This window comes from Henckelia pumila, unplaced genomic scaffold, assembly GCF_033568475.1.
Source record: "Henckelia pumila isolate YLH828 unplaced genomic scaffold, ASM3356847v2 CTG_461:::fragment_3, whole genome shotgun sequence".
In the NCBI taxonomy this organism is placed as follows: domain Eukaryota; kingdom Viridiplantae; phylum Streptophyta; class Magnoliopsida; order Lamiales; family Gesneriaceae; genus Henckelia; species Henckelia pumila.
Genome location: NW_027331831.1, coordinates 6,148,660 through 6,269,853, shown reverse-complemented (window position 1 = coordinate 6,269,853; position 121,194 = coordinate 6,148,660). Strand labels below are relative to the sequence as shown.

The window sequence follows — 121,194 nt, the reverse complement described above, 5'->3', positions numbered from 1 at the left end:
TATAATCTCATGTTATTATATAAAAGGTTGTCTACGACACCAATCTTATAATAATGTGATATGATATACTATACATGACTTTATACTAACTATATTAGTATAATTTCACAATATTATATAAAAGGTTGTCTACGACACCGACCTTATAATAATGTGATATGATATACATAATTATTTAATTATGATTATCATTATATGCATTGCATCATTATCACGAATTTTTATTCAACACATACTCGATTTTTTTCTTACCCCCAACGGTCACAAACGGTCACAAACGGCTAGTTTTTGGCCTATAAATATGTTCACTCAAACTCATTTTCAATCACACCAAAATTCACTCTTTCTCTCAAAATATTTTCTCCTCGGTTTTTTCGAAGATGAAGATGATGACATTTCTAAGACTATTTTTCATAACGATTATGATCATCATGCTCACGAGTCTTGTACTCACCAGCGATTTTCCACCACATACTTTTTCTCTATTTGTACACGTACTTGTACTCATCGTTTATCCATTATTTTGTATTGTCATATTAATGGAAGTTAACTTATAAAATGCATTGTTATTTTTCTAGTACCACCATGTCAAATTTGGCAAAGTTTAAATTCGTTGCTCTCGATATCACTAGAAAAGAGCAAAGAAATGTTAATGAGAAATCATCAATCCCGACTCAATGTATCTACGGCATTTCCAGAAGCAAATGTCGTAAGTAAAAAAAAAATAAAAACCAAAATCAAAGGCATAAACTAGATTTTGGTTGAGGTCGAGGATGTGGTCATGAACGTGGACGTAAAAATGATTGTGGTCGTGGTTATGACCGTGAATATGAAAATAATCGAGATAGTTACTTCAATAACTAATCTCAAAAGAACGTCACGAACCACCCAAAAAGGCAGCATGAAAATATGAGTAAAAATAAAAATCATTCAAAAAGATATGAGAGTGTTTGTTATAAATGTGGCACTCCAAGACATTGGTCATGTACCCCTGAGCACTTATGTAAGCTCTTTAAAGTATCGATAAAGGGAAAAGAAAAAGAGACCAATTTTGTTGAAAACAGTAACCATTTAAGTGATTCAACTTATTTCAATGCTGCCGATTTTTTCAAATGATTTCGAAAACATTGATTAATATATTGATGGGACTGAAATGTAACATGCTATATCCTTGATTTTCTTTATTGCATTTTTTTGAAGTATGGAAAATGCTATGAGCAAATATGGAAATAATATCATGGAAATTTGCATACCAGATAGTGGTACAACACACATTATTCTGCGAGATGAAAGATATTTCTTGGAAATAAAACCAACAAAAACAATGGTGAATACCATATCAGGTCCTATAGACTTGATTGAAGGATGTGGCAAAGCACAATTTTTGTTACCTAATGGTACAAAATTTTTGATAAATAGTGCTTTATATTCACCACGATCACAAAGAAATTTGTTGAGTTTTAATGATATATATTCTCATGGTTATGATACGGAAACAATAACCGAAGGAAATGAGAAATATATGTGTCTTACTACATATAAATCAGGAAAGAAATATGTAGTTGAGAAATTATCAATGCTCCCTACTGGATTGCATTATACACATATAAGTCCAATCGAATCAAATATGGTTATTGGAAATTCTTCAATACTAACAAATTGGCATGATCGATTGGGACATCCTGGTTCAATAATGATGCGAAGGATTATAGAAAATACAAGTGGTCATCCACTGAAAAGCCAGAAGATCTTTCAGAATAATAAGTTTCAGTGTAAAGCATGTTCTCTGGGGAAACTTATTATAAGACCATCACCAGCTAAAATCCAAAAGGAATCACCCATATTTCTTGAACGTATTCAAGGTGATATTTGTGGGCCAATTCATCCACCATGTGGACCATTTCGATAATTTATGGTATTGATCGATGCCTCTAGCAGATGGTCACATGTATGTTTATTGTCCACTCGGAATGTGGCATTTGCAAAATTGATGGCTCAAATAATAAAATTGCGGAATCAATTTCCCGAATATACGATCAATAAAATAAGACTTGATAATGCTGGAGAATTTACTTCCAAGACTTTTAACGACTATTGTATGTCGATGGGAATTACTGTTGAACATCCTGTAGCTCATGTTCATACACAAAATGGATTAGCTGAATCATTGATTAAACGTCTGCAGTTGATTGCTAGACCAATGATTATGAGAACGAAACTCCCTATTTCTATATGGGGACATGCAATTTTACATGCTGCTGCATTGATTCGCATCAGGCCAAGTACATATCATAAACACTCCCCATTGCAGCTTGTATTTGGCAAAGAACCAGATATTTCTCATTTGAGAATTTTTGGATGTATGGTGTATGTGCCTATTGCACCACCTCAAAGAACAAAAATGGGACCTCAAAGAAATAATGGTATTTATATCGGCTATGATAGTCCATCAATCATTAGATATCTTGAGGCTCAGACAGGCGATGTGTTTACAGCACGGTTTGCTGATTGTCATTTTGATGAAAATAACTTCCCAATGTTAGGGGGAGAAAAGAAACACATCGAAAAAGAAATCACATGGTATGTACCATCATTATTACATTTGGATCCTAGAACTAAACAATGTGATAAAGATGTACAGCAAATTGTGCATTTGCAAAGAATAGCAAATCAAATACCAGATGCATTTGCAGACACAAAAGGGATAACAAAATCATATATACCTGCTGTAAATGCCCCTGCTCGAGTTGAAATTCCAAAGAAACAAAATGAAGACATTCATGATGTCATAAAACGCCTGAAGCGTGGAAGGCCAATCGGTTCAAAGGATAAAAATCCTCGGAAAAGAAAATACATAGAGAAAAATGATGATCAGAAAATAGAAAATGGTGTTCCAGAAGAAACACACGATGATGAAAATATTCTGTCAGAACCACAAACTGACGAGAATCATGAAATCTCTATCAATTATATTAATACTGGAAAAATATGGAACCGAAAGAATGTACAAGATATTGATGAGATATTTTCGTACAATGTGGCATGTGACATCGTAAATGAAGATAATGAACCAAAATCTTTTGGTGAATGCAAAACTCGAAAGGATTGGTCAAAATGGAAAGATGCCATCCAGGTTGAATTAAATTCGCTAAATAAACGTAGTGTTTTTGGACCTATAGTCCTTACACCTAAAGGTGTTAAACCTGTTGGGTACAAATGGGTTTTTATTCGAAAGAGAAATGAGAAAAATGAAATAGTGAGATATAAAGCTCGACTTGTTGCACAAGGTTTTTCTCAAAGACATGGAATTGATTATGAAGAAACATATTCTCCTGTTATGGATGCAATTACGTTTCGGTATTTGATCAGTTTAGCAGTGTCTGAAAACTTGGACATGCGTCTAATGGATGTTGTTACAGCTTATTTATACGGATCACTTGATAGTGATATATACATGAAAATCCCTGAAGGATTTAAGATGCTAGAAGCACAAAGTTCAGAACCCAGAGAATTTTATTATGTGAAATTACAAAGATCATTGTATGGGTTAAAGCAATCCGGCCGAATGTGGTATAATCGGCTAAGTGAACACTTGATGAAAAAGGGATATGTAAATGATCCAATATGCCCTTGTGTTTTCATCAAGAAAACAACATCGGGATGCGTGATTATTGCTGTATATGTTGATAATTTAAACATCATTGGAACGAATAAAGAAATTCAAGAAGTGATGTTATACTTGAAGGAAGAATTTGAAATGAAAGACCTTGAAAAAACCAAGTATTGTCTTGGTTTACAAATTGAACAAAAAGAATGTGGAATTTTTGTTCACCAGTCTAATTATACAGAGAAGGTCCTTAAACGTTTCAATATGGATCAATCAAATCCTTTAAGTACCCCAATGGTTGTCAGATCATTGAATATAGAAAAGGATCCATTTCGTCCATGTGAAGATGATGAAGTTGTTCTTGGTCCTGAAGTACCATATCTAAGTGTCATTGGTGCCCTTATGTATCTTGCAAATTGCACTAGACCAGACATATCTTTTGCAGTAAATTTATTGGCAAGATTCAGTTCATGTCCAACGAAGAGGCACTGGAACGGAATTAAACATATATTCCGTTATTTACGAGGAACGACGGATTTGGGACTTTTGTATCCAAAAGATACAAATCAGAGAATAATTGGTTATGCTGATGCTGGATACTTATCTGATCCACATAAGGCACGTTCCCAAACCGGATATGTATTTACTCGTGGAGGCACTGCAATCTCTTGGCGATCACAGAAACAAACACTTGTTACAACTTCATCAAATCATGCCGAGATTATTGCACTACATGAAGCAAGCCGTGAATGTATCTGGCTTAAATCAATGACTCGGCATATCCAAACTTCTTGCGGATTATCAGTGGACAAGAATCCAATCACACTGTATGAAGATAATGCCGCATGTGTTGCCCAAATGAAAGAAGGATACATCAAAAGTGACAGAACTAAACATATTCCTCCTAAATTCTTTGCATACACTCAAGAGCTGGAGAAGAATAAAGATATTGATATCTGTTACATTCAATCAAGTGAGAACTCATCCGATCTCTTCACAAAGGCACTTCCCACGACGATATTCAGAAAACACATTTATAATATTGGGATGCGCAATCTACGAAATATGTGAAGAATCATTCATGTTGACATCAGGGGGAGTTTACGTGGCTGCACTCTTTTTTCCTTACTATAGTTTTTGTCCCAATGGGTTTTTCCTAGTAAGGTTTTTAACGAGACAGTATACAACACGTAATGGAGATAGTCATTCTATCATGATCATCATCACAAGGGGGAGTGTTGAAAATATATATAAATATATTTTATTATTTATTGTTGAATGTTGAAGGTTGAAAATTGAGTTGTAAAATATTGAAAATTAGTGTGTGATGATGTAATTAATGATGTATTAATTTTTGACTAATCTCCAATTGAGATCTATAAATAGGTCTCTCTATTTGTGTAGAAAAACACAATTGTGAAGAGAGAAAAATTTTATAAAGTGTAGAATTTGATAAATTTTGAGTTTTTAAGTTTTTACTTTTTACCGTAAATTTTTACTTTTTCACAACAGAAACAACAATTTTACAAATTTTAACCAAATGCTAATTATTAAAGGGCCGGCAATGTTAGTATACACTTTTGACTTTCCTACCTTGTCCATATACATTTTGAGTGGCTAGCTAGTTCCCAACCCAAGCATAATCAAATCTTTTGTTAATCAACATGATTATAACATTGTTTCACACGACAAAAAACTTTTTTAGATAATTTTACGGTTTAATTTTGTGGGAGGAATCTTCTATTTTATAACTTTCATCTTATCCATGAAAATATATTGCTTTTTATTTTAAAAATATTACTATTTTTATTATACATATATGTCTAAGAAAAACTCACAAAGATACCAATTCGTTGTTTTATGGCCGGTCTGCCACTAGGAGTCGGAGTATATTTGTGTTTAATCAATGTAATTATGACTATTCTTATTTTCAAAGTTCATCGGGTTGGATATTCCTCATTGTTAATTAAAAATTAATATATGTATGTATGTATGTATATATGTATTTATGTATGATTCAAGATCCACATTTTCTATCTTGAAAGAACTTTTAAATTCTCCACGGAAGTAAAGTTTATAAAACAATATTTATCTTTTATATTTGTCTCCCTGAAATTGTGGTCATATATATTATTAAATTTTAGTTTTAATATGTCATCTTTATTTTTGTTTGTTGTTCGTTTGCTTAATTTTTTTTTAATTTAATATTTTTTTATTCGACGCTGATGACATTAATATCATGTTTAGGTAGTGTTTGAGAGAGCTTCTAAGAAGCACTTCTCAGCTTTTACTTAACAAAATTAACACTACTCTAGTGTCATGTACTTTCATGTAAAAAATACTAAAATTGCAAGACAAAGTACCAAAATTAATTATCCAAAAAATGAAATAATGTTTGACAAACTCAAAAAAAAAAAAAAAAAAAAAAAAAAAAAAGAGCCAGTCCTTCTTGTCTAAAAACCCATGTAGAAACTATAATTATGCCTAAATTTTATTTTCCAATCAATAATTTGCCTTTCATCCCAAGCACCGTGGAAGAAACTTTTACATCATACATTACTTAAAGCTATCATACACACACCTTAAAAATAAAAAATTAAAAAAAGTTTCGGTTTCATCCAAAACGTTAAAATCTTTATTCTCGCCGTTCTCATTTTCTACAAATTTCTCATTCTGATTCTCATCACTTTCGTTTATCAAAAAGTCTTCATTAAAAAAAAATATCGTTTGATTTACATCAGATGCATTAGTTAAAATATAAACTAAGTTTTCAGTTGTGTCACGTGATTCATTGCAAAAGTATTTGTTAAGTGAACATCTTGAGTTTTGGGTTATATCGTATTCTTTTTAATTACTTTTTCTTTTTCACTTTTTCTTTTGTCTTTTTTGACATATGTATAGAGTAATTTTCAGCTGCACAACCATGTTTTCCCACTTGGTCCGCGACCACTAAAACCCGATAGTGGATTTTAGTGGTTTTTTTTTGTTTTTGCATCACTAAAACCCACTACCGGGTTTTAGTGGTCGAGGACCAAGTGGGAAAACATGGTTGGACAGCTGAAAATTCTTATATATATATATAAGACCTAACGTAACACATAGTTCTTGCAACTTTATAAAAATACGCAAAAAAATTATAAGACCATTAAAAAATGAATCACTGATTTTTAAGAAATAAGAAATTAAAGAAAAAATTAATAATTTTGAAAAAATAAGGGATAAACCCCAAATACGTCCTTAAAGTTTCCTAACTTTCCCAAAAATATATTAACACTTTATTCGTTTCTAATTATGTCCCTTATTTAACAAATAGTTTTCTTAATATGTCCCTCAAACTAAAAATTGTCTATAATACCCTTATTCTAACAATTATAATTAATATTTCCTCTGGGCTCAAAAAAATTGGTATCAGAGCCTAGGTAATTTTATTCAGACTTTATATTATTCATTAAATCATACTTTTCTTTGTTGAGGAAGAGATTTTCAACAAACCATGGATTCAAACGAGAGTTTGAACCAGAATAAACAAGTGAATCTATTTAAAATAGATTATTTACAACAGAACTTAAAGAGACTTATGTCTTTTATACTCTCTGAAGAGATTAAGAAATATGATTTCTAATTCTCAATTTCTAGAGATCACACCAGATTCCTCTAACCTCTCCGGAGATCTTAGAGAAATTCAAAAGACGGTACAATATTACAGTAATCAGCTGTATGAAATACCTCGGCAGATTGGAGAAATCCTTAAAAAACAAGAAGAAATTCTTGTAACTCTAAAGAATCTTCAAACTAAAATTATAAATCTAGAACATAATTCTGGTTCTAGAAAGGGAAATACATGAGGAAGGTTACCACTCTCGTTTGGTACCGAACCTCTGTTACATCAGAAAGGTAAAACCAAAATGGTTCAAAAACCTTTAACTGATGATGAATTGATGATTAATCTTATAAAGACAGTATCAGATAAAAACATTATCTGATGACTACTTTAGAAAGATTAAATCTCGAGGTCTACAAGATCTTGCTGATTCTTTTTCGAATCTTAAAGTAGTAGATCTAAAAATAAATTCTCCTAAGGGTGAACAACCCATAGTGAAACGTCTACTACTAATAAATGCGGAAAACTTTTTTTTTTTTTTAATAATACTATACATATACGCCCATACATATATGTATAAACATAAAAGAAATAATATTACTACATAAAAATAACTCAAATACTTGCTGAAAATATCATTATGCATGAAATAAAAATACTAAGTTTGATAATGCAAAATTCCCATAAATAGAAAAAATGAACTTGTTTAAAAACTCAACATAATAAAAATAAATGTTTCTTAAACATCAACTAAAATCTGCGATGGTCACGGGGTCCACTACCAGCTCGCTCATACGTCCTCGCCACCGGTAGGAGCAACATTATAATTGTGACGCCCGGGGCTGAGGAGGCAGGGAGTGATCGTCGGTGCCAAGAGGTTGCACGGACAATGAGCGGCTCCTGGTAGGCTTCTAGGTGGAGGGAGACATGAATGAACCGATCCCGTGCCGGAATGAGAGGGGATTCTGAGACTGTGTAGGTATGGGACTACATAGTTGAGGAGGGTTTAAAAGATTTCATATGTGCTACTCTGTATCAAGACGGGTCTTTTCAGCGTGCTTTTGTCCTCACTCACACGCACCCTGAGAAACTTCTCAGTGGGTCACCCATCCTATAATTTTCCCAAGTCAAGCACGCTTAACTTTGGAGTTCTTATGTGATGAGCTTCCGAAAAAAAGATGCACCTTCTTGATATGAGTAGCACATATGAAATCTTTTAAACCCTCCTCAACTATGTAGTCCCATACCTACACAGTCTCAGAATCCCCTCTCATTCCGGCACGGGATCGGTTCATTCATGTCTCCCTCCGCCTAGAAGCTTACCAGGAGCCGCTCATTGTCCGTGCAACCTCTTGGCACCGGCGATCACTCCCTGCCTCCTCAGCCCCGGGCGTCACAATAATCATCTGACTCACCTGCACCATATAAGCGTAGTGAGCCTAGGGGCTCAACATGTCTAACCCTTTATAGCAAGGTTAAAAATAATGCATCACATAATTATACTAATACATATACATGCACATGCATGCATGCTCTTAAAAATATACAATGTAACTTATTACATGCAACGACTTAATTCATAACATAGCCTCATCATACTAATCATAACATACATACATAACTAGAGCATGACTTAATCATAAATAACTGTGAAGGTTATATCCGTAAATGTGGCTCGTAAACATGAGCGACTGATCAGTCTGAGAACCATCGTACGTGGCGGTGAATAATCACCTCTATGCTGGTAGTAAACTACCTCTGTGCCAGTGGTAAAACCACTTCTATGCCGGTAGTAGAACTACCTCTGTGCTGGTGGTAAACCACCTCTGTGCCGCCACATAACTTCAATTTCCATAAAAATATTTTTCATGCTCAATTCTTAATCATAAACACATCATAAAAATTCTTCATGTATGCATGCACTTAAAATATGTCCGTAATATATATTTAATTAAATTTTTATAATAAATATACTTTTACTTAAAATAGACTTCATGCATAAAATTAATTAAATATATATTCCGGACTTAGTTTATTTTCATGGGTTGGTCCAGACTACTGATCACTCACTCTAAGCCCATTAAACTTAAATAAAATCCCAATTTAAATAAATTCTTAATTAAATGTCATTATTCATAAATGTGCCTAAATAAAAACATTTAAGCCCATTAACTTAAATAAACCCAATAAAACTCTAGACTGGCCCAAAAATCCACTGACTAGCCCAAAAATTCCCATGGGCTCCCAAGCCCATAAAAATCATTTAACTAACTTAAATAAATTATTTAAAGTCCAAATTAAATTATTTGGAGGCCCAAATAATTTTTCTAACTAATAAATTGGTCCAAAAACCACTTATACTCTTAATTACTTAAAAATTTAAAATACCCAAGCCCGGCCCACCTAACCTAGACCCGGACCCTACTAACCCGACCCACTACCTACCCGACCCAACCCGGACCACCCTAGACCAAGCACAACCCGAAATAAAACCCAGAAGTTCAAAACTTAACCCAAGCATATTTCTGCTCACAACCAACTCCGTGCAGCTGTACTAATTCCTTTCGTTTTCTCTGATCAGACAATATTTGACCATGAAACTACTTCTAGAACTTAGCCAACATCAATACGTTTCCATCAAGATAAAAATCAGCCCAAACGGTGGTTCGAGGAAGGAGAACAAAGCCTTGCAACAGGCTATTCACCCAGCTTGCGTCCAGCCCTGAGCGGCTACCGTAAATCCGATCGTTCTCCCTACTCCGGCCATATTTTTCCGTGAAACCACTTCTCAATCCTAGCCAACATATAGGGGGTTCAAACCCTTTAGACCTCACCCAAAACCATGTCCTGAGGAGGGAGAACGAAGCCTTCTCCCTCAGAACCCAAATCTGCGCGATCTGGTGAACTAGAGGAGAAGTGCTTCGTTTCAGACCATCCATGGACAAAACCAACAGGACCACTCGACCACAAGGACCCTAATACATGCCCTCGGATGTGGATCAGCCGCTTGGACCTTTACCATGCATAAAAAAACGTGATCATACTCATGAAAGATCAAGCAAAACGTGAGAAAAAAGGAAAGAAAAATACCATCTGCATATAAGTCTGAACAACAAACATATATACCACAAACTTTCTGCTGTAAAAACCAAAATAATAGCTTATATGGTGTTGAGAAAATAATTAAACATGCCTTTGATTTTATTTCGAACAATAACGCGTATACGACTCCGGGACGACGAACAACTAAACTTGAAGCTTCGAACGGTGGCTATGGAGGCTTGGCTGCTGTGCGTCGATGAAGGGGGAAGGGTGGAGACTGACTTCGGCGCTTAGGATGAGGAAAAGATGGAATGCAACGTGATTTAGGGGATTTTGGGCGTGGGTTTTGGGTAGGCTTAGGATTTTATTAACTATCTAGGAGATAATTACCAACTTAAAAGATTTCTAAACTCTTAAAAATATTAGATAACATAATAAAATATCTAAATCTCGAAATAATAATATAAGGAATTTTTAAAATTTAATAAAGGTCATTAAAATGACTTATTTTGGCTAAAAATCAACCCTTAAATAATTATATAAATAAATACTAAAATTTTCTTGACAAAATACCTTTAAATAATATTTTAAGGCTCATAAAACTCATAAAATATTTTTGGCTCAAAAGTTGGTATCTCGTCCGTCCACGGTCCCGTCTACGCGATCAACTCAATAAAATTTTCAAAAAATCTAAAAAAATACAATAACTGCGGGTTAAATGATAAAATAAATTTAAATCATGCATATAATTCACATAATAACACATATAAGTCATTTAACCCAAATAAAATTTTTAAATTATTTTCCCTAATTATGCATGCGAATTTACGTATAAAAATTTTCGGGTGTTACAATTCTCCCCCCCTTAAATTGAATTTCGTCCTCGAAATTCGACTGATCAAACTCTAATAACGGAGTCCTTCAAAATCCAATTTACTAAATCCACTATTACATATCTAGTTCCAAAGTTTCGGTATCCCAAAAGTCATGCTTCTGCTGCGCACTCTGATAAACAAAATATTTTATCCTTCCCAAATCTATTTATTTAAACGTAGTGACTTGAACGTCAAACGCAATACAGCTTACTTAGTAACACCAACCATGCGAATCCTTAAGTCTCATCAAAGATTTCTTAAAAGAATAAGTTAGGATATACCGGTGATCAAGGAGGTGTCTGGGTTTGCCTCCTCTGCTTGCATGACAAACACCCTCCCTGTGGTGTTCTTCTTCCTGGGACAATTCATGGACATGTGCCCCGGCTCCTTGCAATGGAAACACACATTCGACCCACTCAGACACTGACCCGAATGTGGTTTCTGACACTTCGGGCAAAGTGGACCTCCTCCTGACTTAGGGGCCCCGCCCCTCTGCTGCTGCTGTGGTTGCTGCGGCCGACCCTGCTGGTTAGGGTCCTTAGATGGCCCCGTGAACTGTTTCTTCGCGGGTGGCTGCGAAGATGGTTGATAAGATTCTAGCTGAAACTGTCTCTTACGCTGCTGTTCCTTCTGCATGTCTCTTCTCCCCTCCTCAGAGCGCAATGCTCTACTAACTGCAGCCTCATAAGTAGCAACATCCAACATGCGAACATCATGCTTAATGTCAGCCCGTAACCCATCAACAAACTGTCTCAATTTATTCGGTGCACTGTCAGCAATAAGGGGCACAAAGCGACACCCTCTCTCGAACTGTGTGATGTACTCCACCACAGACTTGTCCCCCTGGCGGAGACTCATGAACTCCCGGATCATGCGGCTGCGCATATCCTCAGTAAAATACTTGGCATAGAACATACGTCTGAACTCTATCCACGTCAAAGTAGGTAGGTTCACGCCCCTAACAGCGCCTTCCCATCAAGAGGCTGCATCCCCTCTCATCATATACACCGCACACTTGACCCTATCAGCATCTGTAATCCCCATGTAGTCAAAGATAGACTCCAATGATCGAATCCACCCCTCAGCAATGAGCGGATCAGTGGTGCCTGTAAACTCCTTTGGTCCCTTCTTCTGGAACCGCTCAGCCACATCCTCATCATGTGTAAGCCTAGGTCGTGCCGCTTGCTGCTCCAACAGAGCAGTAATCCCAGCCATCATGTTAGCATTGGCCTGCTCCAATGCTGAGAGAGGGTTCTGCGGAGGTGGAGGTGGAGGTCCTCCGCGTCTATTCATCTGTCTGGGAGACATTCTGCACCACCACGTTTTTCTTTACGTAAATCGCAATGCATAACTTAAGGGTTCTAAAACTTTACTAACATTAAAATCTTAAATCATTACATATGCTCCTTACAAATCATAAGAAAACAATTAAAACTTACAGACCGGTAGTAGGATTTCTGAGCTTTACGTGGCAGATAGACCCCTTCAAGGACCGTGCTCTGATACCAATTGAAACGTCTACTACTAATAAATGCGAAAAACTTTTTTTTTATTTTAAAATAATACTATACATATACGCTCATACATATATGTATAAACATAAAAGAAATAATATTACTACATAAAAATAACTCAAATACTTGCTGAAAATATCATTATGCATGAAATAAAAATACTAAGTTTGATAATGCAAAATTCTCATAAATAGAAAAAATGAACTTGTTTAAAAACTCAACATAATAAAAATAAATATTTCTTAAACATCAACTAAAATCTGCGACGGTCACGGGGTCCACTACCAGCTTGCTCATACGTCCTCGCCACCGGTAGGAGCAACATTATAATCATCTGACTCACCTGCACCATATAAGCGTAGTGAGCCTAGGGGCTCAACATGTCTAACCCTTTATAGCAAGGTTAAAAATAATGCATCACATAATTATACTAATACATATACATGTACATGCATGCATGCTCTTAAAAATATACAATGTAACTTATTACATGCAACGACTTAATTCATAACATAGCCTCATCATACTAATCATAACATACATACATAACTAGAGCATGACTTAATCATAAATAACTGTGAAGGTTATATCCGTAAATGTGGCTCGTAAACATGAGCGACTGATCAGTCTGAGAACCATCGTACGTGGCGGTGAATAATCACCTCTATGCTGATAGTAAACTACCTCTGTGCCAGTGGTAAAACCACTTCTATGCCGGTAGTAGAACTACCTCTGTGCTGGTGGTAAATCACCTCTGTGCCGCCACATAACTTCAATTTCCATAAAAATATTTTTCATGCTCAATTCTTAATCATAAACACATCATAAAAATTTTTCATGTATGCATGCACTTAAAATATGTCCGTAATATATATTTAATTAAATTTTTATAATAAATATACTTTTACTTAAAATAGACTTCATGCATAAAATTAATTAAATATATATTCCGGACTTAGTTTATTTTCATGGGTTGGTCCAGACTGCTGATCACTCACTCTAAGCGCATTAAACTTAAATAAAAGCCCAATAGAAATAAATTCTTAATTAAATGTCATTATTCATAAATGTGCCTAAATAAAAACATTTAAGCCCATTAACTTAAATAAACCCAATAAAACTCTAGACTGGCCCAAAAATTCCCATGGGCTCCCAAGCCCATAAAAATTATTGGTCTAACTTAAATAAATTATTTAAAGTCCAAATTAAATTATTTGGAGGCCCAAATAATTTTTCTAACTAATAAATTGGTCCAAAAATCACTTATACTCTTAATTACTTAAAAATTTAAAATACCCAAGCCCGGCCCACCTAACCTAGACTCGGACCCTACTGACCCGACCCACTACCTACCCAACCCGACCTGGACCACCCTAGACCAAGCACAGCCCGAAATAAAACCCAGAAGTTCAAAACTTAACCCAAGCATATTTCTGCTCACAACCAACTCCGTGCAGCTGTACTAATTCCTTTCGTTTTCTCTGATCAGACAATATTTGACCATGAAACTACTTCTAGAACTTAGCCAACATCAATACGTTTCCATCAAGATAAAAATCATCCCAAACGGTGGTTCGAGGAAGGAGAACAAAGCCTTGCAACAGGCTGTTCACCCAGCTTGCGTCCAGCCCTGAGCGGCTACCGTAAATCCGATCGTTCTCCCTACTCCGGCCATATTTTTCCGTGAAACCACTTCTCAATCCTAGCCAACATCTAGGGGGTTCAAAACCTTTAGACCTCACCCCAAACCATGTCCTGAGGAGGGAGAACGAAGCCTTCTCCCTCAGAACCCAAATCTGCGCGATCTGGTGCACTAGAGGAGAAGTGCTTCGTTTCAGACCATCCATGGACAAAACCAACAGGACCACTCGACCAAAAGGGCCCTAAGACATGCCCTCAGATGTGTATCAGCCGCCTGGACCTTTACCATGCATAAAAAAACGTGATCATACTCATGAAAGATCAAGCAAAACGTGAGAAAAAAGGAAAGAAAAATACCATCTGCATATAAGTCTGAACAACAAACATATATACCACAAACTTTCTGCTGTAAAAACCAAAATAATAGCTTATATGGTGTTGAGAAAATAATTAAACATGCCTTTGATTTTATTTCGAACAATAACGCGTATACGACTTCGGGACGACAAACAACTAAACTTGAAGCTTCGAACGGTGGCTATGGAGGCTTGGCTGCTGTGCGTCGATGAAGGGGGAAGGGTGGAGACTGACTTCGGCGCTTAAGGTGAGGAAAATATGGAATGCAACGTGATTTAGGGGATTTTGGGCGTGGGTTTTGTGTAGGCTTAGGATTTTATTAACTATCTAGGAGATAATTACCAACTTAAAAGATTTCTAAACTCTTAAAAATATTAGATAACATAATAAAATATCTAAATCTCGAAATAATAAAATAAGGAATTTTTAAAATTTAATAAAGGTCATTAAAATGACTTATTTTGGCTAAAAATCAACCCTTAAATAATTATATAAATAAATACTAAAATTTTCTTGACAAAATACCTTTAAATAATATTTTAAGGCTCATAAAACTCATAAAATATTTTTGGCTCAAAAGTTGGTATCTCGTCCGTCCACGGTCCCGTCTACGCGATCAACTCAATAAAATTTTCAAAAAATCTAAAAATACAATAACTGCGGGTTAAATGATAAAATAAATTTAAATCATGCATATAATTCACATAATAACACATATAAGTCATTTAACCCAAATAAAATTTTTAAATTATTTTCCCTAATTATGCATGCGAATTTACGTATGAAAATTTTCGGGTGTTACACATAGGGAATCCCCCGAGATATGTGGTTAAAACAGAAGAACCACATAGTGAGTTCCATGTTGAAGAAAATTCACATCCAGCAGGAACCAGATCAAGAAGGAGTAATATACCAATACATCAAACTCCTTATGGAAAAACCGTTTTAGACCCGATACATCCTTATGGGGTTATGTTAAACCTGGATGTTCTGGACTTCAAAAACAGAGAAGATCTCATAGATGATTGGACATCAGCCATGAGAATAGCAGCAGGAACTTTATATCTCAATAAAGAAGGATTTATCAAACTTCTGGAAATGAGTCTAATAGGATCTGTCAAGATAGCTTGGGAAATGACCATGCCAGAAACCAAGGAATCAATCTTAGCAGGAGAATCACTTAGCGAGATTGGAGGAAGAATGACCACCCTTTTTAAAGCACAATTCATAGGAGTAGACTATTTCAATAATTAAGATACAGAGAAAAAGAGAAGATATACTCAAGCTCTGTATAGCCTCGAGTTACATGATATATGTTTAGTTGATGAATATATTATGTTATTCACCAAATACAGATGAAATTCGGGAGTTGAAGAAAATGTAGCCATTCAGCTATTTTTCGCAAAAATGCCAAGCCCCTGGAGAGAAATGCTGATAAAAGAATACGTTCCAGGTAATCTTGATACTTTGGCAAGACGCGCCTCTTTTTTGAAAGGAAAATTGGCGGAATGGTGTCATATGGCAGCATTACAGAAGAACTACAAGAAAATAAGGGGTATTAACAAGCATACTCCTCTATGTTGTAGAGAAAATGATCTCCCTACGGTTATAGGAAATAAATCACAGGGATTTAAAAGGAAGAAATTCAGAAATAATCCCTACAATAAAAGAATGAAAAGTTCTTGGAAACCAAGAACATTTTGGTCCAAACAAAAGGCCAGATCTTATAGATCAGGTAGAAGAAGTGGACCTAAAAGAACATCCCCAGCAACAAACTCATCACAAGGCAGGGGAAGAACACCATCTAGAAGAATTTTCAGAAGAACTCATACGAGAGCAAGTAAAAGTTTCAAGGATTGTGTGAGACCTCGATTCTAAACATCTAATCTCGGAATTAAACAACAATAGGGTATTCAAGATCCAAGATTAAAAGTAATAAAAAAAAAAATTTTAAACAGTGCTCGCTCGATCGGTTGAACTTTACCGATCGAGCGGGCCATCTTAACCAAGTCTCTGCCGAGACTTACAAAAGCCCGCCGCTCGATCGGTCAAAACTTACCGATCGAGCGGAAACAAAAATCCAAACTTCCTGCCTCAAAACAGGGGTGCTCGCTCGATCGGTATAATTCCACCGATCGAGCGAAACACTCTGCACCAGAAAAATAACTGGTTTTTCTTTTTTCAAAATCAATCCTCAACTCTTCCAACATACAACAACAACATGTATAAATTCATTCAACATGCAATAACAATACCAGGTAGTTCTAAAGTCATACATTCAACCAACTATTAGAACATGCTTCAATACTCGATTACGATACCACAAAATACAAAAGAGTTTGAATTTGGTTCAGCTCCTAAAAACCAAGGGCCTCACTTCTATTCTCTCAACCACCTAGCCATGCTGCCTCTGAATCGGTCCTGCCCCACCTGTTGCCATGCACACATATAAAAACAAGACAACAGCCGGATAATTCGGTGAGAATACAATTTCCAGTAAAATAGACTATCATGCATATCACTTAAAACACATCAAGACACGACATGTATCAATTTCCAAATATCTATCGCATCAATATAAATCAAGTAATTCATCCAAGTACTGAATTAAAATGATATGCATGTCTTTAAAACTTCTGGATTATCAGACTCAGATAATCAAATGGAATTCTTCTTTCTTTCTTTCTTCGGTTTGGGATCCCGAGGTTAAAATATCCAACAATCACACCGAACTCCCCTCTCGAGGTGGACGAGGCATATTTTAATCCTCTAGACTCCAGAGCATTATAGAGAGTTTATTTGACAAGGTATAAAATCTCCAACCAGGTCACTCAACTACAATCTCTAGATCGTCTAATCAAATTGAAATGAATCAAGGCTCAATATGAATGCATATGTCATCTCATGCATTCTAATATCATTTCAATCATCAGTTCATATAAGCATTCAATCATGCTTTCATTCATCAATTCAAATAATCATTCAAACATGATTTCGTCAATATAAATGCATATATAATCTCATGCATTCAAATAAACATTCAATCAAGCAAGTATGTGATTTCTTCGGAACACTCGAATAAAGTCTAATTCGAGTTAATCGTTCCATTCAATTCTAAGTCGTCTTTTACCTTATTCTCTTCGAAGGTACTGAAATCTGAAAATCAATAATAAGGATAATAATCAATATCCAAACAAATTCATTCGAAACTCAATCAACTTCTTCAATCGATAAATAAGAAAATCGATACTATACCGACTTCAATCTTCCAACGGGCCAAAGCTGCTATCTCGCAACTCTGCTGACTTCAATTCAATCTATCAGAAGAAGTCATAAGGATCAATATCGACATCCAAAAGCTCAATCAAACTCGATACGATCAAAATATTGAACGAAGTCCAAAACTCAAACTGACGGCATAACGGCTATAAACTGATCAAACCGGAAATGCAGACAGCAAGATATCAATTCAATAAACTCATAATCATCTCAATATCATCAAAACAATTCAAATCCTTCAAATCTAAAAGCTCCAAATTTCGAATTTCACAACAAAAATCAAATCAATTCCAATCGTCGTTATTTCTTTGGACCGTCTTAGATATACTATCACAGCTATCTCATAATCATCCTCTCCGAATATAAATCAATTCTAAAGACAACCAAAAATTCAAACCTCTCAGAAATAAGATAAACTTACTTCCAAACGGAGCACTCGTCGTTGTGATCGCAAATATCAACTTCAGATCAATTTCCAACGGACGGATCGAGCTAAAATGGAAATCACAAAAGCTTGGAAAAGCTTTCTCACGCCTTCAATGGAGGGAGACGGATTGGAGGGGAAGGATGAAGTGATGAGGAGACTAGTCAAAGCCTCCAATAATATAACAAATCCATAATTTGCATTTTAGTCCCTGAAAATTCCAAAAATTGCTTTTTAGTCCCTGATCAAAATCGAATCGATCCTTGACTTCTAAAATCTCTGATTATCTCAAAAAAGTCCATTAAGATAATTTCGGGGCGTTACAATTCTCCCCCTCTAAGAATCGATTTCGTCCTCGAAATCAAACATAATTCTATCACAAGGTCGAGGCTTGAATCACAGGGCTGCAATAAGAATTTACATCTCGGAACTAAGTCCAAAATCTGCTTCAAATCTAACTCTGAATAATTCGTCTCAATCAGTTCGACATCTCAACAACAGGAGAAATTCAGAAACTCTAGTCGATTAATTCATCAACACTCCGTCCGTCTATCAAAAGTCGTCTCATCCTCGTCAGAACATCCTTACAAATCAGTCACATTTCGAATCATCTTTCGTTCTAACTCAAGAGACACAGAAAGTTCATCTCAAAAGGAAGGAGATCTTCATTTCTCCTCGTACAACTTCTAAAATGTGTCTCCAATAACTCGTCAAACTCTGTCGTTGCACGAAATTTCTACAAACGTCAAGAATTCCGTCAACTAGTGCTAAGTTGAGCACTACTACTCAAAGCAATTCTTCTAAAGTTTGACTCATCTGATCTGGCTGTCCATCGTTCTGAGGGTATCGAATCGAAAGTAGTTGAAATCGACAACAAAATTCTCTTCGAAGTCTATGCCGAAAGAACAATGCATCAAGGATCTCAGTCTAAACTGACAGACTTCGGCAATCCATGACATCTGACAACCTCTGACAAGATATCAATTCTCTCCTCTACATCATAATCATTCTGAACAGACAACTGTAACGGATCCTGTCTAACGGTCAATCAAAATCAGACAGTAGATAAAATAAAAACAAATTCTTCGGTTCTAAACATTAGTTGCTGCATTAACTCCTTCTGTTAAAAGATTCAAAACAGAAATCTCAATAAGAAGAAAACCAAGTACTGCAATATCATCAGTACTGAAACTCAGAATATAGAAGAACGGATAATCAGAAATTCCATCATCAGATAAACAGATCAAAGAAATTCATTTGTTCCGCTCAGAATTTCAAACATCGAGATTAGTCTACAACCGATCGGCGTACAATTCTGAAAAGATTGTCGAAAACTCTTTACGATCAGTACAATTCTCATATCCAGAAAACAAGAATTCATCAATAAGAACTCCTAATTTCAACTCATACTTCTGAGAGATTCGGTCAACAGAAAATTCTTCAACAATACAGGAGCATTCGTCAAATCAAACGGCCTGTCAAAAGTTCAAAACGGCCATACCTCAATTCGAAAACGATTATGAGAAAGCTCACTTCACAAACTTTCTGTAGATAAAACTTCGGATCTCAAATCAGTGTCGAACTCGTTCTGACAATCGGGACCAATCTAGAAGTTCAATCCGAACAACTTCATTCGTTCCATAACCACTGGCACATCAACCAGTTCAGGTTACAATTCAATACATCAACTGTAAAGTTTCGAGAGTTCGTTCATACTATTCTGTAACAACAGTCAATCTACAGAATAAAACAAGAATTCTTAGAATCGCGAATTCTTAACAGAGTATTCCATCACTCGATCAACGATACTCAGGTGACATCTCATCTCAGACTCAACCAAGTAGCCTTGCTACAAATCATCGGATTGTGATCCCAATTCCATTCTGAATCAGAATAGACTGTACAACAGAAATTTAGATTGCTCTCTCTCTGACTGCTGACAGTTCAAAACATCAGAATCCATACATCAAACTTCATATTCCATTATCCTCTATTCGATCTGATTCCTCAATTCATCAAACATCTTCCGATCATCTGGAAGAACTCTGAATAAACTTCAAAGTGCCAATCTCCTAATACTCTGTCTCACACCGAAACATCTGGCACCACAAAGGTTATTCGCTAAAAAGGCATCAATAAAAACCTAAAACTCAGATTATACTCAGATCAGATCTATCTTCATTGGATTCTGAAAGGTCGAATCAGATTCCAAAGCATTCTCAATCTTCTCAATCAACTCTAGTTCGAAGTCGAATGAAGGAGTCAAGATAAACGTTTCATCTGTTCCAGACTCTATCAAAAGTGCAACAATCATCTGTCAAAGAAGACAACTAAAGTAGATAAAATAAGATCAGATCATACAGCTTACAATTGTAGCTGTTACCATCAGTTCTCCGGATAACAATAAAATTCGCAGTCAGATTAATCGTCCTCTATAACTCTCTTTCCCAACTCATAATCAGTTCGAACTGCGACAATCAAAACTTCTATCTTCCAAAATCAGAATAGATTACTGAAATCTTCCAAGCAATAAGATCTCTGTGAGATTCAAATCGGAAACTAACATTGCATCTCGAACGTCTTCAACTTCTTTGATGCTCAAGATAATACAGATTTCTTCTGAACAAGAATAAGTCTCGATACTCAATAAGAAGAAGTGCAAAGCACCAAAAGATCATCAAAGATATACTGAATAGAAGAGCATAATCCGCTGAGTATTCGTCTAATCAACAATAAGAATTCCTCAAAGGATTCGCGATAGAACTCGCTAAATCCAAGAATCTTCAATTTCAGATAAGGACGTCGATCCAAATCAATTCATAACAGCTCTAGTCTTGAGATATTCAATAAAATTCCATCTTCCCAGAGAAAAGATCGAGGAAAATACCACTCGGTCTCACGAGATTCAGACGTCAAAAGAATAACATAATTGATCGACATGCAAAACTGCGAACAATTCTTAAAGAATCTGAAAGATCAGTACGGATCTTCGAAGGATAAAAGATTCATCGATAAGAATACTCAAGAACTCATCTACAAACCTCTGGAAGATTCGGTTCAAAGGACTCATAAACATTGCAGATGCAATTCCAATTCAATCTGTACGATAAAATTCAAACCGGTTGTACCTCATTCCGAACTCAATCTCTGAAACTTCTTCCCTTCAGGTTATCAGTCGATGATATCTGATCTAAAATAAATGCTGAACACATCCTCTCGACTCGGAGGCAAATCTGGAATCTCAACCAGAACAACATCAGCAAACTTAACATCTCTGTTAAAACAACCAACACGGGCTGATTGAAGACATCATCTACATACATCAAACATTCTTCCGCACCTTTCTGTAACCAACGGTAATCAACAAACAATAAGAAATAAATTCTTAATTCAGGAATTCTTACCGGAGGAAATCCACTCGTCTATCATCTCGGATCCGAATCTGGCAACAATCTAAAATCAAACTTGGTTGCTCTGTACTCGGTTAATGCACTACATCGATAATAAATCAAAAACTGATAATCGGAATATAGAACTGTTCAGTACAATCAACTCTCATCGAAACAAAATTCAAAATTTCGAACTAAATTCACCCCAACTAATTCAGATAGTCTATAGTAGAGGAAGCATCAATCTAACTTCTCCACAAGAATAAAAGTTGCATCAATATCTAACAGCAAAAGAGTCGAAAGACTAAAATCGAACAGTTACCTGCTTCATCATCGTCAAGAGCAGTTAGAGTCTGTGAATCTTCGAGCAAGTACTAAAGTCTGTCGCAGAAATTTGGATTTAAACAAACTCTACGAAACGATCAAATCTTGTTTCTCTAAAGCTTTCTTCTTCGATATCCACCAACTTTCGCAAAACCTAGCAGTTGGTAACCAACTAACTGAATCCGTCGTTCATTAGTATAGTTTAAAAGAATTAAACATCTGATCGGTCTCTTTTAATCAGCTTTCATATCCAAACTCATTCTCAGAACTCCTCAGAGTTGAAGGTTAAACAGACTGAAATCTCATCAGTAATTCTTCCATCATTTCAGTCACAGAACAATTCTGTACAATCGAATTCGCTACTAGTTGAATCCTGTTCAAAACTTGCCGAGTAGAATATCTGATTCAAGAGGATTAGAACACAATATCTCAAATACATCTATCCGGTGTCCAACAACCTCAGCTCGACATACTCATTCGATCTCTAGAGTATTCAATGCAACCAGTAACTCGAAACAGTTCGTATCTCAATTAATTAATGCTTTAAAATTTAAATCACATATCCAAGTAATTCAAATAATTCTCAATCATAAAGCATGCTCGCATTAAATTTAATAAATCAATTAAATAACTCAAACACATGCGAGAAGCCAATTCAAGCGGACTCGATCTACCCGCTCACTCTAGTTCAGTCCAAGAATCTTATCGCTCTGATATCACTTAATGTGAGACCTCGATTCTAAACATCTAATCTCGGAATTAAACAACAATAGGGCATTCAAGATCCAAGATTAAAATTAAATTTTTTTTTTAAACAGTGCTCGCTCGATCGGTAGAACTTTACCGATCGAGCGGGCCATCTTAACCAAGTCTCTGCCGAGACTTACAAAAGCCCGCCGCTCGATCTGTCAAAACTTACCGATCGAGCGGAAGCAAAAATCCAAACTTCCTGCCTCAAAACAGGGGTGCTCGCTCGATCGGTATAATTCCACCGATCGAGCGAGACACTCTGCACCAGAAAAATAACTGGTTTTTCTTTCTTCAAAATCAATCCTCAACTCTTCCAACATACAACAACAACATGTATAAATTCATTCAACATGCAATAACAATACCAGGTAGTTCTAAAGTCATACATTCAACCAACTATTAGAACATGCTTCAATACTCGATTACGATACCACAAAATACAAAAGAGTTTGAATTTGGTTCAACTCCTAAAAACCAAGGGCCTCACTTCTATTCTCTCAACCACTTAGCCATGATGCCTCTGACTCGGTTATGCCCCACCTGTTGCCATGCACACATACAAAAACAAGACAACAGCCGGATAATCCGGTGAGAATACAATTTCCAGTAAAATAGACTATCATGCATATCACTTAAAACACATGAAGACATGACATGTATCAATTTCCAAATATCTATCGCATCAATATAAATCAAGTAATTCATCCAATTACTGAATTAAAATGATATGCATGTCTTTAAAACTTCTGGATTATCAGACTCAGATAATCAAATGGAATTCTTCTTTCTTTCTTTCTTCGGTTTGGGATCCCGAGGTTAAAATATCCAACAATCACATCGAACTCCCCTCTCGAGGTGGACGAGGCATATTTTAATCCTCTAGACTCCAGAGCATTATAGAGAGTTTATTTGACAAGGTATAAAATCTCCAACCAGGTCACTCAACTACAATCTCTAGATCGTCTAATCAAATTGAAATGAATCAAGGCTCAATATGAATGCATATGTCATCTCATGCATTCTAATATCATTTCAATCATCAGTTCATATAAGCATTCAATCATGCTTTCATTCATCAATTCAAATAATCATTCAAACATGATTTTGTCAATATAAATGCATATATAATCTCATGCATTCAAATAAACATTCAATCAAGCAAGTATGTGATTTCTTCGGAACACTCGAATAAAGTCTAATTCGAGTTAATCGTTCCATTCAATTCTAAGTCGTCTTTTACCTTATTCTCTTCGAAGGTACTGAAATCTGAAAATCAATAATAAGGATAATAATCAATATCCAAACAAATTCATTCGAAACTTAATCAACTTCTTCAATCGATAAATAAGAAAATCGATACTATACCGACTTCAATCTTCCAACTGGCCAAAGCTGCTATCTCGCAACTCTGCTGACTTCAATTCAATCTATCAGAAGAAGTCATAAGGATCAATATCTACATCCAAAAGCTCAATCAAACTCGATACGATCAAAATATTGAACGAAGTCCAAAACTCAAACTGACGGCATAACGGCTATAAACTGATCAAATCGGAAATGCAGACAGCGAGATAACAATTCAATAAACTCATAATCATCTCAATATCATCAAAACAATTCAAATCCTTCAAATCTAAAAGCTCCAAATTTCGAATTTCACAACAAAAATCAAATCAATTCCAATCGTCGTTATTTCTTCGGACCGTCTTAGATATACTATCACAGCTATCTCATAATCATCCTCTCCGAATATAAATCAATTCTAAAGACAACCAAAAATTCAAACCTCTCAGAAATAAGATAAACTTACTTCCAAACGGAGCACTCGTCGCTGTGATCGCAAATATCAACTTCAGATCAATTTCCAACGGACGGATCGAGCTAAAATGGAAATCACAAAAGCTTGGGAAAGCTTTCTCACGCCTTCAATGGAGGGAGACGGATTGGAGGGGAAGGATGAAGTGATGAGGAGACTAGTCAAAGCCTCCAATAATATAACAAATCCACAATTTGCATTTCAGTCCTTGAAAATTCCAAAAATTGCATTCTAGTCCCTGATCAAAATCGATTCGGCCCTCGACTTCTAAAATCTCTGATTATCTCAAATAAAGTCCATTAAGATAATTTCGGGGCGTTACAGATTGCAACTGCTGGACATGTGGGCAAGAGGACATATTTCTACAAACTGTCCAGAAAACGAGAAAAATGGAGTTAAACTCTTTGAAGCAACACCAGATATGGATGATGCGGTATTCTTTCAAGATCTAGTCCAAGTATATCAATTTGAAGATATCCCCTCAGATGAAAGTATATACGAAGAAGAGATATTGTTTAGCCAAGATGAATCTGAAGATGAATCAGAATCAGAATCAGAATAAAGAAGAAGTGTTTCGATACGAAACACAAGAGAGTTTGGCTGGATTTTTTTAGTCAAACCACAATATCTCATAATATGGTCCAAAGGATTATGAGAGAAAATCCAACATTATAGAAGTACCAAGGATTTTCGGCAGGACAAGTAGAGAGGGTCTTAGGCAACCTAGTGCTAAGACAAATAAGACATTATTTGATTTACAAAGTATCCAGAAGGGAAATGGAAATCCCGATGGAGCTAACAAGTAATCAAATAGAGATGCAGTTAATTCCTTTTGGAGAAGTAAGAGAGGAATTGCAAAAGCTGAAAAGTGAGGTAGCAAGAACGATGTCTTGGATTCATATTGGAGCAATCCTAATAATGATCAAGGCAACTTTTAAAGAAGGAATAGATTCACCCATAGATATCGTAGTATGTGATAAAAGAATGGGGAATATCCAAGATGTTGTTCTGGGCACGATCTCAGGAAATCTATGTGCAGGAAAAATTGTAGGAATTATTTATCCAAGAATAGCCTACAATTTAGCTGACAGAGACTTTAGTCGAGCCTTGACGTTACATCAAAACTTCAAGGAAAAAAGATTAATGAAGGAAGGCAATAGACCATATTCTATTACTTATCAAATTTCATATGCTCTTTCTAATACGCATCATTCTGAATTATTTATTAGAAATGAGTTTATTGAAATTTCAGAAATCTTTGGAAAAGTTGCTCAATCAATATACCCGGAAAGAATCGAGTTTCCTTTAATTCAGGAAACAGACATTCAAATACAAGATAAACCGGTTTTATACAGAGATCTAAAAATAGAACACCGAAGGTTATCTTTCCAAGGTGACCGAATGACAAGTCGAAGGTGGGAAAAATCTCATATTCAGGAAATTCCACCAGAAGAAAATGAGTTTTCAATAATAGGAAAACTTAGATCTCCAGAAGGATGGAAAGAAGTCAAAATAGTATTCGAAATTACAAGTCATAGGAACCAATTTTCTTGTAACTCGATTTACTATTTAGAGCAGCAGGTAACAGGAACTTACCAAGGATTAATAAATATTGGAGAATTGGAAGTTCAAATCCGTGGAATTCCAGGAAAAGAAGTGGTCAGCTCATTCTTGGCCTTGAGTTTCTGGAGGTCCATAAACCATGGAAATGCCTTGAAAAAGGAATAGAGTTTATGGCAAAAGAAAACACTTGGAGGATTCAATAAGAATTCTACGAGATGGAAAACCAAGAGAATTGGATAATGAACAATCCCTTAATCAGATTCGAAAACTTTGTTTACAAACAGAGGAAGAAGCAATTGTTGAAATTAGTAAGTCATGAACATGATTTACTAGAACGCATTGAAGAAGTAGAAATGAGTAACCATACTCTACCTTCTGAGGCCTTAGGAAAACTAAAGGTAAATAGTCTTAATCGGATTACTGAGTTACAACACAGTCTGTTAAAAATGGCGGGGCCATTTAGTAATCCCTTTAAAAAATGACAACAAGTTCTTTCTCCATATACATACCAATAGGGATGTTGTATGAACAATATAAGGCTGAATATTTTGCAGCTTATATTGACTCGGAAGCAGAAATTTGTACAGCAAAAAGAGGAGTCTTCCCTGAAGAATGTGAAGAAAAATTGCCAAAAATTGCTGGACGAGATTTCTCTCGATGAATTTTAATTCTTTGCAAAGGAATAAAACAAGCAGAGATCCTTATAGGAGGAGCAGATCAAACACCTTGGTACAAGGTAAAGACACCACCAATCTATTTCCATGATACAGGAGCTGATATCCTGTTAGGAAATAACTTCTTACAAATGTTTAAGAAGTACACACAAGACAATGAGTCAAGAAGACTTATGTTCACTACAATTTGTGATCATAAAATTATCGTTCAACGACTCAAGGTTGCTTTTTATCAACAAATACCGATAATATTTCGCAGCCAGCGTGGTGATAAAGGACAACTTTTTCACCCAAAAATGAAAGATTCAAGAAGGTTTGGAGAAACCATGTTGAAAATAACAATAGACAAGAACTCCAAACAGAGGATATGGAGCTTCTCAAAGTAACTCTAAATCACAGAGATATAGAGTTAGAAAATAAAGTATCCCTTGAAGATGTCAAAAAAAGGCTCAAAGAAAGTTACAACGAGCATCCTTTGGCATGGTGGGATAGAAATCAACTCAAAGCCAGTCTTACTCTAAAGGAAGGCAAAGAGTATGAATTCGTCAGATATAAGCCTATCCCAATGAACATAACAGATCAAAGGGATATGCGAATGATTATCAAGGAACATTTGGACCTTGGTCTAATCAAAGAAGGAGTTTCACCATATAGCAGCCCAGGTTTTCTGGTCAGAAATCATGGTGAAATAAAAAGAGGAAAACCCAGGTTAGTTATTAACTACCAAGGTATTAATAAAATCCTGAAATTTGATGGGTACTTCATACCCAGTAGAGAACATCTAATTAGCTGTGTACGAAATGCTAGAGTGTTCTCAAAATTTGATTGTAAGTCTGTATTTTACCAGATTCGAATGGAAGAAGGCAGTAAAAAATTCACAGCCTTCTCTACACCACAAGGACATTATATCTGGGAAGTTATGCCTATGGGATTGGCTAATGCACCCCAAATATTTCAAAGAAAGATGGATAATCTTTTTAAAGATTATTTTAACTTCATGTTTGTTTATATTGATGATATTCTTATAGAATCAAAAAACATAGATGAACATATTAAACATTTAGAGATTTTCTCTAAAATTTGTACACAAGAAGGACTGGTTTTATCTGAAAAGAAAGCAGTCATAGCAACAAGAAAAATTGAATTCCTTGGAATTGAGATTGATGAAACTGTAATAATTCTACAACCTCATATTGTGGAAAAGGTAAAGAATTTTCCAGATAAACTCAAAGATGTAAAACAACTCCAAAGTTTTCTAGGAGTAGATAATTTTGCAGGGATGTTCATAAACAATCTGGCAATGTATAGAAAGGTGTTTAGTCCTTTGTTAAAAAAGGATACAAGGTTTATATGGACCGATGAACATACTAAATGGGTGAACCAATTAAAGGAGATATGTAAGAATCTCCCAAAAATGGTTATACCCGTGGATGAAGATGATCTGGTGTTATTTACAGACGCCAGTGACGAATGGTGGGCAGCACTTCTTACTAAGATCACTCCGGATGGAGAAATACCATGCAGATACTGTAGCGGTCTTTTTTCAGAATCTGAGGCTATCAGATGGCATATCAACGAAAAGGAATTTTATGTAGTTAAAAGGGCTTTCGAAAAATGGCCATTATTTTTACTTGCTAAAAAATTCACTTTGAAGGTTGATAACACTCAGGTAAAAGTTTTCATAAGGAATAAGATTAAATCTAAACCTGAGAAGGCTAGGTTATTAAGATGGCAAGCTTTATGTCAAAATTATATTTTTGATATTGTTATTATTAAATCTCATGAAAATATTCTTGCAGATTTCTTAACAAGAGATGGAAGGCAGTGACGTAGATTCAATCATGAAAATGCAGAGGCATCTCAGGGAACACCTTGGGTTGCTTCAAACCGAGTTCAACCAGCTTGTCATAAGTGCCGATATGGCGGGCAGGTTACAACAAGCTGATCGGATCAAAGTATCCAGTCGAATCACAGGATGTATGCAAGCTCAAACTCAACTATGAGCTGCTATTCAAGGGCCAATTATGCGTGCCATAGAAAAACCACTGATTTCTCAAAAACAAGAAATACAGCCACCGGTTGTAAAACAATATGTTGAGGATTCTAATACTCAAGAAACAAGCGCTAATCTATCATCAACTTTTGATGATCTAGATAAAGCAACAATTGATGAGGATAATTCATCAAGTCAACCCTCCGCCTATAGGGTAAAAGAGGAAGAGATCAATCTTAGGCCCCACACTGACAAGGGCAAATCCAAGATTGATACTAACCCAGCTGTAATTTCTCCATTTTAGGTTTATCAACAAAGATGAGAGAAATTAAGTACAAGAAGTGAAATCAACCCGATCACTTGCAGGGTTGATGTTGCAGGAATATATCCAAGGGTTTGGCTAAAAAACAATGTCAATCCTAAGGATGTAAAGCTATGGTATGAATTTGGGGCTCTAGCCTCAGTTTATACAACTTCACCAGGCTTCCAAGAAATATCACAACTACCAAAATGGATTAAAGAAGCAGTCCAAGAAACATGGGCAAATAATGATAATTTGTCCAGAGGATATGTGCTCGAGTTATACTTCTTTAGTGCTGCTCCAGAACCAACAGGGAAAGGATCACACGAGCCCTTTCATTTCATCAAGCTAAGGAGACCTGACATGAATAATCAAAGATTTATCAAGGATCCTATATCTGAAGAAATACCATTGGTGTCCACTTTTGGAGAAAATGAAATTTCAACCAGAAGGGCATGGGGTATTTGGGTTTGTCTCACCGAGATGGATAAGGTCAAGTTTTCGTTCAAATTTTATCAAAATTCTGTGAACGGATCATTCCTGTTAAACACAATGACAGGAAAAACTACGGCTTTTGCGGAAGAACTCTTCGAAAAGAAGAGAAACTTTTTGTGGAACAACAAGCTGTCGGGGAGTAAAGAAACTCGCCGAAAATTTTGTAACATGACTCATATTGGAAGATGGTCAGAGAATATCTGCCCAGAATGTCCAAACCAGAAGGAGCCAGAATTCGGAAAAACCTTCAAACCCCGAACGGATCGAAAAAAATTTTCCGAGACAAGCAAAGGTGGACAGGGACCACCAAAACCGCGTTTTCCCAGGGGCCCACTGCAAAAGCAAAAGATGCCCCGACAACAATAAAAAATGCATGTGAGGAGAATAAATCCAAAAGAAAAAGTCAAGCATGTGACTCCTCCACTAGTAAAAGATGTCATCGGGCATGTGACTCCCACTAGCAAAAGATGACATCAATAATGGCATAAAGAATTCAAGACAGCTGTAAGATTCCCTGAAGTTTTTCGGTGAAACGAGTGGAACTTCGGCTATAAATACAGGATTTTAAGGAAGCTGAAGACATTGATCATTTCCTTCAGTTTTCTTACAAATAAAACATTGTAATATTTCTCTTTCTATTGTATTAAGTTTTACTTTTATGTATTTCAAGAACAAGGCTACTATGAGTAGCTAAACAAGTTATCTTCTCCTCTTCAAAGGAGGTTGATTTATGTAATAATATGTTCTCTGAATAAATTTCCGAAGCTCTTCTCTATCATGTTATTTTATTTAAAAAATTAAGCTTTTACTATACGCCCTAAGGTAGAAAACGGAATAGGGTTGTGCTAGCTGCTGCTGAAGGAGTCTGTGTCAGGAACCATCGGTTGCAATCGCGTGGTTTGGTTGTGAGGAACAACCTGTAAAACCCGATGGACATAACCCGGCAACAGTGTGATCAAAGAGGTATTCTGCTTTAATTTTTTGACAAAAGAGGTAAGCCTTTAAATTTTAAATAGGAAAATAAAGGGTAGAATGAGCATTATTTAGTTTTAAGGACAAATTCAAGAAACTATTTAATGAATCAGGGATATATTTGGAACATGAAAAGTGAAAGAGATATAATACGGAAAATGAAAAAGATACAGGGATATATTTAAGAATTGTCCCAAAAAATAACCACTCAATAAAGAAACTAAGATTGTTGTTAACAAACCCAAGCAGACCTGGTTTCTTTTTATGGATCGAGTGAGATTGTAAGAAAAAATATTCTTTGGAATATTTTTTTTAAAAAAAGGGGAAATTTTTCACCAACATCAATCTTCAAATTAATTTATCATTATATTATATATCTTAAATAAAAAAAAAATCATCCAATGTGCATGGTTTATTAATAAGCGTATATGTGCATGCATGCATGGGCATGGCCTCATGGCTTCAGTTCTAGATACTTTTTTTTTTTTAAGAGTTCTAGATACTTGGACACATGTAAGTAGGCTAATTGGTCGTATAAAGCCATTTAACACTTAAAAAAAGATGCACGTATTTCTAAATATAAAACAATACAAAATTTAATCATAAATAAATTGTTTACATTTTTCTCCATTGAATATAACTTATAAATTAAAGATATTACTTGTATATCAATGTTAAAAAAAAAAAAACCATTAAGATTTAACAGCAACCCATTACAAAGATATTGGATCATCCAACCATAACATAGCGTAATATGGATAATGAAGAATCACTACAACTCCAAAGATGGGCTTCACGTGAGAAAGAGATCCAAAACCAAACAGCAGAAAATTATCACAACTGATTTTTTTATGATTTATTGTGTATTAAAATTAAACCTGTATCCTAAAAAATTAAAAATAAAATTAAACCTGTTAGTGTTAAAAAATTTTTGAGAGAGATATTTAATTATTTTCGTTAACGATCTCGCACAAGTTAATCATGAGAATTAATGATGAGTTCCCATATGAGCTAAAAAAAAACAAGATATTTACTTTATTGTGAAGTAGTGAATTATATCATATGGAAAAAAATATATATAATTCTCTTTTTAATCTTTGGATGTATACCATGAGGCCAGGTAGAACTAACTGCTAGCTAATAGATTATAAATAACAATAATTTGTCTACCATTTGCAAAATAATTGGCAATTTTATCATTTAAAATTCGATATGTTTCGTGTTTTCAACAAATTAAAACTCCAAACCTAAATAGATTTTTTTTTTTAAAGATTATAAGCCTAGATAGTTAATTAAATTGTAATCATTATTGTATCAACAAAATGAACACATGCCAAGATTTTAGAATCTTACCAAGTTTCTTTTTACTTGTCAAAACAATTATAACGATGATATTAAATTTGATGCGAGTTATTCTAATTTTTTTTATAGCTTCTAGAAATCACACATTAATGTTTTAAGATTGTAAATTATTTCATCATTTATTTTATTTGACCATTTTTTTCACGGCAATATGTTACTCTTCAATAAACACTCAACGTTCATGTTAGTAAAAAAAAAAAATCGAACTAATCTATTCTATAATAGTATCAAGTTTTCGCTTACTCTATCAACTATGACGTTTTTTTTGCATTTTTTGGTTAAAAAAATATAAACTCGATATCCTATTTAAGAAAACCGAATCCATTAATATCTCGAACCAAGTGTTGGTATATCTGTATGTGGAGAAAAAGGCTTTGTTCAGAAATTCGAAGCAAAGGCAAGAATAAATTTGGCGTGGCCACTATTTTTTTTATTAGAAAAAGAAAAAAAAAATTATAGCAATGTTATATTGTACATTGCGCACCGACAGTTGAACCTTAATATTGTAAGGAAGGAATCAGCTTGAATTGCAATTTTATTTGGTTTGCGAAAACCCATACGTCTCTCCCATTTTGGAGTTCAATTAGCGTAATCGTATGCTAAAAAAGGTAATTATTGCCTAAAAATTTGGATTAATTTCTCGGGGAAAGTTGTAGGGATGGAATCCGAGGATGAGATGGCAGTGATGATGATGGAAGATTCCAACGACGACGAGGAATTCTACGGCGGGGGAGATGATGACGATGATTCCGACTCCGATGACGTCATCATGGACTATGGTGGATTCGTGGACCACGACTCGGATGATTCCGATGATTTCTCCTCCTTTCATAACCAACTCAACCACCACCACCACCACCACCATCGGTCACAGGTTATAGTCTTGCTTTTTAGGAATTGTTAGCTGTGATTTATTTCTGTTTGTCGTTTTTTGATGAAAAGCATTGATCTTTAAGTGAGCCGCGCACAGTTTAGCTGAGGTGATTTTAAGCGTATTGATTCGCTGAGGATGTCTTCTGCACGCTGTGGATTGGGTAGTAGAGGAGGGGTTGATGTTAGATTTCTGTGATCGTTGGAATTTTCTTTTATATTGTTGGGCTAATGCTACTTTTTGAGAGGTCGTGAGATTTGTCTCGGTCAGTATGTGCATTGTAATTTGTTGCATATTTTCTAGGATATGATGATAGAGGAGAAGAAATGAGTCTTCTACCTCAGTTTGTTTTTGTCATTTCCCTTGCCTTGGGGGCAAGAGTTGCAGTCGCCACCTGAGGTTTTGGCGTTTATGATACAAATTTTCAAACTTTTTCAGGGTCAGAACTTAAGTTATGTCTAAACATTTTAAATTTTTTAAAATTATAGTTGAAACTTAAATTAGATAAATTTCTTAATGATTAGGGGCTGGTCAATTGACCCCCCTCCTGCAACCCTTTCCCTGCCATAGCTGGGGGCCAACGGTTTGGCTGCAAAATGTCTCTTGCTGGAGTCACGGGTTAAGAAAATGCTTGATTGTATGCTAAGCCCCTCAAATTTCTGATTGTGTATATTTATGGTATCCATGAGGGGCGGAAGACGGCCATGTTCTAGCTTTTGAGTGTCTTATCTGTTCATGGATAAACTTTTTTCAACTCTGTTATGAACTGAAAATCTAGGTTTTCCAACAGTTATTTGGCACTGAGCATGTGAAGGTGAAAGTTGAGTGACCCAAACTGGAGGTTCTTGAAGTTGTTTCAATGGGTGGTTACATTAACATTTTGCACCCGTGCCAATCTTCACGTCTAGAGTTCTATTTAATTTAAAACCATAAGATTGAGTTCAAAACAATCCCTTTACTCTCCAATCTAATCAAAACTTTTATCCTTATTATGCAAAGCACTGGCCCATTCTGCATGCTTACACTAATTCAATCTTCATTATGTTTTCTGAAATAAAGCATTTGAACAGTTTACTTGGTTGCTGATTGTTTACACTCCCTTATTTAGAACTATACCATTTTGAATGAAGATGAGATTCGAGAACATCAAGAGGAATGCATTGCAAAAGTTTCTACAGTTCTCTCAATCTCAAGGGGTGCTGCAGGAATCTTGCTCCGCCACTACAACTGGTAGCTAAAAATTTTGAGTCACTCTTTTCATGGGTTGCTTGGTTTAGATATATCTTTACCATGTGTTGTGATGTTCATACTTCATCATGTGTCATGAATGCTTCATATATTTTTCTCTTCATGATATGGTATGTTAAGCTCGCCTTTTTGTCAATTGAAAGTGGATTTCTTGAAGTAAAAAATTGCAATTTTGCTGATTAACTACTGGATGTCCTTTACTTTATTAAGTTGGTTATTTTATTTATTTGGTGGATAATTTCTTCACATGTGCTCTTGACTCACAGGAGTGTCAGTAAAGTGAATGATGAATGGTTTGCCGATGAAGAGAAGGTTCGCAAGGCTGTTGGTTTGTTGGAGAATGACATTCCTATTCCTAATGCTAAAGAGGTGATCCTAATAGTAGAAGTTTGTTGATTTTTACTGTACATTTACATACTCTCTCTCCCCCTTTTTTCTGCTTCAGACTATAACGACTGGAGTAAACTTGCTATGTCGAATTTGTGTTTTGTGGAAGCCTTACCACTATAATTTTGAGCAGTAGCAGGAGTAAACTTGAACGGAGAAATGGATGAGCTATAGTCACCACTGCAGTAATTTTTCCCTAATGCAGCTGTGGTTGAGAGTTAGTGATCCCGAACCTACTATTAGACCATGAGGATATGAATATATATTCATTCTGTATCAGTCATTCGCATGGTCATATGAATATATATTCATTCTGTATCAGTCATTCTGCAATACATTATAAATAGGGTCACTTCAAAGGTGTAATGTAGCAAGGATACATGATTAGGGGACACAAAATCGCCTATTGTGGAAAAATAACAAGATGTAAAATCCCCTAACATAAAAGATGTTATTCATTTATCAATATTCTCAGAATCTCCAAGAGTATAGGTTTCTGATTCTTTTGCTTTTTTTTTTTTAAATAGGAAACGAGATTATATTACTAAAGATAATAAACAGTATTAATTACAAAAAGTGGACCAGAGGCACACACAAAATGAGGTAAAAACCGGAATCATCTTAGCAAAAAATAAGACTCCAATCCCTACGCAAGTCTGAAACCAAAGATTTTTAAACTCTGCATTCTTCGAAATCCAAAACAGAACCGTGAAATTTATCTTGTCCCAGCAATCACCAACTGAGTCTTCTCCATAGTAAAAAATCCTCCTATTTCTCTCCAACCAAACCAACCATCATATACAATGGACTGTCACCATCCCAAACTTCTACCCCTCCTACCTAGATTACGACTAATATTTGATTCTTCTATTTTCATTCATGTAAAATTTAGTCTTTACTTTCTCTGCAGCTGACCTGTGGAATTTGCTTCGAAAATTACCCTCGTGATAGGATGAATGCTGCTGGTTGTGGCCATCCCTTTTGTTTCACATGTTGGCAAGGTTTGTCTCTTCTTCTTATTGTTATTATTTTTATTCTTCTATTCTTTAGAGGCAATGTGATTTTCTTCTGATTGATCTGAAGAGATATATGTATTAAATTATTGATTCGTTAACTGTTGGATTCTGTTCTATAAATCATTTTATGACATCTGTATTGTGTTCTAAGTTTCTACTCGTAATTCACTGTGCAGGTTATATTAGTACTTCCATAAATGATGGCCCCGGATGTTTGATGTTGCGCTGTCCAGATCCATCCTGTGGAGCTGCTGTCAGCCAGGATATGGTGAACAAGATTGCTTTAAACGACGATAAAGTGAAACACAATCGTTACTTTTTGAGATCGTTCGTTGAAGACAATAGGAAGGTAAAATGAGTTCATGCAACCTTGTTATCAGGAGATACTTTTTTAAATGTAGAATACCTTGCGTTTTTTCTTGTGGAGATTCTTAATATTCCTAGTACTGAGTGCTTAGGCGGTTCTGAGTCTTTTGAAAACTTAATTTGAAAAGGCTGCTGAGACTAGTTGTACATTCTTAACTAATAAGAATTGCTAAACAGTTTAAGTTAAAATGTTAAATCCGTGCACTTTCCTTATTTTTTTCCCAATAAAAATTGAAATCTAGGTTATGGGAGACTGTTGATATCCATGGACTTTACTGGATTACCTTTTCCTCATACTGATAGGAAGCCACCCTCTGTGTTATTCAATAGCATGATTGGGACTTTGTGGGAGCACTGTATCTATGTATTTTGCTCAAAATTTTCCATCTTTCTTCAATCTATTTCATCCACAGATGAAATGGTGCCCTGCACCAGGCTGTGATTTTGCTGTAGATTTTATTGTTGGTGGTGGAAGCTATGATGTTACTTGTCGCTGCTCCCACGGTTTTTGCTGGAATGTGAGTATTGGTTCACTCTTCTTAGCTTTTCCTTCTTTTTTGAATTTCTTCTATTACAATCTCTTTGTTCCAGAATAAATCAATTGTTCTAGTCCATTGCAGTGTGTTGAGGAAGCTCATCGCCCTGTTGATTGTGGAACTGTCGCCAAGTGGATATTGAAGAACAGCGCCGAGTCTGAAAATATGAACTGGTATATTTTGCAATACTAATTAATTGTAAATCATGCATGTCAAAATTAATTCCATTATATGTTGTTTCCATGAATTTGCAACATTGTTTTTTCGCAGAACGTGGCAATTTCTGATTGCTTTTAAATGGTATCATAAATTTTCGACACAAACTAGTGGTTCTGTTTGAAAGTACCTTGAAGATAAACGAATACTATCTAAAAATATTCATTAACACTTTTTTATTTTCTTGACGATATAGTTGTGACTTGCCCACAACCACCCCACCCCAACACACACACACACACACACACACACTCCCCCCCCCCCAAAAAAAAAGACTTATGTACTATAATTCAATTTGCTTCTTCATATTTCCGTTTCTAAATCACATTGGTATGATTTTATTTCAGGATATTGGCTAATTCCAAGCCTTGTCCAAAGTGCAAGCGGCCTATTGAGAAGAATCAAGGTTGCATGCATATCACGTGCACACCACCTTGTAAATTTGAGTTTTGCTGGTATGTTTGTTGCTCTGGTTATGAACGACAAACGTTCGACAGTGTTAATAAGTTCTTGATTGTAGATTAACTTTCACTCTATTACATGTTGGGTTTAAGAAATCAATAAGTTTGTAGTGATTTTTTTTTCCGCCTTGTCCTTTTTTGCCTACTCAAATGATGTGAACTCTGACAGGATATAAGCCGCTACTAATACTTTGTTTTCATCTGCTGTCTTCCATGTCTTCTGGAGTCTGTAGAAAATTCTTGACATTTCATGTCATTTGTTGTGTTTCACTTGCAGGCTCTGCCTAGGTGCATGGTCTGAACACGGTGAAAGAACTGGTGGATTTTATGCATGCAACCGTTATGAAGCTGCCAAGCAAGAAGGAGTGGTGAGTTTATAAATTTGTTACTTCCTCATGTGTTTCTAACAGCTTTTTCTTCATTTCATGTCTCTATTAAATTGATTTACCTGTTGCATGTAGTATGATGAAGCTGAAAAACGTAAAGAGATGGCTAAAAATTCTTTAGAAAGATATACACATTACTATGAAAGGTGGGCTACAAATCAATCGGTATGTTCATTTTTTCTACTTTTATGATGGGTTTGGCATACTTTCCGCTTGTTTCTGAAGTTGATTGCAGTGGACATGATATTTGTGGAATATTTAATTTACTTTTTTAACTTCACTCTCGGTCAATTCGTACCTTGTATGTTTAGAGTTGGATTGCAGCTTTCATTATTCACTTCTAAACACCTTACAAGAATTGTTCCTTTGTTTCTTTGACCGTGTCAAGCCTTTGTAGAGTGTAACACTTAAACCTGCAGCTGCAGCACATGTGAGAAATAGGAGGAAACTATTTTGTAATTTATTTCCTCTCATTTCATTGAAATATCGTGAATTGAATTCCCCACTTCTTTACAAAGGCACCTCACTAGGACATGATTAACAGATTCAGGAATTTTGTGTATTTATCAAAATGCCTCAAGGATTAATTGAGCTATCATGTGCTCACAAATCCAATCTAGTTTGTAAGATTTGGCTCGCTATTGCATCTTCAATTTGGTTTTGATAAGCGCACGTGTTCTTAGTCTCAAGATATGTAGAATCTGTGCTTGTACCATTATTTGTGATTCCATATTTTTTATACATTTTGAATGGATAAAATCTAATTTATAATTTTACTTTTCTGCAGTCAAGGCAAAGAGCACTTGAAAACCTACACCAAATGCAAACAGTACATGTAAGAAACATGCTTCTCTCTGAAGCTCGCTAATCCTCCACTTGGAAGATTTCTACTGTTCCTTGCACCTTACTGCAAATGAGACTAACACACCCAGTAATGTCACTAAAATAAGTTTCTGGTCAAACTTTCTTTTCAATTTAAGGACATTTTTCTGTAATTTAAACATTTTGTATGCATCAAAGTGTCTTACTTATATATTAGTATTCTGAGAACAAGTACTATAAATTTTTTTCAGAGCTGAAGAAGTGTATTGATGATGACTTTATTATGCAGCTAGAGAAACTGAGCGACAAGCAATGTCAACCTGAATCTCAGCTTAAGTTCATCATAGAGGCCTGGCAACAGGTAAATCTTCAGTTTCATCATTTTCTCACTCTGACCAGAGGGCATTGCTTTTATGGATGTCCATGTTAAATTGGAGAAGAGTTTGCTGTTTGCATGACCAGTCGATACACATGATAAATGTCATTTTTTGAGCCAATGATAAATGTCATTTAAAACACTGAAAGGTGTAACTTTGACTTGCTTCTCGAGCAAAAAGGCCAAAAGCGATGGTTTTGAAGAAGTGAATTTCAATGTATCGAACTCTGCCTTTTTTTTTTTTTTTGGCTTACATCTCGCCAGAAAAAATTAACTAAAAACAGACTTTAATTAATGCCCAGCAATTAGACAGGTAGATAAGGATTTTGCAACTTCTTCGTCTTCTTCTTTGAAGAAGAACTAACTGCAAATTCTTCTATTGTATCATCTAAGTAATGTATTTGTAGTTGCTATATTCTGTAGCGCTTCACTGTGAATTTTATGTTTCATCCTCCGTAGCACACAGCATGTGCTCTTTGGTCCTATGGGTTAGATTATGCTGAACAGGCATAGGGAGCAGGATTTTAGTTACAAACTATAGGCTCTGACATTAGGACATGGGACTTCTTTTGATCATCCAAGCTATTAAAGTAGGCCAGTTTTTTTAGCTTATTTGCTTGCATTGGCCTTTTACAGATTGTTGAATGTAGACGAGTTTTGAAATGGACATATGCGTATGGATTTTATCTACCTTGGGATGAGCTTGCTAAGAAGCAGTTTTTTGAGTATCTACAAGGTCTGCAATTTATCCTACTTTGTATATTTTGGTTTGTTCTTTTCATTTGTATTTTACCCCTTTATCTCTGTATTCTTTAGGTGAGGCAGAGTCTGGTTTGGAACGGCTTCATCAATGTGCAGAGAAGGAATTTCAGGGCTACCTGAATTCTGAGGGTCCATCAAAAGACTTCAATGAGTTTCGGACAAAGCTGGCAGGATTGACCAGGTGAATCCAACTAATATAATTCTTCTGCTCAACTTGTGTACTCCATATGTGTTCTTACATCAGATTACTCTATCTTGTTATTTTTAATCAAAGTTCTACCTGCCGTGGACTGGAATCTTGTCTTTGTGTTTGTGTTGACTTTATGAGTACCATCAATTCACAATGATTAGTTTCTAATAAGCTTTGCATGGATGCCAGTAGCTACTTTCTACATCTAAGCCATGAGAAGAGTTTTCAGCCATGTAAAATCTGAGTGCGCGAGTGATCCTTGTGCTTCTGCTTGGGTTAATATGAGATAATGAGGTGTCTAAAATGTCTCTTGTTGGTTCTTGTATTTGCACACGTTTTTATGCAATCCATTTTGTACATAGATTGCCTGTTTGGGCCTGCACTTGGACATTTTGAGAGAATTTCTCATTACGTGGTGAGTCCAGTTGACCTCGGGGTCCAGTTTCCTAGAATCCTTTGAAATAATGGCCCGAGATCTTGTAGAATCATATGTAATATTTGATGATATGATGTGTCCGACAGATATGCCAGATCTTGTCACCAAAGGCGCATTGTTCGACCCAATTAATTCCTCCATAATTTTACTGAAACAAGTCCAGTTTGTGCACATTCTTGCACGAAGAAAAAATTGTTCCAGGTCATTAGATGTGGAATTGATCTCTCAACTCTGCTCTAGAATTATGTTTTCCAAGTAGCCCTGGTTTATAGATGATTAACCCGTGAGAACATTCTTGAAGTACTGTCACTGCATCAACATGCTGTCTGAGTAGAGTAATTGAGTGCAGGAGAAAGTACTGTCAACTCGATTATTTAATTTCTGGAAATGTTCAAATGCCAGCTAAAAATCATCATTATTGATGCATGGTTAGGAGTTAGGACAAGCATTAGATACAGCTGGAGGTGCAAATGACACTTCGTCCTTGGAGGAAATGTCAATTTCACCCACATCACAGTGACTTCCCCAAGTCACCCTTTCACCAAGTGAAAAATGTGATGTCTAACTTTCGCTGAGAAGAATTACCAGTTCTCCCATTTTCTAGTATATTGGCTTTGAACTGATTTCAAAAAAAAGAACTCATTCACCTTCCTCGATTTTAAATATTGCAGTGTTACTAAGAATTACTTTGAGAACCTCGTCAGAGCATTAGAAAATGGGCTATCAGATGTAGACTCTCATGCTGCAAGCAGCAGGGCAGGTAGCTCCAAGAATCTGGGAAGTGGCAGTGGCAAAGGAAGAGGCGGTCGGGGAAAGGGAACTGCGTCCAAATCAAGCAGTTCTAGAAACTTAGATGACTCGGATCACTGGTCTTGTGAACACTGCACACTTGCCAACGATAAATCAGCTACCATTTGCCGTGTGTGCCAGCACCACAGGTGACATACCGGTTATTTCCTTACTATCTTTTAAAATGAAGCCCTGCCGCTTCCGTGTCATGCGCCTAGTTCTCAGGGCTAAAGCCATCAGCCGCAGAAGTCTTAGTAACGGAATATGAACTGTACATAATCGATTCGGATGTGTTAGATGCCCGAAAACATTTCTATGTTGTATATTATTTTAAAATGTTCTACTGCTAGGAGATAAAGATTGACCATAAATATTTATATGTTGTAAGGTTTGTAAGTAGGCATGTTGACACTGGACCAAATAAATTTGTGAGTTACAAACTTATAAACGACAAAATTCACCCTTCTATTCTCTCATGTGAATTTGTTTTTACTTGCATTTTGAGCTTTGGGAACAATAGCTATCAGTCTGACACATTAATAAATTGCTTGCCTATGATATGATTCTCCTCAAGAGTCTATTCAGCTTTATCAACTTTACTGATGTTATGAGTGTGTCCTATTTATTACAGTACCTTCTATGATTACAAATCCAAGTAATGTATAAATTTTGCCTCAAAACTCAAGAAAGTAGAAAAAATACCCCATTCTTTGTATTTCAAAGTCCAAAATTACAAAGCCTGGTAAGTCAGTATCAGAGTACATAATTAATCACAGGAAAGTTCACAAAATTCATAGCCACTCTGTGATTGCCGGCTATGGAGCAACCTCTGTAATGTCCTTACAATGTAATTAGTTTGCAGCAAGCCGCAAATATTTTAGAGAAAAACATGTGTAAACCAGATGAAAAAACCTCAAAGTACCTTATCCTACTAGAACTTTTCCTAACATGAATCAAGAAAGATCAAATCAAACAACTAGAAGTTAGATCTATACACGTTCGTTTCTGAAATGTTACTTAGGCCAGCTGGGACCTCTACGTCGCGTTCCATTCGGTAAAATTCGAAGATCCGAGATTCGACAGAGAAGTAGGAATGTAGTTATTGCAATTTGATCCCTGATCATAAATAGCACTTGCCTTCACTGCTTCAGCTGATTGATACAAGTTTCTTGTCTGGGGATAAACATCCGTTGATCCAAACATTCCATCTAGATTTCCATCGCCGTGCCCCACGAAACCGTTTTCCCGATTCTGATTACCATTTCCGACGATCACAGTGCCCATGATCGGCCCCATAAAGCTGTTTCCAGTGGTTCCATTCCCATCTCCATTATTCCCATACATAACGGAATTCGACCCCGAGCTATGCTCGATAGAAGAAGAATCCAAGCTCATCAGATTGTGCAACACGTGAGAAGATTGAGAGAAATTTTGTGCGTTTCCCAACTGAAGCTGATGTCGAATATTGCTGTTACCATTAAAACCATTACTAACTATATCTTGATCTTGTTCTTGTTTGCACCACATTCGGGGTTGGTTCGCGTAGCCATAAATATTGTTCAATGGCTGAGCTTGCTGGAATCCCATTGCAGGCCACCCGTAGCCATTTGCAAGATTACTCGGCCAGCAGTTTCCTTGCTCGGACCATTGGATTTCTAAGGCGGCTTCTTGGTTTTCGGCTTCCTTCAAGCGCTTAGCGGCACTGCCGATAGGTAAAGTGTTGCTTTCTAGTATGCTTTTGACATCATACCGGTTTATTTCGAAGTTAGTCACGGCATTCAGGCCTCGGAATTTGATTGCTGCTATGTCATATGCTTCTGCTGCTTCCTCTTGCGTACCTTTAGAAATCAAGAATATATCAGATAAAATATAATATCATTACTTTGAAGACAAAATTTTAACATGTTATGTACACAATATAAAGCTGAAAATATTACTTTTGGGAAAGAATTAATTTGAAGATAATGTGAATCTGCACATCTTCCAGAAAATAAACAAAATATAGCCCAATAACTTCATGCAAGAAGCTTACTGAAAGTTCCCAAGTAAAGGTCCTTATTCCCAGCAACTCTTCCTATCCTTGCTTGCCATCTTCCATGCTGATGATGTCTGTTAAAGTACACAATCTTAATTTAATTTAATTTGCGAAAAATGTAATGACAGATACATGTATATCAATATGCTGGAAACTATATATTAATTCGCGATCCATGTTGCTCATTCCCCATATAACAGGCATACATGAGATATATTAATACAAATAGGTTGATGTACCTTGTAACTCCCCGATAAATGGACGCGCCGCGAGAGAAACCGCTACTTTTCCTGGATTAAAAATATTGCAATATTGTCAAATGATCAGCTCAAATAGATATAGACAAATACAGTACCATTATGATTTTCACATTGATTCTTATTATTTCTGTTATCAAAGCTTCAGATTACCTTCTTAATGATGCTACATATTCCTGCCTAGTCATGTGCTTCATTTCCTCCACTTCTTTCTCATAGTTGCTAATCTGAATCAATGTTTTGGAGGTAGTCAGAAATTATAAGTTTTTAAAATTACAAATATTTGAATATATATTGGAACATATTAATTTAGTCCAAACACATGAAATATTTAATGGGTACTCAAAGCACTGACAGGAAAATTTGTAGTGGTAGTGGTTCCCCAGTATTTCAAAGCTGCTAAATCATAAGCTCGAGCAGCCTTTTCTTCCTTATCATAACCTCCTACATATATACACAGAAAATTATACGAAGTTCAGAAACAAAAACTTAAAGAAAAATGGAAGATTTATATGAGAGTTAATTTCATGAGTTGTATCAGTTTGAGCAACAATATCTCTTGAATGGCGGCAAATAATAGAGTTTACAGAATTAACATGCATGACTTACCCAAGTAAACTGCAGTAAGATTGAATCATCCACCAACAAGTTCATAGAAAGGAGACCAAAAAAAAAAAAAACAAGTGTTAAACAACTAATAAATAAATCTTAAATATGATTAATATTCAGAAAAATTGGAAAAAAAAAAATAATGGCAGACACTTTATTCATATACCTTGCCTTCCTTTCCGGGTTTGTCCCTCTCTTCTACAACTGTTATCCCACAAATGTGCTTCATATCTTCCAGTCCATCTATGCCTGCTCATATTCAAAAATGAGAAGAAAAGATTAAATCTTTATACCATTTAAACAAAACCCAGAAAAGAACCATCATGAAATGCAAAAAAAATCGAATAAAATAACAAGAAAATTATATGATCAACCTCGTTACACCACGGTAAATGGAGGTTCTTTGTCCAAATGTGTCTAGATTTTTCCTGGTCACAGACTGATCTATTGCACCACTGGACGTTTGACTGTCAACTGCAGGTGGTTGTTTATTATTATCTGATGCACAACTCTGTGCTGCACTATTATTATTGTTATTATTATTACCACCATTCATCACAAGAGGTAAGTTTTGAGAGCTTGACTGTGAGCATGCGCTCATGGAAAGTGACAAGGTCTGAGCACCGCCGGTAGGCGGTGGTGCCGCCTTGGTACAGGCCTTTATCTCCGCCGTGTGTGGCGGCGTCGGGTTGTTTCTGAGCCAGCTCTTTATCATGGAGAGGCCGATGGTGGTGTTATTGTTGGTGGGGTTCACACATTTCATAGAGGTGGCAATATCTGTGTCTTGGTATATGTTGTAAGAGTACTTATCAAGGGTGCTATTTGTTTGGTAACTCGTGGGATTTGTAACATTAGGGTTCTTGAGCTGTTGATGATGATGATCGGCGGCGAAAGAGTGCATCCCAACTCCAAGAAAATTCTCAAGTTTTGGGGTTTCTTGAATCTCCAAGTTATGGCAGCTTCCACATGAGATTATATTACTCATTCCCGCGGCTCCTCCCTTCATATTCCAATCTGCAGCAAGAAAAGAAAAAGATATATATATATAACAAGACTCTTCATTAAACTCGACTCCATTTTTTCTGCATGAAGTGAAGTACATAACCATCAAAACTAACTCGAGGGTCAGCACCGGAAAGCTTTACTTTCAAGTAAAAATACAAAAAATCTACTACTGACAAAATGGACATGCACCACAAAATCTGCATAGCTAAACTTATATATATCCTTCTTTTTCATAAAAGGAAAAAAGAAATTAAAAGACGAACTCATGATGAAGTTACCATGAGATCGAGGATCTGAGGCAGCGGTGTTGGTGGTGTCGAAAGCTTCTAAGATACCGAAAGGAGGTGGATTAATGACAGAATCAGAGTGGTGTGTGAGACCAAAACATTGATCATGAGAGACTACTGCAGCTTGTTGTTGAGGTGAAAGAGAGAATCCTAACCAGTTATTCATAGAAGTACCCATTTTCAATGATCCAAGTTTAATACAAATTAAATTAGCTTTGATTTGGAGATGCTGTAGGCAAGATATTTCTTTCTGCTAGCTTATATACATATTAATGATGTATATATATGCTACTGAACGATAAGAAGCAGAAGCTGATGCATGTAATGGAAATGGTAACTAAAATCTAAAGCAGATTTTGATTTTGATTAAAGAAATGTTGGAAAGTGAAGTGAAGATATACATGCAAATCTCTCGAACTATCTTTGGTGATAATTAAATGGGGGGGTGGGGTGTGGACTGCTGGTACTGATCCCAAGAAACACTGTGCTTCTAGCCAATTTAGGGTTTAATCAGGGGCATAATTGTCATTTCAAACCAAACTATTCCTACACATACAAATAATAATAACAATAAATATTATATATATTTGATTCATTAATCAATAAACGATGGAGTGTATATCTATATATTTAGAGGTATCAGGAGTCCATATATATAATTAGGTAGGTATACAATTTTAAATAATATTTCTAATTATAGGCTAATATAATTTTTATAATTTATTTTATTAAAAAAAATTGGAAATTTTATAGCGAAACATGAGATTCTGGGATTAGGGTTGAAATATTAATCATTTCTATAATTTTCCCGTGATGGGAACATATATTAATGTTGAGCCAAAATCCCAAAAAAAAAAAAAGTAAAATAACGTACCTATTCATCCATGCACCATTAATGGTGTCTTACTCTAGCCTAGTCGTATAGTGTTAATTAAAAGTATCAAATGTTTGCATTAATTATCCCATTTGAACTTCAACTGAAAGATATATACATATTATTATTATCATCAATTATAACTTTTGATAAAATGATGAGCGTTGGATCAAACAACGATAGTTCAACATGGCCACGAGCATTGGGGCCAACCTCGGCATGATAGGTGTTTAATGAAGCATGACCCATCCATGTACGTACGTACATATTTGATTGACGATGTCTAGTTGGCCGGAGACAATTTGTAATCTATTGAGCATGTGGATAGGAGAGTGAGTCGAGAGGGTTTATGGTAAATATTTATGGGAAAATATGCATAAAATATATTTTTTTTAAAAAAATTATTCCGATAGGATATAGGACGACCGTTTAATTTGATATCGTTCGGGAAGAGATGATCATTTCTTCATGTGTATATAAATTATTCATGGAATATATCACATGCACCTTTACAAAGATTGAACTACAAACAAAATAACACTCTCGATATATCATAGACTTATCTGTGTTTTCGTTCTATCGTCTGACAATGACATAGTGTACAGAAATATTGCCAACTCTCCTGGGCTCAGGCTCCCCATAACACTATACACTCCAATGCATATGGACATGTATATATATACATGCATATACATACATATATATATATATATATGTATAAAATAAATAATATAAGGGGTCTAAATGAATGTGAGGTTGAGGCAGAACCCATAACCTTTTCACATTCCATCCATGTATCCCACATGCATATATCCATTATTCTGTCACACAAATCATTAAACTGCTCCCCCCTCTTCACACGGGGGACTTTCCCTCTTTTAATTTTCCCACTGCAAATTTATTAATAATATTATATATATATATATATATACATATAAAATATATATTATAATGAATATTCCATTAGCTAGGAAGCATCAAATGCATGTTTTTTTTAATTGGGTTGTTAATTAATTATTAGATATATACCCCTTTAGTTTTTTGAATTTGTGATTTTGAATTGGATATAAAGAAAAAAGAATATTTAATTTTTTTAATCCGTATATTTAATATTTATTATAACAACAGTTAAAATATTGGTAAAATTTTGACTACTATTATATTATACAATAGGACTATAGTAATTTAATTATTAGATATTATACAATTTCAAATTATTATTTGTTAATGATAATTTAAATATTGAAACGACTTCCTTAATTTTATAGTTCGAATTTATCGATTCGTATTTGGGAACTCTATATTATAAAATGAAATTTAAAAGGGAAATACGTTAATATTTGTATGATATATAGTATAATAATAATGTAGATACTACATGTGTGCCCCCAATATGAAGACACTAACCCTTGTCTTCCGGTTCTTGGGGTTATAATAATTAATTAATTACTTGTCATAAGATTTTTTTATATATTATATATAGTCGTTTAAAAAAATGTACATAGCTATCTAGCTAGGGACAGATCGGGAGATATATCGTTATTCCTTATAATATAACAAATTAAATTTGGTAGTCCAGGCCTCCACAAGATGTTCATTTAAACATCGTGAAAATAGTTAATATAGTATGTTTTTGGAGACTCGAATAAATGTATGAGGAGATATATAGTTGATGTATATGTAATACTGCACAAGATGTTCATGTGATATCTTGCGATGTCTATGATGTACCCAACAGCCACCATGTGCGGTGTACCATACAGAGCTTCTGAATCACCGCAAAATTATTAGAAACACATATAACGTATCTTATACAATTAAATTTTATGTAATATATATATATATGACACACACACGGGTTGTATACATTAAAATTGATCCTTACAAAAATATTTCACAAAAAAGCTCTTTAAAACAGTTTCACAAGTCAATTTTATAAGACGGAACTCTTATTTCGGTCACTCATTTAAAAATTATTATTTTTGTATTATTTTTTTATTATAAATATAAACATGAATATTGTCTTATCTCACAAAGGAGAATTATCAAATAATTCGTCACATAAGTTCACATGTTTTCTATTTTAATCTAACTTGTGAAAGTTGAGCATCTATTAATTGACATATATATATTATCTTGTATTTTGTTGATAAAAATTTTTTTAACCGAGTAGAGTCGAATTTCTGCCTCCATGACGATGATCAACATTGCAATACAATGAGACAAGAAAAGGGGAAAAAAAAAGTTCCAAGAGTATCACCTAAGTTTAAAGACGAAAACATGATAACTTAGATAAGGACACTGTTTGGTTAATGAATTGGATGATGATGGATTAATAATATAAGAATTTTAAATCAATATACTTTGATTAAACAATGGTGTATGACACTAATCTTTGAAAAAATTTGAGACAAGCATTGAACAAAATAATGATTATTAATCAATAATGTATTTAAGTTTCTACTAGGTATACATTAACCACATGTTTCTACTATAGATCTCTCAAGTTAAATCATCATATTCATGATATAATAATAATAAATATAGAATGCATATAAAGTGTAAATGCGAGTGAATTATTGGCATGTCCTCGAATATTGCAAAAACAGTGAATGGGTTTAAGTTTGACCGTTGAAGAAGGGACTCAAAAGACGGTAAAACCACATGGGCACCAAATTTTTTTGAATATTTATGTAATCAAATAATATTTTTTTTATTTTTATATTAAAAGCATGCCAACCCGGCCACAGTAAAAAATAAAAATTACAACAATTCATTTATTATTTTATATTATATAGTCTCGATAATAACATCCACCATTCATAGATAATCATGATTTTTTATTTTTTTTATTTTCTTCTTTCCCCCAATATAAACATTTTTTTTTCAATGTCACGTATATGCGCACGTAATTTTGGACCCACACACACTTACTATGTTGTGAGAGTAAATAATTAATTGAGATACATTATATATAATTATGTCCTTAATCAGACAATAATAGCTAGCTAGCTAGCATGTTTGAGTGCGATAATAGATATATAGTAGAGATAATTAAAGATATTAGTAGTAACGTAACTCACTTTTTGACCCAATTTTGATTTTGAATCCTCTAGCTCTCACATGTGTCTATCCATTTTTTTCATTCAGATAACAAACAATATATATAATTATTTATTTTCAAATACACTCACACACACAAATATATTCATACATATATATATATATAACACATACAAAAACTCTTATGAGACTGTCGATTCAATTTCGTGGAACAAATCTTTCGATTCGATCCATGAAAAAATATTATTTTTTATATCAAATTAAAAGTATTATTTTTCGTTGAAAATATAGTTCGAGTTGACCCGTCCCATATAAAACCTAAGTGTGTGTGTATAATATTGATGAATGAGCAATTTAATTGGGACGGTATATACTTTCAGAATTTTAAAGTTGATTAAATAACAATATTATTTTACATCGACGCATATATATGTGAGTCATATTTCAATTGCGTGTGTGTGTGTATCCAAATCAAAATGGCACTGCAAATGTACATATATATATTTTTAATTAATCAGCACAAAATGAGAATCACAAGATCCGTTTATTCTTTCTGACCTCAGAAATAGGCACGTGTAATTAAGTAGGCAAATAATAGTAAATTATTTCTTTTGTTTTTGGCAAATTATAACATGTAATAACTTGTACTATATATATATTAATTATTATTCTTACTCCTAGAACATGAACATGCCACATATATAAGCCCCGCTGATAAAACAAAATTCCTTTATTTTCTTTTACAATATGACGCGAAAGACCTATAATTTATGTAACACGTCGCATGTTTTGAACTTTGAAGAATATTAGTATTGAGCTCAAGTTTTGAACTTTGAGAAATAGTATCGAGAACGAGAAGCTATAACTTTCGGTTCATGACCTATCAGCATCAGATCTTAAGTTTAGGATGAAGTCTCGAATTCCATATCAAACTGTAACAAACTTCTCGAATATTCTTATAAAGTTCACTCGTGCATTTCTATTAGATAAAATGAATATGTAATGTGACCAAGCTACTAAAAACGCATGTTATATTCTTGCATGCACCTCAAAATTAATATATATATATACATATATATAGACATAAAGATAAATATTAATATTAATATGGTATTAAAATAAATTTGAAGAAAGTGACAGAAAAATAGAGGGAAGGGGAGGTGGTGGGAAGTGTGAGCTAGTTGTGTTGGAGAAATCGTCGGAGAGCACCCGTGCGTGCCTCCTCGGAAACAATTGATTATAATTACTTACTTCATTTTATATATTCATACATATATAATCAACCATAAAATATTTATATATATCTATATGTATGTACTGTAAAGTTAAACTGTGCTAATAATTAGTTATTAAATACAACGTAATCTTTTCTTTTATTATTAAATTATCTCTCTCTGTGTGTTCAGATAGATATCCTCCAAGAGAGAAAGTTAAAAACGATTCATTAAGTATTAACTGAAGACAATATTATCTATAGAATTCAAAATTAGAATATATATGTACCAAACATTTGTTGAATAAAAGGCATATCGATCGCTTGAAAAATAATTTAAAAAAAAAGGTAGAATAAATACATACATTATATTTATAATAAACGTCTCTCATCTCTGTAATTTATTGTATATATTTTGCGAGTAATTGTTGAAATGAAGCTAATTAAATTTGGGTAATAATAATAATAATAATACATAAATATCTAGCTTTGGTATTGATGCAAGATCGAGAGTCCCGCTAGCTTGAAGACCGAATATGTAATAGCAATTAGCATGCATGCATGCAGCTACTTGGGATTCAAACCCTCTTACTTTGACTTTGACCACCACCCATTCCCACACCTTGTTCAATTCAACTCATCTTTAACTTCTTTTTTTTTAGTTTAATTTCTTATCAATATATTATCTATATATATTGAAACACATGATAAATAATTAATGACCATTTGGGCCCTTAACTAATTTTCTCTTTTTTTTTCATCATTTCTCCATGCATGTCCGATTAATTCTTGCAAATGCAACTTGATCATGGCGGATATATTAATGCATGCATGTCTTATCCATCTAGATCGTAATTAATAATATATGTGATCCCCGTAACACAACATATTAAAAAAATTTAACAAAATTTCAAAATTTTGTTATAGAAAAGTTGAGAAGTAATTCTTAAAAATTCTCCAAATATTATCTAAGTATTCATTGATATGATATTATTTGTTATATTCAATTTTTTAAATGTATATTTATTATACTAAAATTAGTTAAATATATAATAGAATTACTCAAGGTAAGAAGGGAGAGAAAGGGATATGTTTGTACAAGTCTCACTCGATACTTGACATTCATTATTTCATTACCACCACCAAATTTCAACGCAGGTCGACATGGGAATTTACCCTATTTTGGGCCTCATTCATTTGGGCCATTTCTTACAAATATTCCGAAGAAAAATTTACAGTATATTTATACATGCATATTCATTAAACAATAATATAAAACAAAATTTCAGAATTCTCAGACGTGAATTATTTTTATTTTTGAATATTCAAATGTGATTCAATATTTCTACTTGGAACTAAAATTACGCATTTAAAAAAAACAAAATAAAATATGATTTCTCAATTTGGAACCAAAATTTTAGGAGGCATAAAATTCAACATGCTATCAAGATTTCTCACTACAACATAAAAGCTTCGACCCGAAAAAAAACAAATAATCTTCTGTTTTTTCCATCAGCTCTAGAGGTCTTGGACGCTCAGACCTACGAATAACAGAACGATTCCAGCTATTAATCGCGGGGTTACAAAATCAGCGATCAAGTTCAAGAAAAATATGATGAAAGTATCTACTTAGAAATGCCAGAGGAGAAAACCCAAGCAGAGAATTTCTAGCATCAACTCGCGGCATGACCAACATACACGTCTAAATAATGCAAACCATGCACAAGAACATGAACTACTCTGAAAACATAAAGAAATCATAATAGTAACAATTTAAATTGGCAATAAAAATAAACACATAAACAAAGGCATACCTGGTGGGAGGGACTGCTTCAACTTTTCCGCCTTCTCAGCATCAAACACAGAGAGTGTATAAAGGTACTTGGAGCACCGAACTTTGAACTTCACAGCACCCTTGCTTTTCTTAATTTTAACAGCACGTGCGTCCTTCCTTCTTGCGGTGAGAAGGAAATCCTTGATCTCATGGATTTGCTTAGGCTGCAAATCACAAATCGGCACACAAAAGTTTACTTACAGGGACTAACTGAAGTAAGATAGGAGCCAGCATAAAAACAATTTATGCATTCATAGAAAAAGTTATATTTAGAGTTACTTAACTAGTAGCATTGTTAAGCAGGCTACATGCCAAAAACATAAAAGATAGTCGCAGAAGAGAAGGCCCAGTGAGGGACGATACACTCTCAGCCTCTTCTTTTCTCCTTTTTTACAATATTATTTTAAAACTAGTATAAATTCCATGTGTAATGAAGTGGGACTCCAAAATTGTGGCAAATACATGTATTAGAAAATTTTGGAACCATAGTTTAGCTTTTTATGTTTATCTTCGAATCCTGATGTCTACAACTAAGTTATGCTATTAATTCTCTAAAAATGACAACCTTTTAAAATCTATTTTGGAACAAATTATTTTCTGTATGTTGCACACTCATGGAGTTATTATACATAGAAATTGAGAAAAGAGATCAATTATAAGAAATGTTCTAAAAAGCGGTAGGCGAACAGTCACCCACCGCCTAACGTCTAGACGATTAGGCGGCCGCCTAGGCCCAGCGGATTTTCTTTTAGACTAAATATCTAATTTGTGTAGACGGTTTTTAGCCTAAATATCTAATTCGCCCTATACGGTTTCTAAATATCTGATTCTTCTTGTTTGTCTTAATACTTCTCCAATAATTCCTTTTTATCGAATTCAAACTCAAAATTCATCTCATATTTCTCTTGAAATTTAAAAAATATATTATATATTAATCTAGGCGGCCACCCAGACAGATTTTGAGCTGCTTAAACTGCAATTAAGAAGTCTGGACGGCTGATAAATGAAAAAGCACCAAAGACATCAACTGTCTAAAAATCGGGCGGTGATCAACCGTCTCCGCCTTTTGGAACAGTGATGATAAGAAGTACAACATTTCTAGTTCTTCCAAAGAACAAAACTAGTAACTCAATAAGTATACTCTAGAAGATAATCGCACTAAAAAATGGATCACAAAAACATTTTGCAACAACCTTCGTGAAGAAATCTTCAACTATGATAAAGCAATTTTTAGCCAACAGAATATGCATATATTGCTTATAAGCAATTTTTCATTAACAGAATCAATTGCACATAAATTGTTCAGCGTTCTATCTATCATAGTTATCACACAGCAGAAAGCTTGAATTTTGGCTCAAGGCACGGCGAGGTCCAAGCTCTGTGCCTGTCAAAATGGCAGAAAGCAAGCTTTTTGGTTTCGAAAATATATCATTTCAAACACCAAAAGCTCCACCTTTCAGAGCTAACCTGGTTTAGACGATAACATGGCTTTTAAGTCGAAATAAAAAATTCATAATTTTACAAGCAATTAAGAAATTTTGTTTCCACATCACTGAAGCCAGCAAATTCAAGCAGATATAATCCAACATCAGAAAAGCTAAGAGTTTTTCCTATCACTTCCCACTGGGAAAAAAAATAGCAAATCCTCATCAACAAAGCATATACTTCGACATTTACTGCAAGTTTTCGAACATTTCTCATGCATGGATAAAATAAAATTTCTTGATCTCAACAAAAAAAAATAGAAGGTAAATTAGCGAATTAAAGAGTGTGATTAGCAATAATACCATTGTTTCCGGCGAGGCGAGAGGTTGAGTCACTCTAAGCTTTTTGAATACCTTCCGGGGCAAACAAGAACCCTAGGAATACCGCTGCTGTACTCACTCCTAGACAAACCTCAAAACCCGAATCCTATTGGCCCAAATACAATTGGGCCTAGGCCCATGGACTTTTACTATAAGTAAATTTTCATAAATGCATCCCATCTCCATTACATAATTACATTTAACTTTTATGTTTTAAGCATGATTGAGGTAGTGTTTGAAAATGTTTAGAAAAATTTATTTTGAATTTTTTTTTATATATAAATTTTCAGACTGAGACATTATAATGGGAAGATTACATGTGTTTATCATTTATTTTTTATTATTTCAGTTTGAGTTCACTATATTTGTTTTTTTTATAATTGAATTATTTTTTAGCACGTGATACTAACATAATATTAATTTGACGGTGTCACCGACATGTGTAGTGTCAAACCTGCACTTGAAATGAAAATAGTATGAAATTACCGAGAAACAAAAGATACAAAACTAATAGTGAAATATAATAATATAACGAATCTAAATCGCAAAGACACAAATGATTATTCTATGTTATATCTGGAGTATTTTTTTCGTGGTCAAATGTAAGATCTTCGATCATCAACACATATGTACATTTTTATAAAAATATGAGATCCACAAAATCTAATTGTATTTAAATAAAGAGAGAGATATTTTCGACGTAGCCTATACTAACCCGAAAAATTTTCTTTACTTTCTACTGTTTTTTTTAAAAATAAATTCAATATTTTTGAATAAAAATACGACGGAGGTCTTAATATATGGGGGCAAGAGAGAACATGGCAATTCCAAGTCGGCATGCGTAGTTGGTAATTTCGTGTATCACGGCATGACAAATACTTGTTTATTTACTCACCGTTGTTTTTTTTTTTTTTTACTCACCGTTGTTAATTTTTAACAAAATTTTAAAAACGGTTCTAAATTTAACAGATTTAAATTTGTTTAAAAAAATCTAAAAAATAATAATAAATCATAAAAAATATTTGAAAATTTGTTAAAAAAAGTTGTGTATTTTTTTTAGTTATGTGTAATTTTTAATTGTGTTTCAAATTTTAATTAAGTGTAATTGTTTTTTGAAATTATTTTAAATTTTAATTTTTCATTGTTATGTTTTTAAATAAAAATTTATTTAATGAAATTAAAAAAAAACATATTTCAATAACTCTGCAACTTCATTTGAGTGATGAGACGGAGTTATCAATATTGACATCAGCATGAATTTTATCTCCCTAAAATCATCTCAATTATTGAACATGACATAATAATCAACTTGATATAGCCAAAAATTGATATTACCCGATTGAAGAAGATTCGGGTAATCCGTGGAGATCCGGATGGCCATATTAGTACTCGAATAATTTTAGAGAAGGAACTTCGTGGGCTGTTACCTGCATCACAAAGCAAAATGAGTGGCGTCGGGGGTTGCAAGGTGAAGAAACTCCGAAACTCAAGTCAATATTTTCCCAATAAAAGTTCTAAAGAATTAGAGCATGTGACTATAGAGAGCGTACCTTAACAATGAGATTACTTGAGTTATTTATAGATAGTCGGAGAGTTTCATGTGTTTGAGGTTCTCATGGGATTTTAAAAATTTATGTATCTTGATAAAGTGTCCAAATAAATAACTAAATAATATGAAACTCAAATAGATTGAGTCATTGGACTTGGGTCCGGGAGAAAGTCAAATTGGATCATAACACATCACAACTAAAAGTAAGATTTTAATTTCCTCAGGCAATCGATTTACTTTTTTTTTTTTTTTGAACTCCGAACATATGATCGAAACAATTTATCAAGAGCGAAATTTATCCTATTTTTCCTCTTCTAAAAATCCACAAAATTGGCTCTAACACTTGTTTAGACCGTGTTCAACTAAAATTTGGTTCGATTAGATAAACAAATCCAACCAATTCATAGTTCATCGGTTTTACAAATCAAACCAACAATTTCGGTTGTGGGCTGGTTTTGATGATTAAATTAAGTTTTCGAGTTTCATATGAATTAGTGCATGAGATATTATAATTATAATTTGAAAAAAAAAAAAAAAAACGGCAATTACCATGTACTAGAAGTTATGTGAACATCCTACTTCGTCGTTAACTATAATGATTGAAAAGAAAAACAATAGGTTAAATTACTTAATTATGGGGAAATGACATATATCATCCCTGTGAAATTTCGGATTTGCTGATAACCCCCTATGAAAGTTTTTTGAGCTAGTAGCTTCCTGTGATTCTAGATATGTAGCATGCACACCCCTTCTGGCTAAAAAATGACGAAAATACTCTTAACTTTTTTGAACTCTTTAATTTATCGCCTTTTATTGAAAATTTAAATGAAAACATCAAAACATTAACTTATATTTTCAATTAAGTTTATTTATACAATCACTTTAATTAATTTAAATATTAAATTATATTTAAAAAATAATTAAACTTATTACATAATTTAATGTAATAATACAATCTACTATTAAAAATATTTTTTTGTATAACAAATATTAATATAAAATAATTATATATAATTTTCATAGTTATTTAACTAAAATTTGATTATTTTATTCAATTAAATTTATAATTATAAAAAATTAGTTTAATTATTTATTTAAGTAGGGTATTTTCGTCATTTTTTAGCTGAGAAGGGTGTGTATGCTACAAATCTAGAGTTACGAGGGGTTATTAGCTTAAAAAAATTTCATAGGAGGTTATCAGCAAACTCGGAATTTCACAAGGGTGAAATATGCAATTTTTCCCTTAATGCATGTTACAAAAATATGCAACATATAAAAAATCTAAAATTTTATGGTCGTGATTATATTTATTTGGGCAAACGCTTGAATAAATAAATTCTCGATAGAATTACACTATCCACACAAAGCTCAATAATAATACTAATGCACCAACGCACGTTGTCACATCCTAGATTCGATGCGATCAATGACGTTGTTTTTAGATTACTCATTCGAAAACAACGAGCTAGCATAAGAAGCACATATTCAAAAATAAAATCGATCTATTCATTCATAATACTGAAAACACATTGTCGTTACAAAACTAAAGTGATAGAAAAAATTTAACGCAACGGATCAACATAAATAAATTAAAATTAGACGGCATAGTTTTGGTTCTTTTTCACCATTCTCAAAATTGGTTTTGCTCACATTCTTTCATCTCTTTTTCGTACTTGTCTGAGATGGTGTTTGGTGAGTGAGTGATATTGTTCTCACTCTCATTAAATGAGAGAAATCCTCCCAACTTTTAAATCATTTTTAACATAATCTCGAATACATTTAGAAAAAAATTCATGTATATATATATATCAAAAATAAACATGAATTATTTTATGTATTAAGCCGCTCATGAGTTTCGTGGCTAACTGATATCGTTCGCCTATATTTTAATCCTCTAAGGTGCGAGACAGGAATTAGGTATGTATACTCATACCGCCAGTTCATAAGTTTCAGTGCATCAAAGATACAAATTTCGAAATTCATGATTTGAACATAAGGTATTCATGTTGGAACAATTTTAAAACACAACACAAAGTTAAAAGAGAGAGCCCACTTAACATAATTTGCTAAAACACTATTTCGGCTGTTGTTATTGGACTGTTGTTCAACGGCTCTACTTTCTGCTCGAATAATTGCTTCTTTACACTTTGAAGTTTTAGGTGTTTTGATGAAAAAACTTGTGTAACATTATCTCATAAATACGACTATTATTTATAGGAAAGAAATCTGACTGTTAGATTCTCATTTATTGTCATTGTTTGTCATGATTTCGAGTTTAATGTCAATTACAACTTTGAAGTAGCAGTTATTCTGCTGAAATTTCATTCTAACTGGTCCAGTTTATTTCAGTCTAACTGATCCATCAGTTTAGTCCAGCTATTTTTTGGTTCTCACACACGCGTTGTGTGTGTATAAAATATTTTTTCTTTAATTTAGTTTATATTCAAATATGAGTAATAGTATAGTTTAAATTAATGAAGGGTCATAACATCTTTATAAAATAATGATTTCAGCCTAACTGATCAAATTTATTTTAACTATGTATACCTCCTCTTCACGTTCTATTGACCAAAATCGTGATTTCCCTGTACTATGTCTATCCAACAATACTATCCAACAAATAACTTTAAGGATGTTTGTCCATAAAATTAAAAAAAAAAAAAAAAAAAAAAAAAAAAGAAATATACGCGACAATTTTGCTGGTGAAATCAGAAATGTACTCAATGCCAACCAACTTCAATAATTTTCTCAGAGAAAGCTCAACTGCCCCAAATGCAATTCACGCTTTTTATTTCTTTTTATTTTTGTTTTTTTGCTTAAACTTAGCTAGAGTCGTTATTGCAGGCATGTGGGTAACTTAGGATTAGTCTCTAACTTCAATTATGAGCAGAGTCGTCTTCAGAATATTAGAGACCCTAGATAAATATTTATGAGAGAGAGTTATATAAATTTTTTTAATTAAATTTTGATACAATCACTTCATCTAAAAATCAAAATTTTAAATTTTGGTAACTAAAAATAATAACATAAACCATTGAATCGAAATATAAAAAATAAAACTAAAACTAAAAAAGAACTCGATGAATTCTCAAATTTCATTAGTCAGAGATGAATTAATGCATAATACAAATAGAATAATAATCTCCAAATTAAGGAAGCATAAATAATATATTTTTGTCACAACAAATGTGACAAAAAATATAAATTATAATTTAAATAATAACTTAAACAAGGAATAATTATAATCTAATTAATAAAAATCATTCTCATTGTCGAATAAGCAAATTACAAGATTCTAGTATATCAAGACCAAAAATTAAATCAATTAAAAAAAATCAACCGCAGTACAAAAATAGACAAAAATAAATCTCATTCAATAAATAAACGAAAGATTATTGGCCCAATTTGAATAACCTAACGCATTTAAGTGGATCAATTTAACGAAAAAAAGATATTTTTGATTAAAAAGAAAAAAAAATATTTTTTTTACTAAATAAATGATAGAAAAAATACAAAAAAATTGATCACGATTTCGAATTTAAACAAAATAAATAGATTCACGTAATATTTTAAATATATATATATAAAATAATACTTAAAAAAAATTTAAAAAAAATTGAGGCCTCCGCCAAGGGGAGGCCCTAGGCAGCCGCCTCCCCTTGGAGCCGGCACTGATTATGAATTAAGATTCAGTTTCTATGTCAAAAAATTTTATTTGAATTTTTTGGTTTCACATTTCTTTTTATGGATGAAAATTTGTATAAATTAGAGATATCAAAACGGGTTAACAGAGCGCAGTACCGTCTCCAGAAAATTGGAAGCCCTAGGCTATTTTTTAAAGAAAAGCCTTATATGGATTTTTCTATTAAATATTACATACGAGCTCAAAAATAAATGCACATAATTATTATCTATATCTAATTTAATAAACTAATATAATAACTAAATTTATTAAATTATAAAAATGATATATATAAACTAAATGGGTATAAGAGCAGATGAATAAACGAATTACAAGAATATTTTAGAATTTCGGAGACCAAAGTTCAAAAACCAAATCAATTAAAAATAAAAATATTAACCACAACTCAGAAACAGACAAAAAAAATTACAAATTCAATGAAAAAACAAAACGATAGTTGAACCAATTTGAGCAACCTAACTCACCTGATTAGAGCAACTTATCGAAAGAATAAAGTTTTTTTTAGGAAGAAAGAGTTTTTTTTATTTTACGCAAAGAAAGGAGAAGCAAAAATACAAAATAAAAAAAACTGATGCAAACTTTCAACAACATAATTAAGAGTTTTTTTCTAAAATTTTAAATAAAAAAACCAAATAAAAAATTTAAAAAATATTTAGCGGCCTCCCTAAAAGGGAGGTCCTAGGCACATGCCCAGGGTGCCTTCCCTTGGAGCCGGACCTAGCAAGGCGGGACGTCCCACAACCCGTCGCAATCCACCATTAGACGGGACGGGATGGGCTATTTCGGCGGGTTGAGGAAATACCAACCCAACTCACTTATTTTAGGTTGCAGCACGGACCAACCCGACAGGTTTAAGAAAAAAACTATCAAAGATGTTTTCATTTATAACACCTCATGCGCTTTTTCAGTAATAAATATTAATTTTTTACAACTAAGGTTGTGTTTACTTAGTGAGATGATATTACAAGTGAATAAATCATACTAGAACTATTAAAATAATTTTGAAGAACGTGGAATAATGATGGATAAACAATAACATGCTTACTTTAAGTTATTAATTTTGTTATTGAAATAATGATCGATTGATAAATTATTGTTTTACCCCCACTTATGATAAATAACCTTATGTTTGATTTTTTTATTCATGTAATTGGATTGTATTATTGTTGAATATTATAAAATATCAATGATTCAAATGTGAGTCATTTTCACTTATCAAAATTATTGGGTATAAAAATATGTATTTTTGAAAAATAGATAAAATTGATAAACTCGGTTATAAAAAAGAGAAATTGGGAGGAAAACAAAGGAATTAAAAGATTATATATCAGGATTTATGTGGATTTTTTTCACAAATATTGTTCAGGATATGTTATATCTTATATAATTAAGGATGAGAAATCCCATTAAATTAGGTTGAATGACGGGGCCTTGAGATTTGAGAAAATTTTAATTTTTTTGTAAGTAAACAATAAATGAGATTGCATTAATAAACTCATCCTATAATTATCAAACCAAATCAAATCAAACCAAGTAAACATACCCTAAATATAAAAACAGTGAGAAAACACTTAATATCAATTTTTATAAAAATATAAAGGACTCACGTAATTTAATAGTATTAAAATAAGTGAAAAACAATCTCGTTATAGCACATACTAACATGTTCGGTTGTAGGTCTTTGGTGGGTGGGTGATTTTTAATATGCCATAGTCTATACATTGATTAGCCTCAAAAAAGGGATATCACGAAAGCAAGTGGAATTATATTATTATTATATTATAATGGAAAAAATTGCAAATTTAGTCCTGCATATTTGTCACTTTGCGATTTTGGTCTTCTATGTTTTTACATTTCAGTTTTAGTCCTGCAGTTCTGATTTTTTGCAATTTCGGTCCTTTTTATTCGAAAATGCTTACGTGGCATTGTACACGTCAGCTCCACATCAGCACTGAATTGGTGCCACGTCAGCGCCACGTCGGAAAAAGAACTAAAATTGCCAAAAAAAAATAAAGATAGCGGACTAAAACTAAAATCTGAAAATATAAAGGATTGAAATCGCAAAGTGACAAACATACATGACCAAAAACGTAATTTTTCCTATTATAATGTTTTCATCCCAAATAGGAATGGCAATGGGTCGGGTATGGGTAGGATATTGTGCCTCCATCCCCATTCTCATTTATTAAATCCATCCCCATACCCATACCCATACCCATACCCATCCGATATTTAATTTAATCTCCATCTCCATACCCGTCGGATGATCGGATATCCATACCCTACCCATATACCCATTTATTGTATATACTCCATAAAAATAATTTTAATTTAAATTTTAATTATTTGATAAAACTATACTTATTTTCTAGATTTTTATATCAAAATTTTTTAGATAATAAAAAAATAAAACACCGAAGAAAATTTACAACCAAAGACTTATATAAAAAATAAAACTTCTAAAAAATAACATTAGTTTTATATTAATAATTTTCATTATTTCATCCAACTAACATAATTCAACAAAAGAAAATTAAATTAGCATTTATTTAATATAAATTAATATGTATATATATATATATATATATATATATATATATATATATAATCGGATATTGGATCGGATATGGGTAGGATACCACTACATCCTCCTCCATCCCCATTTACGAGATCCCCATACCCATTTATCCATTTATTTAATCGGGTCCAAAAAATGTCTCCATACCCTCCACCGTTCGGGTCGAACATCGGGTGAAACGCCTAGTACTACTAAATGCGGAAAAACTTTTTTTTTTTTTTTTTATCTACTATATACATATACGCCCATACATATATGTATAAATATTAAAAATAATATTTCAAATCATAACTCGCTTAATAAAATAATAAACAGTTATTTGATAAAAACTCGAGTCATGCAATAGATAAAATAATGTCTATGGTGAAAATTTATAACTTATGTCTACTAAAAACCATGAAAAATCAATAAGTAATCATAACCACTGAAAATAAAAATATCCTGAATAAATAACTCATGCATAAATAAAATTCTAGCGAGACGGTCACGGGGCCACTGCCATGCTCGCTCATACGTCCTCGCCACCGGTAGGAGCTACATCATACTCACCTGCACCATATAAGCGTAGTGAGCCTAGAGGCTCAACATGTCTAATCCTTTATAACAAGGGTTAAAATAATGCATCACGTAAATACTAATACATATACATGTATATGAGCATGCATGGAAACATTTTTCATAACATAAATGCTGAATCATAAATCTTATACATAACATAACTTTCTTCATCATACATAACATAATTGAGCATGTCATAAACATAAAAACTGAGTATGGTCATATCCATGAATGTGACTAATAACTGTGCCGACTGATCAGTTTAAAGAACCATCGTACGTGGCGGTGGAATAATCCACCTCTATGCTGGTAGTAAACTACCTCTGTGCCAGTGGTAAAACCACTTCTATGCCGGTAGTAGAACTACCTCTGTGTCAGTGGTAAAACCACTTCTATGCTGTCACATCACTTCAATTTCCATAAAAATATTTTTCATGCTCAATTCTTAATCATAAACACATCATAAAATATTTCATGTATGCATGCACTTAAAATATGTCCGTAATATATATTTAATTAATTTTAATAATAAATATACTTTTACTTAAAATAGACTTCATGCATAAAAATAATTAAATATATATTCCGGACTTAGTTTATTTTCATGGATTGGTCCCGACTGCTGGTCTCTCTACTAAACCCCTTAACTGACTTAAAGCCTGTTAACTAACTTAAAGCCCATAATTAAATAACTACTTTTAAAAAATATAATTTTTACTAAAATAAAATACTTAAATGTTATTGGGCTTAAATAAAAATATTTAGGCCCAATAACTAATTAATTCATAAAAATTCCTAGACTGGCCCAATAAAATCACTGACTAGCCCAAAAATTCCGATGGGCCCACGGGCCCATAAAATTATTGGGTTAACTTAAAATAAATTTAAAAAGCCCAAATAAAATTATTTGAAAGCCCAAATAATTTTATTTCTAATTAAATGGCCCAAAAATCCAATTAAAGCATTAAACATTTTAAAATTAAAATACTCGAGCCCGGCCCACCTAGCCCGGACCCGAACCTACCTGACCCGACCCTAGACCCTACTGACCCGACCCACTACCCTGACCCGACCCGGAACCACCCAGAACACCCAACCCGATTCCCCCTCCTCTCCTTACCTTCGGCCGTGCGAGCAGCCCCCTATTCCGGCATTCGGCCGGCCAACTCCGACCACAAATGGCCGGAGCACCACCACCCTCAACAAGCCAACTACCAGGCGGTTCTTTCACGACAAGAACCAGCCCAAACCATTGCCTAGAGACAGAGAACGAAGCCCTGCAAGTTGGCCCTTCCTCAGCTCGCACGCAGCCGGAGCAGTCCCAGCGTTTTGCTTCGTGCCGATGACTCAGACCACCAAAGGCCACGAAACCAGTCCTCAATCTTAGCCAACATCCTAAGCTTTCAAACCCAACAAACCTCACCCAAAATAATGGCCTGAGGAAGGAGAACGAAGTCTTCTTCCTCAGGACCCTAATCTGCGCGAGCTGTGCAACAGAAATGGAAGGCTTCGACTTGGACCCCTCCAGCCTCAAACCGACCACACTACTCGACCCTAGGGACCCTAGGACCCCTTGACCAAGCCCTTAGCCCTGGACCGAACCATGCTAGGCAAAAACATGAGTTATGATCATGAATTCTCATATACATGCATCAAACATCAAAAGTTTGCATAAATTCGAAATACTTATGAAATTTCTGAACAAGAACAATCATGCATGAATAATAGCTCATATGGTGGCCAAAGAAAAGTTTTAGACATGCCTTTAAATTATTGACGAACGGATGATGCGTTTACGGGACTCCGGGACGACGAACGACCAAATAAATCCTCAAATAAAAGTTGATCGGCTATGGTGGCTTGTTTTCTGCTGAAAAAGAAGATGGAGGCGTGAAGGAGGGAGATGAGTGTCGGCTAAATAATTTGTAGTGGGTGGTGGGGTTTGGGGTAGGTTTAGGTTTTTAAATTAATTTTTGTATAATAAATATTAACTAATTAATATAGATAATATATCATAGAAAATATAATTAAAACTCTAATCATAATAATAATAATCTGATAAGATAACTCCAAATCTCGAAATTATTAAATAGGCTAATTTTAAAAATTAATAAAAGTCAATAAAGAGACTAATTTTGGCTAAAAATAGCCCCTTAAATAAATATATAATTAAATACTAAAATTTTCTTGACAAAATACCTTAAAATATTATTTTAAGGCTCATAAAACTCATAAAATATTTTTGGCTAAATATTTTGGTATCTTGTCCCGTCTACGCGATCAAAACCAATTAATTTCCATAAATCACAAAAATCACTAATTTTGGGTTAAATGCTAAAATAACTTAAATTATGCATATAAATCACATAATAACACATAAATTCATTTAACCCTTATTTTAAAATTAATTTCTCCTAATTATGCATGCGAATTTACGTATTAAAATTTCCGGGTGTTACAATTCTCCCCCCCTTAAATTGAATTTCGTCCTCGAAATCCGACGGATCAAATTCTAATAACGGAGTTCTTCAAAATCCAATTCGCTAAACTCATTATCACATATCTAGTTCCCAAGTTTCGGTATCCCAAAAGTAATGCTTCTGCTGCGCACTCTGATAACAAAATATTTTTAACTTCACCAAAGTTCCCTTAAAAGAATAGGTTAGGGCATACCGGAGATTAAAGAGGTGTTTGGGTCTGCCCCAACTGCTTGCATGACAAACACCCTCCCGGTGGTGTTCTTCTTCCTTGGACAATTTATGGACATGTGCCCTGGCTCCTTGCAATGAAAACACACATTCGACCCACTCAGGCACAGACCCGAATGTGGTTTCTGACACTTCGGGCAAAGTGGTACTCCTCCTGCCTTAGGGGCCCCGCCCCTCTGTTGCTGCTGCTGCTGACCCTGCTGACTCTGCTGGTTAAGGTCCTTAGATGGCCCTATGTACTGTTTCTTCGTGGGTGGCTGCGAAGATGGTTGATAAGATTCCAGCTGGAGCTGTCTCCTACGCTGCTGTTCCTTCTGGATCTCTCTCCGACCCTCCTCGGAACGCAAGGCTCTACTCACTGCAGACTCGTATGTAAAGACGTCTGTCATACGCACATCATGCCTGATCTCAGCCTTCAGGCCCTCCACAAACTGTCGCAGCTTCTCCTGCGGACTGTCAGCAATCATGGGCACAAAGTGACAGCCCCTCTCAAACTGGCTCACATACTCCACAACAGACCTGTCCCCCTGACGGAGACTCATGAACTCACGGATCATGCGGCTGCGCACATCCTCAGTAAAGTACTTGGCGTAGAAGATACGCCTAAACTCCGTCCACGTCAGTGTGGGCAAGTGAACTCCCCGAACTGCACCCTCCCACCAAAGGGCTGCATCCCCTCTCATCATGTACGTCGCACAGTTCACCCTGTCGGTGTCTGTGATCCCCATGTAATCAAAGATGGACTCAAGAGAACGAATCCATCCCTCAGCCACCAAAGGATCGGTGGTCCCAGCAAACTCCTTAGGTCCCTTCTTCTGGAACCTCTCAGCCACGTCCTCCTCATGGGATAGTCTGGGACGTGCAGCCTGCTGCTCCAACAGAGCAGTAATCCCTGCCATCATCGTAGCACTGGCCTGCTCCAGTGCTGTCATAGGGTTCTGCGGAGGTGGCGGTGGCGGTGGAGGTCTTCCGCGTCTATTCATCTGTCTGGGAGGCATTCTGTACCACCACATATTTCTTTACGTAAATCGCAATGCATAACTAAGGGTTTCAAAAATCTTACTGAACATGAAATACTTAAAATTAATACATATGCTCCTTCTAAATCTTATTAAAACATTTAAAACTTACAGACCAGTAGCAGGATTTCTGAGCTTCATGTGGCAGATGGACACCCTCCGAGGACCGTGCTCTGATACCAATTGAAACGCCTAGTACTACTAAATGCGGAAATTTTTTTTTTTTTTATCTACTATATACATATACGCCCATACATATATGTATAAATATTAAAAATAATATTTCAAATCATAACTCGCTTATAAAATAATAAACAGTTATTTGATAAAAACTCGAGTCATGCAATAGATAAAATAATGTCTATGGTGAAAATTTATAACTTATGTCTACTAAAAACCATGAAAAATCAATAAGTAATCATAACCACTGAAAATATAAAAATATCCTGAATAAATAACTCATGCATAAATAAAATTCTAGCGAGACGGTCACGGGGCCACTGCCATGCTCGCTCATACGTCCTCGCCACCGGTAGGAGCTACATCATACTCACCTGCACCATATAAGCGTAGTGAGCCTAGAGGCTCAACATGTCTAATCCTTTATAACAAGGGTTAAAATAATGCATCACGTAAATACTAATACATATACATGTATATGAGCATGCATGAAAACATTTTTCATAACATAAATGCTGAATCATAAATCTTATACATAGCATAACTTTCTTCATCATACATAACATAATTGAGCATGTCATAAACATAAAAACTGAGTATGGTCATATCCATGAATGTGACTAATAACTGTGCCGACTGATCAGTCTAAAGAACCATCGTACGTGGCGGTGGAATAATCCACCTCTATGCTGGTAGTAAACTACCTCTGTGCCAGTGGTAAAACCACTTCTATGCCGGTAGTAGAACTACCTCTGTGTCAGTGGTAAAACCACTTCTATGCTGTCACATCACTTCAATTTCCATAAAAATATTTTTCATGCTCAATTCTTAATCATAAACACATCATAAAATATTTCATGTATGCATGCACTTAAAATATGTCCGTAATATATATTTAATTAATTTTAATAATAAATATACTTTTACTTAAAATAGACTTCATGCATAAAAATAATTAAATATATATTCCGGACTTAGTTTATTTTCATGGATTGGTCCCGACTGCTGGTCTCTCTACTAAACCCCTTAACTGACTTAAAGCCTGTTAACTAACTTAAAGCCCATAATTAAATAACTACTTTTAAAAAATATAATTTTTACTAAAATAAAATACTTAAATGTTATTGGGCTTAAATAAAAATATTTAGGCCCAATAACTAATTAATTCATAAAAATTCCTAGACTGGCCCAATAAAATCACTGACTAGCCCAAAAATTCCGATGGGCCCACGGGCCCATAAAATTATTGGGTTAACTTCAAATAAATTTAAAAAGCCCAAATAAAATTATTTGGAAGCCCAAATAATTTTATTTCTAATTAAATGGCCCAAAAATCCAATTAAAGCATTAAACATTTTAAAATTAAAATACTCGAGCCCGGCCCACCTAGCCCGGACCCGAACCTACCTGACCCGACCCTAGACCCTACTGACCCGACCCACTACCCTGACCCGACCCGGAACCACCCAGAACACCCAACCCGATTCCCCCTCCTCTCCTTACCTTCGGCCGTGCGAGCAGCCCCCTATTCCGGCATTCGGCCGGCCAACTCCGACCACAAATGGCCGGAGCACCACCACCCTCAACAAGCCAACTCCCAGGCGGTTCTTTCACGACAAGAACTAGCCCAAACCATTGCCTAGAGACAGAGAACGAAGCCCTGCAAGTTGGCCCTTCCTCAGCTCGCACGCAGCCGGAGCAGTCCAGCGTTTTGCTTCGTGCCGATGACTCAGACCACCAAAGGCCACGAAACCAGTCCTCAATCTTAGCCAACATCCTAAGCTTTCAAACCCAACAAACCTCACCCAAAATAATGGCCTGAGGAAGGAGAACGAAGTCTTCTTCCTCAGGACCCTAATCTGCGCGAGCTGTGCAACAGAAATGGAAGGCTTCGACTTGGACCCCTCCAGCCTCAAACCGACCACACTACTCGACCCTAGGGACCCTAGGACACCCCTTGACCAAGCCCTTAGCCCTGGACCGAACCATGCTAGGCAAAAACATGAGTTATGATCATGAATTCTCATATACATGCATCAAACATCAAAAGTTTGCATAAATTCGAAATACTTATGAAATTTCTGAACAAGAACAATCATGCATGAATAATAGCTCATATGGTGGCCAAAGAAAAGTTTTAGACATGCCTTTAAATTATTGACGAACGGATGATGCGTTTACGGGACTCCGGGACGACGAACGACCAAATAAATCCTCAAATAAAAGTTGATCGGCTATGGTGGCTTGTTTTCTGCTGAAAAAGAAGATGGAGGCGTGAAGGAGGGAGATGAGTGTCGGCTAAATAATTTGTAGTGGGTGGTGGGGTTTGGGGTAGGTTTAGGTTTTTAAATTAATTTTTGTATAATAAATATTAACTAATTAATATAGATAATATATCATAGAAAATATAATTAAAACTCTAATCATAATAATAATAATCTGATAAGATAACTCCAAATCTCGAAATTATTAAATAGGCTAATTTTAAAAATTAATAAAAGTCAATAAAGAGACTAATTTTGGCTAAAAATAGCCCCTTAAATAAATATATAATTAAATACTAAAATTTTCTTGACAAAATACCTTAAAATATTATTTTAAGGCTCATAAAACTCATAAAATATTTTTGGCTAAATATTTTGGTATCTCGTCCCGTCTACGCGATCAAAACCAATTAATTTCCATAAATCACAAAAATCACTAATTTTGGGTTAAATGCTAAAATAACTTAAATTATGCATATAAATCACATAATAACACATAAATTCATTTAACCCTTATTTTAAAATTAATTTCTCCTAATTATGCATGCGAATTTACGTATTAAAATTTCCGGGTGTTACATCGGGTTCCCATCGGGTTCGGAGGAAATTATCATCCCTAATCCCAAATAATAAAATTCTATTTAATTTAAATTTAAAATAAATAATGAATTACCCTTATCAATAACAGAGAAGCACCAGCCATATTTCCAAAAGTGCTATCACTGAGCTTGCTACTCTCAAATGGCGATCCCGGAAGAAGCCGTGGCGAAGCTCTCGCTTCCCCTCAAAACTCGAATCGCTCTCTTCTTCCTCGGCACCATCACCGACTACTCCTCCCGCTCCGACGGCACCGTCAACCGCCGCGTCTTCCACCTCCTCGATTACTGCAGGATCAGGGCGCCTCCCGACCCCAGCCCCCGCAAGGGCGTCAAGACCTCCGACGTCTCCGTCGACTCCTCCCGCGGCCTCTGGTTCCGTCTCTTCGTCCCTACTACTGCTACTCCTCGAGACAATCTCCCGGTCATCGTTTTCTTCCACGGCGGTGGGTTTGCGTACCTGGCCCCGGATTTCCAAGGCTACGACGCCGTATGTCGTCGTTTCGCGCGGGAGGTCTCCGCCGTCGTCGTCTCCGTGAACTACCGGCTGGCGCCGGAGCACCGTTACCCGGCGCAATACGATGACGGGTTCGATGTCCTGGAGTTCCTTGACAAGGAGAAGGATCGTATCCTGCCGCCGAATGTGGACCTCTCGAGGTGTTTCCTCGCCGGAGACAGCGCCGGCGGGAATCTGGCCCACCACGTCGCCGTGCGAGCCTGTCGCTCTGATTTCACGCGCCTCAAGGTACCGTATTTACTGACCACAACCGCTCGCTCAATCTTTTTAATATAATATAATATTATTATATTATAATATAATATAAATATATCTCAAGAAATACTAATTTATAATAAATTATTATTATTATGATTGAATGCTCGTTTTCCCTTGTTATAATTATAATTAAATTTTTTTTATAAGATAATTAAATATTACTTTTCATTGCGATCGTGGCACACATGCCAATAGCCCCCAAATAATTGAAGACAGAATTTAATTTCTGTGTTTCGAAACTAAATTGTTCAAATTGATATTCATTATTAATTATAAAAAAAGTGACACACTAGCATTAGTTTCTATTATATTTTTTTGGCCTTAGTATGTAATTTCTTTTTTAAAGATAGGGTAATGAAATATGGCATGACAAGTTCGTTTTCGTTTTCGTTTGGGTTTGGGTGTGATAAAACTCGGTCCGAATTCAACATTTTCTTGGAAGTGCAGGGTGATTGATTCAAGCCTTCAAGGTAGGAAAGAATAACGAAGTTTTGTTATATCGAAGTTTCGTACCGCAAATTATCGAATTTTTGTTACGATAACACAACGATATCGAAATCTTTCTATATGATAATAGTATCAAATTTTTATATTATTTCGAAAGATTGAAATATTGAAACGATATATAAAAATTTAAAAAATATAATAGTTTTAAGGAATAAATTTATAAAATTTTAAAAATATAAAGTGTTTTTTGGTATATAAAACAATATATATACTCAAAAAAAAAAAAACAATACACTAATATCGTACCGAAATTTTGGTATACAGTAAAATTTCGGTACAATATAAAATTATCTAATTTTTGTATACGATGTATAATATATAATTTTCGATATGATACCGCATGTATACCGCCGCTACTGTTGACAAGCTTTTTGAATTAATTGCTCATGTAAAACGAGTAACTATTTCCAGTTGCAACCACCCCACCAAGAAATATAATGACGACTAATTAGTAATTTATTCCACAATAGTTATATTTTAGTCACTAATTAAATCATTCTAAAAACTTGCTACCAACAAAGTGGTGGGAGCCGAAATAATAATTTGAAAATCTTAAATGTAACATAGTAATGGTAAAGGTCCATGATGGATAAAGAACACTTTATTTAACAAAAAACAAACACTTGATGAACCCTTTTTTCTAAACTGTTTTCAATATGGCATCACTTGGTTCTGAGTCTTTTGTTGGTAGAGTTCAACCTATCTTATGGGTATTTATCTGAATTTCATTTAATTTGGATTGATCGATTAATTTTCGAATGAATGGCTGCATTGTTGATGCCAACCAATCCTGCCTGGTTGGAAATGAAGGTCATCGGAGTGGTGGCCATACAGCCGTTTTTCGGAGGAGAGGAGCGCACCACAGCAGAGATAGAACTAGCGGAAGTCGACCTGCTCGTATCCATGAAACGAACCGATTGGTTGTGGAAAGCGTTCCTACCAGAGGGGGGAGGCATGGACCGAGACCACCGAGTGATCAACGTGAGCGGCCCAAACGCAGAAGACATCTCCGAGTTGGACTTTCCGGCGACGATGGTGGTGGTGGCGGGATTCGATTCGCTCAAAGATTGGCAGAAAAGGTACTACGAGTGGCTCAAGAGATCCGGGAAAGAAGCGTATTTGCTGGAGTACCCCAACACGGTTCATGCCTTCTACATTTTCCCCGAGCTTCCTGAATCTATGCAGCTTATATCCGAAGCCCGCCGGTTCATTCAAAAGCAATGCTCCAAGCTTATTAATGTTGAGTAAAGTGACCCTGAATATATATATTTTTGATATCCTGGTCACTTATGTTAGCACCAGATGATGCAACATTCACCTATTAGACGTATACAACGTCACATCAATTGGTGCTTACGGTAGGTATCCAAGATATCAAATTTATATATATATATATATATATATCATGCATCAATTTTGTTATGTTGTTCACCCACCGTGTTTAATAGTTGAGTGTTATCTCATGATGAACACATTAGATGAACACGGTAAATGAACAATATAACAAAACTTTATTATGCATACCGTAAATAATAATCCAAAACTAGATTATGCGGGTCATATATGGTTCTGCCCGATCGATGTAGCGCAAATTAATCGACTTGGGTCTTTGGATTTTCAGTCCAATTATATTATTTTTATAGTACCATGTCTTCTTTATTAATAATAATCATCTTCGAATAACATCTTATGACTGATACCATGTAAAAATTTATCTTTAAATAATACCTTATGGTATATAAGTTAGAAAAATCACAGATATAATGATTTTTTTTTATGTGTGTGAAATTTATTCATGTCTCAAGTCATGGTAAGGTTTGTTTTCTTGGCTTGCCCAAGTTTTAGTTTATATTCTTTTTTTCGGTTTTTTTTTTCCAAATAATGTTTCTATAGCATAATTAATAGTGTTCAGAAATTAGTGACCAAAAACAAAAAAAAGTGTTTAGAAATTTTTATTATATTGCTATTTTAGTGATTTAGGTAGTGTTTGAATCTTTTAAAAATAATTGATTATGGAGATTTTTTTCACAAATTAATAAAAAAAATCTCCATAATCACTTATTTTTTAAAGTTGCAAAAACTACCTTAATATTCTTCGTTTTCTATGCCACTCCCTTCTCTTGTCTACCCACGAAAAAAATTGGCATCTTTATTTTAGTCTTTCGAGGTATTCTTCGTTTTCTCCCACTCCCTTATCTTATCAACGACACAATACATAAATGTTGATATTAGAAAACTATCATCGTCTTTGTTGAAAATATATATAAATATATATTATTATTTATTGTTGAATGTTGAAGGTTGAAAGTTGAAAATTGAGTTGTAAAATATTGAAAATTAGTGTGTGATGATGTAATTAATGATGTATTAATTTTTGACTAATCTCCAATTGAGATCTATAAATAGGTCTCTCCATTTGTGTAGAAAAACACAATTGTGAAGAGAGAAAAATTTTATAAAGTGTAGAATTTTGAGTTTTTGAGTTTTTACTTTTTACCGTAAATTTTTACTTTTTCACAACACGTTATCAGCACGATCGCTCGAAGGTTCTCTATATTTTTCGACGCTCCAAAATACAAGAAGAAGTTAAAAATATTCAACAAGTAAGAATTTTTATTTTACTGTTTATATATTTTTATTGTGTATATATTAATATATAATATCATGTTATGAAAAAAATAAGTTTTTTTCAAAACTTGTTATAAATCCTGGGAGGATGTTAAGACGACATCTCACACTCCCGGTAAGGGATACGACAAGTATAAAAGCCTCTAAGGTTTTTAAACAATAACGTGATATATATTTATTATGTATATATATTAACTATATTAATATATAATTTCATGTTATTATATAAAAGGTTGTCTACGACACCGATCTTATAATAATGTGATATGATATACTATACCTGACTTTATACTAACTATATTGGTATAATTTCACAACATTATATAAAAGGTTGTCTACGACACCGATCTTATAATAATGTGATATGATATACTATACCTGACTTTATACTAACTATATTGGTATAATTTCACAACATTATATAAAAGGCTGTCTACGACACCGATCTTATAATAATGTGATATGATATACTATACCTGACTTTATATACTAACTATATTGGTATAATTTCACAACATTATATAAAAGGCTGTCTACGACACTGACCTTATAATAATGTGATATGATATACATAATTATTTAATTATGATTATCATTATATGCATTACATGATTATCACGAATTTTTATTCAACACATACTCAATTTTTTCTTTACCCCCAACGGTCACAAACGGTAACAAAACGGCTAGTTTTTTCCCTATAAATATGTTCACTCAAACTCATTTTCAATCACACCAAATTCATTCTTTCTCTCAAAATATTTTATCCTCGGTTTTTTCGAAGATGGAGATGATGACATTTATAAGGATATTTTTCATAACGACTATGATCATCATGCTCACGAGTCTTTTACTCACCAGCGATTTTCCAACACATATTTTTTCTCTATTTGTATACGCACTTGTAATTTACGTTCTTCCATTATTTTGTATTGTCATATTTATGGAAATTAACTAATAAAATGCATTGTTATTTTCTAGTACCACCATGTCGAACTTGGCGAAACTCGAATTCATTGCACTTGATATAACCGGAAAGAATTATATGCCATGGACCCTCGATGTAGAAATGCATCTCGAGTCATTGGGTCTTAACGAAACTATCAAAGAAAATAACATATCATCCTCACAAGATAAAACAAAAGCGATGATATTTTTACGCAGACATCTTGATGAGGGGTTGAAATGTGAATATTTGACCGAAAAAGACCCAATGATTTTGTGGAAAGGGTTAAAAGAACGTTTTGAGCATATACGGGAAGTTATACTTCCGACCGCACGAGATGAATGGAATACTTTAAGATTCCAAGATTTTAAAAAGGTGAGTGATTATAATTCTGCGATGTATCGAATTGTCTCACAGCTGAAATTTTGTGGGCATAATATTACTGAGATGGAAATGCTTGAAAAGACATTTTCCACATTCCACGCATCAAATATAACTCTACAACAGCAATATAGAGTGCGTGGATTTTCAAGATACTCAGAACTCATCGCATGTTTACTCGTGGCGGAAAAGAATAATGAATTGCTCATGAGAAATCATCAGTCCAGACCTACTGGTTCAACGGCATTTCCTGAAGCAAATGTCGTAAGTAAAAATGAAAACCAAAATCAAAGATATAGACAAGATTTTGGTCAAGGTCGTGGACGAGGACGTGGGCGTGGACGTGGGCGTAGAAATGATCGCGGTCGTGGTCGAGGCCGTGGATTTGAAAATAAAAGAGATAGTTATTTCAATAACTCATATCAAAGGAACGTCACGAACCACCCACAAAAGAGGCAGCATGATAATACGGGTGAAAATGAAAATCATCCAAAAAGAACTGAGAGTGTTTGTTATAGATGTGGCACTCCAGGACATTGGTCAAGAACTTGTCGAGCCCCTGAGCATCTGTGTAAGCTCTATAAAGATTCAATAAAGGGGAAAGAAAAAGAGACCAATTTTACTGAAAACATTGACCATACAAGTGGTTCAATGAATTTAGATGCTGCCTACTTTTTGAATGATTTCGAAGATATTGATTAAATGTACTGGTGGGAAAAGAATGTAACAATGTATTTTTATATTATAAAACATATTATATTTTGCATGTATTGTTTTATTCTGCAATTAAATTGTAACATATTATAATTTGCATGTATCTTTCTTAATTCATTTTATTGCATATTGTTTTTGAAGATCATTATGGAAAATGCTATGATCAAAGATGGAAATAATGCACTGGAAGTTTGCATACCAGATAGTGGTACAACGCACACTATCATCAGAAATGAAAAATATTTCTTGGAATTAAAACCAACAAAAACAATGGTGAATACAATATCAGGTCCTGTAGACTTGATTGAAGGATGTGGCAAAGCACAATTTTTGTTACCTAATGGTACAAAATTTTTGATAAATAGTGCTTTATATTCACCACGATCACAAAGAAATTTGTTGAGTTTTAATGATATATATTCTCATGGTTATGATACGGAAACAATAACCGAAGGAAATGAGAAATATATGTGTCTTACTACATATAAATCAGGAAAGAAATATGTAGTTGAGAAATTATCAATGCTCCCTACTGGATTGCATTATACACATATAAGTCCAATCGAATCAAATATGGTTATTGGAAATTCTTCAATACTAACAAATTGGCATGATCGATTGGGACATCCTGGTTCAATAATGATGCGAAGGATTATAGAAAATACAAGTGGTCATCCACTGAAAGACCAGAAGATCTTTCAGAATAATAAGTTTCAGTGTAAGGCATGTTCTCTGGGGAAACTTATTATAAGACCATCACCAGCTAAAATCCAAAAGGAATCACCCATATTTCTTGAACGTATTCAAGGTGATATTTGTGGGCCAATTTATCCACCATGTGGACCATTTTGATACTTTATGGTATTGATCGATGCCTCTAGCAGATGGTCACATGTATGTTTATTGTCCACTCGGAATGTGGCATTTGCAAAATTGATGGCTCAAATAATAAAATTGCGGAATCAATTTCCCGAATATACGATCAAGAAAATAAGACTTGATAATGCTGGAGAATTTACTTCCCAGACTTTTAACGACTATTGTATGTCGATGGGAATTACTGTTGAACATCCTGTAGCTCATGTTCATACACAAAATGGATTAGCTGAATCATTGATTAAACGTCTGCAGTTGATTGCTAGACCAATGATTATGAGAACGAAACTCCCTATTTCTATATGGGGACATGCAATTTTACATGCTGCTGCATTGATTCGCATCAGGCCAAGTGCATATCATAAACACTCCCCATTGCAGCTTGTATTTGGCAAAGAACCAGATATTTCTCATTTGAGAATTTTTGGATGTATGGTATATGTGCCTATTGCACCACCTCAAAGAACAAAAATGGGACCTCAAAGAAAGAATGGTATTTATATCGGCTATGATAGTCCATCAATCATTAGATATCTTGAGGCTCAGACAGGCGATGTGTTTACAGCACGGTTTGCTGATTGTCATTTTGATGAAAATAACTTCCCAATGTTAGGGGGAGAAAAGAAACACATCGAAAAAGAAATCACATGGTATGTACCATCATTATTACATTTGGATCCTAAAACTAAACAATGTGATAAAGATGTACAGCAAATTGTGCATTTACAAAGAATAGCAAATCAAATGCCAGATGCATTTGCAGACACAAAAGGGGTAACAAAATCATATATACCTGCTGTAAATGCCCCTGCTCGAGTTGAAATTCCAAAAAAACAAAATGAAGACATTCATGATGTCATAAAACGCCTGAAGCGTGGAAGGCCAATCGGTTCAAAGGATAAAAATCCTCGGAAAAGAAAATACATAGAGAAAAATGATGATCAGAAAATAGAAAATGGTGTTCCAGAAGAAACACACGATGATGAAAATATTTTGTCAGAACCACAAACTGACGAGAATCATGAAATCTCTATCAATTATATTAATACTGGAAAAATATGGAACCGAAAGAATGTACAAGATATTGATGAGATATTTTTGTACAATGTGGCATGTGACATCGTAAATGAAGATAATGAACCAAAATCTTTTGGTGAATGCAAAACTCGAAAGGATTGGTCAAAATGGAAAGATGCCATCCAGGTTGAATTAAATTCGCTAAATAAACGTAGTGTTTTTGGACCTATAGTCCTTACACCTAAAGGTGTTAAACCTGTTGGGTACAAATGGGTTTTTATTCGAAAGAGAAATGAGAAAAATGAAATAGTGAGATATAAAGCTCGACTTGTTGCACAAGGTTTTTCTCAAAGACCTGGAATTGATTATGAAGAAACATATTCTCCTGTTATGGATGCAATTACGTTTCGGTATTTGATCAGTTTAGCAGTGTCTGAAAACTTGGACATGCGTCTAATGGATGTTGATACAGCTTATTTATACGGATCACTTGATAGTGATATATACATGAAAATCCCTGAAGGATTTAAGATGCTAGAAGCACAAAGTTCAGAACCCAGAGAATTTTATTCTGTGAAATTACAAAGATCATTGTATGGGTTAAAGCAATCCGGCCGAATGTGGTATAATCGGCTAAGTGAACACTTGATGAAAAAGGGATATGTAAATGATCCAATATGCCCTTGTGTTTTCATCAAGAAAACAACATCGGGATGCGTGATTATTGCTATATATGTTGATTATTTAAACATCATTGGAACGAATAAAGAAATTCAAGAAGTGATGTTATACTTGAAGGAAGAATTTGAAATGAAAGACCTTGGAAAAACCAAGTATTGTCTTGGTTTACAAATTGAACAAAAAGAATGTGGAATTTTTGTTCACCAGTCTAATTATACAGAGAAGGTCCTTAAACGTTTCAATATGGATCTCAAATCCTTTAAGTACTCCAATGGTTGTCAGATCATTGAATATAGAAAAGGATCCATTTCGTCCATGTGAAGATGATGAAGTTGTTCTTGGTCCTGAAGTACCATATCTAAGTGCCATTGGTGCCCTTATGTATCTTGCAAATTGCACTAGACCAGACATATCTTTTGCAGTAAATTTATTGGCAAGATTCAGTTCATGTCCAACGAAGAGGCACTGGAACGGAATTAAACATATATTCCGTTATTTACGAGGAACGACGGATTTGGGACTTTTGTATCCAAAAGATACAAATCAGAGAATAATTGGTTATGCTGATGCTGGATACTTATCTGATCCACATAAGGCACGTTCCCAAACCGGATATGTATTTACTCGTGGAGGCACTGCAATCTCTTGGCGATCACAGAAACAAACACTTGTTACAACTTCATCAAATCATGCCGAGATTATTGCACTACATGAAGCAAGCCGTGAATGTGTCTGGCTTAAATCAATGACTCGGCATATCCAAACTTCTTGCGGATTATCAGTGGACAAGAATCCAATCACACTGTATGAAGATAATGCCGCATGTGTTGCCCAAATGAAAGAAGGATACATCAAAAGTGACAGAACTAAACATATTCCTCCTAAATTCTTTGCATACACTCAAGAGCTGGAGAAGAATAAAGATATTGATATCTGTTACATTCAATCAAGTGAGAACTCATCCGATCTCTTCACAAAGGCACTTCCCACGGCGATATTCAGAAAACACATTTATAATATTGGGATGCGCAATCTACGAAATATGTGAAGAATCATTCATGTTGACATCAGGTGGAGTTTACGTGGCTGCACTCTTTTTTCCTTACTATGGTTTTTGTCCCAATGGGTTTTTCCTAGTAAGGTTTTTAACGAGGCAGTATACAACACGTAATGGAGATAGTCATTCTATCATGATCATCATCACAAGGGGGAGTGTTGAAAATATATATAAATATATATTATTATTTATTGTTGAATGTTGAAGGTTGAAAGTTGAAAATTGAGTTGTAAAATATTGAAAATTAGTGTGTGATGATGTAATTAATGATGTATTAATTTTTGACTAATCTCCAATTGAGATCTATAAATAGGTCTCTCCATTTGTGTAGAAAAACACAATTGTGAAGAGAGAAAAAATTTATAAAGTGTAGAATTTTGAGTTTTTGAGTTTTTACTTTTTACCGTAAATTTTTACTTTTTCACAACAGTCTTAATATTATTAATAGAAACACATTTTTTGTATTCCAAAATAAATTACACATATAGAACCATGTTGGTACTTGGTACTATTAGAACCATATATTATCACAACATTATCTTTGGTATATTTTTTTTTAATACGTCTTCACTTGTTAAGTATAACTTATAACAATAATGTTGATTTCTTGGATTCATTCATTTATCTAGCAAAGCCCATATAGTTAATTACACTTTTAGGTGTGTAAATAAATAGAAATAGTTCCTCTCAAGGGGATGTCTTGGTTAATTAATGTAGTTTGCAGGCTATTACGTTAGTTTGATGGTTTATGTAGTGCACACTGAAAAGTAGTAATTATATTACGGGTTTTCATGTCAAAAAAATAAATAGAAATAGTTATTCATGACATTTTTTTTATAGTCTGTTATTCACTTTTAAAATATACAATACTGGTAAAAAGTTTGTAATGGTCAAGAATTTGCATTAACTAGTATCACACTTATACGATGCATGAGTTGTTATTTTCATGTAATAATTAGTGATAAGTTAATGAGTATGAATGTTTGAATAAATATTTAAACTATAAATAAATAAATTGATTATAGATCGTACAATTAGAAAATAAAAAAATAATTTATAAATTTTGAAAAAGCTTCATTAATACAATACTTATCGTTAATTTTTTTTCTAGTTGTTATAACTTATCACTATAACATATTAAAATTTAACATTTTTAGTTTCAAATTTTTCGGACCCTTGTGATTCATAACTCTGGATAGAGCTGACCATGACTAAAAATCAGGTTCTTCATACAAAGTTTTATATGAGGCATTGATTGACTCTAATTTTTATTGATGATTATAATTATTTATGATACGAAGGATAATGTCATTTTTTGAATAATTTTTTAAACAAACATTTTTTTTTATTTCGGACATTCAATAATATATTTATTTTGATTTTTTAATAATAATATCAATATACGCACATTCAATGCAATGTTTTTGGAACCGAACCGGATTGGCCGGTTCGATCGGTTTGATTGGGAACCGGTCGGTTCTCCGGTGCGGACCGACTCTTAGAACCGGAAAATCGGTCCAATCGGTCAAAACCGGTCAAGAACTGGTTGGACCGATCAAGAACCGGAAAACCGGTTCCACCAGTTAAACAGGTCGAACCGGTTTTTCGAATTGTTTTTGAAAATATAAGATTTTTTATTTTTAAAACTTTAAATTTATTATTTATATATATAAATTATTATTTAGAATTTTTACTTCATTTAAAACATTATTTTAAGAATTAAATAATTTATTATTTAAATAATTTATATTATTTAAATAATTTATAACTATGATTGATATTTTGAATATATTTACATATTTATTTAACTTTCAAACTATGTTAAATATATATATTTTTTTGTCTATTTATATAATTTTTGAAATTTTAAAATTCAAAATATATTATTTATTATATTAAATTATATAAATGATTTTCCGGTTCGACCGTCCGGACATATTGAATCTAAATTTTTTTGAAAAATATGATTTTTTTTAAAATACATATTTTATTTTTCAAATTCATTTTAACATTTTATTTTCGAAAATGATGTATAGTAATATTATTTTTGGATAATTTTTTTTCATAGTGCTTTTAACAATTTATTTATTTTGATTTTGTACACATATTCGAGATAAATTTACTATATTCGATTAATCATTTTCATTTTTTGATTAATTTTTTTTTTCTGCATTTAAAATTCCAAAATATCAAAAAACATGTAGGTATGTTGTTTTTTCTTTTGATTTGTTGCAAAAAATATCTAAGAATTGTTTTCAGTATTTTTTTTCTTTTTTCATATAATTTTATTCAAAACGTACATCGTTTTGATCATCAATTTTTTGTGTCAGATTTCAAAAATCGCGAGGGGTATAATTAATATGATAAGCTGATATTTTCTCATAATATTACATATAGATTTTATGTTGTTGAAAAGTGATCTTCATTGGATTTAAATTTTATTTTGCAATGAAATTTAAATGTATAACACGATATATAACTCCATTATTTTATATTGTGCCTAAATTTCACAGTTTTTTTTTTTAAAAATAGCTTATTTGGAAAAACCGTTGTATGCAATAATATATTCATTTTTTCCTAAGAAAAAGTGAATAACAAATATTTCAATATGAAAAACCAAAACTATTCTTATTTCTGACTATAATTTTCTTTTACACATTATTTGATAAATTTTTTCACATGTATTTCCATGTTCATGTTATATATATATATTTTTTAAATGATGAAGTCGTTGAATTCATAAAATAAGTCAAATATGTTCTTGATATAAAATTCTTTATAATATAAATGATTTAATAGTTGTCATTGTAAAGTGATAACCGAAAACCAAAATGAAAATTTAGTTGAATGTCATAAATGATGCAGAAATTTAAATATATTGTATATAGTATACTTTTTTGCTTTTACGTATAGATAGATTTTGTATGTACTAACTATGTAGTGAATATTTTTGATATGATGAAAATGATTAATGAAATTATTTTAATAGAATATTGTACATAAATTGAAGTCATCCAACATGCATCTTATAATTCGAGAGTTTTGGTTGTGGTAGAGGTGGATAAATAGAAATTGAAGAGTCAAATATTATTTAAATTTATTTTGTAATTATACGATATTTAAATTAAATAATATCAAATAAATCTATTGTTGATGCTTTTTTCAAAAAAAATAATAATAATTGGTAATGCTTTTCAAAGTAATATTTTTTTTATTAAAAACAATTAATTTTTAAAGTAATATTTTCGAATGTTGCTTTGTATGTAGTAATTTTTTTTGATGTGATGAAAATGATTAACGATGTTATTTTAAGGGGAACTTGGGATTCAGTCCCTACATTTAATAATCAATCAAGATTCAGTCCCTATGTCATGAAATTTTGTTTTGACTCATTGGTCTCACATTTCTTTTTATGTATAAAATTTGGTATAAAATGTTAAATATATGATACTAAGATATGATGTTTGAGTATTTACAGTTTTAGATGTAGTACAAAAATTAAAATTTTGAGTATAAACTTACTGAACATACATGTTTATGTACAGAATATTTATATTAAAGCACTTGTTCAATATTAATCAGTACATACATTTTTATTTTTGGAGTCACGAAAATTAACAATTTTATGTGCACTAATTTAAGAAATTTGAGTAAAAAATATTTAATTTACGTATTGATTTATATATATATGGCATCAACTGCCTCAAATTGATTCACAATCATGATTTTATATTTTCGTTTATAGAGAGATGAAACATAACACAAAAAAATCTATACAAAAAAGAACACTTGTTTTTATATCAGATTTGAAATAGTTGGTACTGAAATTTCATATATTTGTATCTGTTTTTTAATTTTTTATATACTTTTTACTTCGAAAATGATTTGTGAACCTCTAGAGAGTATATACAAACTTTTTCTGAATTAGGGAGTGCAGAAAAAAAAATTATAACAAGGACTGAATCTTAAGAAAACTTATGGAATGGAGACTGAATCCTAAATAACTCTTATTTTAATGAAATAATGTATATAAATCAAAGAGTCATGCAATAGACATTCTATATTTCGAGAGTTTTAATTGGTTAAGAAGGGCATGAAAATTAATGGAGCGAAGATGAGCTAATATTTTAAATAAAAAAAATTAATGTTGTGTTTTTAAATTATTATTAGGGCTAGGATACCGCATCAAAATACCGAATTATCGAGATATCGTATCGATTTTTTTTTGATATACAGACATTTTTTCGGTATATCGAATTTTTTTCGGTATCTGTATGGATATTTTCCATATCAAAATTTTGGAATTTCAGTATTGGTATTGGTATAAATTTTTTCGTACTGATATTTTTGGTACAGTATACCAAAAACTCACCCCTAATTATTATATACTTTTAAGTGATAATACTATTTAAAGTAATAATTTTGAACGAAAAAATTATAGTTTTCGTTTTTAGAAGGCTTGTTTGTTTATATATACATATATATTTATATATCAAACAAACAAATTTTTTTTTTGAAAAGATCAAACAAACAATTTTTAAATCAACTGTGTCTTCTTCTTTCTTTTTTTTTTTTTTTTTTTTTTTTTTTTCACTTCAATATAATTTATTAGCCGATAACATTGAAGTTCATCTCATTCGATATCACCCACACACATGATTCTTTAAGATTTTGAAACTTTCCTATTCCCCTAGTTTATTAAGTTTACATGGATAAAAACTCGTATGAAACAGTTTCAAAAGTCATTTTTTGAGACGGGTCTTTTATATGAGTTATTCATTAAAAAGTATTACATTTTATGCCAAAAATATTACTTATTATTATAAATATGGGTAAGGTTGACCCGTATCACGGATGAGATTATCTCACAAAAGTGTTACTCGTTTATGTTAGGAAAAAGGCTACCGTCATTGATACGGTTAGCTGGTTTTACGTCAATCCAAAAACTATCACTACATCAAGTCGAATTCACTTGACGTAACATAATTAGGGTTGAGATCCTGTACTAAAATATCGAATTATTGAGATGTTAGTATCGAAATTTTTTTGATATACAAATATTTTTTCGGTATATCGAATTTTTTCGGTATATGTACGATATCAGTATGGAATTTTTTCATATCAAAAATTTTGAAATTTGGATATTGTTACCTATATGAATTTTTTTCATATCGATATTTTTGATACGGTATATCGAAAACCAAACCCTAAACATAATATACTGTCGAAATATGTTTCTCGTTTCTTGGTAGACCGTCTACCACAATTTTCAATGATGATGTAATATATTGGAATTTTGAAATTCGAAGGAAATATAATTATATAATTGGTGATTAACGTGAAATGAACTTTGAAGACTTGAAAAAAGACTTTTGACGAAGTTTCGTCCACGGACAAGTGCAAAGTCAATGGGGAGACTCCATATCGGAGTCTTTTCCACATCTTCCCCATAAAAACTTTAGCCCTATTGTTTCAAGATATCACAAGAAATATTAATTAACGTTAATAATATCTAATAATAATTAATATTTGTGACTTTTTTTTCTTCTCTATTTCACATCACAATGAACATTATTTAGCACACAAAAGAAAAAGAAATAACATGGAACCATATTTTAATATATTAACTAAAGCTTCGAGTGAAAAATTACTACATCATCATTATTTTAACACATAAAAACTATTAATATTTAATTAATGCACAAGCATGTCATTTGCCAAAAGTCACTCACACACTATAAGCCTCCACTAACTTGTTTTTTCATAAATACCCTCATTCCACAAAAATCTCATGATTATAAAAAATACAAAATTTATAGTCGATTATTTATAGTTAGTTTAATATCAAGGTTTTAAATTTAAATAACTCAATTGTAATAAACAGCTCTCAACTGAAAAAAAAATTCCAAAACAACAAATAAATTATATTAAAAAATTGAAAATATAAATACTATTCAAATAATTCTCAAAAAGAAAAAGGTTGTGTAAATATTTTTTTTATAAAATTTATGTTTTAGGTAATTTTATGTACACAAAATCTCATCTGAGACGGTATAAGTGGTAAATTTTTTAGACGGATCTTTAAATTGAGTCACCTGTGATAATTTACTACTTTTAATATTAAAAATATTGTTTTTTATTGTAAACATGTAGATGATTGATGAAATGTCTAACAAGAGACATACTCTTTTATATATATATATATATATATATATATATATATATGAAAAATATGAGACAATGTGTTGCACAATGATTTTATAAAGTGAATTCTCATTGGTCCATCCAACGTGACAATGGAAGCTTATTGGAGATCTCAAAAGTCATTAAACCAATTTAAACTGGGGTTGACCGTAATTATTGTACAATACAAGGGTCAAAATGTAAAACTAATTTCTATAATTAGCTCCGCTATGCTGCTACTTGCTCATCGTACCAAAATGGCGCATAAACGGCCATTATTGGCAAATTTGGTAACGCTTGGAGCCATATTTCTACTCATCAGCTCTTCGTTTGCTGAAATCATTTTCGAGGAGCGTTTTGATGGTATGCTGAGCTTCTTCAATCTTGTTTGATGTTTTTCGACTTTCTGCTTGGGTTTGAACTGAAATCTAGTTGAAGGTTTTTTTTTTTAAAAAAAAGTATGTGTTACTTGATTAGAAACTGTCTGCAAATTTGCTTTTTAGCTTATTTTGGGTTCCATCTGTAATGAAAAAACCAGTTATTTTTGACGAACTGGGTAGTTCTTGCAAGATTCAAGAAATGTGCTTTTTGCAGTTACTTTTTTGGTTGTGTATTATTTTGATTTGTGGTGGGATTCTTGTAGTGAAGTTTGTTTGGTCCCTTTCGTTTAATCTGTTGGGCGGTGTGAGTGAGTGCTGTTGAAAATGTTAACTTGTGTTTTTGTGGGATTTTCTTGTGGAAAAGATGGGTGGCAGAGTAGGTGGGTGAAGTCGGATTGGAAGAGGAGTGAAGGAAAAGCTGGTTCTTTTAAGCACACAGCGGGGAAGTGGAACGGTGATCCGGATGATAAAGGTTTGGTTCTCCTCTACAATATTCTTGCTATGCTAGTATTACATTTCCAGGAAAATATTATGGTTCAACTTTCTAAAATTTAAATTATCTACTCTCAATGTGATTGTACCGTACGTGAAGTTGTTTTTGGTAGCTGCTAGTGTCACTTGTATAACATGTTTTTAGAGATTTGACCCTTCATATCATGCCTTGGTTCATGGTTTCTTTCATCAGCGCAACAAATAAGGCAGTGAAAAATCTGCACTACTTTGAGAATTGACCCCCACTTAAGTTTGTGTGGCTCCTCTGCAGTTTGGATTTTTTTTTGTGTGTGCTTGTGTTTGAGATCATCTACCAGCATTTCAACCTCGAAGGTGTGACCAAGAAGATTAAGATTGCTGTTTCGTTATAGAACTGTATCTATGTGAAAAATCAGTTAACAATGTACGTGATGATTTGTTTTTTCCACGCATCTGGAAGTTCGTAAATAGCTTGTTTCAAATTAGATCCCTTTGAGATTACTCTGATTCCTTTCAGGCATTCAAACGGCGATTGACTCTAGGCATACTGCCATATCGGCTAAGATACCCGAATTCAACAATAAGAATAGAACCCTGGTTGTCCAATATTCCATTAGACTTGAGCAGGACATAGAATGCGGTGGAGGTTACATAAAGCTTCTATCTGGTTATGTTAATCAAAAGAAATTTGGCGGTGATACACCTTACAGGTATATGAAGTTCTTTGTGTCTCCGGTCTCGGTTTCTGTAAAGTTGATGAAATGGCTCTGCTTGTTGCTCGACATCATATCATACATACCCAAGTGTATCAAAATTTTATCAAACGGGATTATCATACTCATCTTCATTAGCCACGTCGATGTCGTCAACACACTATTTCACTTAATGGATGATTGGTTATTTTGAAAAAAAAATCCATTATTCGGATAACTACACCGCAAAGTGAACATAATTTTTGCTGTCTTCCATTGGTTCTATATTGATGTTGGTGGTTGTTCAAATGCCATATCAAGTTGTCCATCTCCAATGTTTCACAGGATTGCTACAAATAACCACCACGCTCCTTGTCTTAACTTTGTTTGAATAATAAACCTGCCAAAGGGTACTTTCCTATGGAGGAAATTCTTCCGCGGTACCTTTCCAGGAATTCCCTTGTTGCTCTCTAATTGTTTAGAATTTTTTTTCTCTGCAGTTTGATGTTTGGACCTGATATCTGTGGCACGCAGACGAAGAAACTTCATGTCATACTATCCTATCAGGGTCAAAATTACCCCATCAAGAAGGACCTGCAATGTGAAACAGACAAATTAACCCATTTTTACACATTCATTCTTCGACCGGATGCATCATATAGCATCCTGATTGATGGTCGAGAAAGAGACTCTGGCAGCATGTATACGGACTGGGACATCCTACCGCCGAGAAAAATTAAACAAGTGACAGCAAAAAGGGTATCATCCTATAATCCTCCCTGTCTTAATCAAACCAAATAGTTTATCATCGATTCTAAGTTGCTTTTTAGCGATGTATTAATCTCTTTGTGAAATTAGGCTGAAGATTTTTTATGCACTACAGTTCAAATTAAAAGTTGTTTTTGAGTTGAGTGCAGGGTTTTTTGAAGATGAATAAAAGAATTATTATGTAGTTAGACAGTACTCTGATTTTTTGATACGTGTCTTTAGCCTGCAGATTGGGATGATAGAGAATACATTGAAAATCCAAACGATGTCAAACCTGAGGTATTGCGATTTGCAGCGTATAGCATGTTTTCAGTTGTTTATAATGTTTTATGCTCTCTGTTTAATACATATGTTAAAATCACAGGGATATGATTCCATTACTCGGGAGATACCTGATCCAAAGGCAAAGAAGGTAATATATCTGCAAAGTCCGCCTTTGGATGCTTGAATTTGAGATATACGGATTTGAAATCCACCATCAATGCCTATAATGTATGTTTGACAACAAGGAAAAATCGAGAGGTTCAAATTTATCTTTCAATCCAATATATTCGTAACCTAAGATGCGAGGCATTTTATAAAAGTTGAAAATTTCAAATTCTTTGATTCAAAGTACTTAGTTGATCCGAGTCAATTCATCCAAAAGCATCCTAGATGTCACGACTACTTTTGTTTACTTTCTTGGAAATGTTTTCTGGAGATAATTCCTAGAAACATTACCAACCAATCATACATGAGGTTCAAATCCTTTCCAAAAAAACACATTTCGCCTCGTTCTCGCAATCATTATTTTATGTTCAATTTTACATCACTTTTAAAAATTAATTTTATTATTATGTTATGTTTTCAAACTTTGCACTGATTACGTAATATTAGAAAAACGTTAATAACTCAACACATGGTAATGATACGATGTTTTTCCTTCCAAACACAAACATACATACATTCTCCCATTCAATGATGCATTTTGATGATATATTGTTTGAAATAGCATTCATATGTATCCCAAACATAGCCCAAGGCTTTGGTTTCAACAAACTTGTAGCATGCTTCCAACTTAGTTAATGAAAATGATTACTCTCGAGTTTGATTGCTATTGAATATTGTTGCAAGCTTCTAGCAAATCAGAAAGATAAGATTGCTATGTACCGTACGATTATTTGTTTTTCATGAGCAGCCAGCTGACTGGGACGAAGAAGAGGATGGAATATGGAAAGCGGCCAAAATTCCAAATCCTGCCTACAAGGGACCGTGGAAGCGCAAGGTAACATGCTTTGAATATTATTGATTTTAATCAAAACTATTGCTTTGAATGTTCATGATAGCACTCACACGCAATGATGACTCTTTCATGAGACAGAAAATCAAGAATCCTAATTATAAAGGAAAGTGGAAGATCCCTTGGATTGATAATCCTGGTATGGAGTATGGTAAACAAGTGGCTGCAATTTGAGTATCGTTCCAAAATTCTCTCTGAATATTGGTTTTCTTTTTGTCAGATTTTGAAGATGATCCTGATTTATATGTTCTAAAGCCCATCAAGTATGTCGGGATCGAAGTTTGGCAGGTGGGACTTAACAGGTCGATCCGTAAATGTTCGGCAAAATAACATCTTTCGTGTTCTTATTTTGATGGGGGTTTCGTTTTTCAAATTTGTCAGGTGAAAGCAGGATCTGTTTATGACAATGTTTTAGTTTGTGATGATCCTGAATATGCAAAGAAAGTAGTCGAGGAAGTATTTTCCAATAGGGAGGTTGGCTTCTGCTCCTATTTAACTAAGAAACTTCTTGTGGTCGCAAGCCATCTAACTTCTTTTTCTCCACTGTTTTATGTCGTTTTTCTGATAAATATAGATCGAAAAAGAAGCCTTTGAAGAAGCAGAAAAAGTGAGAAAAGCAAAAGAAGACGAGGTTTTGATCAAAACCATGGCTTACTTCTTATGTTTTGAATTGATCGATGGAGACCTTACCTGTATTTTTGTCATTTTGTGCAGGAAGCTCAAAGAGCGAGAGAGGAAGGTGAAAAAAGGAGAAGAGAAAGAGGCCATGATCGAAGGTATCGCGACAAGGAACGCTACAAAGACAGATACAGGAAGGTAAGCGTCTCTCTTGCTCAAGCTGTTCAATGTGACATACACCCCATCTCTCTTTCCTTGACCTGAGCTGTATGATAACACATTATCTTTCATAAATATTAATTCTCTTTATTGAAATTTGTTAGGTGCCGCCGGGTAATTAAGAGCTCATTTTTTCAAGAGCAATCATATGCAAAGTTTCCTTTTCTTTAACCTTCATCCAGAGCTCCTAGATTCTTTGATATTGCATCCTTTTTAAATAACACCTTATGTTTTATGCTTATTTATCTGTGTATCAGTGTATCTCTATATTCCATTCGACATGTTGGTAGCGTAGTTAGTGCCATTTTCCTCCTGGGGTTTCAGTCTTGTTCGTTCTTCATGTTCATGTGCTAAATAAGTACCTCTAGTAACTTACCATGCCATTTTGGTTCTTGCAGCATCACTATGATGACATGGACGATTACCATGTGAGTTGACTCGGCTTGTCCATTCCGTTGGACTTGTTTGATGTGTAGTTTTGCGAACTGGACTGAAGTCTTGTTTTTCATCTTTTGCAGGACGAACTTTGAGATAGGGCTGGGACCAACAATTCACTCCCATGCTGTTTTGCCATTATGTTGTATTCAAGTGCAGAAAACAATAAATTGTCTTGTATTTTTAGTCAATGCAATCTAAATATAGGTTTGTGTCTGAGTGGTATCATTATGCAGCTGCATGTTCGTGGTTAACTTTTAATTTGGTGGTGTTTTTGTTTTTGTTTTTATTTTTGGCAATTCAGATCTTATGTTCGAAATCAAATTCCAAAGTTTTGCTCCATATATATGTTTTGACAAATGAGTAAATGACGTGTCTGATTTGTGAAGATGAAGCGATGAATGAAGGAAATCCTATCAATGTTTTATTTTAAAGTTTAAACTAGCCTCGCGCGTGTTTGTCTGGTCGAATTTTTTTAATCAATACTTTTTCTATTTTAAGAATAAAAATTACAATTACAATTACAATTACAATTGAAAATGTAAATTTATGCATTTCACGATTTTTTTTTAAGTTTTTTTTATTTACATTTTTTGTTTCAAATAAAGAAAAATATTTTGGAGATTTTAAAAATTATATCAAGAAACTATTTTGTCGCTGTTATAGTATTATGTATAGAATAGGTATATAGTATAATAACCACGATGTGATTTTATCTTTTCAACGTCCATTCGACCCAAAAAATCAGTAGTAACATAACTGAGAAAGGTGCATAGGCTCCCTGATTTTGCACAACAAATTGCTATGGAATCTGAAATAACAAGTCAAATAATCAAATAGGGCAGAAGTAATCCAGGGCAGAGCCCCATATCTCGTGTAAGTATAAATTCACTTGCACTTGCAACATTTCTTGTAAAGAAAGGCATTGATACAATTTCAGATGTGTTTGGGGCTGCCAAAAATATGGTCAGTTCACTTATAACAAACATGGCGAAGCCTCTTACAGAAATCGCCCACTAGTTCTTTATATAACAGCTCTCTCGTGCCAGTCAAGAAAGTCGTTATCAAGAAGCCAGCTGCCTGAAACAACCTGCGGTGACAGAAACACAATCAGCAATCATTTGAACCGAGGATGGGCTTCTTGTAGTTTTAAGAAAAGCTTCGGATCATTGTATTGCGCCACGGTGATAAAGCAATGAGATTAACGGATGAAAGGTCGAGCTATGTGCTAAGATATCAAGTTTAAAGTAAACTTAATTAAGTAGGTACCACATTTGCAAGAATAGGTCATCTTCTTCGCACTGCAGCGGTCTGACCCCGTCCGGTAATCGCCTGCTGTGAGGCTGGTTGCCCATTAGCTTGTTCCTCGGGCATGTTCATGGCTTGAGTCATGGCATTCATGACGATGAGCCCAAGAGGGATCAAATACATCCACTGAGAAAACAATGAAATTAGCATTTACAGAGTATCTGTATCCACATTAAGCACTAACGTGAAGATAAGGGGAAAATTAAATAGCAACATAAAAAGGAGTGTGTCAGTGTGAAACTCACGTATTTTGCCCAGAAGGACCTCTCTGGTTGCTTCATTTCTTCACCTTCTCCATCTTCACCAACAGCTGCTGCTTCTGTAAATACTGGAGTCCTGCTTCAAGATATTGATTCCAATTACTCCAGGATGGCTAGGCTTATTTTAGAACTATACAATACTTGGATAAATTAGCTCATTGGCAAAAAATTTTTGAGCACTTGGCACATAATAATTCCCAACCACCACACGGCTCCGAAAATAAACTGGAAATACATAGGGATCATTCTTTTAAATAAAATACATATCACACAAAAATCTAAAAGGACAAGCCAAAGAGAAATTACCTAGGGGCCATGTCACTGCTCTTCAAGACTGTATGAGACTTAAAAGACCACTTTGAAGGCTGATAAATTAGCAAGTACAAAGCCACAATAAGTAACATAATATAGGACAAGCCCCAAGTAACCAGCAGAAACTTGTGAAGTATATAGAAGAATACATGGAAACAAATGGAACGTAACCAACATATTTAACTATCTGTCAGGACAGGCTTACCAATTTCAATGGGCGGGGATACTGGCACGACCCTGGAGAACCATAATTAACAGCCAATATATTCACACCTTCCTGTCATCCATACCAAGTCTCAAAACAATAATATCGAGAGATACTCCTTGGACAAACAAGAAAAGACAGAGTACTTAATGATCAAATAGCCAATACTTCACCCTAGATAAAATGGTTGATTTCATATATTAATGCCTCGCTCGAGTTATTTGTGAGGACTTCATACAGATCAAATTAACTAAGAGTGCGTTTGGTTACGGAAACCCACCAAAGAAAAGCATTTTTTTAGGAGTATGTTTTTTTAATTAAAAAAAGTGTTTTTCTTAAAAACTTAGGCGTTTGATTATAAAAACTGTTTTTAAAAAAACACTTATTTGTGTTTTTTTAAAACCAGAAATTTTGGCTTTTTGGCTTCTGCGCCTACTACTTCTATTTGATTTTTAAAAAAAATAACGCTTTTCAACATTTATCCAAACGTTAAAACCATTTCTGTTTTTTTAAAAAAATAAAAATAAAAGCACGTTAGAAAACTAGAGTTATTTAAGTGCTTTTTTACGCTACAAGCTTTTGTATCCAAAATCACCCTAAGTTATTTGGTGAGTTGGTCAGCATAAATTGTTTTGTTTCTCGATCAATTATCAGAGCAATGACTTCAAAATTCATGCACCAAGAAAGTAAGTGAACCAAGTACTTTATAGGAAATTTCAAAATTGCTTTATTTGTTAGCACAAGGATTGAACAGTTGTGAAAAAGGAGAACATCGTAAACATAGAGTATTATAAGCCCAAATGTATGTATTCCGATTTTTTGGGCATGACACAAATGGTAATGAACATAACATCCATCGCGAAGTTTACGACAATTCCTTCTATCAAAGTCTTTCAAGTACTACATGATGAATAATATGATTCCTACAATCCTATTGTGCCGACCAGAGGGAAGGGTGGATCAGAAGTAGAAAAATAGGGAATACGAAGTTGCTAGTTAGTCACAAGGAGGGCATGGGGAGTGATTCAGGTGATTAATGAAATGACCATCGAGGTGATAGTGAAGAAAATGGAGCCATATTTAATCCCGAAGTCTTTGTTTTTTGTCTCTTTTATAACTTTGGAACTTTCATATGACCTAGAGTCAACGGTAATAATTTCAATCTCTTCCTGATAACATTTCAGGAAAGTGGAGGAAATGGGAATATTTCAACTCTGAATTGAACAAACCAACATGCATGTCAACAAAAGTTTCAACCAATGAGATTCATGCATACATGAGATAACCTAAAATTCAGTTACAGTTGTACAGCATGTTCACCACAGAAATGGTTCAGGAAATTATTACCATGTGTATGACAAAATGCTCATCCAAAGTATCCCGAATAAGACATCTCTGCAAGCCAACCAGAACAGTAAATAGAACAATACCACGAATACTAAATACAGATAAAGGCAACGAAATAATCATTTCAAGCTTAGGATTACGCAATGACAAATCAGGTCAGCATATTTATAATATGTGGATTACTCATGCTATCATTTCAAGCTTAGGATTACACAATGACAAATCAGGTCAGCATATTTATAATGGATTATTCATGCTATTGCACGTGGAACTCTAAAATACCAGCTAAAATGTAGAGTGTTTATTGCTGCAGTATCAAAGGTAATTTCATAATGTTTATTTTCCATAAAAGGTTCATCCACAGAATCTGGATGACGTGTTGTAACATGAAAGACTAAGAACTCGATGTCATTAATAGAGCACCCAGATTCAGGTCTAAGGCATTAATATGACTTCCACTAGAACTAAGAGAAAAACTGCTACTTCATTTTCACTTTTCAAAAACAAAGTGAAATCTCTTTTAATGTATGGCATTCTCAACTAGAAATTGCCAGGAAATAAACAGACGTATAAAAAATAATGAAGATCAAAAGTCACTACAGCTGGATGTACCCTTAACCTATATCTTAGAACCTGTCCAAAAACAAAAAGAGCAGATACAACTACGGCATGCGGCAACACTTAAAATTCCAACCTCAACACGCTGGTAAAAAACTATGAGTGGAACTTGCCCGATTAAATATCAATAAAAAATTCATACCGCACGCTCCAACATGCACACGAGTAAAAATCATTCCAGTAGTAAACACAAATTCATTTGCAAACTCACCGCCTTAACAGAAGAGAAAACATAGTCTCTTTCAGGAGTGTTCAGCAAGTTAGATGGTAATCTTATCCTATAAAATTCATCTTCTTCCAAAAGTCTCTGCAATATTATTTCACAAAGTGTCATCACACCCAGTGAGAAAAAAATCTGAAATTCGAACAGTTGAAAATTCAAAGGTAACACTCAAATCTGAGTCATAGAGACCAGAATTGCAACATGGGTTTACTTTGAAATCCACTTTATGCTTCTCAGTGAAGACGTCCCTCGAGAACCGGAGCTTTGTGAGTGTCTGTCAAATATAACTTAAAGTTAATGTTCATCCCCAGAAACAATATGAAAACTCTTTACAAGTGTGTTACAAACAATTGATGTTGCTAACTGCCATCAACAGGGCATAATTTTTTATACTAGTTAAATTAAAAATATTTGGCAGCTATTCATAATCAATTTCTCATATAACTTTTGAACAAAGTCACAAAATATATAAAGGATCAAAATGGTGCTAATGAGTAGCTCACAATTAATCTAAATCATGCCAAAGGGATAACTTCTTTTGCATCCCAAAAAACATACAAATATCAGTATCATGTGAACAAGAGATAGACGCCACAAAACACTGCACCTGATTCCAGTGCTTGTCTTAGGACTAGCAGAACTGTTTCAGCATCCTTCCAATAAGTTATTTGACAATAATTTATCCCCAAATCCCAATTATTAATCAGATGCTTTTCCATCAATGAGTAAATATGTTTCCTTAATTATTGTTTTAGCTAAAAACACAATCTTTTCGACCTACATACATCAATGAACCAGTTACTGAACAAAAAACGAACTAATGCACAAGTGTATTCAGTAACAGTACCACACCACCATGAGACCACGTCCTGAGCCGAGCCGAGAAAGTTCCCGCGGGTGAGAACTCGGACTCCCCAAAGGCGTGCTCGAGGGTGAACTGGATTTTGGAGTCCGGATCCGAACTGGAATCCAGCGATCGCTGGCGGGCAGAAGGGGGCTGAGAAACGGGTCGGGTAGCGCCAACCGGGTCAGGAGATCGGCCGCCCTCGATCCCAAACTCTTCATCGTCTAAGAGGAGCTCATCGGAATGGAACCCGGAAGAATTCGTAATCCACAGGAAGAGAATTATGGATAGCACGATTGATTTCATGGCCGCTAAATCGAATCAATCGAGGGTTCGATGATGATTCACACACAGTACACTGCTTTTGAACTCCAATCTCGTCTCGTTAAGAAACATCGATCAGAGAAGAAATTTTATTTATTTATTTATTTTTATATTTCGATCAAACAAATATATTTTTAATTATCTATTTTTTTGGAAATGTTTAATTATCTAAATTGAATCCTATATATATAAAAACATAGTGACATTAATATATAATAATAATATGAAATAAATTAATAATAATAATTTGCCTAACACTAATAATCTTTAAAATTAAAAAAAATTACAAAGTTAATAAATAATAATATTATTATTATTAATGGAACTCTTGAAACTTACACGACTGCTTTTCCAAATAATTTGTTGTGCAAGTATTTCTCCCATTTTTGTTTATTTTTACATTTCTGTTAATATTTGCACGTAGTTTAGTTGCGATATGATTAGTGTATATGTCAATTTGAGTTTGATTTATATTGCAACAGGTCAATCTGATCATTATACATGAAACTTCGATCCTACAGTGAGATAATCACTGTAGATGTGTGGCCATCAGTTGGCCACACATGCAAAATTATGTGGATCCCACATCTATTATGGACCAATCAAGATCCACCAAACTGCAGAAGGGTTAATACACCTATGTAGCTTCGAATTTTCCCATTATACATGAGTCAGGTTTAATAAATACTAGCATAATCGAACACGCATTGCGTGTGTATAAAATCATGCAATATATTTAATATTGTATGTTATATATAAATAATATTTTTTAAATAATATTTAAATTTATTTTTTAACATTTATAAAATAATATAAAAATAAATTTAATTTTTTTTTATCAATTTATCTTATCTACAATGTTTAGTTGAGAAAATTATGAAAATTTGAAATATAAAAAAAACAAATAAAAATAAAATTATAATATTTATATTACATAAGGGCAATTTCGGCAATTTAAAAAATGGTGTCTAAGGGGGAGATTCTTTATATATAGGGAGAGATTATAGAGAAAAAAATAATATTATTCACTACGCAGATATATATTTCAATCAGTGCCGTACTTATGAGTTTTAGGGCCTGAGTCGAACTTAAAATTTGGGTCCCTCAAATTAATATTTCAATTATTAAAATTATCAAAGAGGATCTTTCAACACTGACCGTAGAATTTTTTTTTTTTTTTGAAAAGCAAGATGATTTTATAAATCAGCCAAATCTAAAACAAGTACATGAGAAATTACAGTAGTAGGAGGATAGAAACTTAATTCTATTAGATCAGACATAGAAGCAGTCCCCCTAGCAAGAGTGTGGGCGGCCTGATTCGCTGATCTTCTGACAAACACAAAAGAACAAGAAGAAACATCATGAGCAAGGAGTTTAAAATCTTCAATGATAAGGAACAAACTTGAATGATCTGGGACTGTGCGATGAAAAACTATATAATGTATAAATAATAATGGAAAATATATTTGTTTTGGGCTCTCCCGAACTTGGGCCTGTTTTGGAAAAGTTGCAATAATTAAAAAATTTTATGGGTCATATACAATAATAATACTATTGTATATATTTTTTGGGCCCTCTTTTGGACCTGCGCCTGAGGCTGTGGACTCACTCGCCTCATACCAGGTCCGGCCTGATTTCAATTTTGTGCATCTTTGAAAGGAAATCCAGCACTACAATATGTGATGGAAGCTGAACTATGGGTGATACATGAATTAGGTTTGGTTTTTGCATATGAAAAAAAAATTAAACGATTACGAGTTTTTTCTGATCCGTTAACTTCGATGCAAGCATTCACATGAGCTAATGAAGATCTACATGGCTCGCACATACACATCAAGCGAACGACGAATTTCGTAGCTCATAAATCATAACGTAGCTCTTGTTGCTTCTTTTTCCTCCTTTTCCATTTGTCTAGGAAGTTGGGAATTTTCCGTGTTGGATGGAAAGCTTTGGAAATTGGAACTTGACTTTATTTGAATAAAAATTTACAAGTTTTCATGTAAAAAAAAAAACAGCAAATTTGTGATAAATCCCTACTAGTAAACATAAATTCCTCCTCAGTCCCTAAGTCAGCAATTATTTGTTCTAAATCCCTGACATAAGGCTGCTATTTGTTACAACTCCCTATTTGGGTCAGTTTACAAAAATGCCCCTAAAATTTATTTAAACACCCAACACTATCCCTCACTTTATTTTTCAAATAAACAAAAAACAAGAAAACAGGGACGATCGGTAGTTTCCCTCCTTCACCCAACCGATTCTTCCCGCAGGAAAGCAGTGATCTTTTGCGACAAGTTTTTGAGATCAGAAAATGGCACCATTGACTAGACGAAGCAGACACTCAAAAGATAAGTCAGTTGAAAGAGCTTCTAGAGTTCGGAAGGAAAAGAAATCTAGCACGGTGAAGAAGTCGAAAAAATCAAAAATAGATGAACCATGTTTTAAATTTGTTAAATTGGCCGCTATATATGATTAGTTTCTCGAGTAACTGAGAAAAATTGTTTGTTTAGAGGAATAATTTGGTCCTCATTGTAAGAATCTTTAATATTTATGTGTTTCCATTATTTTTAGGGTTTCGTGGCTCAATTGTCTTAGTACCGTTCTTGTTTGCATATATTTGTCGAAACATTCGCATCATTATTTCTAAATTTTGTATTTAATTTTGACAGTTCCTCAGTTTAAATTATTTATCCCCAATTTTTAGGGTTTTGTTCTTGAAATTATTTTTGAAGAATCTTCGTAAATGAATTCTATATTGTTATGTTGTTGTGATGTTTGTGATTTATTGAATATATATTCAATAATATTATATTGTTGAAGACAATTGATAAATTTCTGTATAAAAGTATCCAATTGTTCCCAAATTTGAAGTTTTTGTTCTTTTCCATGCAATATTCCATTCTGTTATTTTTATAATGTAAAATTTTTGTAATGATTTTTAAATATTAGAAATGGCTGATGAAGAGAAAATATGTGATGATTTTGAGTCGATCAAAAGTGGCAAGGTTATATTTACTCGATGTTCTCCCGCCTATTGTAAAAAAATAATGGAGGAGTTGAAGGTGGTCATAGGGAATGAACAAATGAGCAGAATAAAAGAAACTCCATTCTGTAAATGGATAGACATGCCTGTTCTACCTGTGAGTAGTGGCAGGGTTGACTATCTGTTTAAAAGATTTGATAGTCCTTCATGCTCGTTCGTTGTTGGTGGCGATATTTCCATTCCTTTCACATCAAGAGACTTCTCAATCGTGCTTGGTTTGCATCAGAGAGGTCAACAAGTTGATCTGGACCTCAAGCTTGAATCAAGCTTTCTGTCTCGGCATTTCGGAGGGAAAATAAGCAACACTCATAGGATCGTTATAAAAAAAAGCTTGTTTTCCTTGCGAGTAGTAATGTCGAAGCTGACATTGATGACTTTGTTCGAATGTTCATTTTGTTCATATTTAATTCTGTAATATTCTCGACTGATAATTACATTACTCCTGCTTTTATCTTTCCCTATATTGATGAACTGAGCACTTTTTTTGAGTTTGGATGGGGAGATGCTGCGTTTAGGTTTTTATACCGAGAATTGGACAATCAAGCGAGTAAATTGTATTTGGATGGTTGCACGGCTGGTTTGATGGTTAGTATATAATTATCTGAGTTATTGTGCTATTAATTTGTTGAATTTGTTTACTTATATGATTTTTTGCTTAGGCTTGGTTCTATGAAAGAGTGCCGTCATTAGCCGTCCCTCGTGGTGTTCATATCTGCCCCCGCCTGTTTCGTTTCGAAAAAATCAAGATCAAGTTGGATGCTGTGAAAGCTGAAGTGGCTTTTGATGCCATATCGTCAACCAAGGTATCTTCTTTTTTACTAATCATATTTCGAATGCTGGAGGTTTGCATGATATATATTTGTTTTTGGATCAGGTTTTGTCGATTCATCTCTTTCTTGAAGAGGAAATGTTGTTGGAGAACAAGGTAATTTGAGTAGCATCCTTCATTTCACGTTTTAAAAATAAGAAATATTCTTCATTAACTTCTTTGTTGTTGTAGTTGTTGCTGTCGGTTTCAAAGGAACAAGGAGGCAGCAGAGATAATTGTGAACTAGAAAAAATTGTGAATAAACAAATTGCTGAGATTAAAATGTTGAAAAGAACTTGTGCGCAGCTGAAACGTGAGAGAGTTGGCACTAAGAGGAAGCTGTTTGATTTGAAAGAAAATCTGAATTTGGAGAAAGAATTTGCTCGAAATCGCAAAGGCAAGGACATTGTAGTTGATAATGATCTGAGTGTTGATGACGCTGCTGATGGAATTAATGAAACCGATGAGCAAGAGGAGTTGAGTGCGAGTCATGACCTATGAGGTAATTTAAATGATTTTGTTGATATGCCTGTCAACAATTGTGTTGATTTATCTGAAAATTTGAATGCAGAAGGTGAGGTTGTTCAGAAATTGGTTGAGACAAAAATTTCAGATATTGGTGAATTGAAGAAGGGTGAAGATGTATGTGCTGACGGATTGGGTAAGGGAAAGGGTGTGGCTGGTATCGAGTTTGAGATGAAAGAAAGTATAGGTGTTGATGACTTGGGGGATGGAAAAGGTGTTGTTGGTGCTGAGCTTGGGAGGGATAAAAATGAAGAAAGTGGTGACATGAGAATGAAAAAAAACAAAGCTGATGGAGAGAATTCTCTTAACGGATCATGTGACGGTAGTAGTGAAGATCTGAATGAGATTGATAAGTTGTTGGATAATATTGTAACAAAAGTGGTTAAAGAGAACAATGTTTCTGCGGGTGATATTTCAACCAACGTGGTTGAAAGTCGTATTGATGAGAATACTTTTGACAAAAGTGGTGGGGTGGACGAGACTGACGATAATTCTGAGAAGGTTGAGGAAATCATTAATTTTCAATCTTCTATTGTCGATAATGTCAGAACGAGGGGTGATCGGGTAAAGAAAAGAAAACCGTCAATGTTTGTAACTCCACCCAGTACCACGCCAAAGAGGAAGGGAAGAAAAAAGGTTTAACTTTGATAGAAACCTTCCTTTAACCTTGATTATTTGATATTGAAGTCATATATTTTAATTCGTGGAAATCTTTATTGTTTTTTACCATCTTTGTGTATTCTGATGTAGGCAAATAAAGTAATTGATGTTGAGGAGCTACCTGATAACGACTTGAGTAAGGCTTGGACTGGTGAATATCAAGGTAGAACAAATTTATGTGGACATGAAGAAGCCACTGACGAAGAGAAAAAATTGTTGAAAGAATATCTTTTGAGTGATGACATAGTGTATGACTTTCTATCTGAAAGATCGTGTATTAATTTTAATCTTTTTTTGGGATCTTTTTTTAATACAAAATAATTCGTATTTTCTTGTAGTGTTGATGTTTGGCTAGACGGAATTGTCCATTTACCAGGGTCCGTTTTCTGTGATTTCTTGTTTGGTAAGCTTGTTAGTCATAAGATTATAAATGTTCAAATGCGGATGATGGAAAAATTCAGTGTGGATAATGGAAATTAAATATTTTGCATGGACACTTTGGTGCAGGTTAGTAAAATTTTAATATTTTACGTTTGATATACTATACACTTGAGTTAATTTTTCATTTTTCTTGTTCTTTCATTTGCAGGCAGAATTGTTTGAGCACCTCAAAAAATTTGGGAAAAAAATGAAGGTTCAAAATAATGATTACGACTCTTTTTTTTCGCGACTCTCTTCTGCCTCAAAGTTATTTTTGCAGAAAATGAATGGTGATTTGTTTAAGAGATGCAAATACCTCATTTTTCCAATCAATAGCAGAGCGCATTGGTTTCTGCTAGTGTTTCACGCAAAGGAAGGTGTGTTCAAAATGTGGAATTTACTTCCCGATTCGTTCAGCCTAGGGGCATGTAGAACGTTGGTGAGTTTTCGTTGTGTCATGTTATGTGAATTGTATAAATGTGTTTTGATAATATTTATCTTTGAAGGCACGTTTTTTGGTTGGTTGGGTTCGTCATCATTCAAATTTCATCATACCCGACTCCGCTGTGTTGAGGGAACGTATGCGTCATCAAGGTGAAACACTTGACTGTGGTGTTTATGCATGCATGTGGGTAGAGTGTCTAGCCCGTGACTCAGATGAAATGTGGACATATCAAAATACTGTGAAGATGGACACCTATCGTGCAAGACTGGCTGCAAGTATTTTATGTCACGAAAGGGGAATGCTGAAAAACAACTTTGATTAACATGTATAGTCTTTGTATGCTTTTATGGTTTATGGAGATACAGTATGTAAGTATGTTTAAAAATTGTGCCCCACTTTGTCTATGGTGTAGGAGGAATACATTGATAATTCACCATTTGTGGATGTCCACTAACAACCAATGTATACTATTGTGGTATATTTTTTGAATTCCATACTTGAGAGTTGCTTGATGTGATTTATTCTAGTCTAAGACACCAATTTGTGGACTTCCACTTGGTATAATTTCACTCTTCTATAATAACACGAGACTCTGAGATCGAGCACAACTAGTAAACAATAATGGGATAATTGTCACTTAATAGAGAACAATTCGTTCTGATTGTAGGACATACATTGTGTGACATGAGGATCTCACTCTCCTATTGGAAGTGTCTTTGGATCAAAATATCAGTTATGTAGAACAATTACATATAAATTGAGAATAATCCTCCCGAAATACGGCACAATATGATTTGTCCTTGTGAACATGCTCCAATAATTACATATAAATTGATTGTGGTGTTTTTGCATGCATGTGGGTAGAGTGTCTAGCCCGTGACTCGGCTGAGATGTGGGAATATCAGAATACAGTGAAGATGGACACATATCGTGCTCGACTGGCTGCAAGTATATTATCACACTCCCCTAGTGGAAGTATCTTATGATCAAAATGTCAGTTATGTAGAATAATCCAATATGAATTTGAAACCATCACCCAAGTGTTCCACTCCAATATGGTACAATACGGTGCATGACACAAGTGGAGAGGAGTGTTCAATCCTTAGAGATTGATGGAACCATCACCCAAGTGTTCCAATTGTAGGACAAACACTTATCTAATATGATTTTTTCTCGTCTTTAAGGACAATCATTTACTCTAATTCCACTCATCTTTAAAAATAAGTCAGTGAGAGATCGAGCACAACTAGTACGCATGGATGGGATAAATATTATTTAATCGAGAACAATTCGTTCTGATTGTAGGACATACATTGTGGGCCATGAGGATTACACTTTCCTACTGAAAGTGTCTTTGGATCAAAATGTCATGTATTAGGAACAATCTTTGAATTATGAAGAATAATCTTTTCCATATGAGGAACAATAAGGCATGTCCATGTTAACATGCACCAAAATCATATAATACACTGCATGACACAAGTGGAGAGGTGTGTTCCATCCTTAGAGATTGGTAGAACCATCACCCAAGTGTTTGTCTAGTAATGTATTGTGCTCTACATTGTCTAAGATGTAGGAGAGAGACATTGATCATGACCCAATGAGAGCACCAATTGTGGATGTCCATTGCCACCCAATGTATATAATATGGCTATATTGTCCGAAATCCAAACTCATTACTTGTTTAATATGATGTTTTCTCGTCTTTAAGGACTATCATTTACTCTAATTCCACTCATCTTTAAAAACAAGTCAGTGAGAGATCGAGCACAACTAGTACGCATGGATGGGATAAATATTATTTAATCGAGAACAATTCGTTCTGATTGTAGGACATACATTGTGGGCCATGAGGATTACACTTTCCTAATGAAAGTGTCTTTGGATCAAAATGTCAGTTATGTAGAACAATTACATATAAATTGAGAATAATCCTCCCGAAATACGGCACAATATGATTTGTCCTTATGAACATGCTCCAAGATTGTACAATACGCTGCATGACACAAGTGAAGAGGATATTTTAGTCTATAAAGATTGGTGGAACCATCACCCAAGTGTTTGTCTTGTAATGGCTTGTGCCCCACTTTGTCTATGGTGTAGGAGGAATACATTGATAATTCACCATTTGTGGATGTCCACTAACAACCAATGTATACTATTGTGGTATATTTTTCAAATTCCAAACTTGAGAGTTGTTTGATGTGATTGTTTCTCGTCTAATACACCAATTTGTGGACTTCCACTTGGTATGATTCCACTCATCTATAATAACACGAGACTCTGAGATCGAGCACAACTAGTAAACAATAATGGGATAATCGTCACTTAATAGAGAATAATTCGTTCTGATTGTAGGACAACCATTATGTGACATGAAGATCTCACTCTCCTATTTGAAGTGTTTTTGGATCAAAATGTCAGTTATGTAGAACAATTACATATAAATTGAGAATAATCCTCCCGAAATACGGCACAATATGATTTGTCCTTGTGAACATGCTCCAAGATGGTATAATACGCTGCATGATACAAGTGAAGAGGATATTTCAATCTATAGAGATTGATGGAACCATCACCCAAGTGTTTGTCTTGTAATGGCTTGTGCCCCACTTTGTCTATGGTGTAGGAGGAATACATTGATAATTCACCATTTGTGGATGTCCACTAAAAATCATTGTATACTATTGTGGTATATTTTTCGAATTTCAAACTTGAGAGTTGTTTGATGTGATTGTTTCTCGTCTAATACACCAATTTGTGGACTTCCACTTGGTATAATTTCACTCATCTATAATAACACGATACTCTGAGGTCGAGCACAACTAGTAAACAATAACGAGATAATCATAACTTAATCGAGAACAATTCGTTCTGATTGTAGGACAACCATTGTGTGACATGAGGATCACACTCCCCTATTGGAAGTGTCTTTGGATCAAAATGTCTATTATGTAGAACAATTACATATAAATTGAGAATAATCCTCCCGAAATACGGCACAATATGATTTATCCTTGTGAACATGCTCCAAGATGGCACAATACGCTGCATGACACACATTATGGGCCACGAGCAACACACTACTTTAGTGGACATTGACCAATCAAATACTTTGACCACCACCTACCCCCTCATTATTAAGCTTTATCGGTACACTTCGTCTCTTCCATTAGCTTCTTGGTTTCAGTTTGGTTAGGATTTTGCTTTTCGAAATAAAATTTCAATTCTCAAGATCTAGCACAATGGAAATGAAGATTGCACCACAATGTATATGTGGTTTTGGAGAAATGATATTACGAAGAGCCGGACCACGTTCGACCCGCCCTGGGGAGTTGTATTACCTCTGTCCTCGTGAGCTGCAACATCAAAATCGCTTTTTCTGGTACGATGATTATCACGGTGAATCTCTTCAGAAATCGTCAAAGTTGAAACCAAACACAAGTAAGCAAGGTAAAGAGAGATGCGTGTATTCAATGCCTCAACATTCTGCCTCCTCCTCCGTCCATGGTTCAACGAAACAGTTGAATTACAAGCTTAACGAGCATTCGTCCTTTGGGGCGCTACACAACCAGCCTACTAGTGCATCAGTACACGACCATATTATAGGAATATGTTGTTGCTTTGATTGCACATGTTTCGTTCTTGTGCTAATATTACTTGTAGCGCTGTGTATTGTAATAATCCGACATTAAGTTCCAATTTTATGTAGCTTTATTCCATATTAAATACAAGTTGTACGAAATACATATCACTTAGCACTTGCCATTTCAAAATGTAAAGCAACGACTTATTTGATTAGTTAACTGAGAAGGCATCGTCCACTGAAAAGTAATGACAAATATCATTTCTCAAATTCAAACATTACATATTTGTTTACTACAAACAAAGAGTTGGTTTCAGAAGAACTTAAGACAACACAATACACTTAACTACACTATGACCCCAGCTCAAGTTAAAATGTGACATCAGATGGTTCCACAAAAGCCTCAAACCAAGCGCAATCCAGCAATGCTTCCACTCGAACGTGTGTGCCTTTTCGAGGGCAATTTCATGCTCGAACCAGCTTCCAGTAATCGCTTGCCCCTGTATATTTTTTGAACAGTCAAGATTAAGTTTTGAATAAATTATGTTAAAAAGTTATGCTAATAACCAATAATTGAAACATCATATTTTTAAATGATTACATCTACTCTATAGGTTCTTTGCAACTGCGTCTATTGTGTCCTCTAGCATGACAACGACCACATGTTGAGACACGTGTATTAACTTGCGATGGTATTCTCTTTGTCCTTCTGCGACCGGGCTGACTACGCACAGAAGGAGCTTGGATTTTATCGGATTCAGCAACACATGAATCACTGATGTCAAATGTTGGGATAGGATTAATATGTCTTTTGTACGCAGCGCGATACGATTCGATCTTGAAATACTTGTCACAAAAATCATACACAGACAGAGATTTTGTCTCAATGGCAGAAATGGCGTGCTTGCACGGAATCTTATTGATCTGCCAAACTCTGTATGAACAAGGCATATCCATTAAATTCACGGCAAATGACTTTTCACCATCAACAACCTCAAACTTCCAATCACACGACCGCTGAACTCTTAATGTTCGGGATTCCATATATGCGCTTACAACAGACTTTTCTTTTCTTGGACTTAATTCCCTGGTCATGAACAGAGTTTAATCACGTCGTCGGTGCATCATTTTCATTATCTGCACACGTATGTGATCAATCATAGCAACAATAGGCAGATGACGTGCTGGCCTAACCCAACTATTCCAACACTCGGCTATATTGTTATTTATAACACCCTATCTATTGCCAATAAACAATGCATTGGCCCAACTCTGTGGATCAGAATTTACAATAAACCCTCTGGCAAGTGGCATTGACTCTAATATATTGTTTATATGTTGCTCGTACTATTGAAAAGACGGAGCATACACAGCTTTCTTGAATACCGAAGACCAATGTTTTTTGTTATGTCTGAGATAACTTCTCAACACCTAAAAAAATTAATAAAAATTTAGATCCAGCTTAAAATTATCAGATAATATGAGAAATTTCAAGTAAAATTGCTCAAGGATTCGTAATTTGGAATTTACCTGCTTAACAAAATTATCCACTAAATGTCTCAAACAATAAGCATGGTGACTCCCAACAAATACTTGATTCACTGCCTTGATGATACTGGGATGTCTGTCCGAGAAAAATGTGAACTCGTCGAATGGAATGCATTGATAGTAAAGGAGCACACGACTCAAATGATAACAAAACCAATCCCAGTTCGCATCATTCTCCGCATATACTATGGCATAAGCAATTGTGAAAAGATCATCGTTCGCATCTTTCGACACAACAACTAAGATGCATCCTTTATACTTATTCTTTATATGAGTACCATCCAAAAATATCAATGACCTACAACCACTAACAAAACCGACGACACATGCATGAAAAAAATGAACAACTGTCTGAATTTTTTAGTCAAAGGTTCAATCTCACACTCTACAACACTACCAGGATTAGTATTTTTAACAACATCACAATACCATCTTAATCTATCATAGCATCCTTCATCTGTGCCATGAATATCATGCATCGCCAACTCTTTACCCTTCCACACTTTGCGGTATTCTAACTCTACCCCGAAATCTCTTTGCAAGTCCATCTGCATTGTACACGGATGATAAGAGGGCTCCCCTCTCAATTTTTCTTTCACAACATTCGCTATCCAATAGGCATCGGCTCTAGGATGCCCTCTGCTACGTAGATTATTCTCACCACAATTATGTTGCAGTTTACATTTTTTGATGGCAAATAGATTGTCTCTTTTATGTTTCGAAGCATAAATTCTCCAACCGCAGCTCTTTTCACTACAAATCACAATTACCTTCTCGCTGTCATTTTTTACATACATAAATGAACATATTGTGGCAACAGAAAAGTTTTTCAAATAATTTCTAAATTCACCAGCACCCTTGAATGTTTGTCCTACACCATGAATACAATTAATCCAGGCATCTATAGTATTGGCGCAAGGGGGCTGTTCAACCTCGTTGTCACTCTTCGACTGCGTGTCTTCCTCATAAACCCTTACAGTTTAATTTACATTTAATAAGATAAAAAAGAACAATAACCATAAAAACAAATTGATAATGACTAAAAATAAATCTTGGTTTCAAGCAACTAATTGATAATTTATACAAAGCAATCTACAATATTTTACCTTTAATTTTTTATATTAAACATGTTACTAAACATATCGAAATAGGAGAATGAAAATATACGTTTAATAATAAGTAAATGAATTTTACCTCTCATCATTCAAGTTGTTGAACTGTTCATTTTTTTTTCTCTGCCCTCAATTCAATCGTCGTAAGCTTTACACACATATGAAGATGAATCATATTAAGGACATCATCATCATCATTCAAAGACACAAACATCTTATGCAGTGGAGCTACGTATTGAAGCATAGTGGATTCCGGAGATATTTCTGCACATTTTTTGCTCAGACTAGAAAAAACATCCGCCAAGCTACAACCACTGAAAATTGATATGACAAACAGCTGCTTCTTGAATTTACAGCAACCCAAAAATGAAAGATTGCAAGGACCACTTCCAGATTCCATCCTCAAACTACAAAAGGGGCATGCTCTTCAATACAGTAAATCGAAGCAATAATATATTTTTTCATCATATATTACACACAAACAGTACAAAATAACAAATTCAGAATACTAGATTTTAATTCAAATAATTTAAATCATAATATAAATGTAATAGTACTGAACTAAAACCCCAAAATTAAGAATTAAAATATTATAATCGAGAATAATACGAAATATATGCTTATATATCACAAATGCTCATGAAATGAACTGCATTCCCAGCAACAGACGTAAAAATTTATATTGATAAGCTAGTCTGTAAAACTTCATTCTCAAACTACAAAAGGGGAATGCTCTTCAATACAATAAATCGAAGTAATAATATATTCTTTCATCATATATTACACATAAACAGTACAAAATTTCAAATTCAGAATACTAGATTTTAAGTCTACTAAATTAAATCACAGTATAAATGTAATAGTATAGAACTAAAACCCCAAAATTAAGAATTAAAACATTATAATCGAGAACAATACGAAATATAAGCTAATCTATCACAAAAACTCGTGAAATGAACTGCATTCCCAGCAACAAACGTGAAAATTGATATTAGTAAGCTAATCTGTAAAACAAACGCGATGCCCGGAAATTCAACACCACCTCTATAATCATAAAAAATCTCAAACAATTCCATCAATTCAACATTTTAAATTTGTAAGTCATACATCAAGCCGTGACAATAATTTATTCACTCCAAATTTATAAGATTTCTAATCTAAAAACTAACCTGCAAATATGTGAAAATTTCCGTTTCAGCACAAAGATGGGAAATTCCCTCAACCCACGTCAATGTAGATCTTCAACATTATCCGAGTAAACACAGATCTGCGACTTTGGTTGATGAATTAAACGTTTAAGATTGAGAGAAGAAAAGATTCGGGAGAGGAGAATCAAGAAGAAGAAACAGAGGGAAAATAACGATTACAGTGGAACAATCCTGTTTTTTTTTTTTTCATAAATCATTTTAGGGGCATTTTTGTAAACTTATCCAAATAGGGAGTTCAAACAAAGAGCAGGCTTTTGTTAGGGATTGAGAACAAATAATGTCTGAAACGGGGACTGAGGATGAATTCGAGTTTGCTATGAGGGATTTATCACAAATTCTCCCAAAAAAAAAAAGGGAAAATATTGCTAAAAAATATTATATTTATTTTCAAATTTTTTGTATTTTGAATCCAGAAGATGAAAAAGAACTGAAAAAATAATATGGGTTAAATTTTTTTTTTTTGCGAATAAAATTTGGTTGTTATTATAAACACAATTTATTTAAATAAAAATAAAGCCGAAGTTCAAAAGTTGTTTTCCTTATTATTTATAATCAGTATTTTTATTTTTTTTTGGCATAGCTATTATTGTTAATATTTTTGAAAAATTTGTATTACTTATTGGACGGTTTGAGTTTGTTTAGACTTTGGGCTAAAAGGAATACGGATTGGTTTTATGATAGGCCCAATAATTAACCCAATCATGCAAATATCATTGAAAAAATCATTATGTATTAAAATATCATCTTTCCTTTGAAACCCATAAATAAAATTAATAAAAATCAAAGATGTGCAAAATAATAAATGAAATTGTAAAATTTGCGAGCATTGATTGTAATGGCGGTAACAGCAGCCTTTACAGCGACAAGCATGGCTTCTTCTACGGTTTCTCCCTCTGCTCCCTCCTCCAATCAAGTGGCAGTTTGCGCCAAAGTACCAGTTCTCGGCTTCAGACAAGCCTTCTTTAGCCATGGAGGTTACTCTTCAGCTTCCTCTGATTCATCTTGTATTTTGATTGTTTGTTTTTGGGTGCAATTGAGGTTGTCGGGTTTGTGTTTTGGCCATCTAAGTGTAAATTGAAATTGGGAAATCGATAATTCTGTAGTTGGGTTCTATTTCTTGAGATATTTTGTATGTTTGCATTTCCCGGATGTTGTTTCATGATTCGGCACCTTATTGACATGAATGCTGTTTAGTTTTGAAAGATTACCTGTAGGATGTAGTTTGGTTATGATCGAAAATTCTAGCTGATATGGCATGGGGGATTTTAAGTTTTTTTTGGTTTGTAGAATTATTTGTCCAGTTCACATCCCCTAGTTGGATAGGATGACGCCGTGTCTTGTTAGAATGCAGTTCCCAAACTGTATTTTCTAAGCCTCATGGTATGTGTTATTTGCCGAGCTTTATTATATTTGCTGTTAGTAGTTAATCTATGGTGCCTTTTAACTTTTTGGATCACTTTCTTCATAAAATGCCGCTGTTGTTTACCAATCTATCTATCTATCCATTTTGTTAACTGGCAGCAATGTTTAGGGCTCTTTTCTGTGCATGAATTGTTTTTTTGGTTTCTAGTGTTCCATTGGGTTTTTGAATGCCACAGTGTTTTTAGTTTTTGAATTCTGAATGGTTTTCCCCACTATTTGTTTGTCTTGAGGAAAAAAAGTATTTTTTGCGGTTACGATTACTATTTTTAAGTTTGGCCACTACTTTCTAATTATAATTTATAGGTGTTTCCTTGTGTTGCATTTGATCATTTTGATGCTTACTTTGGAGCTAATTCTCTCTGTTGCAGTGGGTACTCCAAAATATTCTGGAATACGATTATGCTACTCTGTGAAACCCAGACGTGGAATTGGTGCTCTTGGTACTCAGATGAACCTCTTTGATCGGATTGCTAGAGTTGTTAAGGTTGTTCAACTTCTTCTCCTTCTTCTTCTTCTCTCTCTCTCTCTCTCTCTCTCTCTCTCTCTCTCTCTCTCTCTCTCTCTCAAGAGCGCAACTGACTCCATTGGAAAGCCTATGCAATGTTACTGATTATGGTTACCTTTTTTAAGTGCAGTCCTACGCAAATGCCATCATAAGCACGTTTGAGGACCCTGAGAAAATACTGGAACAAGCTGTACTTGAAATGAATGATGATTTGATCAAAATGCGTCAGGCTACAGCACAAGTAAGTTATAATTTGATTATGCTGGTTTGTTTTTCCTTTCATTTTCCTCGATAGTTAAGTGATTCCTTTTGGGAGTGAGTGAAACCGGACATTTCTTTTATTTATCTTTACTGATTTTTTTGGATAACTTATAATAAAGTATAACAAAGACTTTTTTTTAAAAAAAATTTGTTTAAATAACAGCTCACATTCTATTAACCAAATTGGGATATAAATCCCAAACATGACGTTCCATGAGAAACTTCACCTCGAAATATCCAGAAAATGTTGTTGGGTTGTGGATTCTAATTATTTTGTCTCTTTAAGAGATTAAATGGTGAGTTATGTGGTTGCCTAAGACAAAAACAGCTTAAGCCTCGTACGAATTTCTCATTGCAATTTTGATCATAAACTACTGAAAGTTCTAATAATTTGATTCCTGTGACAAAGTGGATTCAAAACACGTAATTTGACAAGTTATTTGTTTGTGTAATTGTATAGTGTCTGACAAATAAGTCATAACCAGAAAAGAAATCTATTAAGAAATGAACCCTGTGGATGATGTATACACCGTTAAATGCACTTTGAACAACCCTCTAAGTGTCTACTGTTAGATCCTTTGTTTTTCTGTTCTTTTTTTTTCTCTCTCTGAATCATAAAAGGGTAAGGATGAAGAAATTCTCTATCATTATCAGGACAAAGAAATGCTCTCTCATTCTTAGAATTGCCCGCTGAAACTTAGTTACAACTAATTAAGGATTATGCTAGTGAACAGTGGTGCAACTCATAAGATTGAGAATTTTTTGGGTGGACCGGGTGGTGTGGGTATTGCAGATGCAAGTGGTAGCAAGTGTGTGGTATATATTTTTTTTTGACGGGAGTGTGTGGTATATAATAGACTAAACAAAAACATTAAGGAAGTTTGGAAGGGTTTCAGAGAGAAAATATGTACTGCTTGATAGAATACTTGATATGGAAAAATGAAAACTTCAATAGACTAAACAAAGCATTTAGGAAGTTTGGAAGGGTTTCAGAGAGAAAATATCTACTGCTTCATAGAATACTTGATATGTAAAGATGAAGACTTCATAATATTTAGACATAACAATGGACAGCTTTGATAATTTCAATCCAACGATGGCGTGGATCTTTTGGAATATCTGCCAAATATGATTAGTCTAGATAATTCTACTTAACGATTCTATAAACATGACGGTTTTAGAGAATTTCATGATGAATTTCAGGTGTATGGTACACAAAAATGGAGAATATGCTAGAAATGATCGAAGCTCCCCAAGCACCTTCCTTGTTCACCGGGGACTGCTTTTATCATTTTCCTTCCTGACAAGTCATCCAATTTATTTGCTTAGTTCTAGATTATTCTCTTCTTGTTTATTTGCTGGATAAATCTTAAAGTTAACCAATAAGATTTAAATTTCGGTATGGAGACTTATCCATGCCTGTCTTTGTTGTAGGTTTTGGCTTCTCAGAAGCAGTTAGAAAACAGATATAAAGCTGCACAGCAAGCTTCTGAAGATTGGTAAATGCCAAGAAGTGTATTATTTTACTCCTCTGATCTTCTTGAAGTAGTGGCTCATAGTTTTAACATCACAGGTACCGGAGAGCACAACTTGCTCTTGGGAAGGGTGATGAGGATCTTGCTCGTGAAGCTCTCAAACGAAGAAAATCTTATGCTGTAAGGGCTATTAATCTCTTTTATAGAAGTTAGCGACTTTTCAAGATGAATTTGGTTACCTTAAAAGTTCCAGATGCACGTATCACAGTGCATTGCATCGTGTTTGCCCCTTTTTTAGATTTTTTACTTCAAATTATTTGAGTTCGTTAGAATTCAGAAGAGCTGGTTCTTTCATATTCCTTTCAGAGAATTATACAGCTGCATGATTCAGTAATCTCAAAAGAATGGTGAAAAGGTTATTTTTGTGATTTTGATATTTTTGTCTAAGTTCCATTTTTGCATGTATTGAATCGGGATTCACAGTGAACATTAATGTTTTGAGACACAATACATGTGCATGTCAAGTTGTTTGACAAGGGAATATCACTTAATATCTGTTCTCTGTTTTAGTATCTTAACTAGTTGGACAAAAGCTGGAGGATAATGAAACAGATTCTAAAAATACACGAGATATTTATACATCAATGTAAAGTTTTTGCAAGTGATAAGTTAATTAGGGTTATGTTTTTATTAAATTCTTTTTGTGACATTCAAAGGGACTAAGTTAAACTTTTATCCCCTTCTTGCCTAACATGAAGTGGCATTTTCTTTGTAGATGATAAGATTTAAATATTTTAAACGAGGTTAGTATGTATGTTTTCTCAAATTGCTCTGTATCGATTTTACAGGACAATGCAACTGCTTTGAAAACTCAGCTTGATCAGCAGAAAAGCGTAGTCGATAACCTTGTTTCAAATACACGGGTGGGTTCCATTAGCTGCTACTACATCCATGTTTTCTTTTGTAGGTTTATTTCGTAAGTAACATACACTCGTACAGAAAGATACATACATTTTGTTTGGTTGATGCCTCTAGCTCTTGCATCCATGACGGCACTCATATCTCATTGCTCTTAATTACATATATTTCATATTCATGATTCATCACTCATGATAAGTTATTTTCAAAATGCAGCTGCTAGAGAGCAAAATACAGGAAGCTAAGTCTAAGAAAGATACATTAAAAGCAAGAGCTCAGTCTGCCAAGTTCGTTCTTCCCCTTTCTAATGATATTCTTGTCTGCAACATTTTGCGATTTGATCTGACTGGCTGTAACTGCTCATTTTTTCTGTAGAACTGCAACTAAAGTGAGTGAAATGTTGGGAAACGTAAATACAAGCAGTGCTTTGTCAGCTTTTGAGAAGATGGAGGAAAAAGGTAAGCCGACCATCTGAGAAAAAGAAGGTGGTTTCTGTCACGTGTTACAAATGTTCTTGTCTAGAAGGCTTGTTTTGTAGTCTCATCTCTCTCATTGAAAAGGAAATTGGTTTAAGCTTTGTACACTAGGGCAATGATTATATCATAGCCACCTGCTTAAAAAGTTAATAAAGATGTCAGAAAGGCAATAGTTTACCATATGTCTTTGTCCATTTAAGACGGATAATCTTATTCATGGGCACGTGGTAGTGAAAGTTTGAATCTAAAGTAATTGATTATGCTGGGATACCTGAAATTAGAAAATGAAATAAAAAAGATATCATGTGTTGTTTTCGTTTTTTAAAAATAGGAAGTAGTTTTTAAAGAAACAAAAGCACTCATTGCATCTATCTTTTCTCTCATTACTGACTTGGTGATCAAACACAGACCAGTCGAACTAGAGTACCTGAAAATTTATTTTTACCCCTTCTCTGACAGTTATGGCAATGGAAGCTCAGTCGGAAGCACTTAATCAGCTTACAAGCGATGAACTTGAAGGAAAGGTAGCTCTCTTCTACTGTTGTTTGATATACAACTTACTTTTTTTCCCCTTACTCCATCTTTTTCTAGTGCTAATTTTATGATTAACATGGAAATGTATATTGTCTATATATTGTGTTTTGATCATTTGAATCATTGAACCGTCCAAATATAAATGTCACAAGGCAGTCTTTTCATGTTCAACCTCTGTGCATTTCTCAGAAAGATTGTAACAGATTGCCTGAGATCAATAGTCTGCCCACCCCCAATCTTTGTCGTTTTTGTTAGTTGTAAAACAACAAGGATATGAGCGTGCTTTCTTTTACTTATCATTTCTGTTCCAGGGTAGAATTTTTTTTCAGACGAACTTGGATTTCATCATTAAGATCATATATTTTGCAGTTTGCTATGCTTGAGACTTCTTCAGTTGATGATGACCTTGCCTCCTTGAAGAAACAATTATCTGGAAGCACAAAGGTAAAGTGCAAATCCCTTTTCCCTCCGCACCTTTGAGATATTTTTGGATACCAATTAGATGGGTTGCATTCCACTCTACATTTGCTTCTGATAACGATTTTCCTTGGAAGCCGCTATTTCTGCTTTTTTTGCCTGAAGATTTAAAAATTGGGGATTTACTTGGGGTTGTTGACGTCCCTTTTCCGAACAAAACCTGTTGACAATATGACCAGTTATAGATCCAGGAAAAACTCGAAATTATAAATTTTTTTAAAATCACGAGGGGGGAAATAACAGTATTATATGTTGTATAATAAAAAATATACAGTTATCTGCCTTTGACTAAATGCTATCTGCGAAGCAGAAGGGAGAGCTTCCCGCAGGGAGGACGCCCATCAGCACGAGCTCTGCATTCAAGTTTCAAGATCCTGAAATCGAAAAGGAGTTGAACGAGTTAAGGCAAAAGGCCAACGAGTACTAACGACAACACTTTGAGGCACCTAGAGTTATTTATCGAAAGAAAAAGGTTTCTCCAAGAACACAAGCGTGGATACAGGAACTGCTGTTGATTGAAAGGAATTTCTATATGTTACCACATTGTTTCTAGGAAGTTTTGTACAAAATCTGCTAAAGGATCGTGTCCGATAGGCGATAAAATAACTTGAGAAATTGGTTTGATATCAAATCGTTCTGGACTTTGTGAAAGATTCCACTGGATGCAACTCCCATTGACATTTCAGTTCTAAGCTCGGCTGATAAATCCTTATATTTCCTGTTTTTGGAGTATATTAAAGTAATGTTTGAAATTGTTTTTTTTTACTTGAGAAATTGGTTTGATATCAAATCGTTCTGGACTTTGTGAAGATTCCACTGGATGCAACTCCCATTGACATTTCAGTTCTAAGCTCGGCTGATAAATCCTTATAATTCCTGTTTTTGGAGTATATTAAAGTAATGTTTGAAATTGTTTTTTTTTTTTTTTTAAAATAAAAATCTTTGAGAATATTATCAAATAAATACGATCACAGCGCTACACATTTTAATGGCGAAATAAAAATTATATATCATGTCATATTCACATGATGGAAATACAAGTTGTAAATAAAGTGAATAAAATTATCTTTCAATCCGTTCCAATATTATAATAACTAGCGATAGAATCATATGCAGTTGCGTGTGCGATATAATACATAAATATTTTATGAGTTTTTATTTATAAAATAATGTATTATTTAGTAGTTAAAAATTAATTACTGGGAAGATAATATAAATTTAATACGCTAATATAATCAAGTTGATATTTGAGATATATACGTTTGAAATTAATCATAGAAGCAAAAATGATACAAATTGGTTGAAAAAAAATATGGAAGATGTTAGTGGAAAAAAGAAGTTGAGAAAAAGGTGGACAAAAAAGGATGAGTCATGACACACCAAAAAGTTGCTATTATAAAACACTCAGCCTTTATAGAATAGTATAGTATAGATATATAGTATATATAACTAAAAAATTCTGCAAGTGATTGCCTCAGTCTGAGCTAAGGTAATTTATTTCGAAATACTTAATATTAAACATCGAAAAATAACAGTTACGGGACAATGTATCTTGAAAACAAGTACACTCATGAACACTGTTCCAAGAAAGAGATTTAATCTCATAATGTATCTTGAAAACATTAACACTCATGAACAGTGTTCCAAAAAAGGGAATTAAATGAGATTAAACGTGAAACGTGATGAAAATGCTAAAAATTGGGTAAAATGAAAAAAAATTGTGAACTCTAAGTTGACCATATTAAACGTGCTTTTTTTAAATAAATAAATTAATTAGTTTAGAAATTATATCAATTAAACAATCTCAAAATAAAAACTATTTTCTTCCAAATCAAAGAAATATTCCGGTCATATATCTCCCAAAACTTTTCTCTTCAAAATTCTTGTGTTCTAAGAAATATTTAAAGTTTTTGATGAGGTTTAACTATAAACACGGGTAAAAATTATAATTTTCATATTTTTGTGCTTTTAAAAATTTGAGAATTTTGTGTTATTGTTAAATTTATTATATATATATATTATTTAGCTTATATATTGGTAAAAGATAATTAAAATTTTAAACGTTTATTCACTTTTTAACTTGTATTAAACACGTTAAACTTATAAAACTTGAAATTTAATCTCAACGTATCACATTTTTTAAAACTTTGCTCGTGAATATAGCTATTCAAGTGCATAAGTATCGTGTTTCAAAAAAAAGAAAAGAAAAGAAAGAGTGCATAACTATCGATTAAATCACTTAATAAATATTATTGTCTTTTAAAAAATTATCAATACTAGTACTCCGTGCAAATTTTGTTTTTTTTTAATAGGGAACCGAGTTTCGATTTTCGAATAAAATCCACGAGGTCGTAAAATAAAAAAATTATAAATATTTTAAATTTAATATATTTATATTCAATGAAAAATAAATGAACTAGAAAAAAAAAAGAAAAGAGAAGAATGAAATGATATAAATAGTTCTCTACACGCATCGATTACCCCTGTTTCATCGTCCCAATGCTTATGCCACCATACTCCAAAACCCAAAACCACTGAATCCCGAAATTCACATATGATTGGAATTTTGTTTTTCTGTGGATTTTGATCTTCATCGATGGATCATTCGTCTGAAACTGATCTAGCCTTGCTTCTTCAATCCCACGATGAAGAAGAAGCAGAAGACTCTGCTGCAACTGAAGCTGATCAACATTTGCTGACCGTCGATGAAATCCTCCTCAATCACTCCTCTCCGTCTCCACCATCTTCACCCCGAGATGGCGTTTACTTCCCTCGCCGGCGGGAACAATCACAACACAGGGACGCAAATGTGTATGCTTTTAATTATTCTCCTTCTGGTTCTATTGGAGATACCTATAGAACCAAGTACGTGGGTGGGGTTTTGCCACATTTATTTGGTGGCGGGCTGGTGAAATCTAATTCCAAACCTGGGGCTGCTCTGGAGGCTGCCGCAGCTGCCTCTCGCTCTATTCCCACGCCCCACTCGGTGGCCATCAAATCGATGAGAGCTACCACCGGTACGTTGCGGAGTGCTGTGTCTGACACTTCGGCTATAGCTGTTATCAGTGATGATTTGTTACTATCGCAGTCATCTGTGGCTTCCAGTGGTACTCAGAATTGGTGTGACGCTGGCACTGATTTAGAGGGATTAGGCTTTTCTGAGTCTCGGGAAGCAGAAGAGGTTGAATTGGAGAAAATTCAATATGCCAAATTAGATTCAATCTCCGGAAAAGCCGATGCCGGTGAAGAACATTCTTCTGGAGGGGGTGTCAACGAGGCTGAGGTTTTAACCAACTTTAAGACTTCAACGCAGGTGGGTGACATGGATGAAGTACCTCGGATTGCTAACGAGGAGGAAAAATGCGCCACTTCGAATTTTGAAACCCTGAATTCCCCCCCTGTTGAAAATGCAAAAGAATCAGTTTTGGATGAAGTAAGTGAGGTAACTGCTGAAGGCTTTCCTTCAGATATAATCGGTGAAGAGGACGTGACTGCCCAACACCTGTCCGTTGTTGTGGATTTAAATATGCCATGTGGTGATGAACACAAGACTAGAGGAGAAAAATCAAGTGATGTCAGCGAAGTAGTTTCTGAACATGGGGATCAAGATTTTGCTAGTTCACCAACTGATGTTACAGACCTAGTTTCTCCACAGGACATTGAGGAGAATGGTAGAAAGTTACTGAAGAACTCTCATTCTTCCTTAAAGCCACTTGATTTGGCTGAAGAAATTGAGAAGAAACAAGCGTATACAGGTTTGCACTATGAAGAAGGTGCAGCTGCGCAACCAATGAGACTTGAGGGTGTAACAAAAGGCTCTGTTGTGTTGGGCTATTTTGATGTAAGTGCTGACAATGCCGTTAGCAGGATGATATCACCTCCCTCTTTCCGGCGTGATCATGGATCACCTCAAGTTGTGGCAGTGCATGTCAACTATATTGCAGTAGGAATGTCAAAAGGAACGATTTTTGTTATATCTAGCAAATATAGTGCCCATCACATTGACAACATGAATGAAAAGGTCCGGAGTACTCCTGATTTGGCTGTTTGTTTTTCTATTCACTGATTTGAGCCTTAACACCTACTTTACTAGTTTACTAGAAAAGAAGATGGTTTGTTATTTATTTTAGTTCACGAACATACAGTTATATTTATTGAACCTGCACATAAACACAGCTGTCTATTAATTTGGGTCTGCATATTAAATTATTAATACTTTATGGACTTATATTTCCTACTGAATGGTGAAAATATTTATGATTCCAGATGACATTGCTTGGGTTACAAGGTGATAGGTCTCTTGTCGCTGTGACGTCAATGTGCTTTAATCAGCACGGAGACTTGCTCTTTGCAGGATATGGCGATGGCCATTACACTATTTGGGATGTGCAAAAGGCCTCTGCACTTAAGGTCGTGATGGAACATAGGGCTCCAGTAGTACATTTGTTATATCTGGGGCCGGATTCTCAAGTTACACGTCAATTTCATATAGTTAGTGGTGACAGCAAGGGTGTGGTCAAGTTGATTCGGTTTTCAGTGGTTCCATGGGTTAATGTGATATCATACACCAAATCAGTGGTAGAAACCTATACTTGATTAGGAACTTTGTGGTAGGTTATGACTTATGTCCACTTCCACTGACTTAGTAACTTATTGTTTGGCACAGAAACTGTTTGATGAAACAACTAGCAAAGTACTATGTGCTTCTCCATTACTCTATGGTGAATGCCATGGAGGTGCAATGGCCTTGTATCAGGGTAGCAGTTCTGCTTCTACTAATAGTGGTGTTAGCATCAGTGGAGGCATAGACGATGAAGGTGTTGTCATATTCATTACGCATCAATCTGCTCTGGTGGTAGGGGATTCTTTTGGATGACTGCAATAATCACTTTACCTAATGTTATTGTGAATTTTGCTCGGTTTAAACTTATTGTATCTTGTGATATCATATCTTGACAGGCAAAAGTCAGTCCCAGTGTGAAAGTGTATGCTCAAATTTCTAAACCTGATGGTGTCAAGGAGGGTGCCATGCCATATGCCGCACTGAAATGTATGTCACCGTCTCCTGGTTCTTCATCCGGTATGCATCTTTTTCAGCTTTTCTTGGTGCAGAAGTTTCAGCTGGAAAATTTGTTTGTTTCAATCTTTCCTCTCAGAAAATACCCATGTGGAGACATTAGATAAAGTTTCACTGCTTGCAATTGCTTGGGATCGGAAAATTCAAGTCGCTAAGCTGGTGAGGTCGGAGTTAAAAGCAGTCAAGAAGTGGGACCTTGAAAGTCCAGCTATAGGCCTGGCATGGTTAGAGAATCAGGTTTGTATTTTATGACATCTTTAACCCTTCATCATACTAGATGCTTGCTAAGTACTATTGTTCTCTATCCTCTCGATGTAAGTTTCTTAAAAATTCCTCGGAGTTTCACCTGTTTCATTCAACTAAAAAGATGACCAGTGGTGATTACACGATTTAGCTAAAAAAACAGTATATGAAATGTTGGGCTGAATTAAGTAGTTAATGATTTTCTTTACAGTTGTACATGTTCTCGCATACTTTGAACTTCATTTTTCTTTCTTGCCCTTTTGAACAATTTTTTTTTCTACCTGTGCTCTATATTACTTGAGATGCTAGTACTTTAAAATTGATCCTAGTTCACAGGCATCTTTTTTCTTTTTCATTTCAAATGTTAACCTGTGTGATTTCATGGGGGTGAAATTTGGTTTTGTGTGTGTTCAGATGTTGGTTGTTCTCACTTTGGCAGCTCAACTCTATTTGTTTGCAAGTGATGGAAATGAGATTCACCATACAAGCTTTTCTGTTGATGGGTTTCAATGGGATGATCTAACATCATATCATATATATTTTACAAATGCTTTTGGAAACCCCGAGAAAGCTTATCACAACAGTGTAGCCGTGAGGGGCACTACTATATACATTATTGGACCAGAACATCTTGTTGTTTCCCGCCTTCTTTCCTGGAAGGAACGGATTGAAGTTCTGCAAAAATCGGGTGACTGGATGGGTGCCTTAAACATGGCCATGACATTTTATGATGGTCAAACACATGGTGCCATAGACCTTCCTAAAAATTTGAATGACATACAAATCAGCATCATGCCCTTCTTGGTGGAGTTAATTCAGTCATATGTTAATGGAGTATTTTCTTATTTATTGGTAATATGTGGCAACCAAGATGTACTTATGGATCCAGACGAGATTAAGGAGCAGTACACACGTGTTGGTGGCGTTGCAGTTGAATTTTGTGTCCATATCAGGAGAACTGACATTCTGTTTGATGATATTCTTGCAAAATTTGAAGATGCGAATGTTAAAGGTTCTTAATCATTTTTTCTTTTATTTTACTTCAATTATTTAATTAGGTAATGTGAAGTTTGGGTTCTTGAGGAGTTACAATATGGGTTAACTTTTTTTTTATGAACTGTATCTTAGTAAATTTCTCTGAGTATTGGTGTTTGAATTTCATTGTTTTAACACTGTTGTTTGTTCCTTTAGAGTTTTTTCTGGAGCTTTTGGAACCTTATATTTTGAAAGATATGCTGGGATCTCTTCCACCTGCGGTATCTTTATTTTTGCCTATATCAGTTACCTTCATACTCTTTCATATACTCACCAGTGAGCTAGCATTTTTCTATATTTGATAATTGGAATGCTCTTTTAAGATCATGCAAGCATTGGTGGAGCATTATTGCGAGAGAGGTTGGTTGCA

The 121,194-nt window shown here is 34.2% G+C and overlaps 9 protein-coding genes across 12 annotated transcripts in view; 5 read left to right on the top strand and 4 right to left on the bottom strand.

Moving 5' to 3' along the window:
* Positions 1-32,449: 32,449 nt before the first annotated feature.
* Positions 32,450-41,309, top strand: LOC140871537 (probable E3 ubiquitin-protein ligase ARI8). Its single transcript, XM_073274079.1, has 15 exons — positions 32,450-32,853; positions 33,959-34,080; positions 34,365-34,467; positions 35,396-35,486; positions 35,678-35,850; positions 36,281-36,385; positions 36,488-36,576; positions 36,967-37,074; positions 37,358-37,448; positions 37,542-37,631; positions 38,254-38,301; positions 38,578-38,649; positions 39,301-39,400; positions 39,481-39,607; positions 40,724-41,309. Exons 1-15 carry the CDS (start codon positions 32,638-32,640, stop codon positions 40,992-40,994), a joined length of 1,806 nt encoding a protein of 601 aa, XP_073130180.1. The 5' UTR covers positions 32,450-32,637; the 3' UTR covers positions 40,995-41,309.
* Positions 41,310-41,652: 343 nt separating this feature from the next.
* LOC140871940 (AP2-like ethylene-responsive transcription factor BBM2) lies at positions 41,653-45,212 on the bottom strand. The gene is made up of 10 exons (XM_073274683.1): positions 45,026-45,212; positions 44,327-44,756; positions 44,117-44,263; positions 43,909-43,991; positions 43,743-43,751; positions 43,489-43,577; positions 43,287-43,360; positions 43,116-43,166; positions 42,874-42,950; positions 41,653-42,679 (listed from the first exon to the last, which is right to left on the bottom strand). The coding sequence occupies exons 1-10, from the start codon at positions 45,210-45,212 to the stop codon at positions 41,877-41,879; spliced, it is 1,950 nt and encodes a 649-aa protein (XP_073130784.1). The 3' UTR covers positions 41,653-41,876.
* Positions 45,213-51,481: 6,269 nt separating this feature from the next.
* LOC140871813 (large ribosomal subunit protein eL38z/eL38y-like) lies at positions 51,482-53,867 on the bottom strand. The gene is made up of 3 exons (XM_073274539.1): positions 53,806-53,867; positions 51,999-52,182; positions 51,482-51,725 (listed from the first exon to the last, which is right to left on the bottom strand). The coding sequence occupies exons 1-3, from the start codon at positions 53,806-53,808 to the stop codon at positions 51,703-51,705; spliced, it is 210 nt and encodes a 69-aa protein (XP_073130640.1). The 5' UTR covers positions 53,809-53,867; the 3' UTR covers positions 51,482-51,702.
* Positions 53,868-69,059: 15,192 nt separating this feature from the next.
* Positions 69,060-71,643, top strand: LOC140871632 (probable carboxylesterase 18). Its single transcript, XM_073274235.1, has 2 exons — positions 69,060-69,723; positions 71,071-71,643. Exons 1-2 carry the CDS (start codon positions 69,124-69,126, stop codon positions 71,506-71,508), a joined length of 1,038 nt encoding a protein of 345 aa, XP_073130336.1. The 5' UTR covers positions 69,060-69,123; the 3' UTR covers positions 71,509-71,643.
* Positions 71,644-84,984: 13,341 nt separating this feature from the next.
* Positions 84,985-89,982, top strand: LOC140871267 (calreticulin-3-like). The gene is made up of 14 exons (XM_073273698.1): positions 84,985-85,106; positions 85,488-85,595; positions 86,112-86,304; positions 86,787-87,045; positions 87,277-87,333; positions 87,419-87,466; positions 88,232-88,318; positions 88,415-88,472; positions 88,554-88,621; positions 88,715-88,807; positions 88,908-88,964; positions 89,048-89,149; positions 89,569-89,598; positions 89,689-89,982. The coding sequence occupies exons 1-14, from the start codon at positions 85,001-85,003 to the stop codon at positions 89,698-89,700; spliced, it is 1,278 nt and encodes a 425-aa protein (XP_073129799.1). The 5' UTR covers positions 84,985-85,000; the 3' UTR covers positions 89,701-89,982.
* Positions 89,983-90,365: 383 nt separating this feature from the next.
* LOC140871765 (uncharacterized) lies at positions 90,366-95,109 on the bottom strand. 2 transcript variants are annotated; one of them, XM_073274454.1, is made up of 9 exons: positions 94,726-95,109; positions 94,090-94,152; positions 93,867-93,962; positions 93,038-93,085; positions 91,691-91,762; positions 91,480-91,538; positions 91,159-91,249; positions 90,875-91,039; positions 90,366-90,695 (listed from the first exon to the last, which is right to left on the bottom strand). In XM_073274454.1, the coding sequence occupies exons 1-8, from the start codon at positions 95,026-95,028 to the stop codon at positions 90,893-90,895; spliced, it is 879 nt and encodes a 292-aa protein (XP_073130555.1). In that variant the 5' UTR covers positions 95,029-95,109; the 3' UTR covers positions 90,366-90,695; positions 90,875-90,892. The 2 variants fall into 2 exon arrangements, with proteins under 2 accessions (XP_073130555.1, XP_073130556.1); XM_073274455.1 differs by having other exon boundaries at positions 90,878-91,039.
* Positions 95,110-104,936: 9,827 nt separating this feature from the next.
* On the bottom strand, positions 104,937-107,593 carry LOC140871939 (uncharacterized). Its single transcript, XM_073274682.1, has 6 exons — positions 107,352-107,593; positions 106,511-107,053; positions 106,064-106,379; positions 105,903-105,964; positions 105,141-105,620; positions 104,937-105,033 (listed from the first exon to the last, which is right to left on the bottom strand). The coding sequence occupies exons 1-6, from the start codon at positions 107,591-107,593 to the stop codon at positions 104,937-104,939; spliced, it is 1,740 nt and encodes a 579-aa protein (XP_073130783.1).
* A 1,610-nt stretch (positions 107,594-109,203) lies between these two features.
* LOC140871837 (membrane-associated protein VIPP1, chloroplastic-like) lies at positions 109,204-115,181 on the top strand. The gene is made up of 11 exons (XM_073274575.1): positions 109,204-109,375; positions 110,192-110,307; positions 110,459-110,569; positions 112,024-112,088; positions 112,163-112,244; positions 112,913-112,987; positions 113,199-113,269; positions 113,358-113,440; positions 113,918-113,982; positions 114,362-114,436; positions 114,780-115,181. The coding sequence occupies exons 1-11, from the start codon at positions 109,237-109,239 to the stop codon at positions 114,894-114,896; spliced, it is 999 nt and encodes a 332-aa protein (XP_073130676.1). The 5' UTR covers positions 109,204-109,236; the 3' UTR covers positions 114,897-115,181.
* Positions 115,182-116,960: 1,779 nt separating this feature from the next.
* Positions 116,961-121,194, top strand: part of LOC140871891 (uncharacterized) — an 11,082-nt gene continuing 6,848 nt past the window's right edge. For all 3 annotated transcript variants that reach the window (XM_073274633.1, XM_073274632.1, XM_073274634.1), the window contains exons 1-8: positions 116,961-118,490; positions 118,736-119,047; positions 119,136-119,324; positions 119,429-119,549; positions 119,626-119,783; positions 120,204-120,801; positions 120,981-121,045; positions 121,148-121,194. The exon at positions 121,148-121,194 is cut by the window's right edge and continues 55 nt beyond it. In XM_073274633.1, coding sequence (XP_073130734.1) covers positions 117,066-118,490; positions 118,736-119,047; positions 119,136-119,324; positions 119,429-119,549; positions 119,626-119,783; positions 120,204-120,801; positions 120,981-121,045; positions 121,148-121,194 — 2,915 coding nt within the window. In that variant the 5' untranslated portion in view covers positions 116,961-117,065. The remainder of the gene's footprint in view (positions 118,491-118,735; positions 119,048-119,135; positions 119,325-119,428; positions 119,550-119,625; positions 119,784-120,203; positions 120,802-120,980; positions 121,046-121,147) is intronic.

Excerpts from the sequence above, each read along its gene's own strand:
- LOC140871632 (XM_073274235.1), top strand. The coding sequence starts at position 69,124 with ATGGCGATCCCGGAAGAAGCCGTGGCGAAGCTCTCGCTTCCCCTCAAA. Across the intron at positions 69,724-71,070 it reads CTGATTTCACGCGCCTCAAG|GTCATCGGAGTGGTGGCCAT; the intron begins GTACCGTATTTA and ends TTGGAAATGAAG.
- LOC140871537 (XM_073274079.1), top strand. The coding sequence starts at position 32,638 with ATGGAATCCGAGGATGAGATGGCAGTGATGATGATGGAAGATTCCAAC. Across the intron at positions 37,075-37,357 it reads TGTAAATTTGAGTTTTGCTG|GCTCTGCCTAGGTGCATGGT; the intron begins GTATGTTTGTTG and ends TTTCACTTGCAG. Across the intron at positions 37,632-38,253 it reads GGTGGGCTACAAATCAATCG|TCAAGGCAAAGAGCACTTGA; the intron begins GTATGTTCATTT and ends ACTTTTCTGCAG.
- LOC140871267 (XM_073273698.1), top strand. The coding sequence starts at position 85,001 with ATGGCGCATAAACGGCCATTATTGGCAAATTTGGTAACGCTTGGAGCC. Across the intron at positions 87,334-87,418 it reads CAAACGATGTCAAACCTGAG|GGATATGATTCCATTACTCG; the intron begins GTATTGCGATTT and ends TTAAAATCACAG. Across the intron at positions 88,622-88,714 it reads TCGGGATCGAAGTTTGGCAG|GTGAAAGCAGGATCTGTTTA; the intron begins GTGGGACTTAAC and ends CAAATTTGTCAG.
- LOC140871765 (XM_073274454.1), bottom strand. The coding sequence starts at position 95,028 with ATGAAATCAATCGTGCTATCCATAATTCTCTTCCTGTGGATTACGAAT. Across the intron at positions 93,963-94,089 it reads AGCATAAAGTGGATTTCAAA|AGACTTTTGGAAGAAGATGA; the intron begins GTAAACCCATGT and ends ATAATATTGCAG. Across the intron at positions 91,040-91,158 it reads GGTCCTTCTGGGCAAAATAC|TGGATGTATTTGATCCCTCT; the intron begins GTGAGTTTCACA and ends TTGTTTTCTCAG.
- LOC140871940 (XM_073274683.1), bottom strand. The coding sequence starts at position 45,212 with ATGGGTACTTCTATGAATAACTGGTTAGGATTCTCTCTTTCACCTCAA. Across the intron at positions 43,992-44,116 it reads ATTTACCGTGGTGTAACGAG|GCATAGATGGACTGGAAGAT; the intron begins GTTGATCATATA and ends GAATATGAGCAG. Across the intron at positions 42,951-43,115 it reads ATTTATCGGGGAGTTACAAG|ACATCATCAGCATGGAAGAT; the intron begins GTACATCAACCT and ends GTACTTTAACAG.
- LOC140871939 (XM_073274682.1), bottom strand. The coding sequence starts at position 107,593 with ATGGAATCTGGAAGTGGTCCTTGCAATCTTTCATTTTTGGGTTGCTGT. Across the intron at positions 107,054-107,351 it reads AATATGATTCATCTTCATAT|GGTTTATGAGGAAGACACGC; the intron begins GTGTGTAAAGCT and ends TTAAACTGTAAG. Across the intron at positions 106,380-106,510 it reads TGCTATGATAGATTAAGATG|GTCATTGATATTTTTGGATG; the intron begins GTATTGTGATGT and ends TAGTGGTTGTAG.
- LOC140871837 (XM_073274575.1), top strand. The coding sequence starts at position 109,237 with ATGGCGGTAACAGCAGCCTTTACAGCGACAAGCATGGCTTCTTCTACG. Across the intron at positions 112,988-113,198 it reads ACCTTGTTTCAAATACACGG|CTGCTAGAGAGCAAAATACA; the intron begins GTGGGTTCCATT and ends TTCAAAATGCAG. Across the intron at positions 114,437-114,779 it reads AATTATCTGGAAGCACAAAG|AAGGGAGAGCTTCCCGCAGG; the intron begins GTAAAGTGCAAA and ends TCTGCGAAGCAG.
- LOC140871813 (XM_073274539.1), bottom strand. Across the intron at positions 51,726-51,998 it reads GAAGCAGTCCCTCCCACCAG|GTCTGAGCGTCCAAGACCTC; the intron begins GTATGCCTTTGT and ends TGTTATTCGTAG.